At 36.7% G+C, this 144,179-nt stretch overlaps 4 protein-coding genes and 1 non-coding gene across 11 annotated transcripts; 3 read left to right on the top strand and 2 right to left on the bottom strand.

Annotated features, from left to right (window-relative positions):
- Positions 1-13,492: 13,492 nt before the first annotated feature.
- klf3 (Kruppel like factor 3 (basic)) lies at positions 13,493-29,489 on the top strand. 2 transcript variants are annotated; one of them, XM_067404458.1, is made up of 7 exons: positions 13,493-13,682; positions 20,951-21,002; positions 21,912-22,322; positions 22,812-22,971; positions 23,464-23,605; positions 25,182-25,330; positions 27,232-29,489. In XM_067404458.1, the coding sequence occupies exons 2-7, from the start codon at positions 20,970-20,972 to the stop codon at positions 27,411-27,413; spliced, it is 1,077 nt and encodes a 358-aa protein (XP_067260559.1). In that variant the 5' UTR covers positions 13,493-13,682; positions 20,951-20,969; the 3' UTR covers positions 27,414-29,489. The 2 variants fall into 2 exon arrangements, with proteins under 2 accessions (XP_067260559.1, XP_067260558.1); XM_067404457.1 differs by having other exon boundaries at positions 22,758-22,971.
- Positions 29,490-29,627: 138 nt separating this feature from the next.
- trnap-agg (transfer RNA proline (anticodon AGG)) lies at positions 29,628-29,699 on the bottom strand. Its single transcript has one exon. It is a non-coding gene; the product is annotated as a tRNA-Pro (tRNA).
- Positions 29,700-29,948: 249 nt separating this feature from the next.
- fam114a1 (family with sequence similarity 114 member A1) lies at positions 29,949-41,970 on the top strand. Of its 3 annotated transcripts, XM_067402894.1 has the most exons (14): positions 29,949-29,967; positions 30,051-30,163; positions 31,554-31,871; positions 31,998-32,082; positions 34,092-34,273; positions 34,511-34,645; positions 35,010-35,162; positions 35,258-35,423; positions 36,300-36,385; positions 36,495-36,707; positions 38,426-38,565; positions 38,644-38,716; positions 40,029-40,082; positions 40,197-41,970. In XM_067402894.1, the coding sequence occupies exons 3-14, from the start codon at positions 31,560-31,562 to the stop codon at positions 40,320-40,322; spliced, it is 1,725 nt and encodes a 574-aa protein (XP_067258995.1). In that variant the 5' UTR covers positions 29,949-29,967; positions 30,051-30,163; positions 31,554-31,559; the 3' UTR covers positions 40,323-41,970. The 3 variants fall into 3 exon arrangements, with proteins under 3 accessions (XP_067258995.1, XP_067258996.1, XP_067258998.1); XM_067402895.1 differs by lacking the exon at positions 29,949-29,967 and having other exon boundaries at positions 30,033-30,163; XM_067402897.1 differs by lacking the exon at positions 29,949-29,967 and having other exon boundaries at positions 35,258-35,384.
- Positions 41,971-42,494: 524 nt separating this feature from the next.
- si:dkey-192k22.2 (uncharacterized) lies at positions 42,495-55,357 on the bottom strand. Of its 3 annotated transcripts, XM_067404819.1 has the most exons (13): positions 55,041-55,357; positions 53,200-53,400; positions 52,683-53,090; positions 50,083-50,184; positions 49,858-49,929; positions 49,108-49,155; positions 48,618-48,677; positions 48,430-48,468; positions 44,946-44,972; positions 43,469-43,528; positions 43,086-43,127; positions 42,908-42,967; positions 42,495-42,781 (listed from the first exon to the last, which is right to left on the bottom strand). In XM_067404819.1, the coding sequence occupies exons 1-13, from the start codon at positions 55,117-55,119 to the stop codon at positions 42,723-42,725; spliced, it is 1,257 nt and encodes a 418-aa protein (XP_067260920.1). In that variant the 5' UTR covers positions 55,120-55,357; the 3' UTR covers positions 42,495-42,722. The 3 variants fall into 3 exon arrangements, 2 of the variants coding, with proteins under 2 accessions (XP_067260920.1, XP_067260921.1); XM_067404820.1 differs by lacking the exon at positions 43,086-43,127 and having other exon boundaries at positions 55,041-55,356; XR_010896756.1 differs by lacking the exon at positions 43,086-43,127 and having other exon boundaries at positions 42,754-42,781; positions 43,469-44,027; positions 55,041-55,356.
- A 7,528-nt stretch (positions 55,358-62,885) lies between these two features.
- Positions 62,886-143,681, top strand: klhl5 (kelch-like family member 5). 2 transcript variants are annotated; one of them, XM_067405277.1, is made up of 11 exons: positions 62,886-63,006; positions 100,692-100,874; positions 115,334-115,470; positions 116,340-116,536; positions 119,139-119,351; positions 131,136-131,322; positions 133,894-134,118; positions 135,235-135,397; positions 135,501-135,713; positions 138,941-139,112; positions 139,670-143,681. In XM_067405277.1, the coding sequence occupies exons 2-11, from the start codon at positions 100,732-100,734 to the stop codon at positions 139,724-139,726; spliced, it is 1,707 nt and encodes a 568-aa protein (XP_067261378.1). In that variant the 5' UTR covers positions 62,886-63,006; positions 100,692-100,731; the 3' UTR covers positions 139,727-143,681. The 2 variants fall into 2 exon arrangements, with proteins under 2 accessions (XP_067261378.1, XP_067261377.1); XM_067405276.1 differs by lacking the exon at positions 62,886-63,006 and adding an exon at positions 86,197-86,859.
- Positions 143,682-144,179: the final 498 nt, after the last annotated feature.

Below are 144,179 nucleotides of genomic sequence, written 5' to 3'. Positions count from 1 at the left end.
TCCTTATGTTATCAATCACCACGCCTAGTTTATGCAAAAATCTCAGGGTGTGGTTTCACAGCAAAGACTGTAAATCAAGTTTTGTTTGATTCCTTCCTATTCAAAAGAAAATTGTTTTGCATTTTGGTTTTGATCAAGATAAACGTTTCTAAACCTCATCTCACAAAAGCAGTTCTGAGGAAAAGACATGTTTTTGAATTTGACACCTTAACAAAAGGTTTTGTGGCACTTTTTGTTCAATACATTCCATTATGCTGTTTTTTTTTTTGTTTGTTTTTTGAGTGCTTTGTGTCATTTGTGATTTTATGTGTGATAATTTGGTTAACAGAAAATGAATAAGTCCCTTAATTACTTCAACACATTTACAGCCTTGTTGCTCTTTCGGTTGAGCCAGCTAAACTGAGTGACTATAATGTGACTCACAGCCAAACAGAATCTGAAACCATCTCTGAGAAGAACTCTATAGAAGTCAAACTGAAATTAAGTGTGGATAATTCTGCAGCTTTCGAAGGAAATGGGCACGTTTTTTCAGTCTTTGTGTTACTGGAATGTAGAATTTCTTGTCACAATCATTAATATCCTGGAACTAGAACAGATCTGTGATTTATGTTCTTATCTGGCTTGTTATATATATAAAAAAACCTTACATTGTTTTTTGATAAGACTTTATATCAGTCATATTAGGCACCTCTTGAAATCTCTAACTATAAAGTACTGAATAAGCCTTTAATAACACAGATAAGATAAATGACAGGCAAATGCAAACGGAACAAATTACCTGTCTTGGAGAGATGCCATGTGTTTATGTAACTGATATTTTTGAGGTTTCTGGATGACTCCATATTTCTTCAGTAATATGCAAATCAGGCACATGGGTGGAGTTGCTGCTTGAAATTATAGGACCTGTGAAGACCTGAGAGGCATGTTCTTCCTCCAAACATTTTATATTAGACCATGTTATGATACTATTATATATTTAAAACAACTGTCTTCTGTTTTAATATATTTTCAAACGTAATTTACTCCTGTGATGACAAAGCTGGATTTTCAGTGTCACATGATCCTTCAGAAATCAATCTAATATGCTGATTTGGTGCTCAAGAAACATTCCTTATTATCATCAAAGTTTGAAAGCCGTTGTGCTGCTTCATTTTTGTGGAAACCATGATGGATTTTTCAGGATTCTTTGATGAAGAAAAAGTTTGAAAGAACAGCATTTATTTGAAATAGATCAATTAATAGATCAAATAGATTAATTAATTAAATGTGTCCTTGCTGAATGAAAGTATACATTTCTTTTTTTTTTTTTAAACTTTTCAGAGTCTCAGACACAATCTCCCAGTTTAAATCTAGATTAAAGACACATCTCTGTAGCCAGGCATTCACATAATCCATCTCACAACCTTGTACTCCAGTTACATTAGATCAGATATGCATGACTATTGCTTACATTTTATGAACATCAGCTACGCTAATTATTTTCTATTTGCTTTCTTTTACCTTTGGGATGTGTATCCAAGATTATGCCAGCTCCAGTTTGGATCCAACCTCTTACGAAGATTTCATGTATGACCTAAGACCTATGAAGAAATGACACCAACCCATGTGAGGACTTCAGATGACACATTTTCTATACAATCACAACGAAATCCGTAAGACCTTTGTTCATCTTCAGAACACAAATTAAGATATTTTTGATAAAATCCAAGGGTTTCTGAACCACACATAGCAACGTCATTGCACTTTTTGAGAAAAAAAAAAAAGATTTTTAACACTTTCAGATGCCCAGAAAGCTACTAAAGACATATTTAAAACAGTTCATGTGACTACACTGGTTCAACCTTAATGTTATGAAGCAATAAGAGCCAAAAAAAACTAAATAATGACTTTATTCAACAATATCTAGCGATGGGCAATTTCAAAACACTGCGTCATGAAGCTTAGAAGCTTTACTAATCTTTTGTTTTGAATCAGTGGTTCAGAGCATGAAAGTAACATGATTTCAGTAAACAAGGCTTCGTTACGTCATAAGTGTTTCGAAATTTCAATGGTTCAACACTGGGGGGCGTGCAGTTTGATACACGCTCCGCTCCACTGATTTAAAACAAAAGATTCATAAAGTTTCAAAGCTTAATTTGCGTTCCGAAAATGAACAAAGGTCTTACGGGTGTGGAACTACATGAGGGTGAGTAATTAACAGTGTTGGGCATGTTACTTTAAAAAAGGTAATTAGTTATAGTTACTAGTTACTTCTCACAAATAGTAACTGAGTTAGTAACTGAGTTACATCATTATAAAAGTAACTAATTACCAGGGAAAGTAACTATTGTGTTACTAAAAAAAAAAAAAAAAGATAAATGTCAATTAACTTGGATGCCCCAACAGTAAATATAAATCTAAAAATAAATTATTATTTGTTTTAGTAGGCCTATGTTATTTCTAAATTCATCTATTTGGTGATGAAAAGTGAACAGCATGAATAAGATGCATCATAAGATGTGCAATATATCGGGAGACATGGAGTGTGTCAGACATGATTTTGACCACTTCATTAAGTTTTGTTTTGTAGAAAGCCTTTCTTTAAAGTGAATTTCGTTTTGTAAAAATTGTATCTTAATTTTAATCAGTATTTCATCAACCATTTGCCTGGATTTAATAAATAAGAAGCAAATATAGCAGACAATATAATCATGACATGGAGGCGCTGGCGCGATCGCATGCGCGTCAACTGGAGCGCGTCTTACAGGCTAAATGAACTGACACTCAGCGGCTGCTTGCCTCACAGACATGTATATCTATAGAAAGTAACGCTGTTTTTTTATGAACTAACCATATGGGTGAACTAACCATTTAATACCTTTCTGGACCTCCAAAGGTGCAATGACGTTGCTGCCTATATGTGGTTCAGATACCCTTGGATTTAATCAAAAATATCTTAATTTGTGTTCCGAAGATGAATTGGTCTTATGGGTTTGGAATGACATGAGGGTGAGTAGGCTACTTAATGACAGAATTTTCATTTTTGGGTGAACTAACTCTTCAAGATTGTTGAAGTGAAAAATCACTTTTTTTTTTCACAATCACTGTAATGCCTCTCTGAATCAACTGATTTACTATGTTTAGTACACATTTGTGCCCATAGTAACCTTCATGCCTTGAGTGAAATGAAGGATTAACTAGGATTAACCAGAAATTAGTCCATCAGTAGTGGATATTCCAAATGAGGTGCTTACATGACTCAAAATTCTCATGAATCCAGGCATGTACCCAAATTTCTACACTGAAAAAAAAAAAAAAAAAAATCTGTAATTTTTACAAAATAATAAGCTGTGGTTGCCAGAATAATTTTGTAAAAAATACAGAAAAACTGTAAACACTTTTACAGAACAAACTACATTTTACAGTATAAAACTGTAATTTACAAACAAGAAAATTTGAATGTAAACCAGTAAATTCAACAACGCACACTACTACTAAATTCTGTTTTGCACCTTTAACATATACTGACAACCACCATAATAATGCAGGTGGTAAAAGAGAAAGCCACATGAAGAATCAGAGTTTATCACAAGTAGCTTTTCCATGAGCTGAAGTATACTAATATAAAGAAGGTGCACAGAGTCATTCACTCAAACACAAAACACCATCATGGTAACCCACAACACTTACGTAATGCAATAAACATTCATTAAACAACAGAAGATATAACATAAAACCATAATGTACATAACTGATAACAAAAACTATTAAGAAACATGATTATTTAAACAAAATACTTTCAAATGTGGAGTGTTGCACAAGGAATTATGGGAATATCAGTTTACAGTTTTTGACTGTAAATTATACATTGATTTGTTTTTTTACTTCTAAAAATTTTACAGCATTTTACTGTGAAAATTACATAAAATGTCTGATAAGAACAGTTTTTCCCTTTATATAGTACGGGAATGTTTTTCCCGTATATTTTAGCGTTTTTACAATATTTTACCGTTACAATCACATTCATTTTTTACAGTTTAGAAAAACTGTGATAATCTACTTTTGGAAATCAGCCTGCATGTATGCATGGTACATAATTGGAATCTGTAGCTTAATGTGCAGATTGTGACTAATCCAAATTGACCACATTTTTACTACAGGAACATTTTGAATCTTTGGGTAACAGCCTAGATCTTAATCCACCAAGTCACCATTTCTGTCTGTTTCCCGTTCCTATTGTTTTTGGTTTGTTTTTGTGATCGGCCATGGCAACCAGATGATACAAGAGTCTTTCTCTTCTCTTGCTGAGTGTACAGCCTACAGTATGTATAGCTTCATTAAATGTTTTTGCTATAGCCTGCAGACTGTGATGTGTTCATTTTAATGGAATGTGTATAGTTCTTACAATGAAGACAATAATGAGCCTGTTTGTGCAATAAGAGATTGGTTTCCAATCACACCTCAGGAATGATTGCTTTCCACAAGATACTTTGCCTGTCAGGGACAGAAGCATGTTCAAACATAGGGTCATACATGTCGTCTAGTAACATCCCAGCACAAATGCTCCAGATAAATTATTTATTATTAAAGTGGCTACATTCAAAAACCACAATAATTTGAACAGAAGAGCACTTTTATCAAGACGATTTGCACATACAGAACTCAGCACTGGACATTACATTTTTATTTTCTTGCCTTATTGCAATTTGCTATTGTGACTTTATAATATTAATTTAAATTTTGAGTTAGCTTTAGAAGAAATACGATGAGGTAGCAAACTATTTCAGCATCATGCAGTTTCAATATGCCTTGATTTAAATCATATTAGAATGAATAAAAGGTCAATAATCCATATCATTGTCAAAACAATGCAACTTTTAAGCCCGTTACATTCAAAATAGTAGGCTAAGTATAACTGAAGATGTGCATGATGAGGTAAAAATTAGTAATAGTGACATACTAATACAGACATTGTTTTAACCATATGGCCAAAAATCTTTGATAATGTCTCTAAAACATATTAAAAATGGGTGAAATATTGGAGAGTTGAACTAAACGTGAGTTTAGTAAGGCGCAAAGGCAAATTCTGAAGGCCATACACACAAACACATAAACTATTGATACTTTCACTGGAAGTCACACCTTTTTTTATTGTCTGTTTTTCACATCATTCACCATGGTGATTATTACTCATTACTGTCAAGAAATTCTCTTGTAAAAACTTGTTATCTTTCTTATTAACAGGTCTAATTATTATTATTTATAATAATAATAATAATAATTATTATTATTATGTCTCTATAGATAGCACAGTATTTTTTGTAAAGAATAGATATTGGAGAAATTGTAAATATAAAAGGGCAAATTTACACTGTAAAAGATTTCTGTTGTTTTCACAGTATTATACTGTGTTCTCAACAGTTCCCTACTGTAGAATCTGAGTACAGCATACTGTTGACTTGTGTTACTGAATATATAACAGAAAATTAATAAATAATAAAAATTAACTGTACAAATAACTACAAAAGGATTTCCACATGATTAAGTTGCTTTATTTCAGCATTATGCTATTCTGTCATTCCAATTTAATGTACTTACGTTGGGTCAACTTAATTTATTAAGGTTGATTCAACTTATTGGTTGGGCACAGCTTAATGTAATAGTGTCAGCCCTAATCCCCAACTAATTTGCAATGTTTTGGAAAATAAATGAAAAGCAATAAATAAATAAAAAAATAATAAATTGTTTTCATATACATTGATTTTTACAATTAATTCTTCTTGTTTAATTTTGTAATTTATATACCTTTTGTGATGTTCTGTGTTAGATGCTAGATGTGATACTGGATTCATCCTAAATTGCCTTAACCAAAAACACTGTAAAGCCTAAATTTAAATAAAAGTCCATTGGTTGCAATGGTTAAAGTCAACATAGGCTTACAATGCTTTTGGGAAATGCAACCCAGAGCACTACCACAGTGTTTACTTTCTTATTAAAGTAATTTGAAAGTTTGTTAGCAGGTCCTCAACCCAAGCACAAGTAACATAATAGAACAGTAAACATTAAAAAATCTTTCCATTTTCTCATCTTCCTAAAAACTGCTTAAAATAACACTTTATTTCAATATTTACACTCCTAGTTCAGCCCCTTTGCAACTTGTCCTGGTTGGGTTTACTTCATTGAAACATGTTATTCCAATATGAAAACATCAAGTTAAGTCAAAGAGTAATCGTTTCAAGTCAATTTAACATGAATCAATCACATTTAAACCAGAAACCTGATACAATGGTGTTGAATCAAAATAAATTGTTTAAATAAACTGAACAGCATCAAAAAATCTTTTTTTTTTTTGAGTGTACAGTAGTTTTAAGCATTCTGTAAAATAAAGTACATCATTATTGATTGTGTGTGTGTGTGTGTGTATGTGTGTGTATGTGCACGTTTTTGTGACATATAAGGACACAAATTTGCATAATGATTGCATAAAGTATTACAAGGAGAGGGTGACTTATGATGACATTCCCCATGTCCCCATTTTTCAAAAGGCTTACAAATCATACAGAATGAGTTTTTGTGAGAAAGTAAAAATGTGCACAGTTTCCTGTGATGGACAGGGGTAGGTGTAGGGTTGGTGTAGGGCGATAGAAAATACGGTTTGTACAGTATAAAATTCATTACGCCTATGAAATGTCCCCACAATTCACAAAAACAAACCTGTGCGTGTGTGTGTGTGTGTATATGCATGCCACTATGCAAATATACTACAATGCCATACCTTTGATGTTATGCTGAACCCAGGTTTGGAATTTACTTTATCAACCTCTCCTGTTACTGAGAGTCATTCTATATATTTTCGAATGCTGAAGGGATTTTAAATTAAAGAATGTCTTTAGTTGCATGATAATGAATTTTATTGTGCCATCTTAAATTAAACTGATAAAATATAATTTTATGATATCCTGAACAGGGAAGATTGTGACAGGGCGTAACATTTTAAAACCAAAATGACATATCATTAGCACTGAAGTACGGAGCCCCTAAGGGGAAACATAAGAAGTCAGTGCTTTTGCGTTCTCTGACAAAACTTTTGCATTCCTTGCAAGTGAGAGCAAAGTTTCTTGGGGGAATGCAAAACATTTGCGATCGAATGCGAAAGCATTGCCAAATAATTTTTTTTTATCTCAATTTTTCTTCACCGTGTCCCTTTAGGGGCTCCGTACTGAGGAAAAATGATTTCAAAAACACAAAAAGTGATAAATGGAAGTAGAACTGATCAGTTTTGAATGATACTTACTGATCATACCATTTAAAGTGACAGTTCACTATTATTTTAATGTGAAAAAGAAGATAAATCCTCTTATAATTAAAATGAATGTTTTTATATAAATATAAACAATACAAATTCTATCATAGAGAAAAATAAGTTTTATAATTTAGGTTATAATGTACGTCATCATTACATGAAATAATATTTTAAAATATAAATAGTTATATATATTTTTAATATTCTTAATCTTAAAAACACATTGTTGATTGTGGGCACAAACGGTACTTTCATGAAATGACTCATGACTTTTCATCTCTGTATAGTGAGTGACAATGTTTGACAATGTGTTTGTCAGGCAATCCTAAAATATGTTAACCAGGAGCTCATGTTTACACAGGCAATTGACTTGAGATAGACCAAGACCTCCCCTTCTCTTCCCAGGAGGTTCTTATTCTTCTGAAACGTTTTTGGGTGTGGTCCAGGCTTTATCATAGCTGTCTTCAATAACCTTTTAAAGGGTAAGCATTGCTTAAGGGACGGATTTCGGTCAGGTCTTGGCCACGCGTAGCAACACACATGAAATCAGAGCTGTCTTTGTGAAATATTTCAGACTAATAAATATCAGCTGTCATTCCCAGTGCCTACCCTGTCATAACGGCCTGTTTAACCTTTTGTGTACATGCTTACACGTGACAGAGATAACTTTTTAACCTGTATTTTGCCAAGAGCGACCCTCTGAAGTTGTATCTATCTTAAGGAGAACTTGTGAACAGAAAGTTGAGAAGTTCAACAGAATATACTTGTAGAACATGTTAAACCAGGAGGAGAGTTTGTATATATATATATATATATATATATATATATATATATATATATATATTATGTTTGCTTGAACACGGAAACTGTTAGAAAATGTGATTAAAGAAACCTTAACATATTTACACAAAACAGCATTTGTCACACCCAATCACAGTTAATTCCCTTACTCTGACCTGAATCTCTCAATCAAATGAAGATAACTGAAAGCATTTTATATCTAATTCCTTTGTATGACACATATTGTTAAAGACTCTCATAAACTCTCACTGCTGGCAAAGTAATGTGTGTTTTTTAAGATAAAGAGTTAAGATAAAGTTTCATGCCAGGGTTTATAAACAATGTCGATCTCTCCTGGGGGCATCATTTTGTCACCCAACCCTATTAGGTGACAATATTGTTGTGTCTAATTCATCATTTTGATAAACCATGTGTTGCTGTGGAATAACTATCACTAGTGGATGCTAGAGATGCAGAGTAAATAATTTATTTCATTAAATTAGAACAGGTATTCAGTTTTATCTAAAAATATTAAGATATTATAAGTCAGACATATCTATGGTTAGATATGATATATTGATATTCGATATTTGTAATTTCGAGCTACAGGCAAAACAAGTGACAAATGTCAGTTTTGGTCAAAATTGAAGTTTTCACAAAAATGAGTTCATTAAACCCTCATCTAGCGATCCCAATGCTCCAAATCTTAATAAAGTATCTTTATTTCTATGTTTTCTAAGAGGATTACCTTTCCTTTGACCATGAGAAATGCCATTTTTCTTTGCTCTCTTCTCGACTACTGGAGCTCCCCTCAAGTTTGGTATTGTTGTAAAGCGCAGCATTACAACTTTGTGAATATTCATAGCGAATTCACAATGGCATGAGTCTGAACCAATGAAATGTGATTTTCAAACTCATGCTGATGTAAACAAAATGATCTCACTCGCGCTGACTGACAGATCCGAAGCATGCACTCTAAAAAATGCTGGGTTAAAAACAACCCAAGTTGGGTTGAAAATGGACAAACCCAGCGATTGGGTTGTTTTAAGCCAACTGTTGGGTTAAATGTTTGCCCAACCTGCTGGGCAGTTTTATTTAACCCAACTATTGTTTGAAAATGACTATATGGCTGACTAAAAATGAATCTAAAATGAAATTAAAATGTTCATTTATTAAACATATCGTACTCTTTACACCTCTGACATACACAGAATTAGAATATTTCAAAAATCTGAAATGTCTTAAGTCAACATTTGGTTAACTGTTGGGGAAAAACATCAGATATGTAACATAATTTATATCATTGTGATACAGTCTTACCCTATGCTATAGACTGTCTGTTTCAATAATGTTAAAGGGTTAGTTCACCCAAAAATGAAAAATCTGTAATTCTGTAATTCCCTCATGCCGTTCCACACCCGTAAGACCTTCATTCATCTTCAGAACACAAATTAAGATATTTTAGTTGAAATCCGATGGCTCCGTGAGGCCTCCATAGAGAGCAATGACACTTCCTCTCTCAAGATTCATAAAGTTACTAAAAACATATTTAAATCAGTTCATGTGAGTACAGTGGTTCAATATTAATATTATAAAGTGACGCGAATATTTTTGGAGCGCCAAAAAAAAAGGGAAAAAAAAGACTTATTTAGTGATGGCCGATTTCAAAACACTGCTTCAGGAAGATTCTGAGCATAAATGAATCAGCGTATCGAATCATGATTCAGATTGCGTGTCAAACTGCCAAAGGCTGAAATCACGTGACTTTGGTGCTCGGAAAAGCAGATTCAATACACTGATTCATTTATGTTCTGATGCTTCCTGAAGCAGTGTTTTGAAATCGGCCATCACTAAATAAGTCATTATTTTGTTTTTTTTTGGAGCTCCAAAAATATTCTCGTCGCTTTATAATATTAATATTGAACCACTGTCTTACATGAACCGATTTAAATATGTTTTACTACCTTTATGGATCTTGACAGAGGAAATGTCATTGCTCTCTATGAAGGCCTCACAGAGCTATCGGATTTCAACTAAAATATCTTAATTTGTGTTCTGAAGATAAACGAAAGTCTTTCGGGTGTGAAACGGCATGAGGGTAAGTGACAGAATGAATCACTTATAGAATGAATAATGACAGAATTGTCTTTCGTTGTCTTTCAATTGTCTTTCAAAACAGTTGTGGAATCGTGGAAAAATAGTTGAATATATATATTTCCTATAGATATGTTTTTTTTTACTTGGTTTGTGCCAAATTTGGTGGTATAGGGATTTTAAGGTATGCTAGGTGATTTTGTTTTGTAACCTTCAGAAAACTTTTCGAATTTTTTTCTCAAAGTTGACTTTGCTGACTCTATCGACTTCAAACAGGTGTAGCTCAGTCATTGTTGGATTCCAGCAAATCATATGTTTGAAGTTTTTTTTTTTTTTTTTTTTTAATAGAGAATGTGTGAATGACAATAACTCATTTTTGAAACTTTGCTCATTGCGACTCATTTGTGCCAGCACGTGTCACATATATTTTGGGTTCCATGTTGGGGACTTCCCTTAGACATTATGATTTTTATACTGTACAAACTGTATATTCTATCCCATAACCCCTAAACCTACCCAATCACAGAAAACATTCTGCATTTTTACATTTAAATAAATAAAAGCATGATTTATAAGCTGTTTTCCTCATGGGGGCCAACACTATTTGACATATATTTGAGTCATATTATATTTAATATGATGCATTTATATTCACAGATATAATTCTTCAAACTTTCTTGCTCTTTGAAAGTAAGTTTTGCCAGCACAACACTTAAATGTGAAGAATATAACGTTAAGCATATCAATATTGTCCAAATCAGCTTAAGTGAAATGACTGTTTTAAATTGTGTTCAAAATCAGCATATTTAAACAATAGTTTAAATGATGTATGAATACAGTTAGAGGTGTTGTTTTATGAAAACTGTCAGCAGAGAATCGAAAACACAGCCTTTAACCAAGCATCAGTGCCAAATATTTTTTGCCCATTGTTTTGTAAGACAGAACTACATAGCTTTTGTTAGACACATTGTAATTAAAGAGTTATACACATGTGCTCCAATCTCTTGTGGTTTTCATAAATTCATGAAAGCATTCATTGGCTGTACATTATGAACTTTCCATTGTTGTATTTATTTTTGAATCTATTCATTGTAACAATTCATTATTTTTTGTTTCCTTTTTTTTAATTATAAAATAATGACAATATAGCAATATATAATGACAAAATGCCATAACTTCCAGTCAATGACTTTCTGTAAATCTCTTTGAAACTATTGTGAAAATCACTGTACAAATAAATTTGAGCAGACTATTTACAAACAAACAAGCATCAATCATAATAAGCAAATACCACACTGTTAACTGGCATTTGGTTGTGTTTCAAATCTTTGCATTTTATTTTTGTCACCATCTTTTTTTCTGGCTTTCTCGTTCTCTTTTTTTTTCCAACATCATCTCTGCCGAGGGGGTTTTGTAAGTTTCAACAGAACATTCCACCGTGTGCACGTTTTACAGTAATGAAAAAGTGGGTGTCTGGTTTCATATATGTGTGCTAAACGTGTATGTGCTTGCGGATGCACGTGAGTTTGTTCAGATGTGTCTATACATTCAAATTGTTTAAATATAGGTGGTTAATTTTTTAACAAAATATTCACTTATTTATTAATGGATTTCATTCATAATCTGAGCATCCTCTGATTCCTCAGAAAACAGCTATGTGAATTGACACTATAGATGATTGAAAAAATACTTGTAAAAAAAATGCTGATTATTGAATATTATTGGAATCTTTCTTAGTAATGTGTTAGAGACATTTTATTGTATTGTTATTGGCTCTTGACAAACTCGGTTTTATTGTTCACAAAGCCCTGAAAGAGATAAGAGATGTGCAAATGTTCCATCCTCCATTACATCATGAGATGAATTCTCATTGGCTGGAAGAAATTAGTCTATGATGACATCATGTCCTTTATGAGACCATGCTTAAAATAGCATTCTAAAAATATTTTAGTATTCTATTTTGGGCTCACATAAGGTGTAAAGTGATTATAACTAACTCATTTCAAGAGTGTTTAACTTTAACTTTTTCATTTATTTAGTGGTGTAAACCAGACGAAAGCACAGAGTTTCCAGATTTTCAGCATCTTTTTCTATTACAGATTTTTGCCTAACTGGACTTACCTGAAAATATTTTGGGCAAGGTGTTTACAAAGCAAAATGACACCATACGCGATTGTTTCACTAATTAATCATTGCCAAACAGGTTGTCACAAAAGTTGGAAAATCCTGCCTATACCTGTATGTACACCAACGCACAACCACGCACATTATTATAGTCATAAAAAATACTTGATAGTCATAATCATATCACACCCTCTTGAATCAGCGCTCAAGTGCACAGCATTACATAAAAAAAAGCACAGATCTGTGTACAATAACGAATGCATCATACAAACAAACTTGGGTGTTTGGAGTTTTGCCAGTTCCACTTCCACACCCCTAACTGCCAAAAGAAAAAGAAAATAAATTCACTGTTGTGCAGTATTGCTTTTGCAGGTGTTTGTGAAATAGAGAGAGAGAGAGAGAGAGAGAGATGTGGGTGGGTGCAAGGTGAGAGTGTTGGGGCGAGAAAGGTCGGGTAAATTTGAAAGGTTTGCTTTATATTACGGGTAAATAGACATTTAGGTTGGGTTCATGTGCATTGACGTCATCAGGTATGCAATATGTTATTGTTGCTGATGATTTGGCAAAACTCCAGTATTAATAACTTTACTTTAATAACACACCGTTGTGTGACTGACAGTTTCAGTAATATGTGTTAATATACTTTCACTATATCATTGAGTTATGTAAGTATGTATGTATGCATGTATACATATGTATGTATATATATATATATATATATATATATATAGAGAGAGAGAGAGAGAGAGAGAGAGAGAGAGAGTATAGGCCTAGAAATACAATGGTGAAAGTAGCTGTAATGAACTTGATAATGATAATGAGCTCCCTTATTTGAACCTAACCCCCAGCATAACCTGATCAAACAACAATAAAAACTCTATAATTTGTAAATTATGTAAGTCATTTGTCTTCTTCCATTGTTGCAGAACCAGGCGACCTTTATCCTTGCTCGTTAGATCTTTGAAACTCTGTGAGGCGTGTCTTGTCAGGAAGGGAAAGAGGAGAGATAGAGAGACAAACAGAGAAGGAAGGAAAGGGCGGAGAGGGAGAGGCAGGCAGGCAGGCACACACACCCAGCCCTTTCTCTTCTCTTCTGCCCCCTCCTGTCTCCGGCTGAGCGTATCTGGAGCCAAGAGCGCGCCCGTGAGCGCGCCCCACCCTCACCTCCCGCGAGCGCCCTCCCACCCGGCCTTAATCATGTGATAGACTCTAAATTCACTCAGGACACTTTAAACGCTTGGACAAGAAGTTGTTTCGTAACTCTCCGGATAGTTTTTCGGCGTCTGCCTAAATGCAAGTGTGTCATTTGGATTTGTTTCATGCTATCGTGATTCGGGTTCTTGCTGTCGTCTGTGGTCCTTCATAACGGCGCACTTTTAACTTGAGGAATATTTACTGACACGTAAGTTACTATCTTTATTAAATACCATCAACTGTCTTATATTGCCTACCATTGACAGTCAAATAAGCAGAAACAAAGCCTTCTGCTGCTCCTGAGATTGTAAACTAAAATTTTAGTCCATCTTTAAATATTACTTTTTTTAAAAATATTACATATTTAATAAATTAACATAAAAATACTAACACAAGTATGAATTATGTGGTTTATAAGTAAAACAGACCTACATGTATTTCATTTTTTTTTCGGATTAAATTGAGAGAAAAAGGTGTAGACAATTTTCTACACACAAATTGTCATAATAATATAACAATTGAATTACTCTAAAAATGTCGAATAGTGCAAAAAATATCAAGTATCAAGTATTCAATAAACGGTTTATAAAAATTCTGACATTACGTTTTGAATAGTAAGACGTTTTATTGGGGTTACTCCATTTGACCTGAACAACATATTTAGTGATATATGTTATATTTTTAAACATTTAATGACTTTGACACACAATTAAAAGTATCTAAAGGTGTCATTTCTATTTTATAAAGTAGGCTACTTTTCCTTTTCCAATCCTTGGACAGTTACACCACCTAGACATTTTTATTTCAACAGTATCACAAAAGTATTACTTGAACTGAGAATGTGAAAACATGTCATTTACATGTTTTATTGTATGAAGTGCATTTTCGAACAACTTCAAAAGAATGAGGGCCATGTCACTGACACATACAGGCACATCATGTGTTTGTTTTGATTATTGTGAGTTTTATTAATATTGCTCTTTTGGCACTTACTGTTTTATTGCTGAGATCAACCTGTTCCGGTACTGTCACTGATGTAGTTGTACTGATATGTGTTCTTGGCTGGACTTTAACTTTAATCTTGTATCAGCATAGGTAATTGGCACAATTTACAGTCTCTTAGTCCATTTATGATCAGTACCAGAGCATAAATGCAAATGTAATTTTCAGGCAAATTAAATGAACTGTACATTCATGTGTGCAGGATCATGTTGATGTGTGCCAGCTTTGGCTCAGTTGCAGTTTTTAACTTAACTTATCATTTATTTTGTCACATTTCTGTGTTAGGAAATGAAGAGAATTTCTCTGCAACTCCTTATATAAGAAGTTTAATTATTAACAAATAACAGTATTGCATTAATACTTGGCAGGTCATTAGTTAATGTACATTCAAACAGTTCAAAATGTCATAACACTTTGATTGATGTATTTTTACAGACCTATATAATAGTTTTTGAATATGCATTATATTAATTTGGCAAAATAGTGCATGGCATGCATAGTTTTAGTTGAATATACATCTATTATAACTGTTTTTATTCAAGGCAAAAATATTATTTGGCTTCAAGCTCCATGCAGTAATTGGTTTGGGTTTTGATCAGCTTTGGCTATATTTAGAGTGGGTATGTTCGGCTATTCATAATTGGACAGCCTGCTGTTGCAATTTGGACTGTATGAAGATTAGGTGCACTGCATAGTTGACATAGCATTTTAGGTGTAAAAATCAAATACAATAAAACTCATAGTCCAAGTCCCAGGGTCAGCTGTATTCTGAGCTTTGTTTCAAGGCTGAGGTTTGCGTCAGACATTCCATCTGGCATATGGAGCCTCTTTTCCTGTTTTCAGCATTTGAGGGGAGGCTGCCTAGGGGGAGTGAACACACACACACTAACGCACACACACACACGCCTGGACCCTCCACCCACTTACACGACTCTTTCCTTGGATCAATACTCTGATGTTATCGCAATACACACACAAACAATCCACTACAAAAGAGGATCATTTTCAGAGCCGCATTCCATTGTTAAAATGCTCGGCCTCTCTCTCTCTCTCTCTCTCTCTCTCTCTCTCTCTCTCTCTCTCTGTCTCCCTGTGTCTCTCTTTTTCTTTTTCTTTAGTTTGAGAAAAGGCAAGAAAGGAAACTATGGCCCCCATGTAGCAGAGCTCCTCTACTGTATGTGTTAGTCTCACTATGGAAACAATAACAGACACATTGTGGCCTTCTCGCTAAATTTTAGTCTAATCTGATCTAATCTTTTAGTCGGATAGAGGCCTACCTGTAAAGTTTTCCACATTGGGATCTCTTTCGATCTCAGATCTCACCCAGCAAACAAAAATGTTCTAAGAATGTTTTGCTAACATTCCCAGTAAGTTATAAAAATGAATGTACTTTGAGGACATTATTAAAGGATCTATATGTAGAATTCAGACACCCTGTTAAGTGAACTGCAGCTAGCAACATGTTACTCGTGCACATGAAACGTACAAGAGACTGAAGCGCTAACCTTTAACACGCAGAAAAAAATCAACCCCCGGCAACAATTTAAAAGTATCCCAATTACGCTGGAAAACAGCAGACTTGGCAACACTGGAAGAAAGGCTCGTCTAAACATCACATCTTTTGATTTTCCTGGGAAAATCGCCCCAAGTCCTTCACATAAAAATCAGTTCACAGGCTTTCATAGACAACAGTCGGGGAAGGTCTCGTTTTTTAAGCTTCATTACAAACTGTTCACACATTGGCAATAAAAAAAACCTACTAATACATGAAAATTCTTACATATGGTCCCTTTAAAGACCAGTTAACTTTAAAAGAACATTTTGTTAATGTTACTGGAGGAACGTTTGTTCATAACTTAGAGAGAACCATGCCAGAACGTCCAAAGTTCTGAGAATGTTTCCTGTTAACTGGGAAAGCATCTCTCAGACACCTGGCCGAAAAATCTATCTGTTATCTGAGAGCGGTGGTTATTGACGGGTTGTGTGCATTGAACCAATGCTGTTTAGTTTGGTTTTGGGTTTTGCATGGGCTTGCTATTAGATTCTGCACTTTGTAATTTTGGTTTTTGTATTTTCTCCATGTCAGCAAGCTGGACCGTTTCTCTCTACTAGGAAAGTGCATTAGAGCGTAACACTGCCGTTCTGTGGTTTTGAGTGTGTGTGTGCCTTAATGGATTTGCCTACTTCACTGGTCTGCAATGTTGAGTGAAGCGCGTGTGTGATTCATAAAGGTAGATTTGACAGAGTTTTAAAATGTTCTTCGAACAGTCTGAACTACTCATTCACACCACCTGAGGTGAAGAAAAATAATTAATAGTGACACTAAAACCTAAAGATACTGGCAATGTGAAGTTAAAGTGATAATGTGATATGACAAAAGTATCAAGTTATCAACGTACAAAAACTAAAATTATAGTAAAATTAAGTATTTAAACAACTTAATTTAATTGGTTGTAGAGAATGATAATTATTGGTATTTGATGTGCAATGAAGTCTAGGCACTCTGTAATAACCTCATCTGGAGCGTGTACCAACCTCTGAATTTTATAAGACTGTTAAGTTTAATTGACGATTGTGTTTTGTTGTTGTTAGCAGTGAAAGGCTTTATGATTAATGTAATAGATTGACTTCAACTTTGCCAAGCCTGGAGGATAGTTGTGAACAGCTCACTTTATCATATTGTCATATAAAGAACTTATTCACCCCTTTGAGATAAACACAACAAAATCCATATAGAAAAACTCACTCACAAAAACTGTCCGCGTTTAACTATGATGGCGATATACAAACTGTCTCTTTTGTTTGGAAAAGGACTGTTTGTTTCACTAAGATTTCCTAAGAAGGGGCTTAGCAGGCTTTGATGCCTCTGCATACAAGTTGAAAAGAAAGCAGTGCTTTGGTAAATATACACTACTATATTTCAAATAAATGCTGTTCTTTTGAACGTTCTATTCATCAAAGAATCCTGTAAAAATGGAAATTAAGCAGCACAACCGCTTTTCAAATTGATAATAATAAGATATGTTTTTTGAGCAGCCAATCAGCATATTAGAATGATTTCTGAAGGATCATGTGACATGGAAGACTGGAGTAATGGCTGCTGAAAATTCAACTTTGATCACAGGAATAAATGACATCTTTAAATAAATTAAAATAGAAAAACGTTTTTAATTGTAATAATATTTTGAGAATATTACTGTTTTTTTTTTTTAATAATAAAAACACCTTTTTTATTATTAGACTTCTATCAAAATATTATACTAATATCAGTGTACTGCTAGTATACATGTAAGTGTATTTCAAAACTACTTGGGATTAAATTGACCCACTTTTTAGTGTATAAAAATAAGTAAGAGTAGTAAACTTTGAGTACACAACGAGTTTACAACTACATTTTTCGTTTGAACTACAACTATACTACAGGTGAACATAAGGTTAACCAAACTTTCAAACAGTTTATCGAGGCCTTTCTTACAGGAGCATGACTAACAGACACAACCCTTATTTTCATCAAAATAAATATGGTTAAGCTCATGCCGTTTCATAAACTAACCTGTTCAGCTGATAATGAAAAATCCTGTCATCATTTACTCACCCTCATGTTATTCCAAACCTATGTAACTTTCGTTTTTTCCACCTTCCATCCATTTTCCAAACCGTTTGTCCTATAGGGTCATGGGGATATATGTAGTGTCACATACAGTATGTAGAATTCCGGACTGTAATGCATTTTGGTTGTAATTTTTTGTAGCTTGGCACTGGCAGTATCCCCATTCACTTTCATCGTATGGAAAAGAACAGCCTGTACATTCTGCTGAACTTCTCATTTTGTTTCTAATGGAAGAAAGAAAGCCATACAGGCTTAACATGAGAGTGAATAAATTGTGGCAGAACTTTGATTATTGGTTGATCTATTCATTTAATACACTACAGACATTAAGTCAGTGTCTAGTTACTCTTAGTAAAGTATTCAAACTGATGTCATGAATTGGGGCTGCACAATATATCGCATGAGATTGTCATGCGCATTTCGTCAGTAAAGCCGGTTCCCTGATTACCGCTAAATTGCCATCACCTGCTTTCAAATGGAGCGCCATTTAATAGACAGAGCTGTAGTTCACTGAAAAGCCACGCAATATCACGTTCATTATCAAAGGCGATTCATCTGTTTAGGGGTAGGGATAGGGTTAGCACTAAATTTTCAGGCAAGAATGTAGTTCCAGGATCAACAAACTATGTTGATGCAGCAACATGTCTTACTTGGCAAAATCACAGTGATCGTATAGAACTCTATACTGTTAATTTGAGGTTTGGATTGGTATGTCTGTATGTGCTCCACACCTGACCCTGGGGCCAATTGGAGTGCTTGCAAAGCCTGTGTGTGTGTGAGCGCGCCATTGTCTCTTGCAATAGTAGACCTGTTTACAAGTATATATGTGTGTCTGAAAATGCTGGGAGTGTATCTGGACTCAGTGGACCTAGTATGGATTGTTCTGTGTGTGTGCGTGTGCGTGTGTGTTAACAGCACCACCCTGGGTTAATGATTGTAAAAAGAGACTTTACATTTACCCCTCTCTCTGTTTCTTCCTTTCTCTATCAGACTTTGGACTGTAAAAGCACTCACATATAATTAAGCCAGTCTCATGGCTCACTGATGAAGTGTCCCACATCCCGTTTCTGCCTTACTGAGTTCATGCACTCCAATGAATTCCAATGAAAACAAGTCCTGTGGGTCTTTTTACTTTAACTTTTGGAAATAGAAATGGTAGCCAGTACCAATATCACCTGTAGACTTGAGCACTTGCATCTTTGTGTTGGTCTTTGTGCACTCAGACAAAACACGCAGATGGTTCAGCAAAATATATTTGTCTCTTTTGTGTTCGCATGCTCGTATGTAAGATATCTGATGTGCTTGTGCTGCTGTGTTCATCCCTTGCCTTATCTTCTATTGTGTATTGTAGACTTGTTCGCTATTATTATTCTTTATGGGCACTTTTGACCCTGTAGACTTTTACAAAGTAAACTTTCTTAAAATAAACTTTTCACACTCTCACTAGTTCATTTAATTTCAGCTTACAACATCAAAATTTAAACTTTTCCATCACATCTTAAATGATGATCTTGTTTAGTAGCATTGGTACATATATTTGGAATAAAATAGCAAAAATAGACTCTTTTGTCTTGCTAAGATTAATTTAGGAGATTGCTTTATTTTTTCATGCCTCATATTTCTTTTTTAACCATGGTTTTAATACACTAACTTCGGATTGTTGTGAAAATGATGAACTGAGAGACAGTATTATTAATATTTTACTCTTTGATCAGGTTTTCATAGTTTACAATTAATTAATTAATATTTGATTTGTGTGAAATAAGTTTGGGGTCAGTAAGATTTTTCTTTTTTTAAGAGAGAGGGAGAGAGAGAGAGAGAGAGAGAGAGAGGTGAAAAGTGCATTAAAAGTGACAGTAAAGACATTTATAATGTCCTAAAAGATTTCTATTTCAAAATAATGCAAATAAATGTCTGAAGGATCATGTGACACTGTGTAATGTCTGCTGAAAATTTAGTTTTCCTATCACAGGAATAAATTACATTTTAAAACAGTGATTTTAAACTGTAATAATATTTCACAATATTAATGTTTTTACTGTATATTTGATCAAATAAAATGGGTAACACTTTAATTTAAGATGATGTAATAACTGCATGTAATTACTAGTACTAACAGTAAATTATGCATAATTACAAGTAACTAACTCTGAACCAAACCCTAACCATAACTCTATAGTAAGTACATGTAGTTAATTAATATTACTCACTACTTATTTGAGGAAGTAAAATGTAACTACGTCACCTTAAAATAAAGTGTAACCAAACCAAGCTTTGTTGACTTGAGCATAAGAGATTTCTTCCAAAAACATTAAAAAAATCTTACTGACCCCAAACTTTTGAACACTAGTGTTAATATTTTTATGATGAATTTTCATATTTCAAGACTGAAAATTTGGGTCTGAGACAATATACCTATAAGGCATCAACAACAACATCAACAAAAAGCATAGTAAAAAGACTGTTTTAATGCAAAGATTTTCATTTGAAACAAAGACCCTGAAGTTGAAGAAACACCCTAGGATGTGGTAAGATCAGGGAGTGAATCATTATCTAAGGATGAAATTTAGTAGCAGTTCAATGATGTGGCCTCTCTGTTCCCCAAGACCATACTGGGAAATGAGTCAGGTGGAAAAAGCTCTAATAGTGTTGCAATCTTATGTACAACCACACACAAACAGTGTTCATTGCCCTGGGCATCTTAACTTCCCCTGTACTTTAAGTGATTAGTGTTTCAGCACCTGTCTCATGCTTCTCTGCTTTTGTGTGCTTGGAATGAAGAATGACTTCCTCACGACAAACCTCAGATGTGGGACTTTTTGCCACTAACTGATATACTACTGTTTGTTTTCTGTATTTCCCAGAATTCCAGTGGCAGCAGCCATGCTCATGTGTGACTCGATAAATACAGACATGGTGAGTACAGCTGTAAATATTCTCAAATCAATTGGTTGTAAAGAAATAGTTGGTATGATGTTACAAATAATTTCTGAAAAGTTTTGTAGAGATCTCTTCTACGCTGTAAAAAGTTGTAAATAAAACATAAAAGATTACTGGAGTTTGACAAGAAAACTACTTCAAAATTTCACGTTTAATTCAAAGTGTTAATCGTAGATTCTTTGTAATCATATTTGTTGAAATTTACAAGCGATTTCTGATTGAAAATTGTTTGTACACCATTTCCCCCGCCAGTGTATTAGCCAAAAGAAGTTGTTTTGAACTAATCTGAAATGTTTCTTCACTTCCTGATGCTTGTCTGGTTCTTTGCATCCGGTTTACGTGATTTTAAAGAAAACAATGCTTCACTTTCCGTTTCCAATAACAAACCTGCCTTACCAACTAATTCACAATGGGCTGCCTGGCGCATGGCCATCTGAACACCCTGGTCTTGGGTCATCGGAGTGTTTGTTCAAGTGCAGTATCCATGTGCGATCTTGAATTCTGGGTAATAGCAGGAGACTCATTTATAGAGACTAATAAGGGTATTTTTGAATTGCATGAGTATATTATTAGGATATTACAAAATGTATCTCAAAAACCCATCTCGTACTTGCTTGCTTTCTCATTTTCTCTCTAACTGCAGATGGACATGCATTCCTTTCTTATTAGGTTAGAAGTTTATATGGGGTGGGAAGTTGAATTTGGCTCATACTCAGTCATTCAAAGTTAGTCTTTTTTTTTTTTGTGGGTTCATAGTCCCCAGACTCAACTGCTGCTCAGCACAGCTGCTTTATATGAGTGCTTGTGTAATTATGTACATGTGAATGTGTAAATAAGCTAGCAAGTTCACTGTGTGTTTAAAGTCTCTTTCTCCTTCTCTCGTAGTCATTATACCAGTCTTACCCCATCGCGATTAAACCACCATCTGAAGCCTTTGGAGTCGTATCTCCCGTGGTCACTACTTCCGCAGCCCAGCTGTACCATCCTCACTTCCATTACTCCAGCTATCCAGCACACTATCCCTACGGGAGCCCGCCTCACACGCACCCGCAGTCCCAGGACGTCCATCACTCCCAGAACGAACCTGTCGACTTAACCGTCAGCAAAAGATCATCCGTTTCGTCGCCTTCATCATCTCTGGCATCATCATCACCAAGAGACACCCCTCCATCCCAGTATGAGCGCGCCAGTCCAGTCTCACGTCCTCACCTTGGCTCCGGCTCTGTAACAGGAAGCCCTTCCCGGTCATCTCAGTCAAGGCAGCTGACCCCACCATTGGCCCTTTCCATTCCTGCGGTAAGAATAGGGGCGATGCTTTACTGTTGGTGCCATGGTATTGAATGATGACCATATTACCATGCCATGGTATTTACATGGTAATCCAACATGTGTAAAAAAAATATGGCATTACCATACATGAAAATAATCTATAAATGTCTTATTTTATTAGCTAGTTTGCATGATATAACACTCATAAAAAAAAAAAAAACATTAAAAATGCAATTCATAAATACATTTATTTGAATACACATCTTCTTAGCATGTTTTTTTAAGTTCTGATTTAAAATAGATGTTATCATTATTTACTATTTTAACAAAACTAATTGAAACAATATTGTATATCTTAGAGAGGACCTCCGTAATGCACTGACCACTGTACTGTATTAACGATTAATGAAGGCATATCATCAACTATGAAATTGTCTTTGTGTCTTCTTGTCTAAAATTTAGAGGCCAACAGACATTTCTTATGTCATGTCTTATCCTGGGTTTTCTGGTATACAGGTGACGCAGGTTTTAACACCATTTGTGTCGAGCCCTGGCATCATTCCAGTAATTTCAATGCTGCAGCCGTTACCTGTTCTCTACCCCCCCTCCCTACACCTGCCTTCCTCCATCATGATTTCACCCGTCACACCTGAAGATCCTGCTCACCACAAACAGTGTAAGGGGATGACATACTGCATCACACATAGACATATTCACATTTGATCCTTAAAGGGATAGTTCACCCAAAAATGAAAATTCAGTCATCATTTACTTAGAATCAAGTTGTTCCAAACCTGTATGAATTTCTTTGTTCTGCTGTACACAAAGGAAGATATTTGGAAGAATGTCAGTAGCCAAACAGATCTCACCTCCCATGTACTACCATAGTAGGAAAAATAAATACTATGGTATTCAATGGGGGGTGAGATCTGTTTCGTTACTGACATTCTTCCAAATACATTCCTTTGTGTACAGCAGAACAAAGAAATTCATACAGGTTTGGAACAACTTGATTCTAAGTAAATGATGACTGAATTTTCATTTTTGGGTGAACTATCCCTTTAAGCAAGAAATCATGAGTTTTAATGGGTGACAGTTGTAGTAATATAGCCTTACATATTTTTTTTGTGTGTGTTTGATTGATTTCTCTCTTGTCTCTTGTTTACAGTTCCCACAATGAAGTCAGAGAATCCCCCAGACAAACATGAGCTCCTCAAGCCAATCAAATCTGAGCCCCACCCTGAAAACGCTCAGGATCCCCGCGGCCAGGAAATAACCTCATCCGTCATTACTGTCCCACAGAGTTATGAGTGAGTGCTGAGCCCTCAAACACTATATGCTCACTTTGTTCTTTGTTAAATCACCATTCATTTGTACATTAATAGGTAACACTTGAGCATGTATGCTATGAGAATGTTTATGAAAAACTGTAAGTTGGGGACTTTGAGTTTGTGCATGCGATTGTGGTTCTTTGTAAGACAGGTCTCAGCTTGTCACTTTAGGGGGTTTTGTAGCATGTTTTCACGCACTTACAGTAGTGTCAATGTACAGTCAACACTGTACATCTGCTCAGAAAAACAACCTACTGGATTCCATTTTAGAAGTCTGTAATTATTACACACAGATGCAAAATGCTGCACATACTCTATCTATCTATCTATCTATCTATCTATCTATCTATCTATCTATCTATCTATCTATCTATCTATCTATCTATCTATCTATCTATCTATCTATCTATCTATCTATCTATCTATCTATCTATCTATCTATCTATCTATCTATCTATCTATCTATCTATCTATCATCTTTAACAGTAGAAATATATATATCTCTGCATTTAAATACAGGAAGAAACTGCATAACCTCTTGAAATGGGATCAAATTTATAGTGGGTTTGGCCTAAAATTCTCTTTCAATCGTGAAAGTATGTGTGTATGTTTGTGTGGTGTAACTCATATATTTCTATATCTGATGTTTCTTGCTGTGGGTCTGATAAAATTCCCCAGCATGCACTTCAGAGACAGTGTGTCTCCAAGTATTTTTCAAACCCTCATGGTGTGGGAATGTATCTGTACTTGTGTGTAGAGTTTTTTTTTTATTTTTTTTTTTATTATTATTTTGTGTGTATTAGTGCAATTTTACAGTGGGTGTGGTGTTATCTTCAGTTATGGACATACTGTGTGACAGAAAGAAAAATAAGTGGTGAAATAAAGAAAATGGAGCGATGTTTATGAGGAAGGGTGGAGAGAGGAAGGGAGGAGGAAGGTGGAGTGATAATTTTATATTGGGTACAGAGCCAAAAAACAGCTACTTTTAGGAACAAATGTCAGAAAGTGGGAGAATAAGTGAAATACTGTAATATAGACGATGTAGCTTAACCCGTCAGGGAAGCTAAGGTGTATTGAGAAAGAGAGAGAGAAGCAGGATGTATTTAATTAAAGGGTGTTTTTGGGCAGAACTTACAGTAAGTGGTATTTCTGTTAAGTACATTTACTGAAAATCATAAGCCCTGTCACCTAGAAAAGAAACAGCCTTTACTTAACAAGTTGCACAATTGGATATATTTATGTCTACAGCACAAATGGTGCGGAACGAGTTACGTTCTTAAGTGCCTTGTGGTTAAGGCCTACGTGTCAGTAGTAGTAATAAGGATAGCACTTCTGATAAAATTCACAGAGGAAGCACATAACAGCACCAAAAATCATATACTGTAATTAAACTAAATCTTATGTGTAGCTAACCAAGGTCATCAATACATACCATACTCAGTGCTTTGAGGTTGACTGTATGGTATGGCTCTGACCCCTTGTGGTTAAAGCAAGAGCTGCACTCCAAACAAATACCATTAATAAAGACATTCTTCTTCTTTTTTGTCTTTAACAGGACAAAAACACACTCTGTGATTGTACGTCGAAAGGTAGAATCTCCAGATCCATTGAAGAAGCGTCGAATTCATCGCTGTGACTTCAATGGCTGCAATAAAGTCTATACCAAAAGCTCCCACCTGAAAGCTCATAGACGCACACATACAGGTATGTAGACTTTTGTGCATACACACACATTACTTCAGTCATTGTGATTTTGCCATTTACCATTCCAAACCCACAAGACTTTCGTTCATCTTCGGACCACAAATGAAGATATTTTTGATGAAATCTGAGAGATTTCTGTGCCTCCATAGACAGCTACACAACTATCACTTTAAAGGTGCCCTAGATTCAAAAATTGAATTTACCTCGGCATAGTTGAATAACAAGAGTTCAGTACATGGAAATGACATACAGTGAGTCTCAAACTCCATTGTTTCCTCCTTCTTATATAAATCTAATTGGTTTAAAAGACCTCCGAAGAACAGGTGAATCTCAACATAACACCAACTGTTACGTAACAGTCGGGGTGTACGCCCCCAATATTTGCATATGCCAGCCCATGTTCCCAACATTATGAAAGGCATTACACAAGGGCAGCCATTATTAACGTCTGGATCTGCACACAGCCGAATCATCAGACTAGGTAAGCAAGCAAGAACAATAGTGAAAAATGGCAGATGGAGCAATAATAACTGACATGATTCATGATAACATGATATTTTTAGTGATATTTGTAAATTGTCTTTCTAAATGTTTCGTTAGCATGTTGTTAATGTACTGTTAAATGTGGTTAAAGTTACCATCGTTTCTTACTGTATTCCCGGAGACAAGAGAGCCATCGCTATTTTCATTTTTAAACACTTGCAGTCTGTATAATTCATAAACACAACTTCATTCTTTATAAATCTCAGTGTAGCATTAGCGGTTAGCCACGGAGCATAGCCTCAAACTCATTCAGAATCAATGTAAACATCAAAATAAACACTGTACTTATGCGATTAGACATGCTGCATGACGAACACTTTGTAAAGATCCATTTTGAGGGTTATATTAGCTGTTTGAACTTTTTTTATGTTGTTTAAGGCAAGTGTGAGCTCTTGGGGCGTGGAGCATGAGAATTAAAGGGCCACACACCCTGAAACGGCTCATTTCTAATGATGCCCCAAAATAGGCAGATAAAAAAATGAATTAAAAAAAAATCTATGGGGTATTTTGTGCTGAAACTTCACAGACACATTCAGGGGACACCTTAGACTTATATTACATCTTTTAAAAAAAAGTTCTAGGGCACCTTTAACGCTTCAAAAAGTTCAAAAAGAGATCGGAAAACTAATCCAATGATTTGAGTGGTTTAGTCCAAAATTTCTAAAGAGACTCGATCGCTTTATATGATGAACAGATTTAATTTAGGCTTTTATTCACATTATTCACATTAACATTGATCAGTAAACATAAACATAAGCTCAACCGAACCTGCTTGAACCCTCTTGTGGAAGCTAGTTCGTCTTTGTCACTCACATACATTGACTTATAAACACTCGGGGCAGTTCAACATTCACAAACAATGTAGAAAACAATATATGAACCGACTGTTACTCACTTTATAGGCACGCACACAACAAAGATATAAATTGCTACAGTAAAGCTAGCATCCGTCCGCTTTCCCGATCGGTATGACTCAGCTCAGTGGGCAGGACCGCTGATCTGCACGTCCTTTACTGTCTATGGAGGGACAAAAACCTCTCAAATTTCATCAAAAAGATCTTCATTTGTGTTCCAAAGATGTACGAAAGTCTTACGGGTTTGTAATGAACACGAGGGTGAGCAATTAATGACAGAATTTTCATTTTCGGGTGAACCATCCATTCTTTTGTGTGATATAAGACTTGATATTTTGTGGGGTTTCAAGTTCAAAATCACAATGACGGTGATTGAGATGCTTTTCATAAATACATGAAAAGATATTTTTACATTTTTTATCATCTTAGAGATTAGTATTGACCCATATACAGATAAAATGCTCTTCTAAATATTCTTTCCCATTTCTGTGTGTGACCGTTTAGGAGAGAAACCGTACAAGTGCATGTGGGAAGGCTGTACGTGGAAGTTTGCCCGCTCTGATGAGCTGACCCGTCACTTTCGGAAACACACGGGAGTAAAGCCGTTCCAGTGCCCTGACTGTGATCGCACCTTCTCTCGCTCTGATCACCTCGCCCTGCACAAGAAGCGCCATCTGCTGGTGTGAGCTCAATACTGCAATACGTGAACAGAGCAGAAATCGCACCTTCCGTTGCTCAACAAGAGCTTCATCTTCAGTGATGTTAAGGGCCGTTTTGTGTATCCTGTCCCCTTCCTGTCCAGGATACGATGCGTATAGGCAGAAAGAGTGGAACTGATGGATTATACGATGGCTAGCTCTTACTTCATGAAAAGAATTGTTGTCCAAGTGGATTTTGTCACCGTTACTATGGATCTGGACAAATTCTGATATGACCATTATATAGACAAAATTGAATGCCATTCAAATTCAAAGCGATAGGCACCTTTAAGTCTGATACCAAGCTCTCTCTCTCTCTCTCTCTCTCTCTCTCTCTCCCTTATCTCTCTATAAACGTCTCTCTATCGTTATGTTTTGCCCTCTGCAGGTCAGAGGGCCCATTGTGCCAATTACAGCACTACACAAACAAGCAAATGCACATGCAGTATGTCAGTAGCCAGTCACACACACAACTCAGACAGTTTCACACCATCTTGCTTTTAATGTTGTTTTAGGTTGCAACTCGGGTCAAACCTGCACAATGTGAATTTTTCTCTTTTTTTTTATACATTATTAGGATAAATGAATGTGTATACGCAGATTCTGTATATGTATTCAGCATGTGTGTTTCATGTTTAAGTGTAAGGACCAAAGCTGACTGACCATTTGATTTGGTTTTTGGTTCCAAAAGTAGCTTCTGAGCACCTGACCTATTACTAACCTAGTAAAACATTGACATGTTTTATTAATTGTAATCATGAATTAATATTACCGTAAGTACTATGTACTGTGTAAGTTCTTGCAACTATGCACATGCACAATTTATGATTTAGAAATGAAATTTAAGTATTGATTTTACCCTGCAAACATTTAAAAAATCCAGGTAATTATGTTTGAGAGGTCATATGCTATATAAATATATAAATGCTAATAGGCTGGTCTTAAAAGTGAACGCTTGATCATCCAACACATACATGTCAGTTGCAAGGACTTATAGAATGCTTCAGTTTGTTTAATCTCACCATTATTCATATTTGAATAATTTTTGTAATCATGAATATTCATATAATCCTAAATATTTTGTTGTGTCTTGTTGTGTTTTATCGAATCCAATGTCTGAGGCTCAAAAGGGTAAAATCTTTATTTCACTGAGGGGTGTTTAGGTGGAGAAATGTGATAAATGTGAACCATTTAATAAGGGGCATTATATTTTTCGCAGTTAGAGTGAGTTCATCTAGGTTATGGGTAACATTGTCTCACTGCTAACACTTTGTTTGTGAGAGATATGTTTAACATGTGAGGCTATCGTGGATATATGCAGGGATGAGTGTAGCCTACTCTTGTTTTTCTGTTCGTAGGTTTTGCATTTCATTTTTATGTGAACAAATGTTTGTAAAGGGCAATGTGTAAACCGAAACAGTGCACTTTAAAAATAGATTTGAAATGGCAAATATCTATAAATGGGGGCCATGAATAGCTTGAAGCTTTGGGCTACATCTCAGTATGTTTCTCTTTCTTATAGTAGTTTAACAGTTTGTAAAAGGCCGGTTTTCTGTTTTTCTCTTCTCAACTGAAGGACAATTTTGAAGAACATTTCGAAGGAGGAAAAGAACAAGGGGGTGCTTACATAAGAAAGGAAAAAGTCCTTTATGAAATGATTGAGATGAGTCAAAGAAAGAATTACAAAGAAAAGGATGAAACATTTGTTTCTTGGTCTAATGTATAAACCACAGCAAAGCTGTACTACACTTCACAGAAATGATCTAATCAGATAGGATAATGGAAATATTAATATATAGCCTATATTTTTAAAGGAATAATATGACTGAATGGGCAATTTATAGAAAGCATGATTATGATATATTTTTAATCCAAAACAAATATACATTTTTATAAAGATGTGAATCTTCTGTTTTTTTTAATTTACTTATATTTTTCACAGTTCAAGGGGAATATTATGCTGTGTCATTATATAAAACTGTGAATTTAAATACAAATTGTTCAGACACTTTTTGTATTATATAGATTTAAATATGTATCATTCAATAAACTTTTTATGGTCAATATTTTGTATAAATGTGTTGTCATTGTGTTTGATTTTTTTCTAGCATTACTTAATTATTTGACTAATTTAGATGTTCAGGACATGATAGTTCTTCTGTCATTCGTGGTATAAATTTATCTAATATACATCAAAAGAAAGGGCTCGTCCGGGATTTGAACCCGGGACCTCTCGCACCCTAAGCGAGAATCATACCCCTAGACCAACGAGCCAAGTGGGAAAATATAGCTACATACAACAACTCACAAAATGTTAAGGTAGAACGTAAATGTAATCGTTATCAATGGTTTATCATTATAAACAGATTTACAGTGACTTGAGTATTTTCTCAGTGACAGGAAAACTTTTTCTAACGATTCAGTTATCTCATTTCTTCACATTCCCAGTTTTCCCATCCGTAAAACCAACGCATCACCACCTTAAAAAGCCGAGATCACACAGATCAATAACGTTATCTCACTCTGTCTGTCCCAAACAGGAGTTAGTACTACACACCATTTTACTGCAATGTTTACGCGACATGTTACTGAAATATTGTCACGTATCTGTTTCCCTGTCTACAGAGTGCCAAACGTTCAGGTGACGTCACCGGCCACAGCCACACGCGACCCTGCTGCCGACGTGGCGCGAGCTCGAGCGGAAGGGTTTTGCGCGAGCGCGACTGTCAGCAGAACTGGTAAGAAGGGATGACTCCATGAATTAACTTTATTTCAGAAGATTTAATACATACGTTAATTTTGCATGTGCGTATCTTGCATTTTAGCGTTATGCTAATCTTTATAGAGTACTTCCATATTTCGCGTTTGTTGTTATTCTTTTGGTTGTTATTTAAGTTAAATTAGCTTCTGCTGTCGCTTTTGAAGCGCTCGCAGAGTGTATTTGAAATGCTTAAACATCCTTTAAATAATTATGGCACAATAAAAAAGACAAATAATAGGGAGACGAATAAACGATTTAAAATCAAACATGGGCGTTTGATTTTAGCTAGCAGAAATACAGCCTTGGAGGTATCATAAAACTGCATGCATATTTGTTTAATATAAAAACTGTAATGTGTAACCTGTGGTTTATAATCTGCTTTATATACAATCTGCTTATTCATTTAGCCTACTGGACCTCTATTTACAAACTAAAGTTTGAATGTTGCTTGTACGTGTAGAAAACAACCGCTAGATGGCGCCGCAATCCGCATCAAACAAAGGCGCTTGACAGTGCGGCACCATTCAGGGACAGCGCTGGTTGTGTGTGTGTGTGTGTGTGTGCGCGCGCGCGTGTGTGTGTGTGTGTGTGTGTGTGTGTGTTTGCTTTTCTTTTCACACACACATATATTGTTTTCACTATAATAATAAACCCAAATCCTGAACCTAACCGTAACACAAACCTGTCGACATAATTTGATAAAAAACAAAATATGATTTGACCGAATTATAAGCCTTTCATGTACGCGCGCGCGCGCGTGTGTGTGTGTGTGTGTATTTACATGATGTTTGAAACTATAGTATCATTGTGTACTCTACTTGACCAACCTGACTGGATCTTTCTCAATGAAAACGAAATCCCTAGTTAAAATATCCAAAAGGAGTGCTAATGGAATTCCTGGCATAATTTGGAAGCAAAGGACTAAAAAACAATCCACTAAGAACCAAATAAGAACCCTACTAGATAAATAAAAACATATCAGTTATCAAATTATATTCAAACATTTTAGGAATGATTCCAAATTATTATACAAATTATATGAGCAACCCATTAGCATTAGTCTCCTAAATAATACCCAGTATATTTTCTATGCACCACGACAATCTGCATGTTTGAGAAATTAGTCTCTAAACATCATATTTTATAATGTGACGTGACATTTCACAAGAGAATCAGCATTTTTCTTTTCACTGTGCTTGTGGTGCTGTTATTGATAAATTTCCAGGTATTTTGCACACTTAATCAGAGCTCAGCTATCTCAGCGTTGAGTCAGAAGTTACTTTGTTGTCATGTACAGCCAATCATCTTCCAGCTGCTTACATGGCCTCTCATTACACTTTGTTTGTTTGTCTGTCTGGTTTTATCAGAGAACCATGTCGCAAGATGAGACTGTGGAAGACCTCACTGCAAAATCTCCCCCTTCCCTCCACACAACTGCCTCTGATGAAACTGCCCCCATAGCTGCAGTCAGTACAGATGAGGTCCCGTCTTTATCACAGCTTTCACTAAACACATCGACCCCTGACCCAACAAATGCGGCTGCGGAAGAGCACGGCACAGCCAAAGGTACTGAAGAGAAGCAGGTACACCAATCAGAAGAAAACCCTGAAGGTGAGGTGCCTGAATGTGTGGAATCAGTGAGCTTGGACCCAGATGTTACACAGGAGGAAGCACAGGAAACAGAGGTACATTTAATAGTGTTGAGCTGTGTTTGGTCAAAATAATATTTTGCGCCATGATACCAAATCCATAACATGATTTTTTGTGTGTATTTTGTGAATGTATCCATCGGCTGCGTGGATGCTTGTTAGCCCCTGGATGAGTCTAAACCTAAAGGCTGGAGTAGTTGGGGCTCCTGGGGGAAGTCACTTCTGACTACTGCTACATCCACTGTGGGTAAGTCGCCATAGCAACCTGTCACTACAGTGAGGTTGCCATAGTTAATCTTACAGTAGATCCTTTCATGTAAAGTTCCTTTGACTATTAAGCATATTCTGTTGAATTGTAATTTTTATGATGCTGCTAGAAAACGCTTTTATTCAGAAACATGGAATATTTGAAAATGTACCACCTGAATGTATTTTAGATTTTCTATCCTATGTTAAGTTGAAATGCTTTATATAATGTAAATTTTATGGATGATACTGACCTTTTTTGCCATGTAAATAGCCATGCTGCTAACATGGCGTAAAAACTTAAAGCTGCCGTAGAACGTGTTTTCAGAAGATGTAATATAAGTCTAAGGTGTCCCCTGAATGTGTCTGTGAAGTTTCAGCTCAAAATATCCCATAGATTTTTTTAATTCATTTTTTTAACTGCCTATTTTGGGACATCATTAAATATGCGCCGATTCAGGCTGTGGCCCCTTTAAATTCTCGTGCTCCCCGCCCCCTGAGCTCGCGCTTGCCTTAAACAGCATAAACACAGTTCAAACAGCTAATATAACCCTCAAAATGGATCTTTACAAAGTGTTCGTCATGTAGCATGTCTAATCGCGTAACTACAGTGTTTATTTGGATGTTTACATTTGATTCTGAATGAGTTTGAGGCTGTGCTCCGTGGCTAAAGCTAACATTACACACTGTTGGAGAGATTTATAAAGAATGAAGTTGTGTTTATGAATTATACAGACTGCAAGTGTTTAATAATGAAAATAATGACGGCTCTTGTCTCCGTGAATACAGTAAGAAACGATGGTAACTTTAAAACACATTTAACAGTACATTAGCAACATGCTAACGAAACATTTAGAAAGACAATTTACAAATATCACTAAAAATATCATGATATCATGGATCATGTCAGTTATTATTGCTCCATCTGACATTTTTCGCTGTTGTTCTTGCTTGCTTACCTAGTCTGATGATTCAGCTGTGCACAGATCCAGACGTCCTGCCCTTGTGTAATGCCTTGAACATGGGCTGGCATATGCAAATATTGGGGGCATACATATTAATGATCCTGACTGTTGTTATTCAACTATGCCAAGTTAAATTCAATTTTTAATTCTAGGACACCTTTAATAAACAAACAAACTTACAGTAGATCAATCCTTCCACAGTTCCTCATATGCTCACTAAGGCTGCATTTAATTTTATAAAAAATACAGTGAAAAATTGTGAAATATTATTACAATTTAAAATAATGGTTTTCTATTTTAATATATTTTAAAATGTAATTTATTCTTGTGATGGCAAAGCTGAATTTTCATCAGTAACATCATGTCACATGATCCTTCAGAAATCATTCAAATATGCTGATTTGGTGCTCAAGAAACATGTAATAATATTATCAATGTTAAAAACAGTTGTGCTGCTTAATATTCTTCTAGAAACATTTTTGAATCAAAGGTTCAGCGTTTATTTGAAATTGAAATGTTTTGTAACATAAATGTCTTTACTGTCACTTTTGATCAAGTTAATGCATCCTTGCTGAATAAAATTATTAATTTCTTAAAAGAAAAAACTTTTGAACGGTTGTGTCTAATATATCATCTTTTTTTTTGCATTCTAGTCTCAGATTATTAATTTTGGTATTTGTGGAGGGCAGTCGGTGAAGCCAAAATGAAGTGATTTAAAGTGCATTACTATATACAAATTTTTCCTTTTATTTCATAACTGGCAGCAAATCCTACTTTGTATTATTTTAATTTACTAACTGTATACAAAACAAGAACATGCAAAATTATGTCATTTTACAGTAAATAGCATTCATATTAAAACACATGTGAGGCATAATACTAAAAAAAAGCCTAGCCTAATGTGTTTTAGTAGGTATTATAGAGAATGTAAGCTATCGGGACAATAAATCAGATTATTTGTCAATATCTGTTCTGTGCATCAGGCCTTGCAGAGTTAATGCACTCAGAGTTTAATAATGTTCTTCCATCTTTTGATTGTCCTTAGGTCAAGGGTTAAGCTCTGTAAAAGAAAAAGCAGGTGTGGCGTTCCGAATTCGTCAGAGCTCATCATGTGAGGAGGCAGAAGAGGTCCATGAGCATTCTGGGACAGAGATTGCAGAACATGTTCATTCAGAGGAGGTGCACAGAGGAGTACTGTCAACCATCAGCAGCGCTGTTCAGATCACTGTGAGTCCGCACAAGTATAGCACACTTCATTAGTCTTAACATGACTTTTCCGTGATCACTGACATGTAACAAAATCAGACCCTACGCTTGATGAAATATGGAGATGCATTTGAGATACCATGAGTTGCGGCTGACAACTTGTGATCACCCAAGAAGATGAATTAATCTTTCTTGTCCCTCCATCTTAGACACATTTTCATGCACTTAGACCATTTTTTCTCCCTCTTGCTTTATCAGGGAAAGTCAGTAATAACGGGAGGTCTTGATGCTTTGGAGTTCATTGGAAAGAAGACCATGAATGTCTTGGCAGAGAGTGATCCAGGCTTTAAAAAGACTAAAATACTGATGCAGAGAACTGTCTCTCTGTCTCAGGTAAGATAGCCAACAAATGCTCAAATGTTTCTCACCATGATGTAAAACCCCAGCCTAATGTTACTTTCAATAATTTACAGGACAGAGGCTATGCTATATTGTGAATATTGTCACGTCAATGGGTGCCTACAACCTGGTTGGCGGGGGGGCAAAATTGTACTTGTAAGGATATGTGTACACAGAGGAAAGCCTTACTACTATTATTAGTGTAACATGGAGACCATACCATATTGAGCAAAACCACCCTGTTAGTTGTAGACTTGTTGTTGACTTAAACAGTGGGTTTGTGGGAAAATCCTGCCATATTTTCAGTATATGTTTGACACTTGCCGAATGTACGTGCTTATGTTGTGTCTGTCTGCAGATGTTAAAAGAAGCAAAGGAAAAGGAGCGAGAGAGACTGAGCAGTCAGATGGTCACAGAACCAACAGCCCACTACGGTATCTTGTTTGATGATTACCAAGGCTTGTCTCATCTCGAGGCACTGGAGATACTTTCCAATGAAAGTGAAGGAAGGGTAAGTATTAAACACACACCACATACTGTACATTCACCCACACCTGTTAATATCCAAAAACAAACTGAAATGAGCTGTGTTTCTCTCTATTTCAGGTGCAGGAATTCTTGTCCTCTTTGGAAGAGGAAGATTTGGAAGTTCTGAAGAAGGAGCTGATTGCGATTAAAGAGATCTTCATCAATCGTGAGGAGGAGGAAGCTGATGCCGCCTCAGAGGAAAACGGTGATCTTAATTCACAAATTCATTGTTCCACTCGTCTCTGTGAGTCTTCAAATGCCAAAACATAATGATACAAATCCAGATCACAATCTGGTGTGAACAAATCCAGACCACAATCAAGATCCTGTGCGGGAAAAATCTGTATTACAGTTTTTGCATTAATGGATATTAATCAGGTTAAATGATCAAGTTCACACTTTTAAATGTTAAATCCAGTCACAGATTTTGAGTTAAAATGATAAATTGTATAATCTACATAATTATTAAAGGCCTGTTGACACCAAGAACGATAACTATAAAGATATATTTCTAAAAAACTTTCTAAATATAAAAGAATAGCACTGTCCACACCACAGCTATAATGAGAAACTATATTGTTGGGATGACATTCAGAATGATTTTTTTTTCCATCTGTTGAATGATAAAACAATGACAGCCAATCAGAATCCATTCTAATTTTAAGAGCTGGCGCATTTAAAATTTTAATTTAATTTATTATATCAGGCTAGCAAACAGTGTAACATTCAGTTACCTCAGGTATCCAGCGCTGGTTTTGACAACATTGTCTTGTTCCTTTTGAAGTTGCATGAAAAAGACTAGGCGTTGTTTTTTTTTTATTCCACTATATTGACTTTGTCAGCTAAATTCACTGTTAGATTAGACTCAATGATCGTGATCTTAGAATAAACAGACTGTTATCGTTCGTTGGTGCAGACGCAAATTTAATTAACCTTCTTGGTGTGAACAGCCCTTAAGGCTGTGAAATGATTAGAATCTCTAATTCTGGTTGAAATCACCATCCCACAAGTGAACAAACATTGATTTGAAATGACACAACTTAGTCAGAGCACTATAAATATTTCAGTCCTCCTCATTTTTGCCCTTGGGTATTAAATGTATGCGATCTGTGTGTTTCAGCTGCCGATGGAGAGGAGTTTGTCAGTGTTCTTACCGAGCTACTCTTTGAGCTCCACGTCGCTGCAACTCCAGACAAACTGAACAAAGTACAGCCACACTTACTCACACTCTTGAATTTGCCACATGCAACATAATTACTCTCTCTCCAACACACAAACACAAGCACAAACAATAATCAAACCGTGTGCTTTGCAGGCCCGTATAAAAGCTCATGATTGGGTGCGAGAAGTGGAACAATCACAGGAAGTTGTCAAGAATGTAACGGAGGAATTAAAGGAAGAGTGCTCCACCCCTTGCACCGCTCCAGAAAAGGGAGAACAAAAAGAAGAAGAAGAAAAGAAAGAGAAGGGAGAAGAGGGAGAGGACAAGAAAAATAATACAAAAGACGTAAACTCGGATACTGTTGAGGTGAGAAATGTTTTGAATGTGTTGTTGAGTCTGAACTATATATACTGTATGCATATACACATACATAAGGGCCGTCCACAGAGAATTTTTTTTCCATTGTTTTTCTCATAGACTGTAAAAAAAAAAAGATGGACAAGGTGTTTCCACTTCCTTCCACTATAGAAAAATTAAGCCAGAATATCCCAGAAACGGTTGTATCTGGTTACATAATTCGGGGCCCGAGTCTGCGCAGAAGTGATGCTAAGGTGGAGCCGCGGTATTAAAGGGTTAGTTCACCAAAAAATGAAAATTCTGTAATTTATTATTCACCCTCATGCCGTTCCACACCCGTAAGACCTTCGTTAATCTTAGGAACACAAATTAAGATATTTTAGTTGAAATCCGATGGCTCAGTGAGGCCTTCATAGGGAGCAATGACACTTCCTCTCTTAAGATCCATAAAGGTACTAAAAACATATTTAAATCAGTCCATGTGAGTACAGTGGTTCAATATTAATATTATAAAGCAATGAGAATATTTTTGGTGTGCCAAAAAAAACACAAAATAACAACTTATATAGTGATGGCCGATTTCAAAACACTGCTTCCTGAAGCTTTGCAGGTTATGAATCAGCGTGTCGAATCAGCTGTTCGGAGTGCCAAAGTCACGTGATTTCAGCAGTTTGGCAATGGTTTCGATACGCTGATTCATTTATGCTCTGAAGCTTCCTGAAGCAGTGTTTTGAAATCGGCCATCACTAAATAAGTCGTTATTTTGTTTTTTTGGTGCACCAAAAATATTCTTATCGCTTTATAATATTAATATTGAACCACTGTACTCACATTAACTGATTTAAATCTAAATGTTTTTAGTGCCTTTATGGATCTTGAGAGAGGAAATGTCATTGCTCCCTATGGAGGCCTCACTGAGTCATTGGATTTCATCAAAAATATCTTAATTTGTGTTCCGAAGATTAATGAAGGTCTTACGGGTGTGGAACGGCATGAGGGTGAGTAATAAATTACATTATTTTCATTTTTGGGTGAACTAACCCTTTAAGGTCGCTTCCATACTCCCACACCCGCAAACTCAATCGCAATCACAGCTGTTAGTCATGACATGATTGCCAACAGGGCTGCCAGCTGTCATGTAGTTGATGCTTTTTTTTTTTTTGTTCTCACCTGCGTCTCACATTTTTAACTTGAAAACGCATTCTGTGTGAACCGGCCCTTAATTTTGTTATCGTTAACTCACTCTTGTTGTTCCAAACCTGTATGAGTTTCATTCTTCTGTTGAACAGAAAAGAAGATATTCTGAAGAATGTTGGTAACCAGACAGTTGACAGTTTCCAGTGACTTCCATAGTATTTTTTTTCCTACTATGGAAGTCAATGGCAACCATCAAGTCGTTTGATTACCAACATCTTTAAAATGTCTTTTGTGTTCACCAGAAGAAAGAACAAGATGAGGGTGAGTAAATGATGACAAAATGTTAATTTTTGGGTGAACTATTTTTTTTTATATTTTTTGTGGAAACTGTGAATACATTTTTATTTTCAGGATTCCTTGATGAATAGAATTTTGAATAGCATTTATTTGAAATATAAATATTTTGTAACATTATAAATGTCTTTCTGTCACTTTATCAATTTAATGCATCCTTGCTGAATAAAAGTATTACTTTCTTTCAAAAAGACACATATAAACCTTCATTTAAATGTGTATGTTTGTGTATGTAGAAGGTGTATCTGTCATCAGTGGGCAGTCTTGCTGAGGTTACCGCTCGTAGTATAGAACAGCTACACAAAGTGGCTGAGCTGATTTTACACGGACAAGAGCTGGAGAAGCCAGCCTGCCAACAGGCCAGTATACTGGTCAGGTGAGTTCCTCAGCCATTTCCATAAGACGTTATTAGAAATGTCCTTTTTGCTGTTTAGTGACTGTTGTGTATACCCAGGTTAACCAGTGCCATGTGTAAGGAGGTTGGATGCCTGGCCCGAAAGTTTTCGGACACATTACTGGCTGTAGGGGTGAGTCTGACTGACCCTAATGCATGTTGCTGGTCTTATTTTAAATTATTCATCAGTGGATGTCATCGCAAAGAAACTTCAAAATATTATAACTAATAGCTCCACTTCTGTAATAACTTTCCTTTTCGGTTAAAGAGTTCACCAAAAATGGAATTTCTGTCATTAATTACTCACCCTCATGTCGTTCCAAACTCGTAAGACCATTCATCTTTGAAACTCAAATTAAAATATTTTGATGAAATCCAAGAGGTTTTTTTATCCTCCAAGCAACGAAATTACCACATTCAGTGTCCAGAAAAGTAGTAAAAACTGCTTAACAGACTGACAGGGCAGAGGACAAATTGTTTTGTTTTTGCACACAAAAAGTATTCTCGTCGCTTTATATCATTAAGTTTGAACCACTGTAGGCACTTTGTTTGTTTTAACTGTTTTTACTACTTTTCTGGACATTGAATGTGGTCATTTCGTTCCTTTCAATGGAGTATAAAAAACTCAGATTTAATCAAAATATCTTAATTTGTGTTCCAAAGATGAATGAAGGTCTTACGGGTTTGGAATGACATGAGGGTGAAGAATTAATGACAGAAATTTCATTTTTGGGTGAACTAACCCTTTCAGACTTTGGTTGCCTTTAATTCATACCCTTATTTTTCAGCCCCTTGCTTCCAATCACTTCTCATACCGAGATATTTCAAGATCCAATTAATTCCTGTCAGATAAAACATGTTGAAAATGCTGTTTCTACTCTGGCACTGCACAGCAAAATTTACAGAGCAAACAAAAGTTTGTGGCAATGAAATTAAATCACAACACAGTAGGAGTAGTTGCTCTGGAAAATTGGATAGTAGATTCATTCTGCATGTGTTTCCAGCACATACATTTATAACTCTAGTGTAACCCTGTTATTTTGTAAATTTGAATTTGATATTTGAAATGCATCACATTATGGAAGTAAAACACGTAGCATATTCAGTCTATTAAAAATGATATGGAAAAATTCAACTTAAAAACTAAACGTTTAATCAAATTACGACGACTAAAACAAAATCTAATTAAAGCTAAAAAGAAATAAAAAAAACTGACAATAGCACAAAATGTTACTAAAACTTAAAATTTAAAAGAAAATCTTTTTAAAAATATATCTAAATATAAATATTAAAATGACACTGTAATTCAGCACTTAACTCCAGGTATTTTGCTCCAGTGGGTTTTGTGCCAAAAATGTCTATACTGTACTATACATTTTTTTTTTCTCCTGAAGTTTAAAATGAACATCCTTCTGTTTTTTTTCTCTTTATTTTTGTCCCTATAGAATCAGAGAAAGGCAGAAGAAGTAAATCCTCTAGTGGACAGTGTGATGCTGGAGGTAAAACTGAATATGATTCTTTAATGCACAGCTTACAAATGATTAGACAGCTATATGGGATTTGATGATGATAATGACGACCCTTCATCACTGCACTGTGTCTTGTTTCCCCAGGGTTGTAATAGCACTACCTACATCCATAATGCATTCCAGCTGCTGTTGCCTGTTCTTCAGGTCTCACACATCCAGACCAGCAGAACCACGGTCAAGCCAGCCCCAGAACCAGCATCCACAGAATAGTGCCTTCGCTCTGTTTGTGTGTGTTACTGTCTGTGTTTGTCTGTATCTGTGTATTGTGTTTAGGTATGTTGCTTCAATATGAGAGCTTAAACCAAAAAAGTGCAATTCTAGTCTATATATAGACTCTTACAAAGAGATAATTAAGAAAATAAGATTGAAACTCCTAACTTATTTAGGAAGCTGCTTAATTATGTATCATCCTCTTGATACTATGTCCATTCTTTTTTAAGTTACTTTACTAAAAATGAAGATTATTAATCGTGTGTTGCATTGTCTGAGCAGATCTGGAGGTCCAACTGTCATTCACCTAAATTGATCAATCACTCATACACAATTACTGTTTTTATTTTGAATAAAATGGACCAAGAACATAATCTGTAATATAAATGATATGACACTAAAAACTGAAATGATCAGTACAGTACTGTTTTATTTTATTTTTTGAAAATGTTCAGTTCTCACTGTTCTCAGTACATCACATAGACATTAGGTACTCCTTGAAAAAGAGCGCACTTTGTTTTAAGATGAAGTGAAGATTAAAGTTTGAAAGGAATTGAAGATGAAAAGTGCTTTATGGAAACATAAATCCTAGTTTTAATAGCCACAAGAGCTTTAGACTGGTGTTATATACAGTAATTAAGAAATCACATTAGTGTAGTAGCCATACTGCTAGCTAAATGGGTATTAGAGAACCAAGCAACATGGTTTATGTATTCAGCCAAGTCATAGCAAAGTTCTCTCAGTTTTTTCAGCATTAAGCAAATAGACACTCTTGAGTCTGTGTGAGCGACATAATGCCACTGCCACATTGTGATTATTATCAATATTCCTGTGGTTTAGATAAATAATGGAACTGTAAGACCCTGTTTAGTCATTTGCAGATCTGTGGAATGATCCTACAAGAGCAGCTTCTAAACACACTCTCACATTTGTTTCACTATATTACTGAGGACATTGCATAGATTTTATATCATTTTAATATTTTTTATCTCCTAACCCAACCATAAATTTGGCCAATTTATAAGCCAATATATAAGTTAATTTTTTAATGACAGTGAGGACCATTAAAATGTCTACTATTCAGTTGTTATATTATTTCATGATGTACGTAAGTGAGGACATGTCCTTCAGAATAAAAGGTGTGAATGTTCACCATTTCTCATCTGCCGACAATGGCTTAAAGTGTGGTCATGTTTATCATTGTTCAGTGAATTTTTATGATTGGAATCGAGTTTCAGAAGGAATCTGCGTGATCAGAAATTTAGCTTGAGGGTGAAAGATTTCCCCACACAAATTTCGTATCTTGTTCAAGTTAGTCTTGCGAACTGGAGCAACTGACAGGATCACATGGTACAAATCGGCTGTCCCAGTTAATGCTTTTTTTATAAGTGACAATTTCGTAATTAAGGTAATTATGACATGGTGTGAACATACCTACACTGTTGAAAATGAATAGGTTTTTTTTTGTTTGTTTGTGGTTCTCGAATATGAACATAGCCTGAAAACACCAAAAGCTTGCTTTGCTTCTTCTTGACAGGTAAATATCAAGCTGGCCTGATCGCAGTCTAATTCAAGGGTTAGTTCACCCAAAAATAAAAATTCTGTCATTAATTACTCACCCTCATGTCGTTTCATACCCGTAAGACCTTCGTTCATCTTCAGAACACAAATTAAGATATTTTTGATAAAATCTGTTGGCTCAGTGAGGCCTCCATTGCCAGCAAGACAATTAACACTTTCAGATGCCCAGGAAGCTACTAAAAACAGTTCATGTGACTAAAGTGGTTCAACCTTAATGTTATGAAGTGACGAAAATACTTTTTGTGTGACAAAAAAACTAAATAACGACTTTATTCAACAATATCTAGTGATGGACGATTTCCAAACACTGCTTCATGAAGCTTTGAAGCTTTTAAATCAGTAGTTCAGAGCATGTATCAAACTGCCAAAGTCACGCCCCCCAGTGGTGAACCATTGAAATTTCAAAACACTTATGATGTAATTAAGCCTCATTTACTGAAATCATGTGACTTTGGCAGTTTGATATGCTCCGAACACTTAAAAGTGTTTATTATCTTGCTGGAAATGCAGGCCTCACTGAGCCATCAGATTTTATCAAAAATATTTTAATTTGTGTTTCGAAGATGAACGAAGGTCTTATGGGTGTGGAACGATATGAGGGTGAGTAATTAATGAAAGAATTTTCATTTTTGGGTGAACTAACCCTTTCAGTGGCTGGTGGAAGATGTAGTAATGCTATAACTTCATGTGCAGCCCCTTTAACGTGATGTTATTCTCAGGAAAAGTCGTGTTAAAGTTAACCTGCCTCTGTCATGTTTTTAAATAAATAAACTTTCAATTTTATAAAGTGCCTCTGCTGTTTCTCGTAGATTTAAAGGGTTAAATCTCCCCATCTCCTTCATGACCAGAACAAGAAAAGCTTCGATGATGCAGGTAAGCTGGAGATGGAAAAAGAGAGAATGGAGAAGGCGTAAAATGACAAAAAATGTATCAAATTAATAATTCTGCTTCTGATCTGCACCTACATGATAGTCCATTAATGAGAGACTGAAAATGTCACTTACTTAATGTTTCACAGTTGCCCTGTGCTGCCAGATGTTGGACCTGATGTGTTTTTTTAAAATCTGTAAAAATATCAATTTTTATTAAAAATGTGTCTTCATAGAATTATGTAACCATTGCAACATCAGTCTTGCCAGGAGGCCATCTGTAGTGTAATTTATTCTGCCTCAAGCAACATACTGGCTTCAAAGATCTTCCAATCATCAGCTTGTGTCATCATCACTGTGATTGGATGAGACATTATGCAAGATTCAAAGACTGTTTCAGGCTATACCGGATAGAACTAGTAGTGACAACCAAATACTAAGAGTAGCCTATACCATCATCAGACGTCAGACTGTGTTACATCAGCTGATGGATGACGAAATTAATGTGAAAATCTTTTTGAAGTATTAATCTGCTTTGTAAAGTCTCCACTTACCGTAGATTGAATTTAAAGCATACAAATACTGTTTAATATTCCAAACACATGAAATGGTTGAGGGTTTTGAGGCTTTTTTGTATCCAAACTAATAAATGAGGGCTATTATGCAGAGTAAAACTCATCCTTAATTTATATTTACCTTCTTTTGTCTCCAAGGCATTACATTGCTCCTCTTCCTCATTTTCATCTAATACAGTCTCTGGAATCAAGTCAATTTTTAAGTCAGTTTTATTTGAAAAGGTCTTTTCACAATACACATTGTTTCAATGCAGCTTTCAAAGCGGAAAATCATGATGTTAATGTTTATAATATCTTAAAGGGGACCTATTATGCCCTTTTTCGAAGTCTGGATTTTGTTTTTGGGGTCTACTAGAATAGGTTTTCATGCTTGGTTTAACAAAACACATTTTTTTTCACATATTTTACATTATTGCAGCACCTCTCTTAGTCTGTCTGTAACATTCTTGTCTAGTTCCAGTTTATATATAAAGGCCCTCCTTTCGAAAAGCGCAGTGTGCTTTGATGTCACAGCCCTTACCATAACCACAAGTTTCAACACACTGGCTGTGTCTGAAAGCAGTCTGAGGCAGCTGATTTGTTGCCTCATTGCCCTATCAGGCAGGCAGCATTTGTGCACAAAGTTAACTCACAAAACTAGTTTCGGACAGGCTTCCAAGGCAGCATGACACTTTAATGATCTACAACACAATAAAGAGCAAGCTTTGTTGATAACTATAAGCGAATATTTAATTATTACAATAGCAATTTCTCACTAGAAATAACATCAGAAGTGGAAAACATTGGTCAAAAACACATTTACACACAAACTGACCATCAACTGCAACTTTTAGATGACATATTTATTTTTTAGCTTCACTGTCACAGAATGGAAAGCACAGGATTGTGGGACCTCAAAGGCAGTGAAAAATACATCTATGCTGCCTTCAGAAATAGATCAGATAAAGGTATCTCAGGAGATAGGAAGTAAGCCTAACATTGGATTCGGATGTGCCCTGATGCCTTCCTACCTTAGAATACATCCTCCAAAGGCAGCATTTTTAAGATTTCGGACTCAGCCACTACTAACGCAACTCGACAAGACCTTGTCACTTTTTTGCACATGAATTATGAGGAATAGTGTTCCCTGTAGAAAACAAGACTACAATAGAGGAGTTCATGAACTCCCTTTCGAGTGGAATTTTGTGCTTTGTAACTTTGCAGACCTTTTTCATGCTCAAACATCAACATTACACACATAAAAAAGCATAATACGACCCCCAGTTTAATGTCTTCATGCCTTATAGTTGCATTTAGCAGAGCTGTAAACAATCAAGCAGTTGAGATTTGCTATTTGCAGTACATATTGCTTTATGTGACTATATGAATGCGGATAAGGCTGGATGTACTATATATCTAATTTTAAATGGGTGATAATATAGTTTACATTTTGTGACAATATAAACAATCAAGCAGTTGAGATTTGCTATATATGTGATGTGTATTCTATACATGAGATATGTGTATTCAGTGCTAGTATTAAATGCTACTGTGATTAAAAAAAAAATGTTTGTGTTTCTTGAAAGAATATGTAAATGTATAATGTGTCTCATTCATACCTGTAATCTCAAAGATTGGTGACAATCCTAGAACATAAGAGACCATTATAAAAAATTAAACACACATAGACTACCATTAATATACTGTATAAGAGACCAGGTCTTCCCTATATATTGTCTACACCGGGTGTGTCTCATACGTTCTGAAAAGTGAAGCCACGGGCTCTTTGATCGCCCCCTGGTGGCAGGATGCAGTACAGGTCATAAACACCGCCCTCTCAATGCAGGCGAATGAGACTTCAGTGAAAACTTAAAAATAAATTCTGCTTCAAATAAAACTTTCTGAAAGATGGTTTTGGTCATTTAAGGTAGTTGTTATCACACTGATATATATTCAATTGTTCGTTTTTGTGATGATTTAGATTTTAGCTATCAATTTGATTCTATAAAAACGGGGTGTGTCGACATGATTCGAAGTTGATTGACAGGTTGTCTGAGGACTGTCGGAGCTTCGAGGGGAGATTGAAGATGTATTAACTAACTGTTAATTTTCGATTTCTTTGTCATTAACACCAACAAAATGAGTTGTTCAGCAGTAAACTGTACTAACCGACCTAAAGGATCTGATGGATCACTGAACTTTTTTTCTGTAACATCAAATGTGGGCGTTATAAGCTAATTAATAAATGTTATTAGTTAAGATAACACACCTAATGTTAACCATGTCGGGAAAAAGCAGGTGATCGTTATCTGGCAGTTATTATTTTTATGGGTATAAAATAATAATTAGCAGGACAAAACGAATGATAGCTTACTCTAATTACAGCAATCGATCTCCTGTAACGTTAGTTGAACTTGATTTAAAATGGCAGGACCGTTTCTGACGATTTAGAGTTGTTTCTAGTGGCATCCCAGTTAACACACGACGTAACAGTTACGTAATGTATTCGTACTTTTTGGTAATGTCATGACTTACTAACTGCCCAGACAGCAACATAGTGTGGCCCAGATCCGGCCCACATCTGGTACATGTGGTTTACACACGGACCAGATGTGGGCCGGATCTGGCCCGACAATATGTTGCTGTCAGGGTGACAACGTAACTACGACGTCGCATGCCAGTAATTTCATTACCTTCAGATTACCATCTCACAACGTCGTCAGTACGTTCTCCTAACGTTATAAGATTACCCAGAACGTTCCAGATACGTCCTCTATTCGTAATATATTGGTAATTCCATGACTTACTAGTAACGTAACTACAACGTTGTATGCCCGTAATAATATTACCATCAAATTACCATATCACAACGTCGTCAGTACGTTCTCCAAACGTTACAAGATTACCAAGGACGTTCCAGATACGTCCTCTATTCGTAATATAATGGTCATTCCATGACTTACTGGCAACGTAGCAGCAACGTCATGTGCTCGTAATTTCATTACCATCATTTACACATTCTTTATATGTTATTATTACCAGAATTTGCAATATAAAACGTGTAATTAAATGTCAGACACAAGAATGAAATGTCCCCTTAAGAAAAAAAATGTTTCTTTTCACCAAATCAGAGTATGGATGACTGGTTTTTATATATAGTGACGTGACATACAGCGCGCGTCTCCACAAATGTAGTGCGCGCGTGCCCACAGTATGTTGATAAGAGTGTAAAGTTAATTTTTCTGAGAGAAGAATTTATTTTTCCGAGGTGACAACGAATAAATGGCTTTTATAAAAATGTATAGTTAACTTTGGAAAGACGCAAAACCTTTTTTTATTGTTATGTTTACGTTAGGGCAGGTGGCCGTTAGAGTTGCCATGGCAACCGGGAAAACATTCAAGCTGCTGGAGAGGACAGCGTCGATGTTTCTCCGTGTTTCTCGTCAGTTTTATAGCAATAAAGTTCAACAACTGCGTCAAATTGGTTAAGTAACATTACCCACAGTCTACTTTAAGTACTTTTGTTAATATTTTTACCTTTGTGATTTCCTTGATCGTCTGAAATATATGTTATGCAAAATGTTACGTTAGCATAGCATATGTTTTTAATGATACTGAGAGCAAAACGTCTTGAATGCTTTTATTTTATGTTTCGCTGTAGGCTATATGTTTTTATTTATAGTTTGGGTGTATTTTATTATTTTTATTTGGATTTTTTTCATGTTCTGTGTGTTTTTCAAAATAAATGAATTGAATTCATTTCGAGTCTGCATTCATCGTTCACAGCTGTTGGAATAGCCTTTACATTAGTTTGGGCAAATGAGGACATAAATTAGGTTAAACCACTGCATGTCCGCCCATAGAAAAATAAATAAATATAAGAATTACCAACTGATGACCAACACACAACTATTGATACACAACGTTGCCACGACGTCGCAGTTACTAACTGGCAACGTCACAAAGTTACGTTGTGGCGACGTATAGGCACCTTTCACTTTTCCGGTTGCCACGACGTACTAGTTACGTAGCCACGACGAAAGTTTGGTCACCAAATTACGTTGCAGTTACGTAACAGTCACGTATTTTGGTTAGCTGGGATATTATATTGATTTTATCTACTGAATTTGCTGTTTCAAAAATATTATTGCTCTAGAAACAGAATAGCCTATTATTTTTATAGGTAGACTTTTAAATTGTGTATAATTTTTACAGTCTATTTAAAATACATGAATGATGACGCAGTCGTCTGGGCGGAAGTTTGATATCGCGACTCCGCCTCCGGCTCAACTGACGATTCCTTCTGCGCATGCCCAGGCTCCAAACTTTTTTTTTTTTTTGACGTATTGCGTAACGTGTCAGCGCCCATTCATCAGCCCATTTTGGCTTCAGTTCAATACAATGGAAGGAAGCGACGTCGCGTCGTCCATCTTTTTTTACAGTCTATGGTCTACACACATACAGTACAAATATTTTGAATGATGTAGGCTTTACAGTAGCATACTGCTGCAGGTTTAAAGGAATAACCATGGCCATGGCTCTCGAAATTGGACACAAAACTATCATATGGCTTTAAAAGATTTGGAAGAATCACGGTGCTTTTTTATGTCATTTTTGGAGCTTGGTGGTTTCTGGCCCCAATCCACTACATGGTAATGAGCAGTGTGAAAATTCACAAAACTATGATTTTCTACAGAAAAAAAGAGAAAGTCATACAGGGGTGTAACAACTTGAGGGGAGTAAATGACAGAAATTTTATCATGAGTGTCTCTTAAATTTCTCCATGGACACTTCTCTTGTAATTATTGTACTTTATAGGTGCGTCCCAATTTGCATACTTATGTTCTACTCTGTGCCGTTTTGTAGTATAAACAGTGTGATTAGTGTGTTCACACTGTCACAGCTTTAATTATGTTGTGGAGGGGGAGAGGCTATCAGACTCCAATGTTGAATGACAAATAACCATATAAAATTCATACACTACACGGCAGAGTTCATAGTGCATAAGTACATACATAGTGTGTACAAGTGCGTACTGTATAGTGTGTCATTTGGGACCCAACTTATGTCTCTCTGCGTAAAAAGAAACATCCAAACACTTACTTCTCTTGCACATAAGGTCAGCTACCTTGAGATGGTTTTCTGTGAAAGGATAGATTGAGAGTTAGTGGTTTGGAGTTAGTCAGTGCTGGTTAAAACATGCAAGGTTACTTTACAGCATTATGATAAAGCACAAATCTCTTCTGCATGGTAAAAAGAGTGCAGTGTGATAGAACAGGATTTTTGTTTACCTTCTTTTCTGTTCTCCATTGAAGAGATCTCAGAGAATACATCATCATCATCATCATCATCTATATGAGAGAGACAGAAATATATCAATCTTCAATAACTGTGAAACAGGTATAAATGATATAAAACTATATAAAAATAGGACACAAGTCTGTTAGCAATTTCTACATATATAATGTCTTGTAAATATACTCAGACCTTTAATATTTATTTCTTTACTTAGCCTATTGAAAATAATACAATTGAAAATGATAGTTTTTTCAAAATTATTGTACAAGAAAAAGTATGCATTAGCATTTTTTTTTTTTTTTTTTGGGACGTGGTACTATGGTATTACCATGTTTTTTATGCCAATGGTAATATCATGGTATTCTTTCTTGGAGGACTATGTAAATATCATATGTTATTATGAATATGGCAATCACATCAGTACTGCCAAAGTTTATTTACATAAATGAATAACTAAGAATCACAAGACAAACACTTGCTTACCCCTCATGCTGCACATTGCTATGGACACATTAGGGACATTGTTCATCACTGAAAGCAAAAATTAGAAAATTAATTAGCTGTCATGTCTGATCTGTGTTTGTGTTTTGTTTGAGTTAATTTCACACTGTTCTCAGTTCAGTTTCCATTGTTTTCTTTGTTCATGCTCTACTGTTGCCATGGATTTTGAGTTGTCCTTATGTGTTTTACCTGTGTCTTGTTAATTATCTTGTTTACTCCCAGTGTGTCCCAGTGTATTTATAGCCTTGTTTTGGTTCAGTTTTTGTCTGATTGCATTGCTACATTGTACACAGCAAAATCCCCAGAGTTAAATCAACTCTGCTTAGAGTACATATGGCCCCTATCTAAATAGTGTTAAAAAAACACTGAAGCAGAGTTAAAGTCAGTTGTAGTTTTTGTTTCTCTTTTCTTCAGTGATTCTGCTTGTTAACAGCAGGTGTTCATCACTAATGCTCAATCATCACCTAATTAATTGCTTAATTAACTCATTAACTTTAACTCTGCTTCATTGTAACACTATTTAGAGAGGGACCATATGTACTATAAGCAGAGTTAATTTAAGTCTGAGGAATTTGCTGTGTAGCTGTTCTGTTTGTGTTTCATTTTCCCCTGAGAAGTGGTATTTGGTCTTATTAAAAGGAGTTTGGTCTTATTAAAAAGAACTGCTTGCAATTAGATCAAGCTCTGTTTCAAACCCCAGCATGACGTTAGCACAATCATAGTGTCACTCACAATTTTCCGTTTGGTTGCTGAGCTGATGTGCACTGGCTGAAACCGGCACAAGTGTGAACAATTGGGACTTTCCTAAAGGGAAAAGATCCAAATAAATTAATCAAATGTGATATCCATTTGCATTGTCAATTGTATTATAATGGATTCCAATCTGAAAACACCCCATTGTCAAAGGACTGTTGGCCCTGACTAGATTTATTTTGTGTAAGTGATAGTGATGCTCACTATTTTTGCTCTTGAAGATCATGCAGCCCGCACTCAATAGCGTTACCACAACCACAGTCAGTACCATGGCCAACCACACTGAAGTGATCAAACACCAGCCCTCTAAAAACAAGGAAATGTACAATAGCAACAGAGAATTTAACAAGAGCACAGCGAAACATAATACATGAATGAAACATGAAAAGCAATACAGCATTTAATATTACAATGCTTAAACGTCAGAAAGAACATTCCCTTGTCTTAAAAGTCTTGGCAAGTTTATTTTACACTTACATGAACTCAAATGACCTTATACGAGTCTGGCAGTGTGCTGTCTGAAAGGATTTGTGGTTTTGGATAGGTCAAACATTGAATAGACTGGCTTGATGTATTGCTATAATATATTTATCAAAAGTTAGGTTGAATTATGAAGTCCTGCTGTCTCCTTCCATGCCCGAATCAATAGACAGGATAAAAGACAGTCTCAGCTCTCCTTCAGAGGGAGGTAGAGATGCTTGGGTGAGAACGATTCACTGTGTATTTGGAGAATTATATTTGATATGTTGTAATCAGCATGGATGAAAGAAATATATAATCTAAATTATTTATATCGTATTATAAAATGTGCTTTACTAATAATAACTCATATTTACTAATGAGTTTTCGATTAAGGAGGAACATTTTAGATTATTAAAGGTGCCCTAGAACTTTTTTTAAAAAGATGTAATATAAGTCTAAGGTGTCCCCTGAATGTGTCTGTGAAGTTTCAGCTCAAAAGATTTTTTTTAATTCATTTTTTTAACTGCCTATTTTGGGGCATCATTATAAATGAGCCGATTCAGGGCTACTGGCCCTTTAATTCTCGTGCTCCACGCCCACGGAGCTCGCGCTTGCCTTGAACAGCATAAAGTTTACACAGCTAATATAACCCTCAAATGGATCTTTACAAAGTGTTCGTCATGCATGTGGCATGCATGCGTTGGATTATGTGAGTATTGTATACTGTTATATTGTTTACATTTGATTCTGAATTAATTTGAGGCTGTGCTCTGTGGCTAACGGCTAATGCTACACTGTTGGAGAGATTTATAAAGAATGAAGATGTGTTTATGCATTATACAGACTGCAAGTGTTTAAAAATGAAAATAGCGACGGCTCTTGTCTCCGTGAATACAGTAAGAAACAATGGTAACTTTAACCACATTTAACAGTACATTAGCATCATGCTAACGAAACATTTAGAAAGACAATTTACAAATATCACTAAAAATATCATGATATCATGGATCATGTCAGTTATTATCGCTCCATCTGCCATTTTTCTCTATTGTTCTTGCTTGCTTACCTAGTCTGTTCATTCACCTGTGCAGATCCAGACGTTAATACTGGCTGCCCTTGTCTAATGTCTTTCATAATGTTGGGAACATGGGCTGGCATATGCAAATATTGGGGGCGTACACCCCGACTGTTACATAACAGTCGGTGTTATGTAGAGATTCGCCTGTTCTTCGGAGGTCTTTTAAACAAATGAGATTTATATAAGAAGGAGGAAACAATGGAGTTTGAGACTCACTCTATGTCATTTCCATGTACTGAACTCTTGTTATTCAACTATGCCTCTAATATGGCCTTGGTTGGCCTATTGGAAAAAAATAACTCTTTATATGATGTTGCCTATTTGGCTCACACTAAGGCCCTTGAAACTTGGTGTAATTTTAGCCAACTGGAAATTAGTGTCATGAAGACAAAATAATTATGTGCACAAAAAGAGACATGACAATCCAGGCGATTTCACTTGTAGGTCAACAAGAAGAAATTGTAGAGAATTTTAAATATCTTGGCTCAATCCTGGATTCACAGGTGAGCTTTGTCGATAATTCTGAGTACATCTTTAAAAGACAACTCAGTGGCCAGCATATTTTAGAACTTGTGTACAAATCTATTGTGGAGAGTGCATTGTCTTTTCATTTCCCTGCCTGGTATGAACATTTAAACTGTAGATAGAAGAATAAATTCACCAGAATTGTGTCAATGGCAAGCAAAATTGTTGGCAGACCACAGAAGCCCTTAGGACAACTTTATGCTGATAGGGCAAGGAAGAAGGCGAGGAGTATCCTTGCAGATAGTTCTCACCCTCTTTTTAGCCAATTTGAGCCCTTGAAATCAGGTAGGCTCTACAGAATACCTCTTGCGAATAAAAATGTGTTTAAGTGATCAATTCATTCCAAACGCTATCAAAATTCTCAATTCCGCAAGTGTTTGATGAACCAGATGACAGCAGCATAAATTGTAATTGTTATGAATTGTGAATCTGTCTGTTTTTTTTATTCTTCTTTTTATGTTTTTGTTGTTTTTAACACTACATGTATAGCTATTTTATGTGCTGGTGAGCCAATTTTCCACCTTGGTGGACAATAAAGATATGCAATACAATACAATAACTTTGAGAGAACCTTGACAGAATGTTAGCCAATGTTCTAAGAATGTTCCCTGTTACATGGGATGATATTATTTTTTAATTATTTTGGCCCCTTAGACTCGATGTTAAAATCTGGTTTATTATCGTTTGTGTGTAGTATTGACATTGTGGGAGACAACAGAGTTTTCTGACAGTTTCTCACCTTTTTTTGTTCTTGTAACTGGTAACGCAGCAGATCTTGCCGTTTCATTGTGCTTCTGGTAGTTAAAAAGGAAACTGCTGCTAGTTGTTTGGCACTTAAGCTCAAGTGTAGAAGCTGTTACTTGGAAAGTTATTGTAGTTGTTTTGAGCAAAGGGGTAATTGAAGAAGTGTTTTTTAAAATGGAGGTGTTTTGTCTTGGAGGACTGGGGTTTTCTTGTGTGCGTTCTTCTGTGGACATGTTCAGATCTGGACATGTGCTATTTTTTGGTGGGAGGTAGCAGTAGAATAGTCCCTGATCATTTTGGGGTTCAGTATATAGATCTGTGTTGTTGAGAAACGCAAATACACTAATGATCCATTCAGAGAGATTGCCTGCCTTCATTGTCAGAACCACCATCACATCCTCTCCTATGAAATGCACACAGTTGTTGTTATTATTATTGGTCATTATTTAAGACAATAAACAACAAGCAGCAGCAAATTTCACAAATAAAATATTAATAAAACAACTGCCTACCTGACGGTGAGGTATTGTTGTGAAGAAGCCGCAAATCCATTTCAGCTTTACACAAATACCATCCTTCATCACGTCTGTGTTGACTGCTGGAATTTGTAAGTTCTGTTGCACATGGAGTGTCAGCCTGACCACATACTTGTGCGTCATTTTCAGGTGTGCAAGGATCAAAAGGCTCACAGAGAAACTGAATTTGTGATATGTCTGAGAACAGAAAAAAGAAAATGCTTTTAATTCATGTGCAATACTGGGCAATTCAGTGAAAAGTTTAAACCCATGGCAATTGTTCTTAAAAATGTAGTCTATCATTTTGGTTTTATAGCATTATTTTAATGTAATATTGCAATATTTATTATAAATAATTTATCCGTGCATATAATTTTTTAACCATTGCTCATGGTTAGTTCATTGTAGTTAATACATTAACTAATGTTTACCTAATGAACCTTAGCATAAAAGCCATGAACCAAGCCAGTTATCTAGGAGGTGAATCATAATGCAGTGTTTCATGAGAGTGGGCTGAGCTAAAGAGCTATTTTGCCACATATTGCTTTTTTCGACTCTCTGATTGGTGTAATTTTCCTTACAGCATCATGGGTAATGTAGTTTTTCACAAGGAATTCACAGTTAAACAATTATTTTAAAAATAAGCTTAAATAATGCGGGCTGACGGTTTCAAGTGACAACAATCCAACGATCTAATCAATTTCTGATGGACAAAATCAAGTCCCGCTCTACATGTTTTCTTGTTCGAAAAGCTGTTACACTCAGAGATCGAATGCCACAATAGGGAACAAAAGACTATAGCACCTTCCGTTTCATGCCAACTTTTAAGAATTTTCCCCTAACGCCTTTAAATACATCAAATTTTAATAAGCAGTAAAGCAGTTTTGTTTAAATTTGATATATTTTTTTAAATAATATTAAAAGATTATGGCAAACTATAGTTAAACTTTGTTAAGGTTTCAGGATGGTTGTATCACCCTGAAACTTCATGCCTCCAAGAAATATCAATATGAATTTTAATTCAGAAATTAAAAATGCTTGAAAAAAAAAGGTGTATTCAAGTCATATGTATGAATTGAATTATTTCATGTATTTTTAATGATTTTCTTAAATTAAGAGATAGTTAACTTAATCTATCATCCAATATCTCACCTATTTCAGTATTCACAATAAAACATTACTTAAACTCCACAAACACTAACAGAACAAGTACAGTATTTTGAGAGGTTTCTCTTTCTGTTTAATAAAAACACAAGAGTGGTTTTCTGTTATGTTGGCAAGTTAGAGTGACATTTCCTGTCTAAAAGTTTAAAACCTAACAAACCAACCATACGTACACGTAGGCATACGTACATAAGGTTTATGGTTTGTATAAGCAGGACAGAGTAAGGATGACTCTGGGTAATTTGCTCAGACTGTCTAAAACCATAAAAACAAACGTGTATTGATGCTATGTGTGAATAGAATCCAAAGTTTTACCCCTTCCCCCCACCCACACCCACACAAACTCAGTGGTTTTTAATACCTCATACCATGTCTTGACCACAATAGTGTAATCACCTGCGACAGAGTGCCAACTGTTTTAGACTGTTTAAAGTTTAATATTGTTGAAATGTAGACATACCGAAGGTACATTGACAATGCACCATATCATATATCTCTAAAAGACATGGACAATACTGAATTTTACTCATGCTGTCACTCATACAAACATTTCCTTCTGAACACGCTTTTCTCTTAAACACACGTGCTCACACAAACCCACCCCAGTGCCACATTTCCCTCCCTCATGCTTGCACGAGGACCCCAAACCATCTTACTTTGCTATTTTCACTTACTTGGAAAAAACTCTGGTAGGCACAAGATGAAGGTGAGAAAGAAGACAATGCTGAGTTTGATGGCACCTGATCTCGTCATGGTAAAAGACGGTGATGACTGCGCAACTGTAAGGTCGCCAACCTCTCAACTTGTTGATCGTACATTGGAAATCTTACACAATCTCACATCTCACCCTTTATCTTATCTAGTCCCACGTTTAGTCTAAAATAATCCTATGTACTTAACCTACAGATATTTTCAGTGTGTCTTCAAAACGAACTAGCACTGTCTTGATTACATAGAAGATCTGTTTTACCACTTCCTGCTTGTCTTCCTGTTTTGTGTAATTTTGAAAACAGAAAGAGCAAAGAAGGACTTTTTAGGTTGTTTGTGTATTTGCTTGTCTCACAAGGATTTAAATCATTGTAGACATTAATTTAGAGCTATAGTGTTTCCCAACATGTTTTGTGTAATACACCCCTACTTCTTCATCAGTGGGGCTAAATTATTATATTATTGACATCAAATTTGTCCAAAGGGGTGTTTAAAATAATAAATAAATAAATAAATAAAGGTTTAATTTAATTAAAGTTATGCAATCAAAAAAACAATCAAAACAAGGGCTGAAAATCAAACTCACCAAGTATTCCTTTCACTTTTGTAACCTTATGGTTATTTCTCTCTCTCTCTCTCTCTCTCTCTCTCTCTCTATATATATATATATATATATATATATATATATATATATATATATATATATATAAATATATATATATATATATATATATACATATAAAATCATTTATTATTTTTTTCCTTAAAAAGACATTATTTGATTTATTTTTTTTAATCTGTTGACAGCCTTGAAATTTTGTTGCCGTTTCTTTTTTAGAGCTAAATCAAAATGTTTCCAGGTACCTTCTGGCTTACACATACATAAACTCTTGGCAGAATGAGTGTTGTGTGTGATGGAGCCTGAAGGACATTCCTGCTGCAAAGCAAACAGGTTTGATCAGGGACAGGAGCATCCGGTTATCATGGCAGGGCAGGAGGAAGGTTCTCATCAGGACCCACACTGGGATTAGGAGAGCTCTCAGCACCAAGCACCTTATCAGCATCATCCAGTAAGAGGACTACTGCTGCATTCAAACCCTTTGAGCTGTCTGCTGGGGGATTTAAACTCACACCAAAATATGATGTAACACTGCATTAAAAAAAAAAAAAAAAAAAAAAAAATTTATGTTTTTGAAAAAAGTACATTAATGCTCATCAAGGCTGCTATTAAAAAAATAAAGAAAAAAAAAAGTTCAGGTAGTTGATCCAGGGTGATGTTGATCCAGGAAACGACAACACCATTCTGCAGCACACTGAATGACCAAGCAGCCTTCTTTAGGGATAGCACTGCTTGATCTTTAAGTAGAAGGTCCTGGAAAAGGTGGCCTAAACAAAGCTTATTTTCCTTTCCTCCCAGTTGGCTAGCCATAAATGGGCATCTTCAAAAGCGGTCAAAAACCAACAAAAAAGAAGAATAGGTATATACCTGCCTTACAAGGTAATTTAAAACTAAACATTCCATGCTGGGACATCAGAACCATGCTTGACACAGCAGACAGTGGTCTTCCAGAACAATGGTCAGCTTGCCCATGAAATCCTAAGTCTGAACATCGACATTACTGCTCTTAGCGAAGTCCGCCTCCCAAGAGAAGGCAGCCTTCAAGAGTATGGTGGAGGCTCTTTATTGGTCAAGCAAGCCAGAGAATGAAAGACTCCTTTCTGGCATTGGCATTATGGTAAGAAAAACCATTACTTACAAACTAGAAAACCTGCCATTAGGCCACTCAGACCGCATAATCTCCATGTGCCTCCCACTTCAAAACTAGAGGCATGTTATACACTTTTCAATGTGTATGCACCAACCCTTCAAACGGATCCTGTAAACAAAGATGAGTTTTAGGCCCCGTCCACACGGAGACGAGTTTCAGTGTAACCGCACAAATTTTTTTACGGATAGGCGTTTCGTCCACATGGATCCGGCATTTTCGAAAAGTGAAACCGGAATTTTTTGAAACCGGGTCCCAGAGTAGAAAAATTTGAAAACGGCGGTTTCGCGTTGTCGTGTGGACAGGGCGATCTGTAAATTTTCTGAAACGATGATGTCATCGCCCCACGTGTCGACTGTAGTCAGACACCGCTACGTCACGCACGTAAGAGCATAAAAAACAATGGCGGACTACATGATTGTGTTCGTGCTGCAACAGTTAATGAGTTTATTAACTTTACTAAAGCAAAATCTTCTGCTTCTTTGCCACTATGGTGAGCAACAAATGATTATAGACAACAACATACGCCACATACTCTTAGGTCCACCGCGGAGGACAACCAGGAGGGCAACCAGGAGAAGATTTTGGGTAAGACCTGGCATAACCAGCAGTTGGTGGGACAACTTTGTGAATGGCGTTGTTGTGGACGATGAATGGAGGGAGAACTTCCGCATGTCCAAATCATCTCTTGTCGCCCTTAGCGAAGAACTTACACCGTATATCGAAGGGGAAACAACAAACACGAGGGCATCAATTGAACTGCTGAAAAGGGTTGCGTTAACGCTTTACTACCTGAGCGATGAAGGGCGGCTACGAAAGACTGTTAACGCCTTCGGCCTGTCGCGACAGGCTGTGTCTGTTGTTGTCAGGCACACTTGCAAAGCGATCGCTATCCACATGGGTCCAAAATACATCAGGCTGCCTTTTACCGAGGCCGAGGCCAAGGAACTGGTATCGGGCTTCCATCGTGTTCATGGCCACAGTGTTTGGGAGCAGTCGATGGCACCCATATAGAAATCAAGCAGCCATCTACCAACTCAATGGACTATACCCACAACTCAATGGACTATAAACATTCCCTTAATGTACAGGCAGTATGTGATTATAAGTACAGATTTATGGATGTTGTGATAAAGTGGCCCGGGAGTGTACACGATGCACGAGTGTTTGCTAATTCAAAGTTAAACTTGTACTTTAAGACTGGCAAGATCCCTGCTCTAAAAAAGCAGATTGTGGAAAATGAGGAGGACATACCAATTTTTCTTCTTGGTGACCCAGCCTACCCTTACTTGATGAAGGAATATTCAAACAGTGGCTCCAAACCGCAAGAACAGTACTTCGGGCTATGTTTGTGTAGGGCACGAATGGTCATCGAGTGCGCTTTTGGGCTCCTCAAAGCCAGATTTGCTGCATTGAAAAGACCTATGGACATCAACTTGCAGGACCTGCCCCATGTCATTTACGCCTGCTTTGTTCTACACAATTTTTGTGAGGACAGTAAGGAGACTGTGGCTGAACACTCTTTGTTGAGATCAATTGAATGTGATAAAGATGTACAGCCTCCTACACAAAGCAACAACTACCTGACAGACAGTAATGAGGGAGAGGGAAAGAGAGTGAGGAGTGTACTCACAAAGTACCTTGACCCATAGCAAAAGACTGCCCAACAAGACCGACTGGTATTTTGTGTTAAAAGCATTTAGTACATTTTCCAAATGTGAATTGTGTGATGCTTATCATTTTGTGTTATGTGCCTAGTGAAAAAACATTAACTGCAACCACTTCCGGAAATATATATATATTTTTATTGGAAAATAAAGCTTCTGGTTGAATAATTATATACAACAGGTAAAATAAATACAACCGATCCAAAAAATAAACAACATGAAACATGAAAAAAAATGTAAACAGATTTTAGTTTTATATAAATAAAATGTTGCATACCATTTTCTGTTGTAAGAACACATATATTTATAATACACACACACACACACACAGGTATAAAATATATATATATATGGAAAAAAATAAGCGACCCACCCCAGATCTCCTCGCAAAGTTAAAAAAATATGAACACTACCCGTCCTTGGCCACTTCGACGCCCTGTGTCCGCCGCCTGTCTGTATTTGCTACGTATGGCTTTTAACTTGCTTGTGATTTGGGCTTTTGTGACCATGTTAGCATCGTGAGGGAAAACCTTGTCAGTTGTCTCTCTCGGATACTGCGCCTGAAACGCCTCCATTATATCCGAATATTTAGACTGACACGACTCCCAGTCAACATTTTCTTGTAATTTAGTTGTCTTGTAATCTAGTGTAACTCGAAGTAAAAGTTCGACTTCGTCGTTAGTCCATACGAATGAATCCAGTTTTGCTCTTGCATTCGCCATCTTCGTCTTGTTGTTGTATTGGGTTTAAGCGCATGCTCCAATTCTTCTTCTCCATTTTTAGAGTATCTCTGTGGCAAAATTACAGTGCCTCATACTGATCTGGCATGTATACTACATCGTTTTCAGTCAGTTTCACTGGTTTCGTGTGGACGCAGATATTTCTTGATACGGCGCCGTGTGGACGGGATTTTTTTTAGAACGAGGAAAAAAGAAGAAGATTGGATTGGGGTAAACTCCGGCTTCGTGTGGACGTAGCCTTATACTGATCTGTGCAACCTCATACAAAACAACGCTGCAGATGACAAGGTCTTTATCTTTCAATGCCAGAGTAGTCAAGGATTCAGAAGACTGGAAATATGTACTTCTGTTTTGTGCAGAGTAACAAATCACCATTACAAATACCATCTTCCAACAGAAAGACAGCCTGACTACCTGGATGCATCTAAAACACTGGCATCTAATTGATTACATCTTGGTGCGCCAGAAAGACCTTCGAGATGCTCACTCGTGTAATGCTCAGTGCAGAGTGTTTTATAGACCATTGCCTTGTGCTCTGCATTTTTAATCTTCATTTTAAATCCAAGCCAAACAGAGGAGGCACCCCAAAGGAGAAATTTCAAGTAAATAAATTCCAGTCAGCTGATGTGAAAGCTGACTTCCAGGTGAAGATCCAGCAATGGCTGGAGGATCTCAGTTGCACCACAACTGTTGACCCCTCTTAAGAAGTGCTCAGCAATCCTGCAGACCTCAGAAGGCGTTTTAGGGCTCTCTGTTAAGAAGAACAACGACTGGTTTGATGAGAACAATCAGGAGATCCAGGACTTACTGGCAAAGAAGAGAGCCGCCCACCAAGTGTATCTTGCTCAGTTGTCCTGTCCAGACAAGAAAGAAGTCCTCGACCAGGTAGGTAGAACCCTTCACCGAAAGCTGAGAGAGATTCAGAATGAGTGGTGGACAAACCTCTCCGAGAAATCTCAGCACTGTGCTGATATTGGTGACTACAGAGGGTTCCATGATGCCCTGAAGGCAGAATTTGGCCCTTTGCACCAGGTCCAGAGTCCCTTGTGCAGATCAAATGGCCAAATGCTACTTACAAAAAAGGTGTCCGTCCTGAATTAGTTGTTGGAACACTTCCAGACTCTCTTTAGGTCCAACCACACGGTCCAAGACTCAGTACTCTGCCATATCCCACAACTTCCAGAGAGAACAGTACGGGATGAATTTCATACTCTAGTAGAAACAATCAAGGCCATTAAGCAGCTGAAAAGTGGAAAGGTAGGAATGATGGAATTCCATCAGAGATTTGGAAGCATGGGGGTCCAGCGCTACACATAAACTTGACAAACTTTTTGTCTGCTGCTGGGAACAAGTCAAACTATCACATGACCTCCATGATGCAATTATTATTACTCTGTACAAATCGGACTGTTACAACTTTTAGGGGAAAACTCTGCTTTCTGTCACAGGGAAAATCCTTGCAAGGCTACTCCTGAACAGATTGGTAACCACCATTGGAGAAGAAATTCTCCCAGAGAGCCAGTGCTCACAGAAGTACCACAGACATGGTATTTGTCCTCAAATGAAGGGAACAGAACAAGGGCCAGAACAGAACAATGTGACATTTGCTGACCTTACTAAAGCTTTCGATACTGTGAGTAGAAAAGGCTTGTGGCAAGTCATGTAGTGACTATGTCTCTCAAATTTTCTCAATATGATCATCCAGCTACATGAAGACCAGTGTGAACAAGTCAGACATAGCAACGATCTCTCTGAGTCCTTCCCAATAGACAACGGCATAAAGCAAAGCTGCATCCTTGCGCCAACTCTTTTCACAATCTATTTCAGCATAATGATCCAATGGGCCACAGTTGACTTTGATGACAAGTATGGCTTCTACAACCGATATTGCACCGATGGTAGCCTGTTTGATCTGAGGCGACACCATCAAGACAGTGGAGAAACTCATCAGAGAGTTGCTTTTTGCCAATGATGCTGCCCTTGATGCCCATACAGAGGCAGCCCTGCAGTGCATAACATCCTGCTTTGCAGAGGCTGCTCACCTATTTGGATTAGATGTCAGCTAGAAAAAAACAGAAGTTTTCTCAGGAAGTCTACCATCATGTTGAAAACAGTTTATCACTTCAATTACATTTCCATGGATGCCAAGGTCAACAAACAGATTGACAATAGGCTGAGGACCTGAGCAAGAGTACAAAGATTAATGTATACAAAACTATTGTACTGACAACTCCTATACGGTATAGAGTCGTGTGTCATTAACGGTTGCCACCTGCGACTCCTGGAACGTTTTCACCAGCGCTGTCTCCGAATCATCGTTAACATTCACTGGTTCTAATTTTGTTTTTCTTGTTTTTTTTTCTTTTCGAATACAAAAATCCACTAACAGATGGAAGTCTTCAGCAACGAGGCCATGCTGCTGAAAACGCAGCTGCGCTAAGCAGGTCATAACTCATAACTATTGCTTAGCAAAGATCGTGCTTTACGGTGAACTTGCTACTGGTCATCGTGACAGAGGAGCACCAAAAAGACTCTTTGAAGAAATCCCTTGGTGCATGTCATATTGACCACCATGGTCTACACTAGCCTCCGATGGAATAGCTTGGAGACACACCATTCGCCAGGCTGTCAATTGCTTTATAAACAATAATAAATAATATATATATATATATATATATATATATATATATATATATATATATATATATATATATATATATATATATATATATATAGCATGTGAAATTGTATTATTCAATGTTTTATGTCTGAAAACACAAATTATTATAGTAGTACTAACATTATTCAAACATTTGCTGCTTTGTTTTTTTTTTTCAAAAACAATCTGTCACTCAGGAGCTATAACTGAACAAACTTAATGAAATATGAGTTGGCGTGTCTTGTTCACTGTCATATGTAGGTCTTTGAATTAATCTTGACTGCTGTAGGATCTAAGAATGTATTATGCACTTGAAAAGTATTTTAAAAATAAAAAAAAATTCAGAGAAGAGAGAAGTCACTTCTTAATGTTACCAGTTTCCCACTTTCCACATAATTTATTGTGAGGAATTGGGAACAAAAGGCTGACATCAGATCAGCATAACAAGGTAAGTACGATTTTTTTTGTTTGTTTGTAAATATTTACAACAGTTATAATAAAATATTTAAAGCTATTGAATATTAAAACTATAAATAGTATTGACTTTGACAACCATCAATCTTCGTGCTCATCTGTGCAATACCCACTAGGTGGAGACACTGTCTTTCACCCCCCAAAAAGTTTAGTAAATATTAGATTAGAAGATCGATTATTGGTGTATGATGATGAACAGTCAAGAGCTCCTCAGAACAAAACAACATTATTTATGAACTGTTCTGTCACACAATAACACGTGCAAATGTTGTATTTAAAAGGACAACCAAGTAAATTCATAAAATAACTCCCCATTAAATAAAATTACAATGTGAAGTGAAAGTCCATGTTGTCAAGTGAGAGTGAAGTTTTTTTCATTCTCTTTTTCTTTCTTTCTTGTGTGTGTGTGTGTGTGTGTGTGTGTGTGTGTGTATATTTCAATTTCAATAAAAAACTACTTTAAATTGCTCTGTTACAGTTTTAGGGCTCTAGTCTTACTCCACGCCTTTCCACCCGAAAGGGAATCACGCTATTATAATCAGAGTTTAAGAGCCCGTCTCTGTTCAACTACTAAATGTGCAAATTACATCCGAAACAAGCGATAACATCAGCTATTAACCCGCCAGGTAAGAGAACTCATTTCACGCGTTGTGATGTGGGGTTATTTTGGTTGACAGCTGAAGCCCATTAGAAATGCGCGCAGCTACAAGTTCGCAGATAGTTATGCGGTAAAAAGGAAATGAATCAGCCCATAAACGCTTTTAATGTGCGGACTCATTCAGCAGGAAAGCACGGGGTTCAGACTGGCCTGCGAGTGCCGATAGTTTTGATAGAAAGAAGACCTATTCATGAACTAAAAGTTCTTTCATCTGCACGATCTTTATTTCCAGCTCGGTCTAGCTCTTCTGACAAAGGAAGTGCGGAGAAGTGGATTTTGCTGATGTACCCAACAGGAAATGAAAGTGTTTTGCTCTGATAAAGAATCGTGCCATTGGGAAATTAGTTAGATATTTATCATGAAGTGTCTCGCGCAGGTATGCTCACAATATCAGGCAAACTGAATCACAGTTGAAGAGCGTGGAGCTCAACCACATGCACATACGTCAACAACTTAAATATATTGAGCTTTTATTGGAGAAATTCATAGAAATGTTTCTTAAAAAGGGCACAAGGTTCAATCTATTTTTATATAATCTTAATCCATGGATTCATCAAGACATAAGGCAAATCTTCTGTTATGCTGTTTGATAAGCTCTGGATTATTGGAAAGATTTTTCTAGTTAGATGTTATAAATAAAGATGTTTAAGGGGCAAAACGTCTTGGGTATTTCTCAATAAGAAGTCATGGGCACATGTTGCATTTAGGGTGGATTGATTCAAGCAGGAGATGAGAAAAAGAAGAAATGCATTCCGTATCAGATACACCTACAGAAGCCCAGGGTTTCAGAACCTTGCTCTTGTATTTTTAATTAGTGTCTGACTATGACCCAGCACTAAATATAGAACAGAGAGAAACAACAAGAAAAGAGATGTGCAGCATGTCCTTGTATTTATTTCTATTTTTGACAATTCTCCTCCCCTCGCAGTGACGTCACTTCTCTGATGACATTTGCACTAGTGTGATGGCTGTCATGATCAGACAGGCCTGATCTATAAACCTTGTCACATTGGGATTATAGACTGATATAAGAACTGATGCCAATGATGTCTAATATTAGTACGAATTAAGCTTATATTTTTATCTTTCTTGCTTCTAGCTACCTTTTCAGTGCAGCTGGAAAGAAGCATACAATGGATCTGGTTTCCATATGAACTTCCCAAACACGCTGCTGCTTTGTGTTGTCATAAAAGCGGTTGAATATTATATTTGGAGGTGCCATAATAATAATAATAATAATAATAATAATAATACAATATTGTCTTTTCATTTTGTGTACTTTGGGTTGTAAATGATCTTCCAATATTTATTTAATTGAGTTTTTCTGCAGGTTACATCAGTGTGCCAGTAGGTGGTGAGTGAGTGAATTATTCATTAACAGAATTTTTAAAAACCGTTTGAATGCCCATAAATTCGGTTGATCTCATTCAGTTGGTCAGCAGATCATCGTTCACAGACAAGATGTTTTATTTGTTCATTTTGTTCATGAAAGATGTTTTATTCAGCCAATGAATAAACGGCTTATTTCCACACTTCAAGGACTGAACTCTATATCTTTCTTTCTTTCTTGACTATACAAAGTATGTAGAATACTGTGCACTAGAAAATTCTCTGATTCCAAATCTGTGGCAACAGTTAGGGAAGAGGCCCTTTTTTGTCCCAGCATGACAATGCCTTTGTGCACAAAATGAGGTCCATATAGAAATGGTTTACTGAATCTGGAGTACAAGCTTGTGGTCCACACAAAGCCCAGACATGGACCTCATTGAACACCTTTGGGATGAATTGGAATGCAGACTGCAAGCCAAGGCCCATCACCCAACATCAGTGCCTGGCTTCACTGTGTCTGAATGGGAGCAAATCCCAGCCACCATGTTCCAACATTGTGGAAAGCCATCCCAGAAGAGTGGAAGCTTTAGCAGCAAAGGAAGGAAGAACTTCCTATTAATGCCAGTGTTTTTGGGATTAAATGTCAACCATGTGGGCGCAGTGTTTGGGTGTTCACATACTTTTAGCCATATGTAGGGTGGTAATCTAATCAATGTGTTTTAAAAAACTGTTCTTTTATCCATCCTCTGAGCTCTCCTCAGGATCTGTTGATTTCTCGCTGTGTCTCTCTGTGAAAAGAGACATTAATAAGTCATAGCAGATGAATTATGGATTGAAGCGAATTCAGCCTTGGAAGTTTTATATAAGGATGGACTGCTGGATTATTACATCATTATGAAATGTATTTGTAGAACACATGTACATTAAAAAAACATGAGCATGGAAAAGATTTGAAGTCTATATGGCATTTAAAAAAAATTGTATTAATGAAATTACTATTAAAAAGAGTACATTTGAATAGAGAACTTTTGAAGTAATATGTATTTTGTTGCCCATATTTATAGGTTAATAGCATTCACACTGCATGCGGTAACACTGGACAGATGTGCAGCGGACATTACGGTTCATGTTTTCCTTTAAGATAGCTCATGACTAATCTGTCCCAGCAGTCTCTGCTCTAAACCATGTTATATACAAAATGATAAAATGTATGTGTCATTGTTTGGCACAACTGCCTGTTTCACTGCTTGTTGTTCAGACATAGTGTTCATGCTTGTATTTTAGTAAGTTAAGGCATTGTTCCCTAAAGTTTCGTTCCCATCGTATAAGTCGAAAGTGGTTTGTATGCAGTTTTTAACTCATGTGCCCATCATTTGCCTGAGTGGTTTTATTCAGCAGTGGATGTACTTTGTCCTCTGGAGTCAGATTCTCTCCCTCCCTCACACATTCTCTCTCTTTCTGATCAATTCAGCAGGCTTTAAGGTGACCTTTGTGAAGGAATGTTGGTGTGTTTGGCCCTGTGCATTTGTTCAGTCATCAAAAAGCTGGTTCAATAAAGCAGACAGTCGCTCAATAGACCCTCTTTGCATTGTATTTCACAGGGCAATCTGAGACTGTGTGGCTTTCTTTATGAAATATTCTTATGGATTTTTTCCTTGTCAGGTTTTTGTCTAAAAACTCAGCCTGATTATTGTTGTGCAAACTAAGAAATCAGTTTTTTTTTTGTATAGAAATGTGGCCTTGTGGTTAGTACATATTAGTACATAAAAGTGTTGACTTGGCGGTTAGTGCATGTACTCCAAAACATGTTGAGCGTTGGTTCTCATGTGAGCAATGTGGGTTCAGATCTGGCTTGTACATTGTGCTACATAATTAGTCTAAATAAAACTGAAATTGTGATATCATATGGCTAAAGGCTGCAATTTGATGCAATGAGCTGCTTATTTCAGAGTGAAACACCTCACTGTGTTCATTTACACTTGAGCAGCTCTGTTGTTTTCAGTTTTACAGTTAAAGGTGGGATAAGCCATATTTCAAAAAAACTGTTTGGATGGAAGTTAGTCGGATCAACACCAACAACAAATGTGTAGCCAATCAGCATTAGGGGGCGAAAGAGCAAGAGGGAGCTTTGAAGAAAGACTGCAGAAAGAGAGATGAGACACAATACAAAAGAGCTCAAAAGAATATCAAGAATATAGGTAAAACCTGAAAACAGACACGGAGGCTGCTTTGATTCCGCTCCACACGTGAGTAACACTGGGTTTGAGTGTCATTAACTGTGTTTCCACTGTCGGGCCTAAAGCGGGTGTGCTAGTGTGTGCCAGTCGCATTTCCACTGTCACTTCCGGGGCTTGATCGTGCCTCGTCGGGGCTTCCTCTGGGCCAACGGCCCAGGTTTTTCGGCCCGCCGAATACCTTGGTCCAAAGCGGGCCAGCTCGGGCTTGAGGAAGTGGTTACAAACAAAGGTGGAGTTTATTTGTGTGTGGAGACGGAGGCGCAATGGATGATTACATGTAGGTTACCAGCTAACATCAGCATTAAAGACTTTTAAAGTCATTTTAGCTCAAAACTCACTTTCAGACAGCAGCAAGTGTTTGAAATAACTTCTGTTTGTGATCCGATGTGGATTCTGATCACCAAGACTATGCATGCTATTACCATAGTAAACATGGTAAATACGACTGCTTGAAGAAATCAGACAAATATACGTAGGCTATCACAATCATGTAATTATTTTACCTGTCAGCACTGATATCCATAATTAGCTCTGCATATTTCATAAAATAAAGCAACTCCATGTTTTCGGGATTGTTTCTCTGTCACTGGAGAGAGTGCTAAAGCTCCTCAGGTCGTAGTTTTGGTGGAAAATTTGTAGAAATTATTATTCTTTGTAAATGTGATGTAAACATACTGTCCTATGACTACAAATAAACAGAAACAGATGCGACTAAGTAGGCTATGTGTGTCCTCTTTCTTTTGTGAAATAACAGTAAATACCACTTTATTTCTGTGACTAATGTTTAATCTTGATACAAATTAATTCATTATGATTATGAATTTATTAATTGAATTTATATTGGCATAGTTAAATAAGAGTTCAGTACATGGAAATGATATACAGTGAGTCTCAAACTCCATTGTTTCCTCCTTCTTATATAAATCTCATTTGTTTAAAAGACCTCTGAAGAACAGGCGAATCTCAACATAACACCGACTGTTATGTAACAGTCCGGGTGTATGCCCCCAATATTTGCATATGCCAGCCCATGTTCAAAATATTAGACAAGGGCAGGACGTCTGGATGTGCACAGCTGACTCATCAGACTAGTAAGCAAGCAAGAACAATAGCGAAAAATGGCAGATGGAGTGATAATAACTGACATGATATCATGATATTTTTAGTGATATTTGTAAACTGTCTTTCTAAATGTTTCGTTAGCATCTCTCCAACAGTGTAGCATTAGCCGTTAGCCACAGAGCACAGCCTCAAACTCATTCAGAATCAAATGTAAACATCCAAATAAATACAATACTCACATAATCCGATGTATGCATGCAGTATGCATGACAAGCACTTTGTAAAGATCCATTTTGAGGGTTATATTAGCAGTGTAAACTTTGTTTATGCACCGTTCAAGGCAAGCGTGAGCTCCGTGGGCGGGGAGCGTGAGCATTTAAAGGGGCCGCAACATGAATCGGTGCATTTCTAATTATGCCCCATAATAGGCAGTTTAAAAACTGAATAAAAAAAAAATCTATGGGGTATTTTGAGCTGAAACTTCAGAGACACATTAAGGGGACACCTTAGACTTATATTACATCTTGTAAAAAAACGTTCAATGGCACCTTTAAGTAAACAACAAAATGCCAACAACGCCTGCTTTTATCATGTTCGCTTTACGATCTCGCTAGTTTCCAGTAATTTCTTTCTGATTATTTTTCTTATAAAACTTCCATTTGTTTGTGAAATTACGGGTTTGTGTGACGTTGTTCCAGAGAGGTGTTAAGGGCGGGTTTCAGTGAAGCGCTACGGAGCTTCTGGCCCGACGGTGGAAATGCAGCGTGACTTTGGGCTCGGTGCTACAAGTCTGGGGCTATTAGCCTAGCCTGGCCTGCTGAAAGCCCTGGCTTGCACTGGCCCGACAGTGGAAAAGCGGTTTGTATTTACTCTTGTGTACTGTACGTTCATTTTTTGTGCTTCCTTGTTGTTCGTTCATCATCTGCGCTTTATTTTTCTTGAAGCATTATTTTGTTGTGTCAGCTGTGATGATAAACAGATATCCACTCTCACACTGCGTGTGTAACAGTGGCCAGCTAGTCAGCGTTGGGCAGGTAAATGACTGCACACTGTGGCTGCTAGATAATGCGCTATTTAGCGTCATTGTTAGTGCACTCACCTCCCCTGCCAGCAGCGATCAGGGTTCAAGACCGACTTGGAGCAAGGTGGTTAGGATTGGTGGGTGAGTTTTGGAGGCATAGCAATGAAGAGAGGGGGTGTGTTTGGGTTGATTTCAAATATCAACAATGTCTAACAGCATTTTTGAAATAAGGCTTACCCCACCTTTAATGCTGCTTCATGCAAACTCCATCTTTGCAGTGGTGTTAGTTTGTGTCACTTATAATGTGCATTTGGGAATGCAACATGCACAAACTGTCTTCCCAAACTTGTAATGAGAAGCAGTGGTATAACGTATAATGAAAAGCTCATTGGTTTAACGTTAGAAATATTAGTAATATTTATTATTTTATTTAATATTTTTATTTAGTAGTAGTTTTATAGTCATATTTTAAAGAATAACAACATTTTTGGCCAAATTGTGCAGCCCTACAAACAATTCAGAGACTCCATTTATACGTATGATGCATACAATCAGATTTAATCCTAAATTGTTTGGATTTTAACCTTTGTCAAAAGTGAAGAACAAATTGTGATTTATAAAGGCAGTAACTGACATGAAAATGTTCTTATGCTGGCTTAGCCAATCGAAGAGCATGTGTACAAATATTTTGGCACTCATATACAAGTTAATTAATCCAGCATAGTTTATGACGATGTAAAGATAAATAGGCTATCACATTATGTATTAATATAATTATATGTACACATGAGCAACATATTAACTGCCTTGTGATAATATAAATTAATTAATTTGTATTAATGACTTACTGAAAATAATAATAATAACACATGTCTACTAATATGGGCATTCTGAAGGTGTAGTTAATGCACTTGTAAACATTGTCCTTGTATTTAAGATGAGCTGCGAATTACAAAAAGATATGCACTGTTTTTGTGCATATGGACATTTTCTAAATCATTCATTGGAACATGTTGTGCATTCACATTTAGGATTACGGTTACGCATCTTTATAAATGAGAAAAATACAAAATCATGCAGCATTACTTACATTTCCCATTATCATCCACTACCCGCTTCTCTTTTCCTGTCCTTTCTTCACATATCATAAAGGTGCTAAAAAAGCACTAACCTGATGGTTGATACACATTGAACTGTGGTGCTTGTGTTCAAATCCTTTGACTGTTGTTTGAATAAATTGTTGCAAAAAGACCACAAATAAAATAAAAACATATGTTCAGTCAAAATGACTTTACATTAAAGTCAATATAATTATATATGAAAGCCATTTTCCAGCACCACATACAGCATATGGCATGTTTTTAGAGCTCCATGTCTCATATTGAACCCTGTTTTACTTGCATATACCTAAAAAAAGGCTCACCAAGTTCAGTAATTTCAGTATTATGAAGCATTATATTGTGGTTTGTGTATTAATTTGTTAATTGCCGCAGTGGATTGTGGACTGAAACGCAGGCAAGGGACAGATGATAAAAGATGGCAGGGAGCTGTCTAAACACACTAGTCCCTGTCAGCGCAGATGGAGGCTGAATGGCAGACTGAAAGAGGAAAGGGATTTTCTTGGCATTTAAATCTTTCTTTTCTTGGCAGAGCTCTCTCTTTGCTGCTTGTGAAGGTCCATGGGCGGAAAATTGGCTTCTCAGGCTCACAGATGGTCTAAGGCTCAGTCTGCACATCCACGCACACACACACACACACACAGACATACAGACACACACACTATAAAACTTTGAGTTTTTGGTACACCGTTGAAGTTAGCCCCTCTTTCTCTCTCCTCGCTTGTTTGCTAGTAAATGTTTGTCAACTAATCTTGTCAATTACATAAGTGTCTGTCAAATTTACGCTTGTACTGTCATGTAAGCCGACCTCACTCCACAAAATTTTGACCTCCGAGTATATGTGGGAAAAGTACCGATGCTGCATTCTGCATGTGAACATATGGAGAGGGAGCAGAGCATGAATATGCACACACACGCACAGGGTGAGCATATGAAGGCCTTGTCTCAGAGTTTAGATGACACCATGACATTATGTTGCCAGGCAGGCTTTTTTACATGCTTATTATCTTTATTAATTTATTTTTTTCCAGTAGAGAGATGTGATGTCCCAATTCACACTATTATCAGGGAGCTAAAGTATATATAGAGTATATATTTCTATGGTCTTTGTGATCTGTCCTTATTAAAATATTTTTGTATTCCTTATTGTGGCAAGTCATTTGGACCATGAGGATGAATGGCTGCAACTTTGGTCATTAATCTTGATAAAGACAAACTTGACTTGAGTGCGAACACGGCTGGTGATCAGTCTCTATTTGTGGTTACTTTTGTGTCTTTTTTTATTCAATCAAACTTACTGTGTTTGAGATAAAAAATAATTATATTGTAATTAAAAAATAAAATATTGCAAATAAAAAGTCTTCTTAAGGCTGTTTTAAAGAGTTCTATGTGCAGTTTTCATCACGCACACACAAATTTGCCCTGTTCTGCTGTTGTTTGAGACTCTAAGGTCCTGTTTACACCTGGAATTAAAGGGATAGTTCACCCAAAAATGAAAATTATCCCATGATTTACTCACCCTCAAGCCATCCTAGGTGTATATGACTATCTTCAGATGAATACAATCGGAGATATATTTAAAAATATGGCTCTTCCAAGCTGTATAATGGTAGTGAACAGGGGTCTAGATTTTGAAGCCTAAAAAAATGCATCCATCCATCAAAAAAATAATCCATACAGTTTTATAAAGGCCTTCTGAAGTGAAGCAATGGGTTTTTGTACGAAAATATCCATACTTAAAACTTTATAACTAAAATAACTAGCTTCCGGCAGACGGCCGTACGCATTGATTTGTGGCGGAAGAGTAACCCCTGACCCATGGGGTCAATGACCCAATGACCCAATGATGAATGTGGAAGGTCGGGGGATAGAGCAAAACAAAACGAATAAGAAATCTAAAACTTGAGTTTGTTGCTCAGCCCTATTTGTTTAAACCGCAAGAGGCGTCTAACCTTATGCTACTCCTAAATCCTACGTCTTACATCATGGATTATTTTTATGATGGATGGATTCATTCTTTTGTGCTTCAAAATGTAGACTCCCATTCACTACCATTATAAAGCTTGGAAGAGCCAGGATATTTTTTAAACATATCTCTGATTGTGTTTGTCATATACACCTAGGATGGCTTGAGAGTGAGTAAATCAAGGGATAATTTTTATTTTTGGGTGGACTATCCCTTTAAGATGCGTTTTGGTTGATCGGATCACATGTAGACGAGGGAGACACATAAACGTTTACAACTGGTGTTTTAATCCATCTCTTTTGTCCACTTTCAACCACTTCTGTCCTGATTTCATCGAAGGGAGGGTCTATGGCTGGGTAAATGTATGGGTTTATTTTTTTCAGATCTTTCAATCTAATGGACAAAATAAGCTCATGCAATTTAAATATGAACCCACCCAGAGACAAAGGGAAAAGATACGGAGAACATCAGCTTTCGTTTCTGCTCTGGCAGCCACAAGACCATGCCGAATGCTGTGAGTGAGTGTTAGAAATGAATGGTGAGAGAACATTGTGCTTGGTACATTTTTCATCTCCCAACCAAACTTGGGTGCATTCCAGCCAAAAAAGTTTAAATTCCGTCTGACCAGTGCGCTTCCCATAATGTTTATACATTAGGTCAGTAGTGAAAGTGGAAGCTTCTACACTACAAAATCAGTCTGGTCAAATGCGTTTTCAACTACCTCTGGAAGTGGTAGAAAGTGAACAAGCTTAAAAGGTTTTAGACCCCGGCCGTTTACACCTGTATTTAGCGTGTAGTCCACTTGTGATCCAATCGACCAAAACGCATCTTAATACTAGGTGTAAACAGGGCCCAAGTGAAGCTGCACTTCAGTGGGTGGTATATAAGCACCAGAATGAAAGACCTGTTTTTATTGGTCACTCTCCCTTGGAGGAATAATTGGCCATGTCCACTACGTGGTCCCGCCTGTCTGATTCTGACAGAGAGTGGCAGCTGTCTGGCATAGCTGGGTGCATTTTATATATATCACATAGGGGCTTAATAATGTCCTAGCAAGATATAAATTTTGATCATTATTTACATTAACAACTTTATGGAACATTGCATAATACAGTAACATGAGCCATTTCAGAGAGCTCAGTCTTTCTCAGCCATGTCCATGTTCATGGGAGTACTAAATATGACCATGCTTGATGACAAACACAAGATTGATTTATATATATATATATATATGTCCCAGTTTCATAGGTACAAACATATATTGGTCATAAAAAAATGTATACAAATGCAATGGATTTAAATAATCTGCAGCAATAAAGACAAGAGAAAGAGCAATAAATGGATGAACTAATACAACTGATAGAGATGAATAGAACAAATAAGCTGAAGACAGTGAGCAATAGAAATGAAAGTGGCAGAGAAATTGAACTGCAAAATCAGCACTTATCTGACTGTCTCTTGCTCTTTCTCTCTTTTCTCTCTCTCACACACATCATTTGTGCTTGGCGTTATAGTGCCGCATCAGTGTGTTTATGCAGGTCAGACCCCAGGTGTACACGTTCTCGTTCTAACTCTCCTGCATGTGCACGTGTGTTTCCCTCGTGGCTGGTAGAAGAGGGGAAACCTGAATGATCTGTATATTTGCAGCGTGAGGCTGCAGCAGTATTTATGATCCTTAAACGATAAGCCTTCAGGAGACTCGTAAAGGAGATGTGTGTGCTTGTGTGTGAGTGGGACTTGACTCAAGTAAGGCAAGACTGGGGACAGGAATATTTATTTCTTTGTTTATGTTTGAAAGAGCAAGAGGGGCATTGTAGGAGTTCAGTAATTCAGATTGTGCTTTATGATCTCTTAAAGATGTTCTTTAGGGTCTAGATGGTTCAAACTTGTGTATTAATTTCATTTTAAGACCTTACTGTTTATCCGCTCTTTGATGGAAAGATTTCCTGAACTCCAGCACTTATCTCTAGGGTCTCATTGTGTGTGCTCAGTTTATCAATACCATAAAAATAAGCTATGAAATATTGTGAGTCTCATCAAGGACAAATCTGTCTCCTAGGAAACATACCTAGCAAACACAAAGACATACTTGTACACTCAAACACACTGTTCACACCTTAAACCCTTACACCTAATCGCATCAGATGGTTATAACATATTACTTCGATATATGCTTTATTCCATATATACAATGGTATTTATATTTCAAGATAGGATACCCTGTTACAAGAATATCATGGTATTTACATCATCGATTTTTAGACATATTTCCACAAATGTTACTATGGTAACATGTCTGCAATACCATATTCCACCATGGTATTTATTTTAAGGTAGAATGCTATGAATACAAAAAATAGCAAGGTGTTACCATGGTACACTACTGTATGTAAAAGTCAGTTTGACTTTTTTTTTTTGGAAATAAATGAATAACATATAATAAATTGCTCAAAAATGGCAGTACATATAACAGTCTATTCATCAAAGAATTCTGAAAAAGTATTATGGTTTCCACAAAAATATTTAGCAGCAGAGCTGTTTTCAATATTGATAATAAGAAATGTTTCTTGAGCTGCAATTCAGCATATTAGAATGATTTCTGAAGGATTATGTGACACTAAAGACTGGAGTAATGGCTGCTGAAAATTCAGCTTTGCCATCACAGGAATAAATTACATTTTTAAAAATATACAAAAGTTTTTATTTTTTTCAAAAACATTAAATAATCTTACCCACCTCAAACCAGTTTTTAGTATTTAAATTTTTTTTAAAACAGTTTTTTGCTCATTCTATGTTGTTGTCCAACACTTTGGTCGGCCTGTTGCCATTTTTAAATGTGCTGTAGAAATAAACCTGAACTTGAACTTACCTACCCCAAACCTTTGAACAGTAGTCTATATAGGTATGTTCAAAAATCTTTAGTCATGGTTACATATGAATTAGTGTCAATGTTATGTTTGAAAACTTTCCTATAAGCAAATTTTATAAATATCAGTAGTTCTGAAGCTTTTGAGATAATTGAAAAACTTTTGTCCGGCAATTTCTCAAATGTCAGGGTGGCACAATTGCAAACATGGGTCTTTTATGATGAATTGACAGGGTAGTAACAGTAAGAATGATAATGCATCATCCATAGGACCACAATTGATCCTTGTGGCAGCGTGAAAAGGTTGGTAGATCTCTCTCGAATACTGATAAAAATAGCTACTTTAAGAGTAACTAAGAGTAGGTTTGAACACTTCCATGTCATGTGGAAAAACTAGGATCCCTATATGAAATTAAAAAAAACATTATTTAAGCTAAATAAATAATACATTTAAGTCTATTATTATTTTATCATTTTAATTATTGATCTAAAATATTAGATTTAAGTTAAAGATATTTTACACTGTCAGTTATTTCCATGATTATATTTTTTAATAATTCTCGTTGATTCTATGGCCTTCTCTTGCCATACGCGAGAGACTGCCCATGAATTTTATTGGCAATGATTTTTCCGGGGTAGGTTGCCAGGTCTTTCCCCCAACCATCCCCATTACATGGCTTGGGACTCTCACAAACACGCATTCACACCTACGCACAATTTAGCTTCTCCAATTCACCTATACTGCATGTTTTTGGATTGTGGGGGAAACTGGAGCACCCGGAGGAAACCCACGCAGACACAGTGAGAACATGCAAACTCCACACAGACACTCGAAACGGGGACCTTCTTGCTGTGAGGCGACATTGCTGCCCACTGAGCCAGTGTGCCATGGTGATTAGTTTAAATGTTAGTACATGGTAGTAGAATACCATAAATATTATAATTTTACAGAGGTACAGTTCTGAATAAAACAAACAAACAAAAAACATGGTATTTTTATGATGCATATCCAAGAAACCATGGTTATTTAAGGGTACTTTTTGTCAGTGGCATGAAGGGCTTAATGTTTTAGTGTGTCTTTAAATGTACATCCTGGGCTTGACTTAGAACAGACATCTTGAGGATTTTCAGGCTCTTCAATATATAAAGAAAAAGAGGGATATTGTTTCTGGAGGTGGTCTGCCAGCCAGATGTGTTCATTCTCTTAACCACGGGCCTGCAATGGTTTATTTCAGAAGGAAATTCTTTTTCTTTTTTTAAATCCATTCCTCCGTCCATCTCCTCTGGCATCTAAACCCTGCTGGCTTTCCCCTATATCATCTGCATTCAATTCCCGCACTGCTTTCTGTTCAGCTTAAGGGAAACCGATATGAGAATCAGTAAAAGGAAGGATAAAAATGTCATTGCTATGTGCAAAATGGGCCTGGTGATATTTTGGCTGATGAGTTTGGAGTGAATGGAGTGTGTGTGTGTGTGTGTGTGTGTGTGCATCTGGATCTGTCCTATAATTTCATCCAATGGCAGTAGAGGAAATATGAATGCACCAGAGCAGGAAGAATGCTATTTGGAAACGAACGCACTCTGAATAGTAAGATGTTTGTGCGTATATGTGGCTTTTTGAAAAACAGATGTGCACACATTATCGTCATGCTGTGTGTATACTGTTGTATGACCATATATATCTCTTTCAGGGAAATGTGTGTCAGATGTGTTCCTTCTCTTGAAATGTATTTCCTCCCACAGCCGTTGTAGACATGAATCAAAGCAATGAGACATCTAACCTCTCAGCCCTGTTTAGCTTTGGGTTTCAGAGATGAGATTACATGGTATGTGAGTATAAGTAGATGATGTGTATGTGTGTGTGTTTTTAATGATGGATGAAGCTGAACTGAAGTGTGGAAATCTGTATCATAGCATAACCTGATGAGAGAGCTGACATGACATGGTTTGTGTGTGTGTGTGTGTGTATTCGTGATGAAAGACAGAAAATGAGGACTCTGCTGTAAAACCCAGCCTTGCTATCTTTTCTCCACACACACAAGTTTGCAGTCTCACTGTTTAACCCTCTATTGGACGTGTTATGAAAGCATTGTTTCTTTTATAGGATGGACATTTGATTACATTTTTCTTTTTTTTTTTGAAAAACAATATTCATGGGTGATGCTGCAAAACTAGCTGCTACATTACATGCACTAATAGAATTGGCTCCTAGGTTAAATCTATTCACTTTCTAAATTATATGAATATATATAAAATATATATAAAACATGTGATATCATAACTGTAATATTCTCTGTAGTGGCTGCAATAATTGCATCCATCCATATCCACCACATATCCATTCACTACTGCACAAATGTTACTTGAATGCAACAAACAATTGAAAAAAATGCAGTTCCTCATGACATACAAACAATAGTTAACACTTTATTTCAGTGTCACATATTCACCATAGTAATAACATATGCATAGTTGCATGCAACTAACCCTCAGCCAAACCCTTATACTACCCTAACCCTATAGTAAGTACGTTAATATTACTCAATACTTAAATATATAATTACACTGTAACAATGACACCTTAAAATAAAGTGTAATCAAATATAAATGCACATATTAATTTCTGCATGATCCTATTCTACATCCCTAAATCCTACTCCATCTTAAAGGGATATTTTACCCAAAAATGAAAATTTGATGTTTATCTGCTTATCCCTAGCGCATCCAAGATGTAGGTGACTTGATGATTTTTAAATCCAACCATTGCTGTCTGTCAGTCAAATAATGGGTGTCAATGGGAACTCTATCAATAAAAGTAAAAAAACATGACAGACAAATCCAAATTAAACCCTGCGGCTCATGACTACACATTGATGTCCTAAGACACAAAACGATCGGTTTGTGTGAGAAACCAAACAGTATTTATATAATTTTTTACCTTTAAAACACCACTATGTCCAACTGCGTTCAGCACTCGGTTAGTGAGGTCTGATCGCGCTCTGACAATGGCAGTGATGTCTAGCACTCATTGAAGTATAAGCAAGAGACATCACTTCAGTTGTCAGAGCGCGATCAGACCTCACTAAGCGAATGCTGAACGTGGTTGGACATAGTGGTGTTTTAGAGGTAAAAATATATAATTATATAAATACTGTTCAGTTTCTCACACAAACCGATCGTTTAAGTTTTTTTGACTCTTATTTATAAAGTTCCCATTGACACGCATTATACGGCTGACAGGCGGCAATGGTTGGAGTTAAAAATCATCATTTGTGTTCTACTGAAGAAACAAAGTCACCTACATCTTGGATGCGTTGGGGGTAAGCAGATAAACATCAAATTTTAATTTTTGAAAGTAAATTAAGAATTTATTGAGTTAATATGTGTGAATATGTGTTTCCCATACAAAAGTGTTACCTTTAAATTTAATAAATTAGTATTAATATAGCAAAATAAACTAAAATGCTAAAAATAACACAATCAAGATGTAAACTAAAATCATATTTATTTTTATTTTTTATCAATAAAATATTAATGGGGGGCAGTTGTGGCCTAATGGTTAGAGAGTCAGACTGGTAACCTGAAAGTTGTGGGTTCAAATCTCAATACCAGCAGGAAATGACTGAGATGCCCTTGAGTAAGGCACCTAATGCAATCACCTGTTAAAAAGTTTCTAACCTGTGTATGTTGCATATGTGCAGGTTTGTAGTACTACTGTAGTCCTTCTTTTCACACCACAAGAAATGCTGAATCATGCAATAGTTTAATTAGTCTGCCCAGCGTCTCCTCCATATGCCCATTTGTGTGATATATTTGCTAGACAGTTTTGATTTACATGCAGGAAAGATGAAATGAAGGGGTGGAAAGAAGGAGAGGGAGAGAAGGAGAGACGAATTGGATTAACCTTGAGAAAATAAGTAGGGGCCATAAAGAATAAATTGCTTAATCATCCTTCCCATCACTCAATGATGTTTCGTGCTGTCGCGCTCGCCATAAAGCTTTGTGACAACAGTGTGTCTGTATGAATGTGGGTGTGCGTGGGTGTGTATTTATGATCACACATACATAGGTTAACACTCCTTTCAGGCTTGCTTTCTCCAGATCTGAATCAGTGTGAAATAAAGCTTTGACCATCACAGAGTCACCATTGACTCCTTTAAAGTAGTATGGCTACTGACCTGAGACCTGTGTTTTCACTCACTGCAGTCTCCGTTCCAGCTGACAGGAGTGCAGCATTGCTGTCAGGGAACAAAGCACTCTGGGACAGCATTAAATTCCTCCTTGTAATTAATCTCCTCCCACAAACACAACTGCCACGTTCATTCCTTTAAAGTGACAGTTCACATAAAAATTAAAATTCTGTAATTTTCTCAGTCTCATGTTGATGTAAACCCTTTTGACTTTCTTTTTTGGAACACAAAAAGAGATGTTTTGAAGAATATTCATAATACCTTTTTCAAACAGAAGCATATAGTGACCAGGTGTCCATTTAAAAAAAGCTTAATAAATTAAAGCTGCAAGCAGCGATGAAAGGGCCCTTGCACCTGGGCTAACCGCCTGTTGGCCTTAAGAAAAAAGTGAACAGTGGGTGACATGCATGTAAGCGAGTAAATACAGGAGAATTTTGGAATTTATTCCTAAAGTCATTTCAAATTGCCACACTTCCTGCTGCCAACAGGTGGTGCTTTGACTGTAACTGAATATTGCCGTGAAGATGTCTTCAGGCCAGGACTATTATCAAACATGTGAAGTTTGGAGCAGATTGGACATTCCCTGCATTCCATTTGGAAGGGCTCATCCCTATGCCCTAATCCCTTCAAAGGGTTTACCCTCTGGAGTAAGAGCTTCGAAGGGATGAAGGGTGTAGGGGTCAAAAAAACTCTTTTTTTGGAATGCAATTCAGCGTCATCTTAACGAGTCAATCAAGGAGGAGTAGATTGTGCAAGCTGCGCCCTTTGTTCAATGTTGTCATGGGTGGAGCCACGTTGACATCAATTGACCATTCATGGGCATTTGCTGTAGATTCTGCTCACTGCAGAGCCAGTGGGTGGAGCTTAACATCCATGGTCCAACCCCACCCTTGTTCAATGTATTGTGTCTATGTATTTTCAACATATGAATGGACTGATAAAAGGAGCTTTAAAGTATTTTTGTTGAAGTACAATGTCATTTTGACCATAATAATGTACCAAATCTAACTTGTATAAATATTACAGTAGTATAGAAAATATTATACATACATTTATAGGTAAAATCGAACTCCTAACCTCCTGTACCTATTCTGTGATGCCAAAGAACTTCCCTTTGTAAAGGATCATGGGGGCCCGAAGTTTCCATCAGTTGTACCCTTCGAAATCCTTCATTCCGAAGGGCCCTTTGAAGTGGCCAGTTTTGATCAGTTTGGAACAACCCTTCAATATGGTGGCCATGATTATTTTCACTCCAAAGTGCCCTTCGGAGGGCTATATGTCCAGTTTGGAATGCACCGATTGTATACCTGAGTTACAACAACTTCCTCTTACCTGTAATCGCATACATTAGCACTCAGCCAAGTGTTGCATGATTTAACATGTTTCTAGCAAGTTTGGTAATCGTGGCATATTGAAATGTGTTTCTGAGATTGAATTACAGTGTAAAGCATGCCATTTCCTGTTGCCAGCAGGTGGTGCTATGACTAACTGAATGTTGGCATGTAGATGTCTTTAGGCCAGGATTCTTATCACACATGTGAAGTTTGGGGAAGATCCGACATTGTATACCTTAGTTACAATAACTTCCTGTTTCATGGTGAATCATCAAATTTTGTCAAGCCGCCACGGACACACCCTTCAGTGAAAACTCAAGATCTTTGCAATGTAACGTCGCAAAGGCCTTTAGATTAGACTGACCAAATATGATGTTGATCTGATTAAAGCTGTAGGAGGAGTTTGTTAAATACAACATCTGGAATTGGAAAAACTGCAAAAATTGAATTGACTGAGCAATTACAATAGGGTCCTCATACCTTCGGTGCTCAGGCCCTACTACTACTACTACTAATAATAATAAACAGAGCAATTCCAATAGGGTCCTCACACCATCGGTGCTCGGGCCCTAAATATGACTAGTGTGCATTTGTCACAATCAAGTTTAGTTAGTTTCATTTTCATGGACTTGCATTCATCCATTGCCTGTTTCCTCTGTTCAGTTTCCCACCACTCATCAGTTTCCATGGACACTCATTAATTATCACAACTGTTTGTCATTGTCTCATTATCACTGTGCATTTTATTTTTCTCTGTGTGCTCACTTCAGTGATCCGGTATTGTTTGTGTCTTGTTACATGCTGCACATTACCTGATTCTCGCATTGGATTATTTGAGTTTGTTTTGTAAATAAAAACCTTGTTTTGGAACCTTTTTCATCCTTCTCTTCATCATCTGAACCTACACATGACAGCAATATTCCAAGTATATTTGCAAAGAAAATAAAGTTTTTAGAGCATGCAGTCACTACTGATGTCAAATGTCATTGGCGCTCATGTCTCTCATAACTGATTGTGACACAGCAAGATTGATTGTGCATGAATGAGATTTGAGAAGGCGATTAAACCGCAGTGACAGATGTTTTCTTCCGAATTGAATCAGATTTTTCGCCCTCACGCAAAATTCTTGATTGCGTAGATTCCTATTGAAATTGGATTATTATTGACTGGATTTTGCAAGATTGATTGTGTGTGAATGAGATTTGAGATTGCGATGAAACTGCAATGACAGATCTTTTCTTCCGAATTGAAACAGATCTTTGCCTTCATACAAATTGTAGATTCTTATTGAAATTGGTTTATTATTTTGCCTGCGAAAATTCACCAAACAACAGTAAATGTGACCATCCTTAAAGGTAGGGTAGGCAATTTTCAGAGAGGCTAGCAATAGCGAGCTATCTTTAATAAGATCCCACCCTCCCTTTGGAGCATCTCCAACCACGCTTCCTTCAAAAAACATGAATACATACAACAGGGAGCAAAAAAAAGCACAACGTATGTTGTTAAACTACCTCATGTCTCAAAGCACATAACACTTCAATAATAATGAACATAAATAACTTAAAGAGCACCGAACTATATCACCTGGCTGCTGCAGATTAATTTCAACATTGATAGTGTTGCCATTAAAACGCATAAATTCGAGTCACAAACTGCTCCGAGTATAACGTTGCAGGTTTCATCTGTTCCAAATTACGGTAGTTATGACTTGAACGCAGCATAAGCTCATTGTTTTGGTTCAGGAGGAACTGTAAGTGTGCATTCACACTTGTAGTTCGGTTCGTTTGGTTCATTTGCTCCGGACCAAAGAAAAAAAAAAACATTTAGTCCTGGTCCGATTAGCGTTCAGATTGGCAATTTTATCACCGAACCAAAAGATACCGAACCTTCAGGCATAGGGATACATTCACAACGTGATTGATCAGATTTTATGACATATTGCCTATTTTGAGACGGAACTTACCGAACATCCAAAACAATGCTGTTTTCTGAGGTAAATGCGCTCGTTGTGTGTGTGTAGCTGTCCGTAGCCTGCATGTGATGGTATTTTGGCCAGCTGGAAACTCGTGAAGAGTAGGGCTGGGCGATATATCGAATGCTTTTGTCACGCGCATTTCGTCAGTAAAGCCGATTCCCTGATTACCGCTAAATCGCCATCACCTGCTTTCAAATGGAGCGCCATTTAATAGACAGAGCCGTAGTTCACTGACAAACCACACAATATTGCGTTCGTTATCGAAGGCGATTCATATCGATATTGAACGTGATATTGCGTAGCTTGTCAGTGAACTACGGCTCTGTTTATTAAATGCCGCTCCATTTGAAAGCAGGTGATGGCGATTTAGCGGTAATCAGGGAACCGGCTTTACTGACGAAATGCGCATGACAAAAGCATCCGATATATCGCCCAGCCCTAGTGAAATTTATAAAATGTGTAAAGTAGTCAAAACAGCGGGGAGAATCCCTCCGTCACACACAAACGATCTGCTGCGAGGAGACGCGCGTCTGATGTCTGTCATGGGCAAACTCGCGTCTATGACGAGAAAAACCGACATGCGTGAGGATTCTTTCCATTTTAGAGTCTCGTCTTCCAGTTTTTGGTTCGGTTACATGTCTTTGGTCCGTGTTGCGTTCATGTATCATTCGAACCGCACCAGAGTTCGTTTGGAAGCGGACCGAGACACATCTTTTCAGCGGTCTCGGTCCGCTTGTTTGGTACGTACCAGTGTTCGGATGGCAGCGTTCACATATGTTCAAATGAACCGCACTAACCGAGCAATGGCACCAGAGTTCCTTTTAATTGAACCAAACATGACAAGTGTGAACGCACCCTAAATGTGCCTGCTGTTTTGGTTGTGGTGCTCGGTCACTGACGTCTGTCTAACTCTGCATAGCATGAAATAAGCTGATGACGTGTGATGCCTGCACGAGCAGGGTGTGCGGAGGTATGAAAATACATACGCTAACAGTCAGGTAGGACATCGTATCATTGCATTCGGATTAACATTTTATGGTCATACACCTTCCACAGATGATATATATACATATAAATACATTTAGACCACTTAACTTAGTGATTGCTATCAGGATGTGAAGAGACTTTCAATAAGCAAAACAAAAATGTTTCTGGAACAAATTGGCTACCCTACCTTTAAGAAACGGTGTGGGGTATAAGTGGACTAAATGATGAGGAAGTCTGGCATAAGTCACCATAAGATCAAGTTGACATTTTGATTAAAAATTATGAGGTCCAAAAAAAACAAAACATACACGATTGTTCACAATGAGATCAATAACATGCATTTAGAATAGATCACTTTTATGGTGCTTTATTGTCGATTTTGGAGCTTGTCAGACCTTGATTTATTTGTATAGAAGAGAGCAGTGTAAATATTCTTCAAAACATCCATGGAAGAATTCCATAAAACGACACGAGCATAAGTAAATAATAACAGATTTTTTTTCTTCATTATTTGTATTTTTAGGGGATCTATTCCTATACCCTGCAGATCTTTCAGGGAAAGCGCTTATTTCAGGCAAAAGCTATATTTGGGAAGCATTATGGGTAAGATGCTCTAAAATCTGCCTCTTTTGCATTATGTGGTTTGTATTTGGTTGCCCGTTGAGAATGATTCAGCTCTGAACCAGTAATTTTCCGGGACATGATGATAAAATGAAAGAATCCTGGTCTCCATTCCACTAGTATACTAATGTTGTGCTGCTTGTCAGCGGCACTCGGGGCACGTGGGTCTGGCTGTGTTTATTTTATGTGCCCTTAGAGCCAACATCTGTGAATAATGTTACAAAAGCAGGAATAAATTCCAGCTCTCTGTTGTGGTTTGCATGGCCAGAATTGAGACCAAACTCACTGCTGATCCCGCTGTGAACGATTTAGCCTTTGTCTCGCTCCCTCTCGCACAGACTGCAGTTTGCCATGGATGGGTGGCATCACATTCACTCTTGCACAGAACATAAATTACAGGCAGGTTTGTGGCAAGGAAAATACTTAAGCTATAGAACCGAAACTCCTCCCTTCCCCCCCTCTGTTTACTTTCTTTCTTCCTTTCTTTCTGTCTTTTCAGTATGTGTGGGACAGCGCATAGAAAACAAGTGATGCAGTTGTTTATGTGCAGCAGATGGACATCTCCTTGTGTTGTCTGTTAAAATGAAATACAATAAACTTCTATTGACTTGTTAAATCTCTTTCACACTTCATAGCATTTGCATTCATTTCTCTCACATCTTCCTGCCATTAATTTCTCCCCCTCATCTTTTTGCATTTCTTGTGGATGTGTGTACTGTTGTGGTATTGACAAATGTGTGTGTAAGGGATATTGAGCTTTAATGTGTCGTATCGATTGTGTAGAGCGGTTGTCTGGTTTGTATTTCCATTGACTGAGTTTTAAGTAGAAAAGGTCAAAGAATCAACAGGCGTAAAATGTGAGAACCATGTGTGTGCTAAAAACAGCAAAGTGGTGTATTTGTCATCATGGTACTAATTTTTAAAGTGCAGTGAAAATAAAGGTTACCTTGAGACTCTGGGGGTGATGCTGGTGGAGCAATTTTGCTGGAATCTTTGCTGATGTGCAAGGCTGCAGTGTTTTTTGGCTTACCTTAAAAAAGATTGTGTGGGTGCATGTGTGATGTGACTGAGTAGTGGTCAACGTAAGCTTAAATATTCATTTCCTTAATAGATGAGGACCTCATTATAGATTTTTTTAAGTTACTAATAATATACACAGTGTGTTCATTTATATACACATGAGGTATTACTTTTTTAAATGCTATTTAAGGTACACTATTTCAAGCTCTTCTGCTGTTCATTCTTGATCTGTAGCAACTTTCGAAGAATTTTCGGAGAGCTCCTACTTGTATGACCACTGTACAACCTGACCGCTGCAGATTAATTTAGGCATTGATGGTGTTGGCATAGAAACGCATAATTCCTGTACAGCTTTTAGTAGAACGTCATGTGTTGTCATCACGAAATTATGGTATTTATAATGACATGGCAAGAACGCGTCAAATCAGGTGGTGCTCACTGCAGAGCCATTTGACGTCCAGCATCTCTGGACACAATGGGTGAAGTTTGACCTAGTCCAGCTCAACTTATGTGGACCTAATGGGTGGAGTAATGTTTAGCGATAGGGTTAAGGGTGGGGTTGGACCATGGATGTTAAGCTCCACCCACTGGCTCTGCAGTGAGCAGAATCTACAGCAAATGCCCATGAATGGTCAATTGATGTCAACGTGGCTCCACCCATGAGGTGACCTGCTCCATTTAAAACTTCTTTTTCTAGAAAAGGGTTTCCCAAATTGGGGTTTGTGAGTTGATAAAATGCTGAAAATTAAAAACGATGAAAATAAAACACTTACTAAAACATATATAGGCTATTTTAAATTATATTAGAAATATTTTATTTGTTTACCTGCGTGTAATTTGACTATGAGCCAACATATGAGAATCGTGAACATGAGAATATTTTTAAATGATGGAAATATTAATTTAAAATCTCAAAATATAGCCTACTTCAAATAAATAGGTCAAAGGGGTTTGGCTGACAAAATAGTTTAGTAATTGCTCTCCGAAATGAATATTAATAATTTCATGTGCACAGCATTTTAATTATATTTTTCAAAAGTGGTTTTAATTTCTCTTTTTTTTTAAAACATTTTAATTAGCAAAATAATATTGAGTGCAGTGCATCTTTAGGTAGGCTATTGATTCTCCATAACATCTACTCCAAAAGTCAATTTTTGAATTTATCATCATGCATAATGTTCTTATCATGCCAATGATGTAATAAGGTTCAATGAATTGACATTTGGCTGACAGATGTTAGCTTGAATATTTTTCTTTCTATTGATGTACGTAGGCGAATGAAAAGTACCATTTGAGGTTTTACCGCACAGATTACGTGTTTGACTCTTGCGTGAGAGTGAGTGAGTGAGGGAGTGAGTGAGTGAGGGAGCGAGAGAGAGAGGTGTGTATTTTCCTTTCCTCCTCCGTACTCAGTCTCACTCTACACGTCGCCTCAGTGATCATCGCCAGCAGTGCTCGCGTGCTCTGTTACCAAGACAATCACGGATCACGAGGCTCGTCGTTCCTTCCCCGCGTCTCCCGTTACCGGAGTCTCGGGCATGTCGAATCCCAGGAAGGACTTTGACGTGAAACAGATCTTGCGCATCCGCTGGCGATGGTTCGGCCACCCCACATCTCCTCCTTCTCCCGGTAACCAGCCTTCGGGAGATCTCTTCAGCAGCAGCGGTGGTAGCAGCCGGGGGACCGGAGGCTCCTCGTCCGGCGGTGATCAGCCATCTCTTGGCGGCTGTAATAGCTCCAGCGCCGCTGCCGGTGCCAGCTCGAGTAACGGCAACTCTTCCTCCAACATTAACAACAATCGAAAGTTTGCGGATTCGGGTCCAAACAGCGGGCACTCAGCGGCGGCAGTGGTGGTTAATGCCTCCGCGTGTCCTCGGTCCATGAGCCAACAAGAGTGCCGGAGCTCCCCGCCGGCGCCTTGGGTCTTCCCGGCTCACTCGCGCTCTAGCGAGAGCCTGGAGCCGCTCCAACAGCACCAACAGCAACAGCAGCAGCCGCCGCCGCAGAAGCAGCAGTCCACGCGTGTATCAGACGCCCCTGGCCCTGGAGACGAGGAGAACAATAATAACGTGGAGTCTGACTCCAGCTCGTGCAGGTATGGGAAGTATTACTGGTGTGGTTCCAGTCGAGCACAGCAGGGCGCTTGTACTGAAACTGGTACCACTTCACAACAGATGCATCGCCAGCTGTTCTCTATTAAGATTAAACTATGTTACCACGAGCCCTCCTTTTTGTTTCCTCACACTCTCTCTGTATGATAAATAGTGCATATGGTGTATTCAAATAATTAACATGATGTCAAAACACTGTTTATAATAGGCAGTAATATGTGCTTGCATTTATTTTTCCATAAATGTGAGGGCTTTGCAATTTTCTTTTAGTGTGTCCTTTTTTGCGTCATGTATCTTTGTGGAATTTATTTATTTTCGGCTAAATCAGCTTGTTTCTTGTATCAGTTCTGCTGCTATAGATGGTGTTGGTGAAAAGGAAACGCATTCACACCTTAATGTTAAGTACAATGCACTATAGGTATAGGCTGTTGTATTTAACGCAATATAACTGGGCAGTTGATATGACATTTTTTTGGGGGGAAGCTGACATGTTTTTCGGTGACAATCATTAAGAAATTTTTAAGCATTACGCTTTTATGACCTCATATTAACTGAGAAATTGTACTGAATATATGTACTTATAAAAATTTATTTGTCACACCACAGTAAAATCAAAAACGAGCTAGTGAAGGCAATTCTTTGATGATTAGAAATGGTGAAAAAATAAATCTTGACCATTTATGGGGAAAAGCCGCACCACACCTCTTGTTTAGGAGGTTGAATAACAACAGCAGTCAAATATTTCATAGATTTTGACATATGTCTTATCGAAAGTCTCTATGGCTGTTATGGGTGTGGTGTTACTTGACCATGAATGGCAATTCTGTCATCATTTACTCACCATTTTGGTGTTCCAAACCTAGATGACTTTGTTTTTGATTTTTTTGAAGAATGTCCTGATGTATCTTTTTCATGCAGTAACAATGAATGGTGACTGATGTCAAATCTTGAAAGGATATAAAAGTACCTTAAAAGTGTAACTGTTATGTGCTATATTCCAGAACTTAAGAAGCCATAAAGTAGTTTTGTTTGAGTAATGACTCAAATTTAAGTTGTAATTCACTGCTAAATGTCTGACTTGTGAATTAGTAACATCTACGAGCAGATTGAGTCAGTGAGCTACACTCACTCAGTTTGATTCATGAATGAAGGCTGTTTCCCAAAATATCATAAGACTAGATCATAGAAATCATTGGCACCAATATGCTTACAGTGCTTTTGACAAGTGCTGCCCTGGGCTGCGTTAGCGAAAAGCATCGCAAGCTAAATTAGATTGTAGAGCCATTGCTATTGTAGAACTAATGGTCTTTTCCATGGGTTGCCAGGTCTGTGCAACAAAAGTAGCCCAATGGCCAGTCAAAGTAGGGGGTTGAGGGTGTTGGAGTGCCGAAATCATTCATACGGGGGTGGAAATCAACCCGCGGAAAGAAAAATGAACCTGCGGCAACAACTTAAAAGTTGCCCAATTCCTCGGGAAAACTGCAGACTTGGCAACACCGGTCTCTACGGTTAACTTAGCTCACAATGCTTTTGAGGAATGCAGCTCAGATTTTGTGAATTATCAGCTGATTCATTGAAAAGATTAGACTGAAACACATAATTTGTTCACAAATCAGACATCCAGTCATCTCTCATGATTGCTTCATGCAAGTCTAGGGCGGATGTCAAGTTTGTCGCTGTCTGTTTCTCACACAATCACTATTGTATGGCTCCAGAAGACTTGGAATATAATACATTACTTGTTGGACCGCCATGATATTTGATAATGGTTTTGCATCCATTATGAAGCTTGACATCTACAAGAATCAGTCATCATATTTTGTTTTATTTCATGATAAAGACAACATTTCTCCATTTGTGTTCCAGAAAGAAAAGTAAGCCTTGAAACATGACAGAATTTTCATTGTTTGGTGAACTATCAATATGTGAGAAAGATATTTAAAATTTTTGTGACATGAAGCTGTTATCCCACCCATCTCATTGATGAATTAGCTCACTTGCGTGTAGTAGAGCGATTATGATGTAACATCCTCTTAACACTTTGGCTTCAGTAAGGAAGTGATGTGTACATAAATTGTGCGTAATGATCTTTAGCGTGATGAACAGCTGTGAAACTTTTATGCAAGAGTTCAAAAGATGAAAACAGACTTTAGTTCTGTGAGGCGTTACAATACTTTATGGGATTGCAGAATGTTACTGTACGTGCTTTATCTGTGTAGTGTGGGACTGGAAAAAGACTGTGCAAGGGTGTCTGATCTGATACCCATTCTTGGGTTTGACGATTCATTCTGTGTTCTACTCTTAGTAATGACCTATATATGTGCCAGCATCTTTGTTGCTTGCTTGACTGTACTGTGGACTTCATGCTCTGATACTAGCCTGTGTGAGTTGATATGTTTACTAGGTTTTTTTTATTTATTTTTTTTATTTTTTTTATGAGAGAGAGCGAAGGATGTGGGTCTGTCATTGTGGTGTAGCTTTGAAAGGCACTTAGTCACTCATCACCTTGGAGACAGTAGATTGAACCTATTGCTGCTGCTCCTTACAGTTCATACCAGGAAGAGATAACCACACAAACACACATGTAAGAGACTGAATCTGAAAACTGTGAGAACTGTCTCTCACCACCTTGATATTTAACTCAACTAACAGATGCATAAAGTACATAATTACATGCACCCACTTAATGCAATTCTAATAAGATTTAGGCAATATTGTGATTGAACTTGAATGTAAAAACAGTGCTTTGAGCAAATTAATGCGATTTAAGCTCATAATCATCCTTGCACAAAATCAAGCATAAACCAGCATGAATTCCCTCTTGCTGTCCCATGCTGTTCTCAATCAAAATTGAGCTGGTATAGCTGGTCCACCAGCACTCCTGTTTCCCATGCTGGGAACCAGCAAATGTAACGGAGGCCAGCTAGAAGGTTCGAGGCCTTTACAGAGCGGGGCGAGTAGGACCAGAGGGGTTACATTGGTGCCATGACCCAAGTGGGAGTAAGATTTAGGGGGGTGAGTGTAACGAAGGCTAGCTAGTAGGAGTTGTGCGAGTAAACCTCACTCCCCTGGCCTCAAGAGTCGCACTAGCGACTGATGCTATAGACTGCAGTCTTTAGCCTCCCTGGCCCTGTTTCCACCTGGTATTAAGATGCTTTTTGGTCGATCTAATCACAAGTGGACGAGGGAGACACATACCTGTTTCCACAAGGTATTCTAATTCGTCTCTTTTGTTCACTTTCAGCAACTTCTGTCCTGATTTCTTCGAGGGCAGGGTCTATGGGTGGGTAAATGTAGGGATTTTTTTAGATCTTTTGATCTAATGGACAAAATAAGCTTGCGCAATTTACATATGAACACACCTGGAGATGACGGAAAAACATACAGAGAGCTTTCATTTCTGCTCCGATAGCTGCAATACCATGCTGAATGCTGTAAAGAAATCAGGAATGGTGAGAGAACTTGTTACTGTACGTTTTTCATCTTATCTAGTGAAACGATCTGTAATTTAAAAAAAAACAAAACAATTGTATATGCTTTATAAACACAAATGATCACCTTGCACGTGCTTCCGCTTGCCGTATTCTTCAAAAAACTTACGCTCTATGTCCTACTCCTTCCCTATTCTTCTTACGGAAAAAAACGGAACTGGCGCGTTCGTTCCGTAAGAAAATGACCGATTGTTTTGCTAGATAAGACCCTTATTTCTCGTCTGGTATCGTTTAAAGCCCTTTGAAGCTGCACTGAAACTGCAATTTTGACCTTCAACTGTTTGGAGGTCCATTGAAGTCCACCATAAAGAGAATATCCTGGAATGTTTTCATCAAAAACCTTAATTTCTTTTCGACTGAAGAAAGAAAGAATGAACATCTTGGATGGCATCTTGAGATAATGGGGCAAAGCATCTGATATCCATTGATCATTCAATCCAGGGCTCTCTCCTCTCTTCCTCCGGCTCACACTTTCATTTATGTGGAGGCCATTGGAGGTCATTGAATTCCACCATAAGGAGAATATCCTGGAATGTTTTCATCAAAAACCTTAATTTCTTTTCAACTGAAGAAAGAAAGAATGAACATCTTGGATGACATGGAGGTGAGTAAATTATCAGGAAAATTTTATTTGAAAGTGGACTAATCCTTTAATACCAGGTCGAAACAGGGCCCTTGTTAGCATGCCCGCCTCCCAATGGGACCTGAGGGGATAGACAAACAAGCATCCAGCATCCCATGCTGGTCCCAGCATGCAAAACATACCTTATATTCCTGATTTTAAACGTAATAAACAAGAATGTGAACACGCATCTATTCCACTCTGAGCAATGGATGATGTTGTCATTCTCAGATTCATAAACATGTCGGTAAAGAAGGCAACACATTTTTGGAAAGAAACTGACCTCATGTTGACAATGTTGCGTGACGTGAATGCAATATACTGTTGGTCAAAAACGTAGTGCATTCGGCTGAGTCATGTAAGTGGTTAAATATACTTGCACTTTGGTTCAGATTGCTTTTATGATAAGAGATTTATAATTCGCTTCAACCTTTTCGAACTTTATGAATGAGGTTTAAGTGGTGCATGTAAAGGAAGCAGGCAGTGTATGTGTGTTTCTAAAGCACGTATAGTATTTAAGAGAGAATCGCAATACATCGGAAAATATCAGAATCGCTCCAGATTTTTTGTATCCTAATCGAGATTCAATGTATTGTCCTTATTTGTTTTGAATTTGATGCAAGTAGATTGAAACAATGGCCAGTGACACACCTACTGTATGTGAGTTGTTCATTGGGGTATGTGAATAATAGTGATAAAAATAACCACAATTCTTAGTGAATAATCAGAATATAGAAAATGGATTGTAAACGGGAGTGAAGAGGTTTGCTTGTCATATAAACATCTTACTGCGATTAAGTCCTTACTCTGATTATTGAAAATAATCAAATTTTTGGTGCACATGTAAACGTAGTCAGTGTTTTTTTTTTTTTGTCCTCCAAATGTACTTTAGTGAAAATTGCCCTCTTCATAACATTCACAAACCACATATGTGCCTTTGACTGCCACATCTTTGTTATTTCAAACACAAGTTTTGTTATAGTAGAAGCACAAATAGGTAGTGACTATTTGGGAATTCAAGTATGACTCCAGGCCCTCGGGCTGTTTATGACATACAAGAAAGCAAGAGCGTGATATAGGGAGAGAGAGAGAGAGAGAGAGAGAGAGAGGAAGATGAAGAAAGCTGTCTAGCGAACTGAAAACTGCAATTACGATCTTGGGATAATGGGGCAAAGCATTTGATATCCATTGAGCATTCAAACCAGGGCTCTCTCCTCTCTTCCTCCGGCTCACGCTTCCATTTATGTGGACACTCATACACATTTTATTTTACAGGCAACTATAGAGCAATGGAGAGTGTGGGAGGAATCCTTTATTTTGTGGTTAAATTCTCCATTTGATGTCTGGGATTAGAGAAAGATGGGTTTTATTTTGGTCTTCAATTTATAGTGTAGGCTACGTATTTTATCTTTTTATGTCCAGAGGGATGAGTAAAGCCTGTGCAGGAGAACACTTTCAGTAATTAAATCATGTTTAAAACTACTTTTTGTGTATTATCAAGTAAAAAATGTAAAACTTTATTACCTAGTATATTAGGCTATATTCTGTCATCATTTACATAGCCTCATGTCATTCCTAACCCTTTACCTTTAAAGGGAAAATTATGTCATTAATGACTCATCCTCATGTCGTTCCAAACCCATAAGACCTCCGTTCATCTTCAGAACACAGTTTAAGATATTTTAGATTTAGTCCGAGAGCTTTCTGTCCCTCCATTGAAAATGTATGTACGGTATACTGTCCATGTCCAGAAAGGTAATAAAAACATCATCAAAGTAGTCCATGTGACATCAGTGGGTTAGTTAGAAGATTTTGAAGCATCTAAACTACATTTTGATCCAAAAATAACAAAAACTACGACTTTATTCAGCATTGTCTTCTCTTCTGGGTCTGTTGTATGTCCGCTTTCACTCCACAGTGATGCTCCTTCTTCTTCTTCTTTCCTGTTTTACGGTGGTTGGCATCCAGCTTATTGATGCATTACCACCCCTTTCTGCTCCGGACATTGATGCGATTAGGACATCCACAACATGGGCACCTACGCACCATTTAAAAAAATATAGCAATACCAAAATACAAACAATGTATAATAGCTTGAATACAGCGTGCGTCTCCCTCAGACTGTAAACGAAGAGCGGGCGCACTATATAACACGTCAGCAGCGTCACTGTCCGGACTTCGGTCATCTTCCGAACATAAAGTGCTTCACACTTGGGCGTTTCTAGAACTTGCAGTTTGCTGATGAAAAATTTAATATGCTACATGAAAAACAATCAAATGTTATGTCAGGGCAATCTTTTAATAGATTCCTTTAACAAACCCCTATTCCTCCCTCAATTCGAACCCTGAAAACAGTGTTGTCTTTGAAAGTTTCTTGTCTAGAGAGTTAGAAAAGAGCTTCTGGATAAAGTCAACTGAACAAGAGCAGGATGTCTTCAGAAGGATTTATAAAGGTTATTTTTATATCTGCTCTATCAGGCAGGTTAAAACTTGTTTCTTGTATGTGTCATAATTGAGTTTGCTGATTTGGAAGTGAATTGATATTTTGGACACTTGAATATTTAATTTCCCACATGACACCATTTTCCTTTTTCAGTTCCATTTCCTCCTCCTCTTTCCTCTCCCTCTTTTTACACCCCTTTCCTTCTCCTTTTAATGGCTTTCTATGTGCATGGCTCCTCATCTCCATGAAGTTGTCAATATATAAATGTGTGGTTATGTGTATCCATTTGTAGAATAAGACTCAGAGTCTTGTAAGATGCTGTTTGATATGTGTTTACATAATTAATGTTCACCAGACTTTTCTAAAATGTAATATCCCTCTTTTTTCCCTCTCCATCTGATATGTTCCCTCATTCCCTTCTGAATTGGCCTACAGAGGCTTAAATCTGATCCAGATCTCCAAATGGTGTCGTAATCCCAGCTCAAATCCATTCTGAAGTGACAGCAGATATCAGTGGAGCTCATTATAGCCTGGAAACCACCACACTTCTCTTTAACCTTAACTGAAGTGATTAGACATGAATATGCATATTTTAACTTTTCATTTTGAAGGACTGAATGTCAGATCTTTTGACAGCAAGAGGTTTAGAAAATAGAGCAGAACACTCATAAAATGAGGAGGAGACGGAGATGTTGAGAGAGAGAGCCTTGTGCTTGTAGGCGAATGGAAACTAACAATAGCATAGACTGAAATAATGGAGTGATTAGGGAAAAGGGCTTGAGGGCGAGAGAGAGGGAATTCTGAAAAGTAGAAAATGAAGTTTACAGAAAGGAAAGAATGAAAAATAGTGTCTCCAACAGTGTTGGAGAAGCTGTTTTGAAATTGTAGATTCCCAGGCTAAACGCTACTCAAAACTTGAAGTTAAATTGCGATGTTATATTAGATTACATTTAAGGAGGCTATATTTTTTATACTATATAAATCCATTCATCTGTCCATTATCCAATCCGCTTGTCCGGTTGCAGGGATGCTGGAACCTATTCCAGCATCTTGGGCCATAGGTACAAAAATATATGAAATAATATAAAATATAATTTTGTATATAATAAAAGGAGTTGCTTTTCTGTTTTTCAGTCAATTGTAGTTTCCAGTTTTATTTAATGTTTTCTTACTAAATGCAACTAATAAAACATACTAAATCCTACATCTGAGTTGAAAACTACATGTTTTAGTCAATCAGTTTGTTGGGACGATTCACATAAATCAAGCAGTTTTAAATTTGTCAAGTCAAGTCAAATTTATTTATATAGCGCTTTTACAATTGGTAATTGTTCAAAGCAGCTTTACATATTAGAAGCACAGAAAAAGGGAAGTGGTTAAAAATAAGCTGTACAACCAAGCGTGGTAATATGTAACATATACAAGATGGTGCTACATTAAGCCAATGTCGGCTGACTCCCAGGGGTGGAAAAAAACCCCTAGGAGAAAAACCCAGCGTGCTAGCACTGGGAAAAAAGTCCTAGGAGGGAAAAAACCCCTTGGAAGATATATATAATATATGTAAATGGATATGGAGATCAAAATCTGAATTATACATTTTTATTATAGAGATTAAAAATAGATTATATATAAATATATGTAAGCGGATACAGGGATTAAAAATCTGAATTATAGATGCAGCCAGAACTGGGTCTGTAGGCCCATTGTCTCCTGGGCTACGTTGTAGTCAAAATTTGTAAGACCTTTGATTTAACTACAAAAAAACTAAGACATGGTAAATTCTAGAACTGAGTTGAAATCAAATGAGAGATGAACATTGTTTTAGAGAATGGCTTCATTCAAATGGTTCATGGTTTTAACTTTTTTCGCACTGCTTGGTTGACATGAATCTTCCGTACCAATCGGTTCACTAAAATGAAACTGTCCATTGCTATATAAGAGGGTGGAAGGTTTTGAAATGCTTGTTTAATTATTGCTTTAGTTTGCTTGGCAGTGCTGCGTGTGAAAACAATGTGATATAAAAACACTGGAAAAAAATTATTACTGAAAAATTGCTGTGGATACTGTCGTGCTGTAGAATGTAGCTCCTGTATAGTATGTTAGTAGTGTCACTACTTTCAGTTACTGTTACACCCCGATGTTTGACAGAAAGAACAGAGGAGGAAGACAGGAAATAAGGAGGATATTCTGTGAAGAGGAAACTTAGGGAGTAAGAAAAAAAGAGCAAATATGAATGGACGAGTGCCCACTGGGGATGTTCAGGAACTGGCAGGCGTTTATCTGGCTTTTTGAGATAACTTGCTGCCTCTCTCCTGTGTGTTTGCACTCATGCAGGGGTGTATGTGATGTTTACTTAGGTAGGTCGTGTTTGGAGGATTGTAAGTTTGCCTGTGTGTTTGCTGTGTTTGAGATAGTAGTGTGTATGTGTTTAATGTTGCCTCTAGTCTCTGTTTTCATTTGAGACTAAATAATTTTGGCATTGAGAAGAGCCAGAGGGTGAAAACCTGCTACCCATAACTTACTAAAGCGCTTAAGAGAGAGAATCTCTGCAGTTCGTCTCGGCATCTGCACTCCTTCTTCCTGTCTGCTTCTCTTACTTTCAAAATCTCTGTCTTAAAGGAACCGTTAACTCAAAAATAAAATTCAGACCCACATGGCTTACTTTGTTCTGTGAAACTTAAAATGAGGGATTTTAAAGCATGCTGTCAATGCTTTTGTCCAGTGTTGTAGTACTTAAGACCGGTCTAAAGTTCAGAGTTCGGGGTAAAAACGTTACCCTCAGAAAGTCCCTGCTCACAAGGTTGTACTTTTTCAAAGTTCAGGAACTATCGGGAATCATATGAATCATCCGCACTAATTTCGAGAATCGAGATCTTACACACTGCAGAACTTTTTTGGTTTGTGCCGTCATGCACATATGATCCATTCTGTACTATTGTGTCTCTGGACCAGAGCACACTGTGCGTGACACTGAAACAAAACCTGGCTTCATTCACTGCAAAGGAAAGCATATTGTAGACTGTCTGAATTGTGACTTGTCTTGACTTGACCCTCCTTTGGTTTTAGTCTTGACTCCCGACTATTTAGGGCACGGCCTGGACTTTGACTTGAATGAGCTGGTTTTGACTACAACGCTGCTCCCTGTCCATACAATGGATGTGATCAGGGACAAAAAAGGACTGCACCAAAAATTAGTTCATACAGCTTGATCACTATGTTCCAGGTTTTCTGAAACCATACAATAATTTTAGTAGACAAAATCTAAGAATTATCTGAATATCTTGCCCTCTGCCATATAGCTTTCAAATATCCATGAAAACTCTTCTCCATGAATTTTTCTTCCTCATCTCTCTCATTCTTTCCCTAAGGTACTTGATAGACTAAGTTTCTATGCTCATCTGACTGCAAGTCTTTAATTGCGTTTAAGAGATTTGGAGCTGTGAGCTCAAATATACTCACACTCTCTCTCACCATCTGTCTTCTTTTCAAATAGTGTGATTGAAAGCTGTGTGTGTGTGTGTGTGTGTGAATGGGCTCTGTTTTGAACTTTCTGCTTGAATGAAATGGATTTTCCATTTGATCATGATCTGTGAGGCCGAGAGATCTTGGCTTATAAAAGGTTGTAGTCTGACTGCTGTTATCTCCTGCTGCTGAGCACATTGAAACCCCAGAGATCATCACTGTGACATGCTGCTCTTCCCTTTACTGATATTTGCCAATAGCATGACCTCTCAAGACCCTAGAAATGGATTTAACTTGTGTCAAGCTTTTTTTAACTTTATAAATAAAAATAATCACCCTTTTTTTGTATGGAGAAAAAAAAAGCTTATGGTTCAAGCATGTCACACACATACAGTTTTTCTCCCAAATTGAGAAATCCTTCAACCTTACAAATAGTTTTATTCTATTCAATAAGTATGCTAAAAAATTACTACTATTTCTGTAGAGTATGTTTTTCATTTATTTATTCTAATACCATTTTTTAAGGGTTAGTTCACCCAAAAATGAAATTTCTGTAATTTATTTCTCACCTTCATGTCGCTCCAAATGTAAGATCTTCGTTCATCTTTTGAACACAAATTAAGATATTTTGATGAAATCCGTGAGCTATCTGGCCTTCGATAGACTGCAACACAAACACTACTTTCAAGGCCCAGAAAGGTAGTAAAATAGTCCATGTCACTACAGTGGTTCAACCTTAATTTTATAAAGTGATGAGAATACTTTTTGTGTGCAAAAAACAAACAAAAATAATGACTTTATTCAACAATTTCTTCTCTTCCATTCAATTCAGTTCAAAAAGCTTTATTGTCTATCTACACAGGCGTAGAAAATTGACAAAGGCTCAAACAAAGCACACAACAATAATTTAAAATAAAATTCACAGACAAAAACTCATCTTAAGATCCTATTTAAAATATCAGTGGCAGGTCTTGTACTTGGCCTTTTTAACCAAAGGTACTTTATACCGTCTACCTAATGGAAGTACCTGAAATGAACTATAAAGGGGATGGGAAGTATCTGCCACACTAGCGGAGGTTTTTCTGGTTGAGAAATGAACACCAGAAGGCCCAGAATTGCCCAGAAGTTAGCCATCTCGCATACAAATAATAAATTAAAGAAATGAAACAAAAACTACAAAACACTTAATACTAATTAAACAAAATAAACATTAAACACGGAGCCTGCGTCACGAGTCGCACGAGCAGCGTCACGCCCCAGAAGTCAGCCTCCGACTCCATGTCAGTCTCCAACTGCTACGGAGTTGATGTAGTAAACACAGTACAGCGCTTCCTGGTTCTATGTCAGAACACATACTAGGTATTGGCAGATGCATGCGTGAGATGTTGACGCAGGAGCTGGCCAATAAAGAGCCGGCATTCTGACATAGAACCCGGAAGTGCTGCACTGTGTTTACTACGTCAACTACGTAGTATTCTATTGTATTAGTATATTCGTATATAGTATATAGTATTGTAGTATTCTATATACGTTCTATTGACATAGAAGAAAATAAATTGTTGAATAAAGTTATTTTTGTTTTTTTTGCGCACAAAAAGTATTCTTATCACTTCATAACATTAAGGTTGAACCACTGTAGTCAAATGGACTCTTTTAATGATGTCTTTACTACCTTTCTGGGACTTGAAAGTGGGGGTTGTGTAACAGTCTATCTGTGGCCAGATAGCTCATGGATTTCATCAAAAAATATGTTAATTTGTGTTTCGAAGATGAATGAAGGTCTTACGGGTTTAGAGCGACATGAGGATGAGTAATAAATGACAGAATTTTCATTTTTGGGTGAAATAACCCTTTAACATATTACAACAAAGATCTGTTTTGGATGTGTATCTGGAACCTGTCTTGTAATATAAACATGCAGTGGATTTAGCTGATATAACAGTCTTATAAACCTGAAGTTCTGGTTCTCAGTAACGGATATATGCCCGGAAATGACTTGCATTTCAGTGCTTGAGCGTGTTAACCTGTTAACTTGTGATTCATTGAAAAGAACGAGCAGTTAAAGTCTACTATCGACGTCTCCGCAGGCTCACTTGCTGGCTATTGTGATTAATTACAGCAAGAACTATTAATTATCAAGGATAATGGATGAGTCAGAAGCTCAGCGGCCTTAAATGTGGACAAAATTTTTACTATAAGAGATGTGTTCACAAGAGCGCCATTAGGAGAGAAAATAAGTGTGAACTTGGGAAATGGGGATTGCAAGGCAATCTGCAGAGATGGAGGGAGAGAGAGACAAGAATGACAGGAAGCGAGAGATAAAGAGAGGGAGCGAGAGGCAGTAGAGACGACAGCCGTTTGGGAACCGGCTAAATTGCTTTGTGTATTTCATGGCCAGCTTCATCATCAAAGCTAATTACTAACAGCTCTCTAAAGCCCTCTATATTTATCCATCCATTGATCGTGTGCATGTGTGTGTAATTTAAAGTGTGTGTAGCTCTAATTTTGCAAGGAAAGCTTATGCCTCCATTTAAAATGATTTAGATTTTTTTTTGTAAAATTAAATTTGTCACTGTTGTTCTATTCTTTGCAGGCCAATTAAAGGGTTAGTTCACTCAAAAATGAAAATTCTGTCATTTAATTACTGACTTATTATATGATGAACAGATTTAATTTAGGCACATATAAACATTCATTCAGCGAACATAAACAGAAGCTCAAACAATTTTGCTTGACCCACGAGAACAAACCTCTTGCGGAAGCTCAAATGTGCTGATGAACCTCATTGGTTCTCGCATGTGTCAAACATGCTTGAGCATCTGTTTACCACAAATGATGTGTGAGTTGATGAATGTTTATATGCAAATAAAAGCCTAAATTCAATCTGTTCATCATATAAAGCGACTCTCTCTTCAGAAAACCACTCAATTCATATGGATTAATTTTACGATCTCTTTATGAACATTTCGAAGAATCTAATTGGTAGTTGCGTAGCTGTCAATAGAGGGACAGAAAGCAAAAAAAGATCTTCATTTTGTGTTCTGAAGATGAACAAAAGTGGAATTGGCAATGCTCCATTTATTATTATTATTATTATTTTTTTAAATAATATTGCTATTTAGGTTTCAAATATTTTTCTATTTCATTTTTAGTTTTTGTTAGTTTTAATTTATTTCCAATTAAGAATTTAGTCCTTTAACTTGAAATTTATTTCAGTTTATTGCCATGGCAGAATTTCTAATTTTCATTTAGTTTTATTAAGTTTTTCAACTAATATTTATATTTCAGCTTTATTATAACAGAAATGTTTTAATAGTTTTAGTTAACAATAATAACCTGTTTAGAATTAGAATATTTTAATTAGGGCTGTCAAAATTAACAATTTTTTTTCAGTTTAGCATATCAAAAATATGTAATGCAATAAACACAGCATCCATTACAGTATATGATCATGTTATCATTCATTCAAGTGCTATTAAACCATTCAAGCACAATAAGACACACACACAAAAAATAAGAACTCAAATCTGTACTGGCACGCTGCCTGTAAAGTTTCATTTTAATATATTAATATGTTATTTATTTAAATACTTTTATGTTCTTTTATGCTTTAATCAGTCAGCACAGCAGGATGGTGAATTTGGTGAATATATGAATACTATTTTATGAATAATACTTAACAAAAAGAGTGTAAACAAAGACTATAATGAACAAAAACTCTTAATTTCATCAAGTTACATTCTGATTGACTCAGATTTGCAATGTGAATTGTTTTACATAGTGCATGTGTGTTTGCAGGACATCTAACAGCAGTGCGACCTTGTCCTCATGTGCGTCGATGGAGCCGTGTGTGTCAGATGAACATTTCCAGGCTCACAGTCACGCTGAACACACCTTCAGACGCATGGAGGCCTACCTGAGGACCAGGAAACTCTGCGATGTCGTCCTCCTCGCCGGAGACCGCAGAATACCAGCACACAGGTAAACAAAAAACAAACAAACAAACAAAAAAAAACAGTACACGTTTCAAATGGTTCATACAACCAAACCCTATAAATTTACACTACAATATAAGCAAAAACAATAAACCAGTGTGCAGCAAATTATGGTGGTACATGCTTTCTCTGTGAAACACTGTAAAGACAATATAAATGAAATTACATTCTCGTTTAGTTTGAACCAAATTGCCTCAAACTGAACCGCACAAACTTTAGACAATTTTTCTCCAGTGCTGGGCCTCTGACACAATATCTGAGTGGATCCAGTTCATGCTGCTGAATCATAAATGCCCCAGAGATGCTGGAGATGAGTGATGGTAGTTACAATTTACTGCTGAATGTAGCAGCAGTGGCACATTTATAGCACATCTCATTGTCAGCAAGTATTGCAGTTTCTGAATTTGACAAGTAAAACTTTGGACTTTTGAAACTCTCATGGTATTATTTTGAGTATGGCTTTTGATAAAGTTATGTTATAGAGACGGAACAGATGGAACAAGTTAATACTACAAAGTATGAAAACTAAAATTATACTTGAAATTAGTAAAAAAGCAAATAAAAAATGTGAATCTTCAAAACTCAAAGCAAGATCAGGCGATTGAAGAGTTGGGTGGATGTGTGTCTTGTCTGTTGTAAACTGCATGGACTTGTCTGTTCAGTGTATTTGACCAAAGGTTTATTGGACCAAAAACATACATAATCTCATACATAATTTACATAATCTCTTACAATAATGATACAATTTTAAAGGGGAAAATGCTTAGTTTAGGGTTCTTTTTGACTATTTTTATCTCCTTGGTTTGAAATCAGTATTGAGTGGATGCCATGTAGTTGTGACATTCTTGTTTTCAGTGTTGTGGGTAACGCGTTACAAAGTAACGCGTTAGAGTATTCTAATTACTTTTTTCCTGAAATGTGTAACATAACGCGTTAGTTTCGTGCGTAAGTAATCAGTAACTTCGTTATTTTTTAAAAAAAGTAATCCGTTATTTTAAGGAAAGGAAAATCCCGACTGCAGCCTGCTTTTTGTCAGACAGTAGGCCTAGGTCTACTGTGCCACCTGCTGATGTATCAGCGGAGCCGAAGCTCTGTGATCGTAAAGTCAATGGCTGTGATACGTCTGTCTGTGCCCTGCGCCTAACCCTGTGTGTGTGGGTTTTTTTTTTTTTCGAAATCCCGGCAAGATGGCAGAGAGGACAGCGTTTGGTTTATGGAAGTACGCACATTATTTTCAATTTGTCAACGAAAAAGAAAAGAACATAACGGTAAAATGCACACTCTGCGTTGGTGAAAAGCTTCTGTCGACCGCCAAAAATTCTACCTCAAATTTAAAAAAACATCTCGCATCCAAACACCAATAATAATTAGTTCGGCTATTAAGCGATTTGTCATTTGCCTGTGTGGCAGTGAAGGATTTAATTCGGTTTGTTATCATTTTTGTTTGACAGGCAGCTGTTAATTTCTGTTAGATCGTTGCTGGCTGGTTGTTCATCATTTCTAAATGGATTTAAATCTGCAAGCCTGTTTAAGGTTGTGTTTACAAGTAAGCATACTTGTACTTTGATAACTGCATTATTTAAAGTTAAAGAAAAATCAGGAGTTATCTTGTGGTGCTCATAATATGCAGTAGCCTAGGCTACCCGGGCTGGGTAGGTGCGAATTTTGATTAATAATATGTTCTGTGATAATAAATAAATAAAACGCCATGTGGAATAGCCTATTGCTGACTGTCTTTCCTGTTATTGTTATCCTGCAGTGTTAATTTAGTCGGATGACTGACGTTATTCATTGTCGGGAGTCATGACTTAGGTGCATTTAAAGGGGCCGGGGGCTGTGTCTGTCATGTGTGAGCCGCTGCAAACGGCTTTTAATTTTTGGTAACGCATGAGTACTCTAACGCGTTACTTTTATGAATAGGTAACGCTGTATCATAACTGATTACTTTTAATTGATGGTAACGTTGTAACCTAACTAACTACTTTCCAAAGTAACTATACCCAACACTGCTTGTTTTAGAGATAGACTGCACTGGAGGCATGGCCTTTGTCAAACAAGATTCCCCTGTGATGCCGATAAAGTGACAGGCATTCAACCATTATTTATCATATGAGAGTTTCTAGATTTATGGTGAGGTGGACTGGGGCTCATTTCTCTGGCACAAACAGCATCTATTTTGTCTGTTGACCTATTAAACTGATATTTGTTAATGGTGCATGTTGATCCAGAGTCTGCGCCATCTGAAGTCCTCCAAGGGATTGGGGTCGTCTCTTCACAGGTGTTGAGGTATCTGAAGTCATCATAAGAGGCTGAATCCAAACTGGAGCTGATGTACTCTCTAGTCACCTCAGGATGGGCATCCTGAGATAAAACAGATAAGCAAATGGAGAATAATTAGCATAGCTGCTGTTCATAACATTAAGCAAAGATAATCATGTGCATTTGATCTGATATAACTGGAGTTACATTAATGTTATGAACAGCACAAGGTTATGAGATGTATTATGTGAATGCTTGGCAAAAGAGATGAATATTTAATCTAGATTTAAACTGGATGAGTGAGTCTGAGCCCCAAACATTTTTAGGAAGACTATTCCAGAGTTTAGGAGGCAAATTTGAAAATGCTCTCCCTCCTTTAGTGGACTTAGATATCCTAGGTACAACCAGAAGTGCAGAGTTTTGTGATCTGATATATTCTTCCCTTTTGTTGCATGTGACAAGAATATTTTATGTTGTGATCTTTATTAAAGTGAAATAAAATGGACTGGTTCAGACACAGTTGTTGTATTCCACTAGAGGGCACTCCAACCCGGACTGTTCCTCACCACACCCTTGGACTTCATTTCCCATAACACACTTCCCGGACTCATTATCCTGTCATTTCACCCAGCTGTTTTGTGTTTGATCATTAGTTCTATTTATGCCTGGTTTGTTTCTGCTTTTGTTTCTGCTATGTCACCGGCTTCTGTTTGTGTTTTTCTTTGTTTTGTTTGGACTGATCTTTGGATTTTGACTAGTGATGGGCAGATCGAGGCTTCGTGAAACACTGAAGCAGTTGAAGCAAATGTGCCGTAATGATTCAAGGCTTCGAAACAATCTGACACCTGTCTCCACGGTGACCCCTAGTGGTCAGAACAGTGTAAATGCAACAAAACTCAGGCCAAACATGCATTAAAAAAACTATTTAACAAATGTATTGCAAAAGTTTTATTGAAAGTAAAATCAATCAAATGGAATTAAATAATCATCTAATAAGATTACATATAGAGTGTCTGTATAATATGTGTTCTTTTATCGATTTTAAAGGCTTGTTTCTCTGTTCCATGGCTCAAGCTAAACAGGCCAATAAGAGATTAATAACTACCATTATTCATTTTAATTATTCTAATGTATAATTAAAACATCTATAAATGTATAAAACTGATCAGAGATCAGGTAAAACCATAGGGTAAAGCCCTAGACACTTATTCAATAGTTCTCAGTGAATCTGCATGATTTATGGGCTCACTTTATCATCGCCCTCTACTGGTGAACCATTGAAATTTCGAACTGTTTTGAAACGTTTCGAAACCGTGATGACGTAACAAAGCCTCGTTTACTAAAATCACGTGACTTTAGCAGTTTGATACACGCTCCGAATCACTGATTCGAAACAAATGGATTCATGAAGCTTCGGAGCCTCAGCTAAATCCAGCTAAGAGAGTTTGTTCTTTTTTTCCATTTTTTTTTTTTTTTTTTTTTTTTTTAGTGCATGAAAAGTCAGTCCTCCATGCACAATTTTTTAAATTTATTTTTTTTATATACGATATGTATTTTCATATTGTTATGGTAATGGAAATGCTTCAGTTTTTGCATTGTATTTACTAACACAACAAGTTAGCAAGCTGTCAGTTAATTCTGAACTTTTAAAAAGTTAATTTTCAATAAAATTCACTGGTTTATAATGACACCCAATAAATTACTCTCAAGTCATGAGAGCAAGTTTACTTGTAAATTCTTACAGTAAATTACATGACCTTCAAACAGTCTCTGGCATATTTGCAGATTGGCAGAAAATTTATGAAAAAGTAATTGTAGAGACAAAAAGTTTAAAGATGCACTTTGTCCATCTAGAATTTGTTTTGTAGAAAAACATTACTATTTAAAATAGGGCTGTAAATCAATTTAAATATTTTTTTTTATTTTTTTATCTTAATTAGGTTCTCCAATAACATTTTTACTTGTAAAGAAAACGGCTATATTTCTGTCTGCATCAGAACAAACAGGAAATGAATTTTCATATTAACATTTCTATGCATGACTGTATTTCACTCGTGGGAACTTATCAGTCTGTATGAGAATACACAGGAAATGAATTTTCACACCAACATTTATGTGCATGACTATTGCACTCGTGGAAACTTTGCAGATAATTAAATTCCACGATACAAACACTGCATATGACTTTATCTTTGTTAAACGTTCCATTTGCTTTTGATATATATATATATATATATATATATATATATATATATATATATATATATATATATATATATAATATTATATACCTATAAAGATGGTCTGTCTCTAATACGTAGCCATTATATTGTCAAATTGAATAAATGCATTAATAGCTTACAAATTAACTTTGATAGCCCTTCTGTACTTCAAAAACATTGTAGGGCACTCATTCCCAAAGGCGGGGTCCCGACCCACAAGTGGGTCGCCAAGTCGAGCACTATTTTTCAGTGTGCTTGTAACACAGTTCGTAGATACGGGAAGAAGGAGGCGGGAACCGGCGAACGTTCAACATAACTTTAATACCAAAATAAACAAAGAACAAAACATAATAAAACATAACGTAAAGTCCAGGCCTGGTCCTCTCTCGTCCTTCACTGTAGTCGCTCTTCCTTTTATGCTCCCGGAGCTCCTCCGTGAGGGACTCATTAACACTCGCGCCACCGGCCTCGCGCCGTTCCCTCACGGCTCTCGCCCGCCCTGCACGCCACAGTGCTATATACTCTTGATTAAAAAATTATGTGTAGTTCACCAATTAGCCGCACGAGGGAGCTCGTCGTTTTCTTCTGGTTTTTTTTTGTTTTGTTTTGTTCTTTAGCTGCGCTCTGCACTCGGCAACCAGCCATAAAAATGGATGTTTGGCTAATTAAGAAGAAAAAAACAGCTAAAGACCAGGCTAACACTGCCAACAGCCAAAATACCGTCCCCGAGGGAGGCCAGCTTGACACTGTAATGATGAGAATATGAAAACAATGAGATGACCTGACAACTCTTCCTTTCTCATTTCACTTCTGCATTTTACTTATTGTAAATTACTTAAGGTAAATAAAAAATAATTATGCTTTGTCAAATATCTGTATCTCTTTTAAATAGTTAAGTGGAAGCTTAACTGACCTTAAAAATGGTCATACATATTTTGTTAATGCATAAATTCTCTTTGTGATATATGAACTATATGGGCCTAATGTTTTTTTGGGTCACAAGGATTTATCGAATTTAAAATGTGGGTCCCCAGAAAAAAAGTTTGGGAAACACTGTTGTAGGGGACAGAAATATTCCTCTAATTGAAGAATCACTCTTAAATAGCAGCACCTTGGCATTCCATAACTCAGTTCTTCTCTGATCTGTTCATCCTCTTCTCTCCTTCATTATTTTATCTTCTTCTTTGTGTTGTTTCCATGTGTTTGTTGATGACATAGATTTGCTGATTGCAAGGCTGCCTCAGGCAGCTGGAAGATTTTGCTGGTGTTTTATTTATAATGATGCACACACATACACTGTATAGTGAATAGCCTTTGTACTTTTTCTAACTAGAACGCCATCTGCGACCTAAAATGCTTACCTAAAATCTTGCTTTAGCACACAGACTTTCAGGCTGCTATGAGAAAGAGCATAAAAAAAAGAAAGCTGAATCAGTTATTCAGTGACACTCTGATATTAGTAAAAACAGCAGAGAACTGCTAGATTATTGTGTGTAAAGTGAAAGGTTTAAAATCTGCTCGGTGATGAAAGAACAGGAAGAGATAGTGAAGAAGAGTGGCAGAGTGCAAATGCTGAGTGTTACTCCTGCTGTTAAATGAGTCTCACAGGCTCTAATGCATTTTCACTCCCCGCTTCACTCCTAAAGCCTCATTTGTACTCCCATTCTTTGTCTTTTCTTCTCTCCCTTCATTACTCCTCTTTCATCATAATTCTTGCATGACTTTTCACCATTAACAGCATCATCCTTTCCATATCTCTGCTTTTGCATATACTCACTTAAAGCGGTGCAGGAGCAAGTTTTGAAGTGTGGGGTGGCAACACCACCTCAAGGCAATTTGTAACTATTTTACTTTTTGGTGAATTCAGAGGAATTTGTACGATCTCATTCATACGTTTTCAAACTATCTCCTTATAGCTCACTGAATGTTATGTTTAGGGATGTGCCAGGTTTGCATAATAAAACCAGGCCAAGTGCTTTTCAATTTTTTTTTTCACGGTAAAAATCACGTTTCCAATGGTAAAAACCTTTGAAGCGTGGTCTAAAAAACAACCGTGTAAAAGTAGCCTAATTCCGTGGGAAAACCGCAGACTTGGCAACATTGGCTGGACCTTCGTGCTTACTTTTTGCAAACATTGTATCTTTCCATACAAACTAAAATGTACAAATTTGTCTACTTGTAAAGTAGTTAAATTTTCCCATGAGATCGGGTTGGGGGCAGGGCCTTTTTGTGACATTACAACATGACAATAGACTATTTATTTAATATTATTTAGAAAGGAAAATATAGCTGCAAGCAGCGATGACGGGCCCAAGCCCCAGCACCACCGCCTCCCCAGTGGCTTAAAGAAACCTGTGTCTGGCGGGCAACATACAAACTTAATTTAATTTAAATCAAATAATGATTTCACAAGATATGAAATACTTCCTGTTTCCCTTATTTGTCTTTAATTTAATCCCTTGTCATGGCAACACTGTTCAAGATATCCTAAAATCGTTCACAATTTAGCATCTTCAGTGTCTTTGTTTCATGTTGACCAAGTTTGGTGGCGATTGCGTGAATCTCCTAAAGTATTTAAAAACACATTCAAACCAAAATATCTGACTTCTTGTTGGTCGGAGCTAATAACTGTAATCTTGAAAATTGTTCGGCTTGATGAGAACAATATATGTACCGGATTTGATGACTGTAGGTAAGACCAACCCCCCAACTTTTGTCAAAAGGTGGTGCTATAGAGCCTCTCCTCCTTTCCCATTTCTAAGGTTTTGCCCATGTCTTCTGGCCGACAACTTTGACGTGTGTGTCGAGTTTCATGCAATTAGAAGAATTTAGTTTCAAAAACTAAGTGACACACTTCCTGCTACCAGTTGGTGGCACTATGACTTTGACTCACAACAGTCACATCCATGTGATCGGCCTCCTACAGTGAACACACCTGAAGTTTCATCAAAATCAGTTAACCCTTTCACGCATGAGTTTAAAATATTCTAGCTGACCCCCCAGAGTGAGTTTTTTTTAAGGCAACCGTAATTTTAGAACATTTGCCCATATTGTTTCCATGGCAACACGTCACGCTTGTCACATAACACACTGCAGCCACAATAACACTGTATGACAGATGGATCACTCTTATTTTGTTTTCCTTTTTTATTTAAAATATTCACAAACTTGCTTATCATGTCATCAACTATCTTATATTCCAATTCTCAAATATGTGTAAGTGAATGTGTGTTGTGTTGTTTTTAAATCCTTTAAATCTTGATCTATAATGCGAGATGTGCGCCGCCATCTTAGTTTGCACTTAGTTTGAGTCCTGTCAGTCAGATTTATAGCATGTGAGTTCATCAGTTTCTCCTGAAATGCATGCAAATAAGTGGTTGGTGAACTGGAAGAATATTAGAATAAACTTTAGTTACTTAGGTCCACTGTGCGTCTGATATGAATAAACATCAACAAATTATATTTGAATGGATTGTTATTGCTGCTTCCACATTAGTGTGTAATTTACAAACTCTAAATGTAGGGCTGTCAAACGATTAATCACGATTAATCGCATACAAAATAAAAGTTTGAGTTTGCATAATATATGTGTAAGTACTGTGTGTAATTAATATGCATATATAAATACACACAAGCTAATGTATATATTTAAGAGAAATATGTTATTTATGTACAAAATATTTGTATTTATATAATATAAATTATATAAAAATATAAATAAATACATGCACTTGTAAATATTTCTCAAATATATACATGAATGTGTTTGTATTTATATGTAGATAATAATTACACACAGTACACCCACATATATTAGGCAAACTTAAACTTTTAGTTTGTATGCGATTAATTGCGATTAATCGCGATTAATCATTTGACAGCCCTATCTAAATGTATTGTTTTACTGGTGATTATGTGTATTTAAATATCTGACACCTTTAAAAAAAAATATGTGGCTGAAAACACTATATAGTTGTGATATATGACAAGCACTGAGCACGGCGCCCATCACGCAGCCAAAGCCCAAAAGCACAGTTTGAATCTGGCAGTTGTGTGATGTCACTGAACGTTCTAAATCCCATGTGTGTCCGTACTCTTGGGGGCACAGAAATAAAAATCCCATATACCGCTCAAAAGGTTAATGTATGCAGAAGTTATAACACACTGCCTGTTTCCCTTTTCTTGCCATAAATTAGTCAACGCCATGGCCAAACCGTTCGAGAAATCAAAAATCTGCTCGGAATTTAGCATCCTCAAGGTCTTGTCTGTTTGGTGGTGATCGTATGATTCTACAACTGTATGAAGTTTGGTCCGATCATCCGGTCATTTTTCAAAAATGTTTGATGAAACCAAATCATCTTTCAGAGTTACACCACTTCCTGTTGCCCGCATGCTTTCGGGGACATTTTAAAATGCTTAATGTGTTTAATGTGAAATGTTAATGTAAAATTTCTCCTCCATTGTCATAAACAATGTCAACTTTTTTCCTCCCAATTTTTTCCCCCTTTTAACACACTTTATCATATCTACAGTAAATCCATTCCACATAAATGAACAAATTCTGTTTCGGCTTGACATTGTTGTGACGTGGGTAGAATTCAGATAGATCTTATTCCTGTCAGTCACCAGTGATTCAGTCAAAACAGAGAGCAATTCTCTCTGGGATTATTTTAGTGGTGTACTGTGATAATCATCTTTTATTCATTTCTAGTTGAGTGTTAATATTGCATTCATAAAGTTTAGTGGTTGTCAGTTGGTAATCCGATTTGATGTATGTAATGTAAATGACTCATCAAATTTTTATTAATCTTATTAAACACAGCTAGCGTTCATGCAAGCAGAACAATAAAATTGCTTAGTAACTTAATACGTAAAGCAAACAAAAACAAACCTCACAGAGTTTGCCTTCCTTTCAAGCTGTAATACAAGCACTCTCAGTTCTTTGATATAGTAATTAGCATTTTGGCTATGAGTCTAATAGATTTAAAGCCGCAAGCTTTGACTGAGTGTGTGTGCATGTGAATATCTTTGTCTGCAGAGCTGGATTTGAATAGGAAATCCTCATTTTACCATGCTTCAGTTAACAGATCCTCAAATCCTGTCTCTTACTCTAATCTTTCTCTCTCTCGCTCTCTCTGTTTCTCACTTCTGTCTATTTACTTTTTCAGCTTTTTTATCATGCTTTACATGCAGCACACAAGTGTCTATTCCAGGGGTCTCCAACCTTATTTCATTTCAGAGTTACTTTTTAAAAAACATGAAAGTGGCTGAGAGCTACTCATGTTATACAATATTGAAATCTCTTAAATAATGTTATCATAACTCTCAAATTAACAACAATATAAACTGATATACAGTACACCTGAAAGAGTTTTTGTGTACATGTCACCCTTTAAAATAACAGAATCAGAGAATACATTTCTATATGAAAACCACTTTGCATATTACCCACTCTCACCCAGGCCACAACCTGTTTGCAATTTGCCGTCAGGCAGACGTTACAGATCTCTGTGCAGTAGAACATTTAAGTATAAAAACAGTTTTTCCCCAAGGCTATCTCCATCTTAAAAAGCTAGCTTACAGTTACCTGGTTTTATAAGTCAGAATTCAGTACTCTTATGGCGTTTTTGCCACCTGAGAGTTAGGCAATAAATACATACTACATGTAAATACATATTTTTATTTATACAGTTGTATATACAGTACATAATACACACATCTGTATAAACATAAGTATATTACTTTATATTTTTTTAATTTATTTTGAATAAATAAATGAAATTATTTATTTTTTAATCTTATTTTTCTTAATCTTACTTAAATATTCTTTACATACATACATACACAGTGTTCAGTGTAAATGAGTACACCCCCTTTGAAAAGTAACATTTTAAACAATATCTCAATGAACACAAAAACAATTTCCAAAATGTTGACAAGACTAAGTTTTATATAACATCTGTTTAACTTATAACATGAAAGTAAGGTTAATAATATAACTTGGAGAACAAAATTTTCAGTTTTACTCAAATTAGGGTGATGAAAAAATGAGTACAACCCAATGAAAGTCTCTGAAGCAAAGCTAAATTTTAGACTACAAATGTCTAATTTAACAAGAATTCAACCACAGGTTAAAACCCCTTCCTATTTCATGCTGTCACCAATGGCACCATATGGAAGAGAAATCTCACAAGACCTGAGAAAGAAAATCATTTCTTTACTCCAGAAAGGTGAAGGCTACAAGAAGATCAGCAAAGCTTTACTTATCAGTCAGAATGCTGTAGCAAAAGTGGTACAAAACTTTAAAAAAGATGGAACTGCAACCATCTCACAGAGGCGTCCAGGTCTTCCACGGAAGTGAACACCTCGACAGGAGCGTCTTCTGATGAGAAGGGATGAAGAAAATCAGCATTCAAGTTCACTGCAGTTATCTAAAGAAATAGAAAGCCAAACTGGGGTGACTCTTTCCCGTGACACAATACGGCGTACACTGCAGAGGAATGGCATGCATGCCGTCCACAAAAGAAGCCTTTCCTAAAGTCCAGGCACAAAAAAGACTGCTTAGAGTTTGCTAGAGCCCATGCTGACAAAGATGTAGACTACTGGGGCTCTATACTCTGGAGTGACCAAGATAAATGTTTTTGGAACTGATGGCTTCAAAACTGTGTTGTGTTGCACAGATGAGGAATACAAAGAAAAATGCATGGTGCCTACAGTGAAACATGGTGGTGTCAGTGTCCTTATGTGGGACTGCATGAGTGCTGCTGGTGTCGGGGAGCTGCATTTCATTGATGGCATCATGAATTCACAGATGTACTGCTCTATATTGAAAGAGAAGATGCAACCATCACTCCGTGCCCTTGGTCGTCATGCACTTTTCCAACATGACAATGATCCTAAACACACATCTAAGGCGACTGTTGGATTTCTGAAGAAGAACAGGGTGAAAGTGATTTAGTGGCCAAGTGCAGTGGTGGTCAGAATTATTGGCACCCTTAAGCCGGGCACACATTTAACGACTAGCTAAAACATTCTAAAACTGTGCTCAACATACAGCAATTGTTTCCTGCGACTGAAGCAGATTTATATACTTACACATGGAATCTGAACACCGACTGTAATCGCAGACTGAACGCAACTGGCTCTGACTGGATGCGTTTGAGCGCGATCAGTCACAAAGTATCAATTTACATTCATAATCGCTTTACAATCGTTAAGTGTGTGCGCAGCTTTAGTAAATATGATAAAATATGACTGTAAATATAAATCTGGATTGTTTATCCTTGATCTTTAATTCATAAAATTAGCAAAAATATGGAAAAGAATTGAAAGTAGGAGGGAAATCACATTATGAAATAAATGTTTTTTCTCTAAAACACTTTGGCCACAATTATTGGCACCCTTAGAATTTTTTATGAGTAAAATATCTCTGAAGTATATTCCCATTCATATTTATATTTTTTTAGCACACCAGGGTGATCATGAAAATCAAGTTGTCCAGCCATGACTTCCTGTTCCACAGGAGTATAAACATGAGGAAACACAAAGGCCAAATTCCCTTAATCATTCATCACAATGAGTAAAACCAAAAAATATAGTTCTGATGTGCAGCAAAAGAGCTTCACAAAATAGAAAGTGGCTGAAACAAAATAAAGCATTGAAAATCCCCATTTCCACTATCAGGACAATAATGAAGAAGTTCCAATCAACTAAAGATGTTACAAATCAGCCTGGAAGAGTATGTGTGTCTAAATCATCCTAATGTGAAGTGAGGAGGAAAGTTTGAGTGGCCAAAGACTCTCCAAGGATCACAGCTGGAGAATTGCAGAGATTAGTTGAGTTTTGAGTCTCAGAAAGCCTAAAAAAATTATCAAACAGAGCCTACATCCCTACAAGTTGTTTGGGAAGGTTTCAAGAAAAATCCTCTGCTCTCATCCATCTCCAGCATATTCAGTTGTCAGAGAAGACTGGAACTTCAATCAGGACTGGCTTCTTTGGTCAGATGAAACTAAAAAAAGAGCTTTTTGGCAGCAAACCCACCAGATGGGTTTGGTGCACACATGGATAAAAAGTACCCCATGTCCACGGTTAAATATACTGCTGGATCTTTAATGTTTTGGGCCTGTTTTTGTGCTGGAGGTCCTGGACATCTTGTTCAGAATCATGGTACCATGGATTCTATCAAATACTAACAGATGTCTCCTGATCTGAACCCAATCAAACACCTATGGGGAATTCTGAAGAGACAAGTTCAGCATCAATCTCCATCCAGAGAGAGTCATTAAAAATCATGGAGGCCATACAAACTACTTGATGTAATAGTTTTTGTTGTGGGGTGTATTTATTTTTGCATCATCCTAATTTGAGTAAAACTGAAAAATGTGTAATCCAAGTTATATTATTAACCTTGCTTTCATGTTATAAGTTAAACAGATGTTATATTAAACTTAGTCTTTTCAACATTTTGGAAATGGTTTTTGTGTTCATTGAGATATTGTTTAAAATGTTACTTTTCAAAGGGGGTGTACTCATTTACGCTGAGCACTGTATGTATGTATGTATATATGTACCCAGTGCTCCTGCAAACCGCACACTTGGTGAATAAAGATCATTTTGATTCTGATATTATAGTTCCCTATACATTACTATTGTTATTTTTATAATGCATCATAACTAGAGATTTCATATCACGATTATAGTGACCAAAATGTTCACAGTTATCACAGTAATGTTAAAATGTGCTGGAAATGTTAAAAAAAAATACTGATACTACATTCTGAAATCATCTCAACAAGTTTTATGTTGAAAACCAAGAAACAACGAATAAAATTAGCAGCGCTCTGCACTTTTTGTTTGAACAATTATTTTAAACATTAAATAATAACATATGGGTGCATTACAACATAACATGTTATCTTCTAACATGTACTGCATGCTCAAATAAAGTTTTGACAAAAAAAGTTTTATAAAATTATATACTTTTTCAGCCTTTAAATCATTTTATGAAAAAGATGAGTCAAAATGATAAATTATATTAATTCATAGATTCTTTAATGATTTCTCTCAGCACTCTGCCTTCCATCATGTTTTCACACAAAACGAAATCTACACTTCATGCTGCGCCTGCAAGCGTAAGACTGTTGCTTACTTTGCTTAATGCTGGACTGCAAGTTTTTCATATCGCGTTAATCAAATACAGTTTTAATAATAATTAAAATATGAAATGGTAATACTTGTTCTAAGATGCTTCAGTTTTGACAAGCGCCGCAAATTAGGCACACGCATCTGTAAAGAAAAACAGTCTACAATTCCTCATGAAAATGTTTTTTTCACCTTTTCTTTGCTTGAACGCTTGAGGATGATGACACTCTTGACTGAAACTTCAATGTCATGATAGTTTTTTTTCTATTGTTGGTTGTTATTTTGTTGTATTGAAATTACATTTGCATGTTTGTGATAGGGACCCGAGCAGTCACAAGGAGAATCACACCAGGCATCCATTTAAAGGTTGTTCCAAAAGAAATGTAATACTTTAAAGGCAAGGAAGTGCAAAAAGGTCCATAAAACAGTGCATAAGAGCAAAATTAAAAAACTAAGGTTACAAAAACAGTCTAAAAACTAGCACCAGCTTCTCCCACTAACTGTTGGAGACCAGAGTTTCTCATCTCATGCTCAAGCAGCATTCACAACTTTTGCATTAAAGCTCCAAAACCATTCTCTGTTCCCCTGCCTCACATCTGAACACACTTAAATACAAACTTTTCCCACCTTGGAGCAAATGGAACATACCATTTTCTGTAAAACTAACCCTTTGACTCTCTACACATTTCAGCAAGTTCATAAATGATAGTTTAAGGCAATAGTTTAAAAAACTGATATTTCCAAAATATGATAAAAATGTGAGCATGTAAAATCATGTGAGCATTCAGTGAGATATCATATTATCTCCGTCTTTCTCTCTTAGACTGGTTCTCTCATCAGTGTCCGATTACTTTGCGGCCATGTTTACCAGTGATGTTCGAGAGGCAAAGCAAGAGGAGGTCAAAATGGAGGGCGTGGACCCAGATGCGTTATGGGTCTTGGTACAGTATGCTTACACAGGTATGTGCTTATCTGGAACAGATCTTTGGTTAGATATACATGCACACTTACTAAGGATGTACATTCAAATTTTGGCTGATATCAGCCAAAAAGCAGGTAATATTTTGATATTATGGCTGATATTCCAATTTTATACTATTTTGCGCAAAAAAAAAAAAAAAAAAGAATCTGAAAATGGACTAAAAATAAGATACTTTCAATTATAATGTTGTAATGTTTAGCATTCAAAAGTCTAAAAAAACTGAGATTCACTTTGAAATCTTTTTAAAATTACATGTAACAGTAATTAAAATATTAATGACTTATTATTATAAAAAAATGTTAAGTTAAAAGATTAGTTTTAATTTGAATGCTAATGACAACAAGAGTCTGTAAGCTTTTTTTATGTTTTTGAAAGAAAAAAGTCTCTTATGCTCACCAAGACTGCATTTATTTGAGGACAATTACAGTAAAAATATTAATATTGTGACATATTACCACAATTTAAAATAAAATTTTCTATTTTAAAAAGTTTTAAAATGTAATTTATTCATGTGATGGCAAAGCTGAATTTTCATCATTACTCCAGCCTTCAGTGTCACATGATCATTCATATACTGATTTGGTGCTCAAGAAACATTTCTCATCACCACTGTTCAAAACAACAACATTTATTTGAAATGGCAGTCTTTTTGTAACATAATAAATATCTTTACTGTCACTTTTGATCAAATGAATGTGTCCTTGCTAAATAAAAGTATTAAATTCTTTCAAAAAGAAACTCTTGCCGACTCCAGACCTTTGAATAGCAGCATACTTACTAAACAAATCAATCAATAAGCACTCGTTAACAGAAATTACACACCTAATCTCAGTCTTTCTTTCTACAGGGCGTTTGGAGTTGAGAGAGGACACTATAGAGAGTTTGTTGTCAGCTTCCTGTCTTCTGCAGCTGTCTGCTGTGGTTCAGGCCTGCTGCAGTTATCTAATGAAACAACTCCATCCCTCCAACTGTCTGGGCATTCGGTCCTTTGCAGATGCTCAGGGCTGCCTGGACCTCCATAAGGTGGCACACAACTACACCATGGTGAGCACACACACTAAGAATAGTTACACTCTCACTTAATTAGTGCAAAAGATATGCTGGCAAAGTCAGAAGGAGTTTCTACTCCTGGAAAGTGAATACTAAACCACTTTGTTTTTTATCTTCAATGAGCACCCCTCTCTCTCAGCTTCATTTTTCTTCTTTTATCACTTTTCTTCCGTTCTTCTGTTGTTTGTCCTCCTCCCAACCAAGCGCATACTGAAGGATTTATCATCCGCAGTTCACCGAGTCAAAACTTGGAAAGCGAATTAGAGGACACTATCGAGCGTGTGCACTCAAAAGCATACGATATGCTTAAAGTTACAGACACGCTGTGTATTTTTTGTTCGTCCTTCAGCGTTTTGTATTGCATCTATGTGGGCGGCTGCCTCAGTGAGCGTGTGTATTTGTATTCATCTATAGGCGTCTGTGTCCATCTGGCTGTCTGTGCCTGTTTTTGTGGGTTTATGAGTGAGCAATTGAGCTCATTTTAACAGGCGTGGAAGCACTGGTGCCGAAAAAGTTCCCTGAACGAGGCAAGTGTGTTTAATTGGACATGCTACTGTTCCTCTTCGCAAATTTTCCGCTCAGCGTTTGATGTTCCACTGCTCCTGAGGGAAACTCATTCAAGAAAATATAACCCATAATAGCCCGCCCACAGTTCACAACAGGGGGGTTGTCATGGAGACTGCACTGAAAACTTGCTTTCCATTTTCCATCAGTGCCTCTGTTTCCTATCTGGCTTTCCTTCCCTTGTTTTTATTTTATTCCCCCATCCCCCAACAATGCGATGATGTCCAGTTCTCTTGTCCACTACCAGGGATATGTTTCCGTGTTGGTTAGCAGATCTGTTTTACAGGAAAAGCAGGGAAATCAATGCCAAATGCAAGTTCTAAAATGCATTGTTAATATAGCAAAATAAATGTTATTATCAATTTGTAAAAGGAAAGAGAATACACTTGAAGAATCTGGGTCCTGAAGCAAAACCATTTGAATAACTACTAGTCTATGGTGTGTAATTGCTAGAATATATGTGTATGTAACATGTCACATATACACATATACAAATATACAATACCTGTGTCATATTAAGATGCTTAAAACTAAAAACATCAATAATAACTTGGATTAAATGTGAAGATTATTAACAATAAATACAATTTTTAATTGTGTGTATGAATTTTGAATGCCTTTGAAAGGGTTTGTTTGTGCTCACCAAGGCTGCAGTAGAAGAAGTAATATTGTGAAAATTATTACAGTTTAAAATAGTTCTACATTTTAATATATTTTAACATGATTTATTTCTGAGATGGCAAAGCTAATTCTTTTAGCTGGCACTACTCCAGTCTTCAGTTCAGAAATCATTCTTATATGCTGATTTGGTACTCAAGAAACATGTATTTTTCTTTTCTTTTCTTTTTTTTTTTTTTTTGGGGAAAAAAAGAACAGAAAACAGCAATTATAGCTATTTGTTTTTTAAAAACCTTATTTTTATATAACTTTACAGAACATAGACAAACGGTAACAAACAGTTAATACAACTTCATGGGTATTTACATGAAAATTCTTTCAAAATGTTACATTTAATGGGGGGAAAAACCCTGTTTCGATAATTGGTTAGTACTGGCACTATATTAAAGAGATCCTTGAGTAAAAGGAAGTCAACAGGTTACCATGTAAACACACATATACATGCTTATAGACACAAAAATGGTCCTATCCATAGCCATACTTTCATGTAGCTTAGAGTAATATTTTCATATGGTGGTTGCTTATTTGCATACTGTCACAGTCACATGGACTTTTAGTTTGTTTGTTTGCATTGTCACATGTTCCTTTGTTCTGTTTCCCGCCACATTCCGTCACCATGGACACTCATTGGACCACGCTCACTTGTTAACCTGTCTAGCTTGTTTGTGTCAGTGTATTTAAGTTCCTGTCTGTGTTCAGTTGTTTGTCGGGTCTCGTTTGTGTTTGGTGTATGCTCTACTCTGGATTCTGTGTTTCTCCCTGTGGATTATCTAGTAAAGACTTATTATACGTTACTCTTCCTCGTTGTGTGTTTGATATACCAGCATCCGTAACACATACATATTCCTATTACACACATTACACACATTTGATATATGCTTTGTCCATTTTCCCCAGTGTGTATGTTTCAAAAGTCTCCTTTTATAGTCTGAAGCATTTACAGTAATTTGTAACATATAAATATAATATATATAATATTATGTATGTATGTGTGTGTGTATACATGTAGCCTGTATCAAGTGACTAGAATTTTGATTTGATTTTTGTGTTATTGTACAGGGCTGCACTGCAAAAATTGTTTTGCTATGACTACACATCTACAATCCTAAGCCTGATCTACACATCACGTGCCACTGATCCACGTTTAAATTTGTATTTCTATTTATTTTCTTTGCACATGCATCTGTCAAATCAACTTACAGGAGAGTTCTCAATCACTTTGTATTTTGTACGTTACTATGCTGAGAGGCCATTAGTCACACACACATTCTCTGATGCTCTACTTTGTGACAACCACATCCTTGGTTCCATCAACCAATCCAGATAATCTCTCTCTCTCCCTCTCTCTCCCTAGGAGCACTTCATGGAGGTCATAAGGCATCAGGAGTTCCTGCTCCTGCCTGCATGTGAGGTAGAGAAGCTTTTAGCTTCTGATGACATGAACGTTCCAGAAGAGGAAACCGTGGTAACGGCCCTACTCAGCTGGGTCCGCCATGATGTGCCCACCCGTCAATCACAGCTTCCTGCTCTTCTCGCTCACATCCGCCTACCCCTGCTTAAACCACAGGTCAGTCAACCATGCATCCATCAGTCAGCCAGTCTTTTATTCTGCTGTGCTGTTACTTGTTCAGGCAGCTTGATCAGTATACCCATAAAACCACATCAGAAAATCATTAATCTGCATTAATTCATGTATCAGCTAATCAGTTAATTGAGGGATCAGTCAGTAAGTCGGTCAGTCACAGTGATTAATGCTCACGTGCTTCTTGACGTTTTGCAGTAGAATGCTAAACAGCCTTTGAAGCTTTGTTAAGCAAGTCGGCCCACTTTGTGGCCATCATCTTGATAACACCCCTCCCAAATGGCCCTCATAATTGAAAAACTGTACTTATGACTCATGCTGAGTGTTACAAATACTTTACGCAAGCATGCCACACAAATTTTACTTTACAATACAGTCCAGCAGTACTAAATGCTCTTTTATTGTTAAATAATGTTGGTAAAGAGCCTACAAACACTATAAACGCAAGTAATGTTAAAATAGTCACACATTACAATAAGGTTCACAAAAATGCATAATAAATACTTTAGCATTCCTTAGTATTCCACTGTCATCACTTACTCACCCTCAAGTTGTTCCAAACCTGTATGAGTTTTTTTTCTTCTGCTGAAAACAAAAGATGATATTTTGAAGAATGTTGGTAATCAAACAGTTGTTGGTAGCCATTGACTTCCATAGTGGGAAAATACCATCTGGTAATCACGAATGTCTGGTTACCAACATTTTTCAGAATATCTAAATGTATAAATGAAATGAAAACCAAGATTACTGTTGTAAAGACAGAGGTGTTGCTGATTGTTAGTTCATGACATGTTAAAGGTACCGTGGCTAAAGCTAACATTACACACTGTTGGAGAGATTTATAAAGAATGAAGTTGTGTTTATGAATTATACAGACTGCAAGTGTGTAATAAAATGAAAAAATATATATATTTCTTGTCTCCGTGAATAAAGTAATAAACAATGGTATCTTTAACCACATTTACAATACATTAGCAACAGAAACATTTAGAAAGACAATTTACAAATATCACTAAAAATATCGTGATATCATGGATCATGTCAGTTATTATTGCTCCATCTGCCATTTTTTGCTATCGTCCTTGCTTGTTTACCTAGTCTGTTGATTCAGCTGTGCACATCCAGACGTTAATACTGGCTGCCCTTGTCTAATGCCTTGAACATGGGCTGGCATATGCAAATATTGGGGTCATGCATATTAATGATCCTGACTGTTATGTAACAGTCTGTGTTATGTTGAGATTCACCTGTTCTTCTGAGGTCTTTTAAACAAATGAGATTTACACAAGGAGGAGGAAACAATGGTGTTTGAGACTCACTTCATGTCATTTCCATGTACTGAACTCTTGTTATTTAACTATGCCAATGTAAATTCAATTTTTCAATTCAATTTTAATTCTAAGCTATTAATGTTAAGAGATGCAATTGGAGATGTACAAGTGGACATTAGCAAAAAATAAATAATGTTGAACAGAGGTGTTGTTCATGTTTAGTTCATGTTAACCGATTCATTAATTAATGATAACTAATAAACCTTATTGTAAAGTGTTACTAATAATTCAAATCACTCCGATTCCCATTATGGAACCCAGCACATACTTGTATTCCATTACAAGTTGCATTCTGATGCATTTTGAAATGTGTTCATGCGTAAAATCGAGCTAGGAGCCTTTATGCGTTCGCTTGGAGCATTGCTATTTGGCCCTTATAGTACTCGTCTTTATGTGTGTGTGAAGGTCAGTGCTGTTCTGCTGGGCTATGAGTCTGTGGTGAGATGCTTTTGGAGCATGGAGAGTGTGACCAAGAGGATGTTGTTGTGTCTCTTTTTCTCTTATCACATTCTTCACTTACACACATACACACACTCCACTGAAAAGTTTTTGTTGGTGTTGTTGCCTTCTACATCTTAAAGGGGTCATGAACTGCATTGTTTTATTGTTTTATAATGTTTCCTGGGGTGCACTTATAACGTTAGTATGCTTTTACTTAAAAAATGGTCATAATTTAGAAATAAGTGGCATTATACCCTGATTTTAGCCCTCTTATTTGAACGCTCTGTTTTAAGGGGCATGTCTCCTTCTGCACTCAAAAAAACAACTCTTTGAACGAACATAAAAAAATCATGGAAAGGATTTCCACAGGATTAAGTTGCTTTATTTCAGCATTATGCGATTCTGTTATTCCAATTTAATGTACTTACGTTGTGTCAACTTAATTTATTAAGGTTGATTCAACTTATTTACTATGGTTGGGCACATTTTAATTTAATAGTGTCAGCCCAACTAATTTGCAATGTTTTGGAAAATAAATAAATAAATAAATAAATAAATAAATAATTGTTTTCATATACATTGATTTTTACAATTAATTCTTCTTGTTTAATTTTGTGATTTATATAACTTTTGTGATGTTCTGTGTTTGAAATCTAGATACTGGATTCATCCTAAATTGCCTTAACCGAAAACATTGTAAAGCCTAAATTGATTATAAGTCCATTGGGTGGCAATGGTTTTACAATCAACATAGGCTTACAATGCTTTTGGGAAATGCAACCCAGAGCACTACCACAGTGATTACTTTCTTATTAAAATAATTTAAAAGTTTGTTAGCAGGTCCTCAATCCAAGCACAAGTGCAACAATTCACCACAATGGTAACCCTAAAACTATTAATTAACAGAAACTTTTAAATACCAACATAATAGAACAGTAAACATTAAAAAGTCTTTCCATTTTCTCATCTTCCTAAAAACTGTTTAAAATAACACTTTATTTCAACATTTACACTCCTAGTTCAGCCCCTTTGCAAAGCATGATGGGAAGTGAAAATCCTGTTTGATTGAGTCCTGGTTGGGTTTACTTGATTGAAACATGTTATTTTAATATAAAAACATTAAGTTAAGTCAAAGAGTAATTGTTTCAAGTCAATTTAACATGAATCAATCACATTTAAACTAGAAACCTGATACAATGGTGTTGAATCAATATAAATTGTTTAAATAAACTGAACAGCATCAAAAAAACTTTTTTTTTGAGTGTGTGTAAACGCTCACTGCTGTGATTGGCTAACACCTTTCCATTTGAAATAGCTAACTATTACTCCCTCAAAAACTTTTAGCACATTTTTACTATTACAGCTCTCAAGGTTAACAAATCGTGAAAAGTGTTGCATTGCATTTAGATTGTGGCATGAAAGGTTGCAATGATGAAGACTGCAGCTGAATACAGATATATTGAGTGCATGAAAGCAGTGATCCCGTCATTGCATCTCAATTTCTGCACACTAACGAATGCTTTCATCATAACGAATAGTGTAAACGCATTGTAACTAAGAGATTTGTTGAATAAAACAGGAGTTTTGGCACATGTCCAGAACTCATTCACTGATAAACTCAGGCTGTTTGATTGACAGCTCCAGCGATTACAGAGGGAGCGCTCTTTGATCGGTTTCTTTGTATAATTTCATCACCGTTTAAATAACGGATTATTTTCATCCTACTAAGAGAAAAAATGAGAAGTTGACTGTTTAGTCACTGGTTAGATTTTACTGACACATAGACAAAGAACATCTGACTGTACATGAATCATTACATATCAGATCAGGCATTACAATTAACACAGTTACTTACATGTTGTTGCGTTACTGTCGAGTCCATATCGTAAAATTCTGTTTGCAAAGCTTGTGCCGAAATGTTATTGATTTACCAAAGAATCCACAGTGAAATCGCGAATACAAATAAATAAAGCTCAACTGAGACATTCACATTTATAATAACCATATTCCTAGCATTAGGATCCTTTGAAAGGTAATGTTATTTTGTCCTGTATTGCTATCCTCCTCATCTCACTAACATGACAGTGGGTTGGGCTAACGTTGCAATGATGAAGTAGTTGTTGATTTCTTCTATGGCACATTCCAGGATCAGTCATTCCATGGGCCTGGTGTCAATAAAAGCTTTTATTGGACTAACAAGGAAATTTTCATTTCTGACACTTATAGGGTATTGTTTTAGTACAAGAAAAAGCTGATTTCCAAATTCAAGACCCCTTTAAATGCATAAAATACCATATTTATTTGTTTTAAAGAGGTCCTTTTTAAATGTTGACAAAAATTATAATAGTTAATTATTTACCTTGATATTATAATCACGATTATTCATTGAGATTTATAGAATTGAAATACTTTTTGCATTTGTGTTATTTTGTACAGAGCAGTTGTTTTATTTAGCATGCATTCTTTATGTAGGCTATATATCCAAAAACAAGATGAGATCTCTGTTCCTGAATTACTTTATTGCTTTTTATATATTGCTGTAAATCAAGACAATTGTTAACCAGTCAGCTTTAACAGAATTTACAACGTTATTCATATTTTGTCTTAAATAAACTGTTATAATAAGTTGCTTTGGATAAAAGCATCTAACCAAACGCATAAATGAAAAATAAAACACACATCTACGAATTAGACCACATATAACTCGTTACTACAAACACATTATAAATAGATATTTTTGTCAATTTTCAAGATTTGTAATCTTGTTTATGTGATTTTGCAGCCCTACTGCAGTGTTTCAATATTATTGTCATGCAGTCAGTCGGTGGGCGCAGGGCATGATATTCAAATGGATATACAGTTTAATTGAGCTTCTTTCTCCTCAGAACTCAAAGCTTTGCACTTTTTTCATTTTAATGCATGATGAATTCCACTGAACTCCCTTTTCTCACTTTTTCTCTCCTTCTTCCTTTTTATTTCTATCTTCCCCCCTTTTTTATTAGGTGAAAAAAGAGAAATATTTAAATAATTCCAGATGAGCCCACTCGTGGCTGGCTGAGCAGAGTTTGTTCAGTTCCATCTAAATGTAAATTGCAGGTTGTTCTGTTCTTTCCAGTGAAGAAAAAAAGCCTTTCTAAGCCACCGTCCAGCCATCCTTACTACAGAACATTCATTTCTCTTCAACACATATCCTCAGTATTCATGTTCAGTGGAGATGATCGATTTTGGTCCATGACAGATGTGCTTGTTCACTGTATGTGACATGGACACTTTTATGAAAGTGGTGGAAATGATTAGCTTTTGTTTTTAGCACAAAGAGGAGGAGGAGAAAGGGAGGAGTGGAGATAAAGAAGTATGGGGTGATGGATGGGGATGGGGAGTGAGAGGGAGGTGAAAACAGAGACTGAGGAGGTGGAGGTGGTGTTGAATGGGTGGTAAATTGGAGCTCTAACTCTGAGTGCAGTGATGGATATGATTATGGATTCAGTTAGATGGTACTGAATGATTGTGTATGCACATATGCATGTGTACAGTTTTGTAAATGTGTATGTGAATGCATGTCATTTATGTAGTATGTAATATGCATTTTTTTATATTTTCAGTTTTCGTCGTAATTTTAGTTGTAGTCATTTTATGTGCTTTTGTCATTTTTATTATTTTTTTATATTTCTATATAGCTTTGATTTTATATCATTTTTAGTTTAAGTTTTAGTAATTTTATTACTTCAACATATTTATTTCAGTTAGTTGCCAAAGGAAATGAAAATATCTCCCCCCATGATGGATAAATTGATGGAAGATGGGTGCAGGTGCAGGAGGTGGATGAAGGACTTGCGAGGCTCTGGAAACCCATAGGGTGGTAGATTGGAGGGACCAGGGCAGAGCAGATGGCGGCAAAAGCCATGGAGGAGCTGATGGGAGAGACCATGGAGGAGATGACGGTGGGAGGATGACAGGGAATGGATGGATGACGAGATCCCAGAGCAACCCAGGAGATGGCCATGATGGAGGCGACTCATGGCAGCACTGATGGAGGGAGGAGCAAAAGTAGTCCTTTGAGCCCGACTGACTGAGGTGACGCAGGGCGACGGTGAGGCCCAGGCGACGTCCGATGGACCAAGAGACCCGATGTCACTAACGGACAGGGAGACCAAGGTGGAGTCCAGGCGACGAGTGGCTGAGGTAAAACCAAGGGGCAGAAGGACCAAGGTGATGCCGGAGTGAGTGAGGACCCCGTTGGAGCCTGAGGGATGGAGGAGCTTGATGGAGCCATAGGGGTAGAGGAATGGAGTGCGGAAGACAGCCTGGAAGTCAGTGGAGCCTGGTGTAGCTGAAGAGACGATGGCCCCAGTGGAGACGAGGGGGCGGGGAGCCGTGGCGGAGCCAATTGACTCCGAGGGATGAGGCGGAGCCTGGGACTCCTCACACCAGGGCAGAGATGGGGACCGGAAGCTTCAAGGCAGATCAGGGCTGCATGGCAGGGCTAATGGTGAGGGGCTGAAAGAAGCCAGCGGAGGCAGAGCTGATGGAATGGCTGGCTTCAGTGGAGCGTGCAGAAGAGGAAGTGGATGAAGGCTCTTTGATAGACAGGGATTGTGGTGACAACAAACTCTCTATGATGGACAGGACTGGTGGAGATGACGAACTAAGGCTGGACAGGACCAGCAGCGATGAAGGCATAGAAGATTTTGAGCCAGGTGGGACTAGCGGTGACAAACATACATTTGTCCCGGAAGGGACCGACGGCAAAGAAGTTTCATAGGCGGGCTGAGTGGGAAGCACTACATTTGACTCCCAGTCCATTAGGCTTTCCTTCTCATCAATCACCACCAATAATTCCACAGGCATGGATTTTGTTGCATGCTCACTCACCTGGTCAGCCGGGACCACAGGCTTAGCTTCCGGGATGGATTTGGCTCTGGCTCCGTTGTGGACTTTGGCTCAGGCTCGATGTCTGTGGCAGGTACTGGCTGGGTCTCTCTGTCTGCGGTGGGCTCTGGCTCCGTAACCATAGTGGACATGGGCACTGGGTGTGGCTCTGGGGCAGTGACGGATAAGTAGGACCGGACACTGTCTGTTGGATCCTCTTCTACTTCTCCCACAGCAAAAGAAGATCCGTCGACCAACAGGGCAAAGCTGATGTACTCAGCAAGCGTCCAGCAGGACAGGGCATCTGGATAGCAGCTGGATCTAGTTGTCGAAACCGATCACAAACCCCTCCATGAGCATGATGTCATCACAGTTTGCGAGGTGGCTGGCACTGATGAACTTCTCCGCATTCTCCTCTAAGGTCCTTCCTCCTTGAAATCTAAGAATCCCAACCCTTTTAGGCTTGGGCAAAATGTTAATAGATGCAATCTCATTTTTTTTTTTCCCGGTCCGGCATTCTATCACGTGTAGGTTCAGATGATGAAGAGAAGGATGAAAAAGGTTCCGAAACACATTCTTTATTTACTAAACAAACTCCAATACGAGAAGCAGGTAATGTTCAGTGTGTAACAAGACACAAACAATCCCGGACAATAAGGAACTGAAAACAGAGAGCATTTATACACAAGATAAACTAAATGTCAAGCAGGTGTGATCATTAAATGAGTGTCAGATTTTTTTTTGCATGGTAACAGATTAATGGCGGGAAATTAGAACAAAGGAAACATGACTGAAGACAAACCAACTAAAAGTCCATGAGAATAAAACTAAACACACAGACTGTGACACGTTTCCTTGTTGTAGCTTATCCACATTTTGTGCACAAAACAGACACACAGTGAAAACACACCATCAAACAAGCCAAGCGCCATTTAAAAGTCAATGACTTTGGCCTTCCAAAATTATTTCAGCCTAAACCAAAAATTCTAATTTTTTTCAAAAAATTTTTTTTTTGCCGAAATTTTGGTGCATCACCTAAGAATGATAGTCTGACCTGCACGATTCTAATCAAAAACATACAAATGTCTATTTAAGAAATTGTCTCTGTGTGATGGTGCATACAGTATGAGGAATTTATCACATTATGTCACACATAAATATATACAAACAAATTTATTATGTTCCATACATTTTTATATTTACATTTGGCCGACACTTCTTTTCAAAACAACCCATGTTTAAATAATTATGGATGGTAAATTTTCTCAGTTCTCTCCCTTAGGAGGTGTAGCAAGAAGCTAATTTTGGACACTGGGTATGTGTATGTACTTAAAGATTGTCTCTATAGGGCTATATCACTGCAGCATAATTCATTATGCTGTTATTATTACTGTGACTATCCAAGAAACCCCTCTAATCAAAACCTTCTCTGTTTACTAGCCAGCTGAGAGAGGAGATAAGCAGGGAAGATGAGAGGATAAATGTGATGAACGAACACTCGTTAACAAGAGGTGTCATTTGAAAAGGATTTTGAGAAAAAGAGAGACACGAGAGGAAAAAGAATAAAGCATGTCTTGTGTGATGTTTATGTATGAGCTGGTAATGATTTCGAGTTTCCTAGAGCTTGTAGCTGGAAACGGGTTTGTGTGTGTTTTAGTTTCTTAAAAGCTTGTTTGCTCAGGGGTTGTAACCTATATAAGAGTCTCTGCATTCTGTTTGAGACCCAGAGGGACACTAGCTCTGTCTCTCACTGGGATTCTCTCTTTTTTAAAAAATGGAATGTAGGTAGGACCTTTTGTCAGTAGTTTCATCAGATGTTTGTTTCCTCTCTTCATTGTGTCCCCAGAGTGCTCCCCTTAAGGTCTGTGAAGCTGGGAAGGATTCACTGCTGTCATGTTATCAAAGTGTGTCTTTATGTGGTTGAGGGTAAGGGTTTGGTTTGGAACCTAGTTTATTTCGTAGGAAAAAGTATTTAAATTTTCTTTTGATTTTTCCCTCCGTAAAATTACACACATATTGAGAAATCAGAAGGTCAGTGAACAATGGGAGATTGGGAGACACTTGCTCATTTATAGTGACTACAGTGTTTTTTTTCTTTTTTTCTTTCACTTTTTTGTTCTAAAATTTTAAACAAACTGTAAATACTTTGGTGTCATTGATAATAATTCAGTTTTATGTATATACATTAGCATGCAGTGTTTGGGGTCATTAAGATTTTAATATATATATTTTTTAATAAATTGGTTTTATTCAGTAAGGGTGCATTAAAAAGCTGGAGTGAATCTGGAGTAATGGCTGCTGAAAATTAATCTTTGCCATCACTGGAATAGAATACATTTTAAAATAAATTAAAACTAAATTATTTTAAATTGTAATAATATTTCACATACTGTTTTTACTTTATTTTTGGTCAAATAAACGCAGCCTTGGTGAGCATAAGAGGCTTCTTTCAAAAACATTAAAACAATCCAACCGACCCCAAACTTTTGAATGGTAGTGTTTAAAAGTGCAATGGATTTAGCATCTGAAAACTTCAGTTGTCATAATTTCTTTGTAAATCAATAAATAAAATGCATTCATATATCAAAAATGTTTTATTCATTTATCAAGGATGAAGCCCTTACATTTTCATTCTTTTTTTCATTCTATGTATGTAGGAACTTTGCACTTTAGTTTGTGAAAGTTTTGGCCATTTTTTTATGCAAATTTTACCCTAACTGGGTAAAGAGTTCCTAGTTTTTAAGGTCATACCACTGATGCTCAAATGGATTCAAGCCTGTTTCATCATAGTTTTAATATTAACCTTTATTTGTTGAACTATTGTATAAAATCAATGTCACATTTGCAATCGTGTGGATATTTGAGAAAAAATTGCATTCTGTTTGTATAAATATATCAGCATTAAAAACAAGAACTCACACAGGGAATGTTTTGTATAGAGTTTGAGTCTTAAAATCGATCTCTATGCGCTTCTGTTTCTATACTACTTGTTCTCTATGCTAGTGAGTACTAAAACCCCACTTTTACAAAGGTATATTGTCAGGAAAGGCAGTAATATAGTGTGATTTGCATTTGCATGCTGCTTGTGTGACCGCAAAAGATGAGGTAATTTTATTGGATGCCATGTACTGGCCTTGTACAGCATTTTGCCTTTTACAAACACATGCTTGGATTTAATGTTATTTTAAGGTGGGATAGAATTAAATGAATGGCAAAATTCAGCATTTTGTTCGCGTACCTCCTCTGTCACCTCATGTACCCCAGTTTGGGAACCACTGCCATAGACAATAAACCGGTAGGAAGTTGTCGAGCAGTAGAAATTTCAGATGATCATTTCTGTTATGGTTACACTGATATTTTCTTCTTGTCACTCCCTTGCAGATGCCAAATCTATGATGAGATTGTTAATGTCTGGACTGTTTTGTTCATTTCAGACAAATAACTTTCCAACCTGTTAGTGTTGTGACTGGTGTCTTGGTCACTTCTCTTACAAATGCCCTTCCTGTCTGGAAGGTTTAAAGCTTTTAGCTAATCTTAAAGCTAATCTTCTCCAGCATAAATCAACATCTTGAAGTTGGCAAGCAGCTTGTTGGTCTATATGACAGCATGACTGATGTGATTTCAGCTTTTAGAGAAGTAATTGAGCAGCAGTGGGTTTACAGTAAACACTAAGGTGCCCAGAAGTGAGCTGAGGTGTCTTTTTTTTAGCCTAGTTTATAATGCAGAGATAAAAATAAGGAAACCAAGTAAAAAATACGAAAAAATAAGTGTAATATATTTCGCGACTTTAGAATAACCAATCATGTGAGGGATTTTGAGGCATGAATCTGTTTTGCCCAATCAGTGGCAGACTTGTTTGGTCTTTAATTTTGGGAAGTCATTATTTTCTTGGTGCTACTGTCATCTTAATGTGATTAGTGTGAATAATATTAGTGTTGCTTGCAACAACTAATTGATAAAATTGTGACTGGTATTGAAAATAATCAACAACAAAATGCATTAATGAATAACTGTCCTCATGTAACGCAAGTAATGGTATTTTTAATGACAGCAATGACTGTAAAGTTATTAAAATGTAATTTGATATAAAGGCACTTTATCTACTTGAAATAAATAAATAAAGTCCTTTTTTTACTCATGACATAACCTTGTATTCTAATTAATAAGCTTATTATGACACCTACATTTTAGATACCAGTGAAATTTCACAATTCTTGAGTCCGATTTCGATACCACAGCAAAAACTACTAGCCTAATATAAAGTTCAAACATTATTGAAGAAAAGTGAACAGTCAGTAATAAAATAAGAACAAATAAACAAATTACAAGTAATAGCACAAATAAATACAATAGAACAAATATACACATTAAATACAGTGCTTTAAGGTTTTCAACTAAGTGTGACAGTAGTATTCAGGTACATAAATTAAATAATCAAATGTAAAATAACACTGCATAGTCTTCACTGTATAAATTAAATATAGATTAATCCTTGTTAAAGTTATTCAGTCAAGAGCTGTGAGTGATCTTTTTCATTTGTTGTTTGATGAACATTGACACAGGTTTATTAGGCTGCTGTCACTTTAAGACCTAATGCACAGTTCCAATATAATGATACACATCCGAGTTCTTTCTCAACTGTTTACGTTCACTTAAGACATAAACGACTGCGGGCATTTTGACAATGTTGTGTGTATTTGTTCAAGCTCAAGATAATGCAAAAAAGAACTCAATTCGTGAATGTGTGTTCCTTACCAGTTAACACTTGGTGCTCCTGCTTTTCTTTGTTATTGTTTTTAATATAGTGAATTAAACCACCTTTCTGATTCAAAACTGCAGACAAGCCATTGTTTTTAGAATGTCAAGATTATTTTTTGCTCACAATGTATAGAAACATTTGTTGTCATAACGTTCAGTTTGAACAATGCAACAAATAAATCTATTCTAATTCAAATCTAAATGCAAATTTCTTCTCTACATGTGGAAAAAACATTTGAGCAACAAGGCTAATGGGGAAATATAGCTTTGAGAAGGTATTAACTCCCTCCACAACAAACAGATTTTATAATCTGTTTGTTTGTAATCTGTCATTTTTGAGTCATGCAGTTATTGTATTTTCTTCATGCAGTTTTTAGCCGATATGGAGGCGAATCCATTGCTAAGAGACAGTGTGGAGTGTCAGCGGCTGGTAATGGAGGCCATGAAGTATCATTTGTTGCCAGAGAGACGGCCGCTCCTCCAGAGCCCGAGAACACGTCCACGCAAGGCCACTGTAGGGGCACTTTTCGCCGTGGGTGGCATGGATGCCACAAAAGGTATTATTTTCATAGAATTTTTATGTAGTTTCTATAGTCTACCTGCCTTCGCTTTTGTGTTTTCATCGTTATCTTGGCAGATAACGAGGTAGCCCCTCCTCTTCATTTCTCTCTTGTTCACTTGTCAGATTTTCTCCATTAGTGCAGTGGACTGCTGAGACATTTCCATTTTCACAGTATAGTCTTGAGTCTTTTAAATTAATGGAGCTTTAAACAGTAAGTGCTTTACATTTAAAAAGGCCAAAAACGAGACATTTAAATTAGTGCTTTGTCCTCTTTATGGTGAAAGGTCTGATCTGTTACATACTTGCAAATATGCTTATTCAGTAGCAAGACTTGAAGTATGTATTATGTTTAATGAGGCTGAAGGTGGCTGAATTCAGAGAGACAGTGAATCATGTACTATATGTGATTCACATGATTCATACTTTGTAGTGAGTGGTGTATAGAATGCCACAGTGATCAACCACTTGATTCCATTGCAGTCCATGAAGCACTGCAAATTACATAATCATAAATGAAATTTGACTTATTGCTTCTATGGAGAAGTATGTCTAAGATATATATTATAATATATTAACCTCACAGCTTATGGTAAAAAAATGTATATGTTTTTGGGTTTTTTTTTTTGCATTCTATTGGCCTATAAAGCCAATGACCTGTAAAACCAGGTTTATAAAGTTTTTTGAAGAAGTACTGTAGCTCTCCTACTGATCTCTACTGTAGCTTCCCCAATCTTACTCATGCAATTACTGTACATTTTTAGAAGACAAACTAGCTAATTGTTAAAAAAAGAATCATAGAGACTTCTGCTTTCAAAGTTTGGTCCTCAGGGCTTTATACTTCCTGTTGTTCTTTTCTTATTTTAACTTATTAACTCAGAGATGATTAAAAAACAGGGTCATCTGTGTTCCCAGTGTTCCCTGTACCCAGTAAAAATGCCTCAACAGCGTTAAAACAACAAGATACATTTACCTCTTATTAACAGTTATTTATTAAGATTTATTTTTAGCAGATTTATCTTGTTAATGTATTTTTATATAGCAAATTTTTACTTGCGAGCATAAACCTTGCAGAAATTTAGTTTTATCTTCAATTTACATTTACGTTTTATATGTAATCTTTTAGCAGATGCTTTTATCCAAAGAGACTTACAAATGAGGAGAACAATAGAAGCAATCAAATCAACAATAGGGCAACAATATGTAATTGCTAGTCCCAATTAGTCTAGCACAGTACATCTAACAAGGCATTTTTTTAAATACATAAAAAATAAATAGATATACAGAATAGAATAGTAAGTGTTAGTATTAATAGGTCAAGTGTTGATTAAAAAAGATGGGTCTTTAGCCACTCGGGTTGAATTAGGCAATTAATTCCACCAGCATGGAACAGTCAATGTTAAGGTATGTGAAAGTAATTTTGTGCCTCTTTGGGATGGCACAAGGCGTCGTTCACTTGCAAAACGCAAGCTTCTGGGTGCAGAACCAGTGGTTGTTCTGTAGGCAAACATCAGTGCCTTGAATTTGATGTGAGCGGCAATTGGTAACCAGTGAAAATTGATGAAGAGAGGTGTGATGTGCACTCTCTTTGGCTTGTTAAAGATCACTCTCGCTGCTGCATTCTGGATCAGTTGCAGAGGTTTGACAGTACATGCTGGAATGCCTGCCAAGAGAGCATTACAATAGTCCAGTCTGGAAAGAACAAGAGCTTGGACAAGGAGTTTAACTGATACTCAGTCACAACTCCAAGGTTCCTGGCTGTCCTGGATGGAGTTATGGTTGATGAACCTAGAATTTCTAACAGACATTTTTTCCCCAGATTTCTGCTTATCATCTGTAACCTTAGGCGTAATTTGCGACCCACCACTTTTTGCCAGGGTCGATATTGTCCCCACCACTTTTTGATACGGATGTATCTAATACAAAACAGACATCTCTAGTTAATTATCAATGTGTGTTAAATAATAGGCGATCGATGCTCGTGCACACTGCGCAGTCTTCACACAGACGAGCGCTTCAATCTATCGCTTAACTATTTTGGAGACTCTCTATTCGTTCCGTTGAAATCACAAATCAAAATGCACATAAACGTGTCCCTGCTCTTGATATACAATCACTGATGAACAGCTTTGGTTTTAATGAGAAAAAAAAACAACAAAATGATACAAGGGTGGATTAGAACCCAGAACCTCTGGCACGCTAAACAAAAATTATACCATTAGTCCATCAGGACAATCTAATACCCAATGCAGATCCATGTATTTATCCACGTAAGGACGGAACTATTAAACATGAGGTTTATGTCAATAAATTTTGTGCATTTATTATTGCAATAGTACAATTACAGTACCCCCCCCCCCCCCACACACACACACACACACACACATTCCTGTCCCACCCACTTTTTAAAACAATGTTACGCCACTGTCTGTAACTATCAAGACTTTAAAGATCTTCATTTGTTCTTTATATCAATAGGGAATGTATGTATAGCTCTAATAGTGTGGTTTACAGATGGGCCCTGCTGATGTACAGATGTCTTTATAACTGATTGTAATTGTATTTAAAGGGGCCACTAGTATTGAGCAGTACTGTTTACGGAGGGACACATGGCGGCAGGTGGCCGTTATGAGTGGAAGAAGGTTGCAATTCGGCGTGGCAGTTCTTGACGACCGCCTGTATGTGGTTGGAGGACGAGATGGCCTCAAGACTCTCAACACAGTGGAATGTTACAACCCCCGCAGCAAGAGCTGGAGCGTCATGCCCCCCATGTCCACGCACAGACACGGCCTGGGTGAGGAATAACATTTGCATTTAGTGTCCTCATTGGTCTATTCATGGTCTTTCGCTTGATAGCTTGACACAATATTTAGGGCCCTATAAAATCCATTTTATTTTTTACCAAATTTTGTGTTTTCCCATTTATTTTTATTATTATTTTTATTTCATTTTGTTTAATTAGATTTCAACAATCAAAAAGGATTTGTTTAATTAAATTTATAGAACTTTAGACAATTTTATTTATTACAATTTTAAAAACAAAAGTCTTCTATAAAATGTTTTTTTTCAGAAATTCTGTCCATTTTAATTTTTTTTTTAATTTGGATTCTGTGTTTTGTGAATTAATAAAAAATGTTATCAAAAATTGTGGTAATGAAATTAATGCCTAAAACTTGAATTAATTAATTAATTGAATTAACCTTTTAAAATGTTATCTACTGAAATTTGTACAGTTCCTTTCATTTTTGGGCAAGCAAAGTGCTGCACAACAAATGCTTACTAAAACATGGATGAACAATTGTGTGATTCCTTAAAAATAATGTTTTTATAAACTGTATTATTATTTTTGTTGTTGTTAATATAAGTACTTTCTACTGTATAATAGTGATATTGTCAGAATTTCTTTAAGTTAAACTGAACTTTTAGTTAGATCTTTGAGTTTCACTGTGTATTTGACAATAGTTTTATCAGATGAAAGTGTGCTGGTGAAGTGACTTCCTGAGCATCTCGAGGTGAAATGTGAGATGGCATACACTGAAAACACCACAAACATCACTCATGCTTAAATATGTGCAAAGTAGATGAGACTGCGCTACTCATTCACACAAAGTAGAGCATGGAGAGTTAATTTTAAATAGCAGTCTTCTGTGGTTTAATATTCACAGACACTATTCCATATAACTACTGGATTGAAGTCTGTAGCCCTACTTTTGATATATTCATACAAATTTGAGCAAATTTCATGACATTCTGTCTTATACCATGTATTCTATTTTTGACTGGATTCTGCGATTCTGTCCATGTTTACCGCATTGTGGACCCTACACAATATTTTCAAGCATAGCACTTGAATGTTGCCTAAAAGCCATATGAAAGCTTATGTACAATCTCTGATCATTTGTGTTTGTAGGTGTTGCAGTGTTAGAGGGCCCCATGTATGCAGTAGGAGGTCATGATGGTTGGAGTTATCTCAGCACAGTGGAACGTTGGGACCCTCAAGCTCGCCAGTGGAGCTTTGTTGCATCCATGGCAACACCTCGAAGCACTGTGGGAGTTGCAGTGTTAAACAGCAAGTAAGCATAGATTGCATAAAACCGTGCTTCTAATTGAACAGACTCCATGTATGCCATTAAATGTTGACTATCAAAATTCTCATTCTCTGTCTCTCTTTTTAAGGCTGTATGCTGTGGGTGGCCGAGATGGAAGTTCATGTCTGAAATCAGTGGAGAGTTTCGATCCTCACACCAATAAATGGAGCAGCTGTGCTCCCATGTCTAAACGCAGAGGTGGTGTCGGCGTAGCGACATGGAATGGCTTTCTGTACGCTATAGGTGGACATGATGCCCCAGCCTCAAGCTTAGCATCTCGACTGTCAGACTGTGTTGAAAGGTAAAAGGGCTGAAATCAATAGGACAGAAACGGGGTCAATGTTCTTATAAACTGGCTATTGTCAACAAAAGAGAAGCTTTAAGGGCTCATTATCCAAAATAAAAAAATTAAATATTAATATTGTAATTTTACAGGTGTACTGTAAAATAAAAATAATTATTAATATCTTAATAATATTAATTTAATATATTATAATGATTATATTTTTCTTACATTTATTTTTATAGTGAAATATTACAATAGTAATGTATTATTTTTGTTAAAATAATAAAAATATAGTCATATGGATAACTCACAAGTCCATATCCATATCTTACAGTGAAATATTACAATAGTATTATTTATTATTTTGTTTATTAGTTTTTAGTTATAACAATAATAATAATGATAATAATAGTCATTAAAAAATCCCTCAAAAAAATTTAAACCACATTTTGAAATCACAATTTTTATTAAAAAAATTGCAAATTGTGCAGCCCTATAATATAGAGTTAAAAAATTGCGTGTTCTTCTCACTATTAAAAAAACAACAACAACAACGTATTCTTTGCACAATTTTGGTTAGTCACAGACTTGAGACCTATTTTTGTCTCACAACCCACCAGTTGAGAAACTCTGTAGACTTAACTCACTATTTTTGACATTTTTGGTCCAAAGACAAGAAGTTTCTCATTCTTGTGTAGGTGGCAAATACCAGTATATGTCGCAACAAACAGTCATATGCTATGGTTAGGTCTCAAAGCCCAAGGTGAACATCAAGAAGACAATACAGCAGTCCCAGAACAAATGTGTTTACATCAAAGTGCTACAGATGAGTCCCCAAAGAGAAATTGACTCAGTGAGCGCTGTACAAACTTAGGTAGTGCAGGTGAGTGTAGTGTGTGTGATTTTTCCTTAGTAATTATTGTATAGTTGAAAGTCAGAGGATGTGCAAACTATGAAAAAGTATTCTGCATTTCACTGCCACATGTTCTGTATAGAATTCTTCTTTTTTGTGTATCATTTAGAGACCATTAAAAACAACCAGTTTAGCACAGCTTCATTCTCACCACTGTTTTGAGCATATAGAAAGACAGAAAAAGCATCTGTCTAAGCATTAGGTCATACCTTCTAATGAATAATATGAACATGTACTGCACCACTGGCATAGAACAAATCTTATGCTGCCTAGGTCCTACTTTCGAGTATGGATGTCATAATTACGCTGTCAAAATCAATGCATAGAGTACACAATTATGGTAAACGGAAGCTCAGCCGTACTTGATGCGTGAGAACAAACATCATTGGTTCTTGTGTAAATTTGGTAAACGGAAGCTCAGATGTGCTGCCATGACACATTAGAATGAACCTCATTGGTTATCACAGGTAAAGCAATCATGCTTGAGTTTCCGTTTACCAAATTTGAGTGCTCTATGTACATTTGATGATCAATTTGTATCGTATCATTGTATTTTCCAGACGGATTTGGCGTTTTGGGTGCCTGAAACCGCTATTTATTTTAAACCAGGTCCCAGAGTGGATAAATCTGAAAACGACACCCTTGCGTTTTCGTGTGTACAGCCGATCCGTATATTTTGTGAAACGATGATGTCATCACCCCATGTCTCCACCCCTTAACTCGCATGCTCCAAGTAGCCTTCTCCATTTTTAGTGTATCTCTGTGGCAGAATAACAGCGCCACATACTGGTCTGGCATGTATACTACATCGTTTTGATTTGGTTTCAGTGGTTTCGTGTGTACACAGATATTTCTTGATATTTTTTGGATATTGGATAGGGAAAGCTCTGGGTTCGTGTGGATGTGGCTTAAATCTGTTCATCATATAAAGAGATCCAGTCTCTTAGATTAAACCGCTCGATTCATATGGATTCATTTTACGATCTATTTATGAATGTTTTGGGTGAATAGACTTTCAATGGAGGGACAGAAATACCTTCATTTGTGTGCCAAAGATTAAAGTCTTAAGATGAAGTCAAAAATGAAATAACATGAAGTAAGAGTAAATGATGACAGAATTTTAATTTTTGGGTGAACTAACCCTTTATTACAGAATGTATTAAATACGATCCTATGTAAGCAAAGGAACATCTTGCACTATGTAGTATTATTATTATTATTATTATTATTATTGTAGTGTAGTTTTATTAGTATCAGAATAGTATTTGACACGCTCTAGTGATTGATCATGTTGCTTAAGTTGAATGTGTTAGCTTGTTATGTGTTAGAGTCTATTGATTTGGACAGCAGCAACTTCATGATGAGTGAAGCCCGTGTAGGACGTGCCAATTATTCCTTCATCACACAGTCTGAGCACCACATGACACCGGAGCTTGGGTTTTAATGAAAAATTCAGAGATTCCATTTGAACAGGAGCAGGTAAAATCCCACTTGTGATTTATGCATGACATTGTGAAGAAAGACTTTTTTATCCTAGTGAGTTTCCAAATAAATGAACAGATAAAAGCTTTTTTCCGAGAGAAGGAACAGCATGCTCCACAACATTTAGATTTTATGAGCCGCTTTGTGTTTTAAGCACATTTAGATATCATCAGCCTACCAAAATGATTTTTCTGGGTGGTTAGTGGCCTTTGAGTGTGATTTCCTCTTGTTCATGTCTTGGAAACACTAAGAATGCATTTGGTCTTTAGTGTGACTGACTTGTGCTCATCATCTTCTCTCATCTGTCTGTCTCTTTGCCCCATTGCATCTTTGTTTAAAAGAGCTGTCTGTCTACCGAACACTTCCTGCACCCTGACTGCTCTCAGTTTCTGTCAGTCAAAGTTTACTCAACGGGACTTCTGACAGAAAGGAGACAGAACAGATGCTTGTTTCCTACCTGCATATCTTGCACATTTGTTTAGCTGCACAGTATTTCTCATTAGAGATTTTTAATGATTTTGAAAGTAGTCTCTTATGCTCGCCAAGACTGATGAAAATGATGCCACAACTGGGACACCAACAGGGTTTAGTTGTACAGTTCAATTTGAAAATATCTGCACAGCTACAATTGATTTGTTATATTTAAATATATGATTTGAAATTGCAAGTCAGATATGGGTACTTTATTGACATGACTATACTGTTGACAGAAAAGAGACAAAAGGAATTTATATGACACTTTTAAGGTATGGCAAGGTCTAGTGAAATATAAATCTAGTTAGTATTTGTAAATCAACATGGCTGATTTTCCCTGTCTATATAATTACTATTTTACCATTTCTTTCAGGTACGACCCGAAGACGGACATGTGGACAGCAGTAGCTCCCATGAGCCTCAGCAGAGACGCTGTGGGCGTGTGTCTTCTTGGGGACCGTCTATATGCTGTCGGTGGTTATGATGGGCAGGTGTACCTCAACACCGTGGAAGCCTACGATCCCCAAACCAATGAGTGGACACAGGTAAACACATACTGTCCATCTGCCTGACTTTATTGTAATATCTGTACATTTACATTATTCATCAATCTTCTCCTCCCTTCATGTCGCACGTACAAGTTACAGCTCTGTTTTCTGTTACGGTTTGATTCTGCCTCATTCCTTCTGGCAATGTTTGTTTACGGTGCTGTTTGTTCATTATGTAAATGCAGGGCCTCCATCATTTTGACAGGAGCACAGCTCTTCTCTGCATCACAACGTCTGTTATTACCTCGCGCTATAGCAGCCGCCTAATTTCTCCTGGGCTTCATTTCTCGTTATGTTTTAGGCGACATTTCCTTCGCCCACATGCCGAGAGTTCATATTGTTTAGTTTGTAGAAAAACAAGCCTCGGGATGTGTGTGGGTAACAGTGTATGTTTGCGTACAAGTGAGTGTGAGGAGGAGAGGGAGCAGTATGTGTGTTGACAGAGAGAAATTGACTCATCATTGAGAACATCAATCCCATAAATGCACCTCCGAAGAGACCGTTTGTGAAGTCGAATCTATTCTCTCTAATCGGGATTTGTGTTTTTGTTCTAGGTGGCGCCGTTGTGTTTAGGTCGAGCCGGAGCTTGTGTGGTTGCCGTAAAGCTTTGAAATGCCTCCTGCTGTCAATCATCTCCATGGTGACCGCCCTACAGTGCAAGCCTCCGGTGCTCTAGTAGTGTATCCAGACAGATCTGAGCTTCTGCTGACCACAGCAGAGAAAATCACACTTACTGACATACAGCTGAATACTCAACTGTGATCTTCCTTTATGCCTTCTAGTATGTTTTTATCTATTAAAAGCAGTTTATTTCATAGCTGTGCACATTCAGAGGTAGACTTCGTCATTAGCTGTCTCTGGTTAACAGGGTTTATTCGATTTGATGTCCATCCATTCGTCTGTCTATCTATGTATCCCTCCATATATAGGGCGTTTCCACACCATCAGAATGTAGGGCCCAACAAGATTTGTTTTCCCCTGCTAGATCCCATTTTTTACTTGCCCCTCCATTGACCACACCACAAAAAAGAATTATATACTGCATATATTTAAAATGTAGCTATATATAATATATACACTATCATTAAAAAAAATATAAAAAAATTATTTGTTCTCAAAGATGCATTAAAGGGATAGTTCACCCAAAAATGAAAATTCTGTCATCATTTACTCACCTTCAAGTTGTTCCAAACCTGTATAAATTTCTTTTTTTCTGATGAACAGAAAAGAAGATATTTTGAAGAATGTGGGTAACCAAACAGTTGATGGTCACTATTGACTATGGAAACTGTGGAAGTCAACTTTTTGGTTACCACTTTTCATTTTTGGGTGCACTTTATGCAATATACCAAAAGAGACAGTAAAAACATTAATGTTAATTTGAAATAGAAATATATAACACTGTTCATTTGAACTTTATATTCATCTAAAAGTCCTGAAAAAAAAAATGTTAGTTTCCACAAAAATATTAAGCAGCACAACTGCTTCCAACATTGATAATAATAAGCAATGCTTATTGAGCTGTAAATCAGCATATCAGAATGATTTCTGAAGGATGTGACACAGAAGACTGGAGTAATGATGCTGAAAATTTAAAATATATTACAAAAGAAAACAGTTATTTTACACTGCAAAATTGTTTCCAGTCCAAATATCTAAAAATTCTTAAATCAAGATGCATTTACTAGATGAGTAAAATGGCATAAGATATTGGGCCCTATAATACACCCGGCGCAATGCGACGCACAGTGCGCGTTGACTTTGCTTATTACACACAGGGATGCGCATCACACAAATATGCCAAATATTAAAAACAAAAAGATTACAGTGTAAAAGAATATTTTTGTGTAGGCTACATAAATATAAAAATGTAATGATGAATAGTCATTGTGTGTATTAGAATTAGGCTACTTATTTTCAATTCAGCCTATTACTACTTATAATGATGAACAATTGGCTAATTAATTGAACAATCGTGCCAATACACACACATATATATTAACTGACTCATCGTGCGGAGCTATTTGAAAGCCTGCATTTGCAAGTCCACTTTAACTTCGCGCACGAGCAGATCGGTTTCTTCGCTTGAAAAGCGTTCAGCTTTTTCGCCAACAAATTCCGCCATGTAAATAGCAATCCGCCATGGTGCGAGCGCATCTCGCTCTTAAAGGGAATGGGAGATGACGCTCTGATTGGTTTATTGAACGTTACAGCCATTACTCATTAAGAGAATAGGGACAACCCGTTTCAAAAATGCGCCCCGGCCCACGGACCGTTTTTCCGTCGTTAAAATAGCAAAAGTGGATTTGGACACGCCCTGAGTGCACCTGTGCGTGCGCTTTACATTTTGCGTTTAGATCCTTAAAATAGGGCCCATCTTGCAAAATTATTTGCCAATGGAGAAAGAAATAGAATCTTAATTCAAACAGAAACAAGATTATTTTTCTTACCCCAAAGGCAGATAATTTTGCTTGTTTTAAGCAAAAACTCACTTAATTTTGAGCATTTTTTGCTGTTTAAATTATAATTATACTTAAAATTTTACTGTTTTTACTGTATTCTTGATCAAATCAATGCAGTCTTGGTGAGAATAAAAGACTTCCTTAATAAATATTTTTAAAAATTGTACTGACCCAAACATTTGAACGGTAATTTTCAACTAAATTATTACATCTAGATAAGGTTACTTTGGTGGCTTGTTTACATCAGCCATATTTAAAACTACCAATATTTAATACATCACAGAGAAGAAACAGAGTGGAAAGGATAAAGAATTATTAAGAGTCAATTAAAACATAACTGTAATGTGCACAGCCAAATTTTCTCTGAAGAAATGGTCTGTCATCTAAGAATAGCCGGAGTGCATTAAAGTCTCTAGGGAAAAAAGAGTGCTGGAGAGAGAACCAGGCAAGGATTGTACTGTGTATGTATGTGTGTGTATTTCCTTCCGTCTGTTCTAAAATCAAGCATTATTATTAATGTTGTAGCAGTGAAATCAAGGGTGACATCGATTAGATTTAGTTGTATTCACTAAGCATGCTGATTTTGTTTTATAGAATAGCAAGGTCAGAACAACAGTCCTGTGGCAGAAAAGAGATTTTGATCAAACGGTATTGATCATTGAGCAGCTTCTGCGGCAAAAATCATGTTAAATCTCGCAAATGTGTCTATATTAGACAGGCAAATACAATGGAGAGAGTGAGGAGAAAAGATAAGAGGGAGGAAGCTATGGATAGAAGGACCACAATTGGGAAGGAAGTGATGGAAATCAGGCTGCATGCTGAGAGTGGAAATCATTTTGACATTATCAGCCTATTGTAAGTGCGTACTTTTTGGATTTATATTTAATTTACCTGCCCAAACACAGTTAGAGCATATCAGCAATATTGCATGTGAATATGGTAATTATACCTACAAGGGAGTAACACAATCCTTCATTATACTGTGCCCTTATTCCCCAACTCGCTTCAAGCTCAGAGAAAGAACATCATAACAAGGTCTAATGCATATTCAGAACTCTGAATCATTCTTTCTATTTTTTGAATATAGAAACACATCCCAGTACTCAGCGGAGGAAGTTAACTACACAAACTGAGATTTCTGTAGCAGTTCCCCTGCTGAGTAAAGGAAAGCTTTAGAAAAAGATTAAAAAAGATCATTGTAAATAATGGTTATTGTGGGGGTTTTCCTTATGGCTTACACAGTGTTTTATTTATAATATTTCTATTTTTGCACAGTGATTCATCTCCACAATAACAGCTGGATTCTGGGTCACTGTCCATTAATGCAAATAAATTCTGCTGGGGAGCAGAACAAAGGCAAAAAAGACCAGATTAACCATGATTTAGATTTACATCCCAAAGTCCATCTTTCAGTGACCCACAAATACCTGGAATAATACATGCAAACAGTATTTTTGTCACTGTTTTTAGTAAAAATATCTGAACATTCTTACAAAATAACTTTATGTGAAAAAATTAAGGCTTGTTTTCCCAGAATGTATCTGGAATAAATATCATGGCTCTTACGCCATTGGCAGTTTTTTAAAGCATAAATATAGCGTAGTTTATGCATTAAACAATAAAAAAAAAAATTGCCTTTGGGTTTAGGAAAATAAAGTTGGATTTGTTCTCTGTTGTGCTTCCCAAGTAAATTTATCTTGTTCAAAAGATGGTGTAAAACAAAAATATTGATTTAAGAAAATTATTTTTTGCAGTATACCCAGAGCATTTCCTTTGATGCTGAGATAAAATGTTTGTTTTTGTGTGTGTATGTGTGTGTGTGCTGTTAGATACAGAATCAGAAGCTAATTTAAAAGCAGAGTTTTAAAGTAACTCTTTTGATCGCTTCAGTGCACTCGTTTGTTTTGCACGGCTCCAGCATTTTCAGGGTATCTGTTCCTGTCTGGTCATTTTTTCCTTTTTTTCCCTCTCCTTTTCAGTCAGGTGTGTGTGTGTGTGTGTGTGTGTGTGTGTGTGTGTGTGTGTGTGTGTGTGTGTGTGTGTGTGTGTGTGTGTGTGTGTGTGTGTGTGTGCGTGCGTGCGTGTGTGTGTGTGTGCGTGTGTGTGTGGCACACTTTTAAACCCCATACTGAGTACAAAGTGCAGCTTGAGAAGTTTTGGTATTTTGCTCTAGTTTTCTAAATCCCAGGATTCATTTCAGTGTTCAGAGAAACAGAATAAAATGATGGAACAGTTGAGATCAGAGATCACCACATATAATTTGCAATAGGATTTTCACGTTAGATTCTCTTTATTCAGTCGATATTAAACTATAACAATGTTGGTGCTGTAATGTCTTATTTCTACATCGTACTGTTGTTATTATATTTCTTCATTAAGCTGTAATATATGTACATTATTTTGTCATTCTTGTGCAGCTATGAGATTTTATGCGATATGAGATGAGTACATGAAAGACTTCCAAAGGAAGGGTTATATTGGTTTGATTTGTAGGGGGCGAACATGATAATAGTGTAATATCCAGGTTACATCGTTAAAACTCATGTTGGTCAGAGTTATTTATATTTCATTGCACATTTCAAAAGTGTCATGGTCCCTATAT

Source organism: Chanodichthys erythropterus, chromosome 12 (genome assembly GCF_024489055.1).
Source record: "Chanodichthys erythropterus isolate Z2021 chromosome 12, ASM2448905v1, whole genome shotgun sequence".
NCBI lineage: Eukaryota > Metazoa > Chordata > Actinopteri > Cypriniformes > Xenocyprididae > Chanodichthys > Chanodichthys erythropterus.
The sequence above is the reverse complement of the archived record's forward strand: the minus strand, read 5'-3'. Positions and strand labels throughout refer to the sequence as shown.

What these genes read in the sequence shown, in the direction of transcription:
- fam114a1 (XM_067402894.1), top strand. Translation starts at nt 31,560, where the DNA reads ATGTCGCAAGATGAGACTGTGGAAGACCTCACTGCAAAATCTCCCCCT. An exon ending in TCATTGTTCCACTCGTCTCT is followed by an intron (nt 35,424 to 36,299) that starts GTGAGTCTTCAA and finishes TGTGTGTTTCAG; the next exon opens with CTGCCGATGGAGAGGAGTTT. An exon ending in TAAACTCGGATACTGTTGAG is followed by an intron (nt 36,708 to 38,425) that starts GTGAGAAATGTT and finishes TTGTGTATGTAG; the next exon opens with AAGGTGTATCTGTCATCAGT.
- si:dkey-192k22.2 (XM_067404819.1), bottom strand. Translation starts at nt 55,119, where the DNA reads ATGACGAGATCAGGTGCCATCAAACTCAGCATTGTCTTCTTTCTCACC. An exon ending in CAGCAACCAAACGGAAAATT is followed by an intron (nt 49,156 to 49,857) that starts GTGAGTGACACT and finishes TTTTGCTTTCAG; the next exon opens with TGATGAACAATGTCCCTAAT. An exon ending in AATGGAGAACAGAAAAGAAG is followed by an intron (nt 48,469 to 48,617) that starts GTAAACAAAAAT and finishes ATCCTTTCACAG; the next exon opens with AAAACCATCTCAAGGTAGCT.
- klhl5 (XM_067405276.1), top strand. Translation starts at nt 86,303, where the DNA reads ATGTCGAATCCCAGGAAGGACTTTGACGTGAAACAGATCTTGCGCATC. An exon ending in TACCCCTGCTTAAACCACAG is followed by an intron (nt 119,352 to 131,135) that starts GTCAGTCAACCA and finishes TTCTTCATGCAG; the next exon opens with TTTTTAGCCGATATGGAGGC. An exon ending in CACGCACAGACACGGCCTGG is followed by an intron (nt 134,119 to 135,234) that starts GTGAGGAATAAC and finishes TTGTGTTTGTAG; the next exon opens with GTGTTGCAGTGTTAGAGGGC.
- klf3 (XM_067404457.1), top strand. Translation starts at nt 20,970, where the DNA reads ATGCTCATGTGTGACTCGATAAATACAGACATG. An exon ending in ACTGTCCCACAGAGTTATGA is followed by an intron (nt 23,606 to 25,181) that starts GTGAGTGCTGAG and finishes TGTCTTTAACAG; the next exon opens with GACAAAAACACACTCTGTGA. An exon ending in TCATAGACGCACACATACAG is followed by an intron (nt 25,331 to 27,231) that starts GTATGTAGACTT and finishes GTGACCGTTTAG; the next exon opens with GAGAGAAACCGTACAAGTGC.